The sequence below is a fragment of the Apus apus genome, chromosome 3, assembly GCF_020740795.1.
Source record: "Apus apus isolate bApuApu2 chromosome 3, bApuApu2.pri.cur, whole genome shotgun sequence".
NCBI lineage: Eukaryota > Metazoa > Chordata > Aves > Apodiformes > Apodidae > Apus > Apus apus.
This window is the reverse complement of record NC_067284.1, coordinates 8628857-8773035: the sequence shown is the minus strand read 5'-3', so window position 1 is coordinate 8773035 and position 144179 is coordinate 8628857. Positions and strand designations below refer to the sequence as shown.

The 144179-nt window shown below is 38.5% G+C and overlaps 1 protein-coding gene across 1 annotated transcript; it reads left to right on the top strand.

The window, feature by feature from the left end:
• The first annotated feature begins 24676 nt into the window (after positions 1-24676).
• On the top strand, positions 24677-128841 carry FUT9 (fucosyltransferase 9). Its single transcript, XM_051615510.1, has 2 exons — positions 24677-24699; positions 127526-128841. Exon 2 carries the CDS (start codon positions 127534-127536, stop codon positions 128611-128613), a length of 1080 nt encoding a protein of 359 aa, XP_051471470.1. The 5' UTR covers positions 24677-24699; positions 127526-127533; the 3' UTR covers positions 128614-128841.
• Positions 128842-144179: the final 15338 nt, after the last annotated feature.

The following is a 144179-nucleotide window of genomic DNA, read 5'->3' as shown; positions in this document are numbered from 1 at the left end:
GACCTGGGAAGATGTCAGGATTTTTTCCTTTAGTGGCCAAGTAAAAAAGAGCAAATTGCATGTTTTTTGGCAAACTACTATTTTTTTTTAATTTTTTTTTTTTTACTTTCAGGTTCCAAGATCCTTCAGGCCAGAACAAATGAAGATTTTAAGAGCAAATAAAGAAGTTGCAGGCAGGATGTTTATGCCTCAGTCCATGAAAACGTACACTTGTACTTGTCACTTCTTTCAGTCAAAATAAAAAAGGACTTTACAACTTAAAAAAAAGAAACCAGCCTGAAGTTACTCCCTCTGTCACAGACCTAACTAATGTTTCCAAGCATATATTAAAAGTATGGAGACTGCAGCCTGAAATGAATACCAAACACATCCAAGGGATTAATGCAAAACCTGCCAAGTGTCACGATTCATGCCTGACCCCCATCATTGGTAGCCCACTGAGGTTTGTGCTGCTAAACTAGTTCAGTTTTTACAGGAAATGGCAAAGGGTGGGGAAATGTGACTAGCATTCAGCAAGGATCATTACTGACGTTCAGTAGTGTCGTGGGTAATTATTTAAAACACCAAAAGTTTATCTTTTTTGATTCTTAAGTGGACTGTGACCAATCCAGAGTACTCAGTCAGGCATTAAGGTACCTGTGAACCAGCAGCTGCACAACTTATAATCAAAGGATGTTCTTGATCTATAGAGAAAATGTGCACAAGCTGACTGGGTAACAGTAAGAAAATTGTGATGTTGTTGTAAGCTGTGGTTGCATCTTTTCATTATCCAACAAGAACTATTTCTAATAACAAAAAATGTATCATCTTGCCCAAATCCTTCTAGAAGATGATAGAAGAAAAATAGTTAGCTGGTTTCTCTTGCATTCAAGGAGAATTTCAGGTCATTCCTGTTTGGATTATTGAAAGTTAGGCTTCTCAATAAATATGAAATCCTGGCAGAAGCTGGTATTATAGGTATTCGAGCGAAACCTTTAGTACTTTCTGAACAGCCAGGGCAAATGATCCTGTTTGCATTTCTTGAAACCTTTTAAATTGAATTTAGAGGCACCTCAGGTCTCCTAAATTCAGACTCTAAAGATCCAGTGGAGGAGAAAATACCAAACAGCACTTGTAGACTGAAAAAATTATCAGCAGAGAGCCTGATCCCATAAAATGTTCAGTGACTTTGATTCCTATTTATATCACAGTAAGCTGTGATTGTTCAGTGTAATTGGCCCCAGGTGTCTGAGGCACAAGATTGCCCTTCAGTATGAAATATTCCCATCCTTATTAGCACTTGTGCAATGCTGGAAATCTCCATAATTTCATAACAGCTTGATTTTATGTAAAACAGGGTGAATAAAATGCTAAATCTTAAAAATGTATAGAGATTCAGGAATTGTGGAAATGGTTTTCAGGTATTTCAAGTTGATAATAATTGCAGGAAGTATCTATTTTCAAACTTTTTCTTTAGGCCACTGTGCCAGTGTAAAATACTGTGTCACTAGATTCATACAGTTTCTGCACTAGTCACCTAGAGGAATGTAGGAAAGATTGTGCTTGTTGTTCCCAAAGCTGTGAGCAAGCAGGAAATACTAAACCTCTGTTTTTAATAACATGCTACAAAATTCTGAAATGGCTTATATAACTTTAAAATATTCTCATGTATGAATCCATAAACACTATAAATATTTCAACCAGCATTCAAAGTGTAAAATCACTGTGATTTCCTCTGGCTGAGTAATGTTTATTTGCAAATGTTAGGGTCGGTGGTTGATGGACAGAGCATCAAAAGATTTGCTTGGAAAATGGTGTGTGAGTATATGCAGATTTCCATGAATAATACGAATAAATACAGTAACTTAACCAAATCATAGGAACACTCCCTTCTCATTTTCAGAAATGTCATAAATCTTGCTGGAGTACAGAAGCTCATTAATAAGAAAAAAATAACAACCTCTATGAGCATAGCTACTCCACCTGAGTTCAGATGTGATCAGCAGTAAGATGAATAGTCTTTCCTTAGGAAGAATGATGTACTAAAATAAGCAAGACAACAGCAGGGTGGTATGGTGATGGCATGCTTGTAAGATGTTGTTTGTGCCCATCACACCTGAGATTTAATTGCTTCCATTTAAAGATGTGAGGAATCTCGCTGTCTCTGAGGATGAAAAACAATCTAGCTGATGGCAGATCCTCAGCAGATGTCTGCTGTCATAGTGCTGCAGCACTCACTGGGGCACGTATTCAGCCAGAAAATCTTCCCTTTGTTGTTCTGTTTCACTTTTCTGATTACAGTCTCCCTTAAATCTTGTTTTGGGGTAAAACTAAAAGCAATGCAACTGGGCTAGAATGTGTTCTGCCTGGGCTCAACAGACCTGAGTCTTCAGTTTTGCTAACACAGTCATGCAAGCCCAGTCTCTGAGGCAGCTTGTGATTGATTGCCCAGTTCATGGGGCTCCACCATGCCATGCTGGCAGAGCTTCCCATTACAGCTGAGATAGGCTTGGAGGTACAGGACAATACTTCTGGAAACTACGTCTATGCCAAACTCAGATGTGACTTCGGACTCTTAGAATATTATGATGAACTGCTGCAGTTTTTTCCAGGTTCCTGGTGTATCCTGATACCATTTGCCAAATTTCCCTTTGACAATGGAGTCTATATATTTGCACTGTAATGTAGGTCAGCACTTCCATGGGATGCCATCTACACATTTTTTTTTTCTCCTTATAGTGTGGGATATTTTGTACTTAATTATATTGTAGCATTCAGCAACTATTAGGAAAGACACGTCCTTCTCATGTCTAATACAACACTTAGCTTTCCAAAAGGTGCCAAAAGCCTGCCTCACATAGGGAAATTATAAAAACTGTGACGTGCAGAGAAAAAAATAAATATAAAAGAGAGAAGAGAGAAAATAAATAAATAAATTTAGGGAAAAAAACTAAAATCGAGTGAAACATGAAAATGAAGTTATGCATTAGGTTTTCCACACTGTCTAAGCAGGGAAAATATACATAATGGATTCTTGTAGTTCATCAAAAGCATCTTATAAGAATGGCATTTATCAAACAAAGCAAGAAAAATGCATGAAAACATGCCTAAATATAAAACTGCCAGACTGAGTAAATCAGTGAGGAAGAAAAATTCAAAATAGTGGGCTAACATGGCATTAGGATATGAAGATGATATAGTGTATTTTATCAAGCATAAATAATAGATCTGAAAGAATGGGAGACCAGTAAACTTTCTGTCCAATCAGGGAAAACTGTCTGAGGATGAGAAGGATAGAACTGTGTTAAATACTTCAACATTGTCAGTCAATAAAGCCAGAGCAATGAAAATAACCATCCCAGCAGATGGCAGTGAAGTTAATGTACCCTCATTCACCCCAGCATCTTTCTGCAATCTTTATAAAGGTTGGAAGATTTTCATGCTGCAGGGTTTCCTCCTTCTTTTTCTAGGAGGTCCTTATCCAAGATCTCAAGGAATGATAGAGCAAAATAGAAGCCAACAGAAAAAATTCCAGCATCACAAAATGCTGCCTCCTAACGCTGGTTAAAAAGAAGGAGACTTTCTCAGAAATATTGTGGAAGGAAATCATGTGACTTGGCTGTATCATCATTGCTTCATAAGTCATATCTCATGTTTTGCTACCTAAAACTGCTAGGAACTTGAGGGATTTTTTCCCTAGTTAGTTTGTTTAATCTACTTTTCTTGCAGAGCTTTGTGATTCAGACTAATATCCACCTTTTATATTTTCAAAATCATAGGGAAGATATTTTTAACATGACTGCTGACAAAGCCTCTTTAGTACGGTTAGTGTGAGATACACGGTGCAGTCCTGTGAAAGCACAGCATGATAGATGGGTGCTGTACAGGCTTACCAACCATCCTGATTTGTATGCAACTATTCTGTCCTCATTCTGAAACTCCTGCATTATGCCAGGGATTATTATTGTTCTGAGACTCCTGATCCCTAGGAGAGGACTGCAGAAAAATATCTAAAAGTGCTACATTGAGGCAAACTTGTAAAGGAACAGCTGGCAGACCAGACATCAACAACAAAGTAGGGAAAAGACAATCCCATAGGCCTTAGTCAGATAATTGAATGACATCTTCTGTCCCTAGCATTCCTGATATTCTACCATTCTTTGTGTCTTGTCTGTTATTATGACACTGCAAATAATAACCTTCTCTTTGAGAATAGAGAAGAGATGCATGCTTGGCTATTATAACGTTTTTTCAATCACTCTATCTTCTACATTTGTCAAATGCATCCTTGAAATCACACTGGATACTGAAAAATCCTGTTAGCTGACATTGTCTGTTGTGAAGAAACCTTCATTTTTTTCCTTTACATTTGCTTAAATTTTTAAGTATTTACTTTAAAAAGTGATCTCTATGGCTGTCCCATAAATGAAATTGTTTAAATTTTAAAAGCAATTTACAAATTACTGTTCTCTACTCTATGTGTTAGTTACTTAATAATGGATTTACATGTGATGCCTCCTTACTGCTTTTTTTAATGGAAGAAATTTTGCCAGTTTCTTTTCTAAATGGAACTTGATTGCATTCCAGTTTTTACAATAGCCTTTCCTAAACCAAAACTAAACACAATTATCTCTTTTCAGTGTCAGATTCCCTGAAAATGTCTGCCTAACTGGTACAGCAGGATTGCTGCTTGTGCAGTTGTATATGAATCTGAAAGCAGCCCAGCAGAGAAATTATGAATTTGAGAGGCCATATTTATTAGAACTGAATGCTCTGGAAAGTAACCAGGTATACTGAACAGAATAATATTTCAATCACAAAATAAATCAGTGAAAACCAACTTTTTTTCAAGGTACTTTACTGAGGGAAAAATTGTAAAAAGCACACAGAATTAGTTTAATTGACAGAAGACTCTGAAATTCAACTATTTGGAAAAATGACTAGGGTTAGCTTCACAGAGAAGGCAGATAGTTGCAGAGATAGACATGTATTTAGACCAAAATTCTCAGCTAAAAATATTAAAATCACAAATCAGTTTCTCAAAAGCTAGCAAATTACAGAAATAAGGTTTCCTGTGGTAGCCTGTGTCTATATTATTCACAGGTTTTCCTGAAGGACCCTACCTCATGAGCCTTCTCTTCATAGGATCAAGCAAGGATTCAGATATGCAGCACAGTGCTCCTGTAACACTTAAATGAAAAGATTAGGCAGTTGCTGCAGAATGTTGTTGTCTTCTTTATGGGTCACCATGCAAACAGGGACGAAACATGAAGCTGGCAATGTGGCAGAAATTTGTCACATGGCAAAGGAACACCCAGCAGTATGATCAAAGAGCTGCTCAGTATCTGAAGGAGAGTTATTCTCAGCTCAGCTTCTCTTTAGTTTATCCATATTCCCCTCTCTTGTTTCTTCTGTCTCTTTCTTTCTTGCTCCTTCTCTTATCTCCTCCTTTCCCTTTTTATTGATCTCTCCTATCCTTCCCCACCTTCCCTGTGTCTTTCAGTTAAACCTCTTTTATACGTTTTCCTCATTACTCAGAGCCAATCCTACCATGGGAGTTTAGTTACAGAGACTGGATCCAAAGTGCTGCTCAAAAAACATGAGCAACAACAGACACAAGAATATTTTCCTAAGTAGGAAGATGCTCCCAAACATTTAAGTCCCCAGGCTGGATCATGCCTGAATGTTTTGGGTAGCAGGGAGGCAACTAAGGAGCAGATTGAGATAAAATCATCTCCAGAATATAGAATTAATGAGTTCTACCAAGTTCCACACAATTAAGTTCATAATAGTTAAAAAGCATATGATTTATTCAAATGTAGAGAATTTTTAATAAAATAAGCAAAAAATGCATATTCTTATTACCTCATAAATCACTCTGCTAAATGTCAGTCCTTGCTCCATAGCACAGAGACCTAACCTAATGAGTTACCTTTAAGAAAACTTTTTAAATGTGTAAAATACTAGTCAAGTCCTTTGAAAATTTCCAAGCTATTTTAGCTGAAATTACCCTAAATAAAGAAAGATAGAAACAATCTCACCTATAAAATAAACACAAATGTTCAAAGTTTGTTGATATTTTCGGCAATTAGAAAGAATCCTAGCCCAGAAATTACTGGGAAACTTTAATAATTAGCAGGTGTATAACCTTGTCAATAATACTGAAGGGGGAAGTAATCCATTACTGAAACAGACAAATGAAAATAATTGTAAGAGTGGTAGCTATAGTATCTGCCTGTGTTGCAGGTCCTGAAGGACACTGCCTAAACTGCATCTTTAACATGACCAAAAAAAAATATCTTTGGTTAGCTAAGCTGCTTTTAAAAAATTGATTGAGAAAGACTGTTGTTGGCAATTTTTGATGACACACTGGTGATGCCCAAGCTCTAGCACAGAAATTTGTATTTAGGCTTTTTATGGTCAAAATGACCAAAAAAATGTAGACATTGTTTTTTCTGTAAGTATCAAAAGGATGTTAATTGTTTTTATGTGGATTTACCTTGTAACAAGAAAGATATTAATATTACTTAACATAAGAAAATATGCTTTGGCTCACCCAAACCACTGGAACATCCCCACAGAGGTTAACAACATATATGTCACAGTTTTGCTTGGCTGTGGTCTCACAGCTCTGATCAATAAACTAATTGAGCTGTGTCAAATTGGTCCTCTGGGTTTTTACTCCTATTAGAAACAATTAATATTCAAATTTGGAATAAACACGTAGAGGAAACAAGCAGGGTGATGTCTCCTCTGTGAACAGCCTAGATATAATATACAACTTGAATCTTATCTCCCCTCATAGTTAATTCTGGAAGGATAAAGGCAATTTCTTTTCAGTTTCCACTATCCCAATGTTGCTTAAACACTTACCTGACTGTACAGCAACTCTCTTTTTCCCTGTAACAGCTTTACATGTGCTGCCCTGCTCTACTAGTATTCCTCTCCTGTTTTTCTGTGCTGAATCTTGAAATGCCTTCATTAAGGTTTTTTCTTCAGTACAATTTTCACTATCATTTTTGAGGCCTTTAAAAACCTCAGTCCTGTGTTTCTTTTACTGTATGTTGATGTTGCTGTACTATGCATGTGAAACTCAAATGTGAACATAATAATCCTTGCATTTTGATAAAAAGGACTAGGGGAGATAATAATGTACATGGCTTTTAAGATTTCTTTTTCTGGTGGCTTTTAACATAATTGAGATACCTATGAACTACTTTTAGAAGATTTCACATGAATGTCTGACTAATGGGATCTTTTCCGTTCAGCTTCACTGTTGACTTAGCAGTGTCCTCAGAGCTTTATTTCAAAACAAATTCCTGCAGGCATGCACAGATTTTCAATTACCAGTAACATTAATACTAAATGCCACAACATTGACCCCACCTGGGTTACTGTGTCCAGTTCTGGAGTCCCCAAGATAAGAAGGACATGGAGCTCATAGAGAAAGTCCAGAGGAGGGTCATGAAGATGATCAGAGGCCTGGAGCACCTCTGCTATGAAGACAGGCTGAGAGAGCTGGGGCTGTTCAGCCTGGAGAAGAGAAGGCACCAGGGGGACCTTATAGTGACCTTCCAGTGCGTGGAGGAGCTATAGGAAAGCTGGGGAGGGGCTTTTTAAAAGGGCTTGTAGGGAAGGGGTAACCTTTTTAAGCTGGGAGAGGGTAGATCCAGGTTAGATATTAGGAAGAAATTCTTTAGTGTGAGGGTGGTGAGATGCTTGAACAGCTTGCCCAGAGAAAAACCGACTAAAACTTACTAGTGTTCTATTACAAAAAGGTACATTGTACTATGTATTTGACTTTATTAGTAGGATCTAAAAAGCTTCATAAAATCATAGAATCATAGAACGGTAAAGGTTATAAGGGACCTTAAAGATCATCAGGTTCCAATCTCCCACTTGACCAGGTTGCACAAATCCTCATCCAACCTGGCCTTGAACACCTCCAGGGAGGGGGCTTCCACAAGCTCCCTGGGCGGATTGTTCCAGCACCTTAAAACCCTCATGGTGAAGAATTTCTTCCCAATATTTAACCTAAATCTCCCCTCTTTCAATTTAAAACCATTACTCCTTGTCCTGTCACTACCATCTCTGATGAAAAGCCCCTCCCCACATTTCCTATAGCTTCTTCAGGTACTGGAAGGTGCTATAAGGTCTCCCCAGAGCCTTCTTCTCTCCAGGCTGAACAGCCCGAACTCTCTCAGCTTCTCTGCATAGCAGAGGTGCTCCAGCCCCCTGATCATCTTTGTGGCCTGTCTCTGGACCGTCTCCAACAACTCCATGCCTTTCCTGTGCTGAGGGCTCCACAGCTGTACACACTATTCCAGGTGTGGCTTTACCAGTGCAGAGAAGAGGGACAGAATCACCTCCCTGGCCCTGCTGGCCACACTTCTTTTGACGCAGCCCTCTGCTCTCTGGGCTCCAGCACACACTGGCGGCTCATGTTGAGCTTCTCATCAGCTACCACCCCCGAGTCCTTCTCCTCAGGACTGCTCTCCAGCCATTCTTCCCCCAGCCTGCATTTGTGCCTGGGGTTGTGCCAACCCAGGTGCAGGACCCTGAGTTTGGCCTTGTTGAACTTCATGAGGCTGGCTCTGGCCCACCTCTTCAGCCTGTCAAGGTCCCTCTGGATGGTGTCCCTTCCTTCTAGGGTGTTAAACACACCACACAGCTTGGTATCATCAGCAAGATTGCTGAGGATACACTCAATCCCACTGTCCATGTTTCCAACAAAGATATTGAACAGCACTGGTCCCAGTACTCACCCCTGAGGAGTGCCACTCATCACCTGCTTCCATTTGGACACTGAACCATTGACCACAACTCTCTGGATGTGGCCATCCAGCCAATTATCCACTGACTGGTCCATCTGTCAAATCCATGTCTTGTCAGTTTGGAGACCAGGATGTCTTGTGGGACAGTATCAAATGCCTTGCACAAATCCCGGTAGATAACATCATTTACTTTGCCACTATGCCCCATCTCTGTAGCTTTGTCATAGAAGGCCACCAGATTGGTCAGGCATGATTTCCCTTAGTGAAGCCATGTTGGCTGTCACCAGTTACCTCCTTATTTTCCATGTGCCTTAGCAGATTTTCTAGGAAGATGCACCCTGGCATTTACTGTCTTACCTACGTTTAGTGATTCTTTCACTGAAGAGTTAACTTTTGCCGGTCAGCATTACTACATTTCCTATAAACAAATAATAAACTTTAATCTGCTTTTAGAAGTGATTTAAACCTGTACCAAGTGAAACTCTAAGTACCTACAAAGACTACAATGGGAAGGCCCCTAAGTTATGCTCTGACAGAAGCACATTTAACACGAACTGAGGACATGGAGAAAATCAATCAGCTGTCATTACATCTCAAGAAACATCCCATAATTCTTGCAAAGAACTGATGAGTTGGCCTGTAATTGACCCAATTGACGGGAAAGGGTTCAAAGGACACTTAAACAAAAAACATTAGAATTAACCATTGAGGCATGTAAGCAGATGAAGTGAGAACATGGAAGAACGTGGTGTTTCAACACAAATATAAGTGGTAACTTCTCCCGTAAGTTTAAGATTAGGACCAGTCTCCATTCTTGTGCTCAATAAGTTTGTAATCAAAATGAGTGTTATGCCCAACGTAACTATACTCCTATCCCTTCCACGTGTTCTTTATTAATGCATCAAAACTTTTCCCCTAAAAACTTTTAAAAGGACACTAATGAATAAACCATTCAAATAAGCCATGCAGCAGAGCTCTGTGTTAATGATACTGATCAATACCTGAATTTCCCTCAGGAAGAAATTAAGTCTATAAAATTATTTGCTTTGGGGAGGATTTGGGTAGCAGGCACCCTTGCTGCTTTAAAACTACAGCAGGGAGTCTGAAGCACACTCTTAACACCCTTTTGAGTAGATTTGACTACAGTTTCAACCTATTGAAATTCCTGCTGTGTTGCTTTGTATTTAGTTACAATCTTTATTGGTATTTATTCATTGCAACTGTACTTTATTCATTGTAACTGTACTTTATTCATTTATTCTCTTCAATGTTTATACAAAATTGAATGTATGAAACTGTGGCAACATCTTTTATGAGCAACAAATAAAAATTAAGCCTGCCTGCATTGCATGTGCATGTCTATTCAACAGATGCTGTGTTATTGTTTGATGGATGTCTGTGCCAGAAAAAGAGCTAGAAGCATGTTCTGCTTAGTTTATAAATAATTGGTCCTCAAAAGATTTTCAGTATTCTGGTCATCAGATACACATGTGTATGTATGTGCACCCACTCATTTTATGGCAAGTGTATAATGTTCCACAGCCAGAATTCTGATTAAAAGGAAGCATGATGGGTCAGAGTCTCCATTGCTAAAAGCCAGTCTATTTTCACTGCTGCCAGTCATAGCAACAGAGCAGTGCCAGTACAGGCTGACTGCATGTATGGCCAGTGTTACTCATAATTCTGTCAAAAAGAGAGTAGGTTCTTAACTTTATCTTACCTTTCTTTTTTTCCTTGCAATTTTTCACATGTCATTCTAGGATATAAGTTTCCATTTTCTGTCAGGGAATCGAAACAGAAAAGTTTTCAAATTCACACTCTTTATTCTCCTGTGGTACTGGATTCTGAAGTAAAGTTCCCAGAATTGGTGGTAGTGAGATGGGAATAAGCTATCAAATTCTGCTCGGTGGGCTAGATTCTAAGTTTCCCATGAGTGTTCTCAAAGAATCAGAGGTCACAGCTATTCATCACTCATTTTAAAAATATGTGTATATATATAAGCAGTCAGAATGATATTTGTTCTCAAGTGAGGGGGACTCAGCCCACTTCTAGCATCACTAAACATTCCCAAAAGACATGGCTGGTTTCACCAACAGCAAGATGCCTTTTGTTCTGCCAGCCAATGTTTCAAATTGGCCACCGGAGGGACAGAGCACGTTATATCTCCAATAATGAGACCCATGAATCATTTCTCTGCATGCAGCTCCAGAGTCCTTTCTCTTACTTCTGTCCTCCGGAAGGATGTGTCTGGGAATTGTTTCTAGCACAGAGCCTCTTTATACCTGCAGCTCTCTGACCTGCATCAGAACAGAGGTGATACAGGCACAGTGTTTATCTCAGGTTTTAAATGCTGAACTTAACAGGGAATTTCTCTGGGGAGAAAAAAAAAATAATAATAAAAAAAAATGTATTTATATATGTATATATATTTATATAAAGAATCAGTACAGGGTGTTTTTTTGTCAAGCAGCTGCCTCTTCAGGAACTTAACTTTGAAATTGCCTAATAGGAGTCACTTAAAGACCCTCCTTTCTGTCAGTGATACCCCTGTGGAATTTAATTACTTAATTCCTGGCCACAATGGACAGTTCTGTGTCTGTTTTGTGCCTTAAAACTCAGTGGGATACACAAGTACCTTTACTCTGGCTTAGAGCATGTGCTCTAACCACATGGCACAAACCCACAGAAGGAGGTATCCCATACCACATGAAAGCTGAGAAATTCTCTTTTCACTGAGCTTAAGCAAGGGACAGTATGTATGAATCAGTGGACCCTAAATTTGAGTATTGGCTCGGAATAAATATTTAAAGTGTTCAAAGAATTAATATGCATAAGAATGACATAATCACCAGAGACTAATATTACTATGTCATATAGCTTGATGGCAAAGATGAGATGGAAAATTAAGGTCTGAAACTTCTACCCGCTCTATGAGCAGGTTCATTGCCTAAACCCAGGAAAGAGTTAATGAGTGTACAAAGGAGTGTCTACCCAGCTTGGATTTCGGCACTTAGGTGATCTTTAAGGTCCCTTCCAACCCAAACCATTTTAGGATTCTGTGATTCTATGCTTCTCTAAGTCTATGATTCTATCATTCTATGATCTCTGTCTCACAAAGATGGGGGCTTTAAGCTAAGCTCTTCACTTCAGCAACTCCTCCTAATTGCCATAGAAGTTCTGTACACTGGATTTTATGCATCCTGTTCTGAGATACCTTCCCAGTCATTAAAGTATTTCTCTAATCATTGTATGGAAAATGTAATTACCTAACTTGTGGCTGGGGATGTTACTAAGTAGAACTGAAGAAGCAGTTTGGCTCACTGCTGCATTGAGACAAAATTCCCAGTGTGAGTCCAGGCCTCTGAGATTATCATCATGGGGTGAAAAAAAATCCTCTTTAAAATAGTATTTCATGCAGTAATTTCAGACTGATGGAACTAATTCTGAGAATTATAAATTACTCAAAGTAATGGTGATAAGGACTTAAATGGCAACTAGAAGCAAGCTATGGACTCATATTTTAGGGTCACTAGGGACCACTAAGCTCATCTAGTCTGACCAGCTGCCTATGCAGGCCAAAAATTTCATGTAGTGGTTTTTGCAATGAACAGAAATATTCCTACAGTGCCAGGTAGCACTACTTGGACCCTTAGCTTGTAGCCAGCTTTGATTTAAACACTTCAAGCTTAACAAATCCTTTTCCAAATATTAAAAACCAAACCAAACCAAAACTCAAACAATGCCTCCTCCCAAACAAACAAACAACAAACACAAAAAAACCCAAAACAAACAAACAAAAAAACCAAAACAAACAAAAACCACACCACTAACAAAACAAAACCACCCACAACAAAGAAAACCAGATCTTCACATTGCTACTTGTTGGAAGGTAAAGAAACAGTAAAGACAGAAGTTTTCTGAATCACAAAACTGAAGAATTGCACAAGAAGCTGTATAAGTCCAATATCAGCCAAAAATTTACATTTTTTTGCTTATTTATTTTATTCTTCTATACATCACTGAAATTTTAAAGTAGTTTCATTCTGGAGGCTGAAAGGATTTTCCTAGTGATTCCAGTCAGTATAGCTTTGGACATATTCAAAAAACACTACAACTAATAGAAAACTTTCATTGTTTTAGGCATGCTTTAGAGCCAACTCAGTATCTAAAACTCACTCTAAAATATTGACCTACACAATGAAGATAAGATGAACCCTTTATGGGTAACTTTACACTTACCAATAACTAACTGTTAAAGCTAAGTGGCTTCTTGAAACTCAATTCATATCCTACAAAATAAAGAAGAAAATCTTAACTTTAGTACATGGTGCCTAGCTTTTCAAAAAGAAGCCTCCTTATGCTGCCTCTTTTACTGAAAGAACTGTGTAAAGAAAGAAAAATGCTAAGATAATCAAAGGCTGATCATAAAATGGATCAAAACCATTTTGCAAGTATATACATATATGTAATACATACAGTTGCTAAATCTGAACTAATAATGGAGTGCATTTTGTATTAGCATTTCAGTGTCTCTTAGAAGATACAGTGGGCAGGCGTTTGTCAAAAAGACACAGTCCTTAGGCTGTTTCAGAAGAGAACTTGGTCTACTGAACTGATGTGATATGAGGTTATGTGTCCAAAAGATCAAAAATAACTGTCAGGGAAAATTGCTGAGGTCATTTGACTCCCTCCTGGAACACGTTCCAATAGGCTGAAAATAAATAGAGTATCAAAAGCTTGGAAATAGCCCAACAAAATCTAATTGCATTCAAGAAACTTTTGACCTCTTTGTTACCAAAGTTTAAGGGTCAATTATCAATTTCCATATTACATCCTGGTGCAACCTACCTTCTAAGACAATAGTGTCAGGTAGGATAGAAGGAAACTTCTATCAAGTGACTCCTCTGTCACTCTGGTTTCAGTCCAGCTCAAATAATCCAATACAAAAGGAAAAATAGTTGGTATTAGGCACACCTATGCCTGATTACCTCCTCCACAGAAAGGCTTAGGTACTAACATTACAAATGTTTGAGTCTCAAAATAATCTCCAGTTTCCCTGATCAGGAAAATGCCTCCCCCCTCCATCATCATCCTTGGCTTTTGATATGTCATAATTGGCAATGGTAGCTCAAAAGCTGTCAAGCAGTATATTTATAGTAATTTCAAAACAAGCAAAAAGTCATTTGCATGCCTATATCCTGAGTTCAGAGACAGTAGAAAATTATAGTAGAAAATTATAAGGAGAGAGCATCAAACTTTAGACAAGCTTGAAATCATTTAAGCCTGACAATATTTTGTATCAGAAAAGCCTCATGATTTGGCTGCTAAGCAGAACAGAGCACACCTAAATAGTCTCAGTGTGGAGCAAGGCACTTCTGAGTAAAATGAACCTTCATTTAGTGCACCATTGTTCTGCGGTAAAATGATGATCATCCACTGAGTAAAGGGATTTGATTGGTAACAGAAAACAGTACAATGAGCAGAAGATCCAGAGAAGAGTTCACAAAGAACAGATAATGTTAGACAAATGTAGATAACAGCCTTCTTTCTTTGACAAAGCCACCAGTTTGCATTTCTTAAATGTGCTAGAGAGCACTCTTTCACTATCATCAGCCAGGAATCTAGGCTATTTTCATTAAGTCTTCATTTATGGCATGAATATTTTTTTATAATATAGGTTAAATGAGGAGAAGAAAATGTCATTTTTCAATCCTCAAAAAAACCCCTAGAAATCCCAAAAGTGTGCCTCCAGCCCCTTCTATGAAAAGATTTAAAAGATGCATGCTAAATAGTTGTCTCAGACTTCCTAATCTGTACTTAACTTTTGCAACCTATTCATAAGGAATTAATATATTTCTTAATAATCACTGCTTACTTTAAATCATGTTTTATTATTACCAAATACACCAAAATACTATGCTACAGTTCCATATCTTTAAAAATATCCTTCTGTTATCCAGATGGAAAGTGTAAAAAGTAAGTATTTTTTAACATTCCTGTGTACCTTCCGCAATATCTGTTCATTACTGAAAAGCAACACATTACATCAGTTGTATCCTGCTACAGCATAAGATGGTTTACAGTCAATGTCATCAGCTGGAAAGTGTTTGATCCCAGCTCAATGGTTTGCTAGGGATTGTGTGGTCCTCGGGGGTTTTGCAGGCTCACAAGATTTGAAATACATAGACATTTTACCGAGTACTTTGTGGTGCCTGCTGAGTGGTTTCCTGCAGGTTGCATCAATTCACCACACTAATCAGCTGATGGCAATGAACAAGAGTCATTTAATTACTGTTAAAGACCATTTTCTGCCTCTGGATATAGATAGGTAACTGCCAGTGAATTTAAAAGGATGTGAGCCTGAGCCTAGAATTTAATTCTATGCAGTTTGGTCTTACTCTCTTGCTTAATGGTTTGGCTGGAAGTCCCAAGACTTAGATAGTGTTTTCAGGCATCTTTCTTTGGCTGCAACAAAACTGCTTTATCAAAAGGCTCCATCAAAAAAACCTACTCCATTCCACATGCAGCCTGGACAAGACTACACCTGGAAAAATCATTCCACTAAATCATGGTCTGCAAGGTAGAGGCAACATCCCAGAACACTGCACATGTTGCTTGGCTTTCCTCTTCTAACATTTTGCACTGATAGCAGAGGTCACTATTAATATTACACACTATTACTCTGGTCCACATGCAAATGTAGAGCCTGAGTCTGCCCACACCATACTAAACAAGGAACCACCCAGAGGACTGGCATGGCTCATGCTCCCACATTCCCCCCTGCAAGTTGGCTTGTAGTGACCTTTCTTCTCTCAGCCTCATGGTCCAACCTGCATTTATCTATTAAATTATAGCAGATCTTGGGCCAATCAACTGAGTCATTCCTTTGAGTAGTGAATTTAGACTAAGATTAAAAAAAAGGTCTGTCTCATTGGTGTGATATCAGTTCCACCTTATAGCTACTACAGTAGGAATTTAATTCTTGGAAATTCATAGGAAATTATTCAATATTAATAATTAAAATGTTAGAAACCTCATTATACTTTTAGGATTTCAAACAATACTGGATTTGATAACTGGTACAAATCAAAGAACTCTGGAGCTACATCTTTACCATGATTAGTACAGCAGGCTGAGGAACACATCTTTTGCTCCTCACCACTGCTGACAGCCTGACTGTAGCTTCATCTCCAAAGACTATATTCACCTCATCTGATCTTAGATTCCCAACTCAGGTACTAGTGTCTCCCTGTAGGCAAGCAAATAAAATATCACTGTGGGTACTAATAGGTTACAGGTTTTTCAATAACTGCAAGGAGTCAGGATTAGGTTTTTCAGAATCTCCTTGTCTAGTATTGTCTTTGTCAGTCACAGGGTTTGTTCCAGCTTGCTTAGTTGAAACTGAAATCGCTTAATGACCAGGTAGATGTCACCTATTTTTTTTCAGCCTTGCTTGGCTGTGTATAATTTTGTGCTGCAGCACCTATTGTTGTTGTAATGTTGAGATATTTCCTGTAGACACTGGTTAGAGGTAGCTATACTGTTAGTTAATTGGTGTAGAATGAATTATTTGTGACTCCAGAATAACAATGTGGTGTAGTGCAATACAAGGGAAAAATGCTAACAGAGGCACAGGAGGTGTGGGCCCAAGCCCAAAGGCTTCAGAGCTGTACACAACTTGCCTGTTTTCAGCTACTGAGCACTAAAGGAATGCAGCTCCTGCAGCTCGATGAAACCAGTTTTAGGAGCCACCAAGAAAACAAGGAAACAAGTGTTTGACATAAATAATATACACCATATGGAATAAATCCAGAAGTAATTTGAAATTGTAAGTCAATTAATAAAGAGCTAGGCATAGGCTTTGCTAGAAAGCCCCAAATTTACACTCAATTGAGAAAGAAGAAACCATCAACATCACCCTCTTCCTGGCAAAGAACTTGAGAGGATAATTATTGAAGTAACCTGACTATTGAAGTAAAGAGGAAAAGTAAAGAATCATATACGGTGCCTGGAGAAAAACTGAATTAATAAGTGAAAGATAAGATTATTTTTTTTTATTTTTTTTTCCCAGCATTCAACCCAAATATATGGGGACTGATTTGTAGAAGTGCTGAGTCTTCATATCCACAAGTGAAGTATTCTTGAACTGTGTTCTGGGTATAAAAAGTGCTATAGTAATCCTAAGTGTTCTGATAATCAGGCTACCAAAGGTCATATTTTTACATGTAAGTAGATACCAAAAATTGGAAAAAATCATACTTACAGAGATTTTCAAAAGGACCTGATAAGTGAGATGCCAAACACCCATGAGGAGGGATCAGAATCTCCTTAGGCTAACGATCTGCTCAGACTAATTTGCCAATCTGGATTTAGGAGGTTTAAAAAAAACAACAAAACTGTCTTCAAGTATCTGAAATTTGGCAGGCTAAATTAATTGATACTTTTTACAGCATTTGTCTAAGTCACTCTGTGTCTCAATTCTTTTTGTTTAAAAAGGTTAATAATGCTATCTTGTGTCACAGGGCTCTCAGAAGGATAGATTGAAGGAAAGGATTTGAAGCATTCAGAAAAAAAGCATGAGAAAGCTATTGAAACAACTTAGCATCTGATCATGAGCAGATTTACCCCACTCAAATTATAGCTAGTCAAGAGAATCAGGTCTGTGAAGAGGATTTTGAGGGATAGGATCTGTGCGTGTCTTTTTCTCCCCTTCCCTTCCCTTTTCATGTGTGATCACAATTAAAACAATTCTATAAAAAATGCTGTCATTCTGAAGAACCTCTTCAAATGTGACACCATTATCTGAACCAGCATGACTGCAGCACCTTGAGAGACTCATCTTCAGTTCTGCTACCCTGATTCACAGCCTACTTAGTGTGAAGTTTAAGGCAACTTTATCATGGTTCGTAAGGACCCAGAGGAGAAGACTTATGATTATGGTGACACTTCAATCTGACAGACAACAGCATAACAAGATTCAGTTTCTGGATAAGCTGGAGACAAAGAGATACAAATGAGGAAGTAGAAACAAATTTTAGCAAGGAGAGTAATTAATCATTGGTACAGCAGTGGCAAATTTATCATAACTAAGTCTTTAATTCAACATTGAATGATTTTTCAAAGGATGGGATGAAACAATAAATTTCAGTCCTAGATAGCAAAAAAGGAAGAATAATTCCTACCTGCAGATGAGCAGTCTGTGCTATGCAGGCATCCAGACTGAGTCAGTGTCATCTCCTCTGGGCTTAAACCAAATGTATCTATACTTAGCTGCCTTACATGGTGAATCCAAGGTGAGCACATACCATCAGATGTACAGCTTGCAGTCACTGAACTGAAAACACAGCAGCTATGTTTGGGGCATCTAGTGCGCCTTTGTTTTTTCCAGAAAATTAATTAGAAGTAATTATTATATATAATTATTTTAACATCATGCACCTGCACTGCTTCTTAATGAATATAAATTAAAACACTGTCCTGGATTCCTACTCTATTTTAAATTGAATACTGACCAGATCAAAGAAGAAGGAAAGAGTAAACTACATTATAGTGTGAACATTGGTTATGTTCAGGCATATGCAATGGCATTTCTGGTTTTGGCTTTTGTTGTCAGTTGCCTGGATTTGCTTTCAATGTCATTATTTCAAAATAAGTGAAGGTTTCAGATGTTGCACAGACTATATTCCTCATCAAAGGAAATACAGATTATAAGAATAGATTTTGTAATTTATTTATTTATTCCATTATTTCACCATAAATAAGAATATAAGCAAATGTATGAGATTAGTTTTGAAGGGGTTGTATAATTTTGTATCTACTATGAAGTTACACCCTAATTTGTATGTTCCTACAATTCAATGCAGCTTATAAGATATTTAGGAAACCTTGACATAGAACAAGCCATTTTACAGTCTAACTGGGACATTTTATCCAGATAAGCATGATCATAATCGAGATGGTAGTCCCTAAAAAAAGAAATGTCTTGTGCTACCCACTTTGAAACTCTTCCATTTCAAAAATTCACATGTCCATTGGTTTTCCCATTAATAAAATTCCAGAGGGGGATTCAGAGTTCATAGAAATTTAGGCTCTAACATGTTGACTCTGGTTTGTAATAGGTTATTCATGACAGGACCCACTCTTGCCACTTGTTCATTATGCTGCAGATAGTTCTGTTGCAGAGACACGTTTCAGATACATCAGATACAATATTTATGTATTCAATATCATTCCAATAAATGGGAAGTAATAGCCTGGGGAAGAGATAGGGGTACTGCTTTTTTCCAAATCCATGAGCTAGTTTTGCTAGAGAGATTTCTTCTCTCTGCAGACCTTTCCTCTCTTGTGTTCCTAGACCATCACAGCCACAAGAGTAATTACACAAATTAGTGCTTTTTTATTTTAAAATTCTGATTAATCTTCTGGTTTGGGGTTTAGCAATAGCTGCTATGTTTCTGGAAAGTGTTTCCTCAGGAGAGTAATTAAACTGAACTTTGTGAATATTGACATCCAGTGTGATTGATTGTGGTCTGAATGCACTAATGGAGTTCTAGAGTTTGTCTGTACTCAAAATATGATCATTACTGTATGGATTTTACTCAAATGGAACTTTGTGGCAAAAACTGTAATCACTACCTGACTTGTTCTTCAATCTTATGTCCTCACCAAAAAGCTGAAACTTTTCCAAATGCCCTTTCTTAGAAGTTTCAATCTGTTAGATGGATTTTGTGACTATTGTTTCTCTTATGTTTCATAAAGTATATGAGTGATTTTATGTACCTAAATTCAATGAGCATAAACAATTTGAAATACTCTCCTACTTGCCCTGTAAATTTACAAAGAAGATTTTAACATTAAACTATCATTAACAGGAATGAAAGCCTTTGACTGCATACATACTTGAGCTGGAAGTTTCTAAAGCAGCAAGTGTTATTTTTTTCACCGTATCTCCTGCAATCAGCACTAAGGCAGCTTCTCAAATCCCTCTGTGAGCTACCAAGTTTAGTTTGTCTGCATACACAAACTTTTCACCACTGCTTCCCACTCTGTTGCATATTTTTCTAACATCAAAGGTGTCTGAGACTTCTCACATCTCCCAGCTGTCTAGCCTATGTGAATACAAGACTTGAAGCCCAATATATTACCATTATTGCTAGTTGTTATTTGGAACCATACTGATGGACCATGACTGCTGTCCTTCATGCTGCAAAAGCTGAGAACAAAAAGATGATTTGTGACTCCAAACAGCTTATTGTCCTTCCAGACAAATGAGTGAAGTCAGGAATGTTAAAGAAGAGCTCAAAACAAAGAGACAAACCTATAATTAATCATTAACAGTAATGGATACTGAAGAGAGAAAAAAAACCCAAAACCAACCAAACAAAAAAAAACCCACTCAGAGTGAACAAAGAATTAACTCACATGTGTGAAAAGACTTTTAAATCTCAATATGTCCTGTCAAGGTCACTGTAGAAAGGGTTACTATTGCTGTTTAATGCTTTAGTTCAATCTCATATATACAGAACCATGTTTCAAATAGAAAACATGTTCATTTTTCTAACCATAGCCTCTGTCCAATCAGACTTGGCTATAACATGAAAGGAATGTATTTCTATTCCCCTCACTGTTAGCAGTAAAAAATGCCAGACAAGCTGGGACCTCGGATATTTTCTTCCAGTAATACACTCAATAATGTTTCCAATATTCTGCCATCTGTAGCAATCTGAAATTAAGCTATACCTATATTGTAGACTTCTGCTAGCACAGTTTTGTGAGCCACTGGTATGAAAATGTCTTCTAGAAGCTCCTGCTATAAGCCCACTTACATTTAAAAAAAAGAAAGGCACAAAACCCCCAGAGCTTTTAGCTGTATAAGATTGTTTAACTCAGGTAATCAAAAGAACTATGCAATATATATCTTTCACAAGATAAGCTGCATCCTTACTAGAAAAGAGCTGCTGCTATGATATACTATGTAGAAATACCCTTAAATCATTCCTTGTGAAGCCATGGCCCTTGGTGAACAATTCTGTTGATGATACACAGAACAGACTAAGCTTTGCAGACTAAATATATTGACTTGACAGCACTACCTAACGTTCAGAGAAATTGGTACATGCTTTTTCTCCAAAATCACCAGATTTAATATTGAATTATTAAAGAAACTAATATGTTGATGTTTTTATGCTCCCTTTTTCTGCATTAAGCTTCATTTGAGTACACCTCTGCTGGAATATATATAAGAAGTATCAATGATATAATAGCAGTGCACAGGATAGGAGTCCAGGCAGGAGAAATCCATAATTAGATTTTTCTTAGTACATCCATCTTCATTTATACAAGAGGCCAAAGTCATTATTATTTACTCAAGAATTTCCTCTGAGAATAGAACTGTAAAGATTTACTGCATATTGTGAGAATCTGTGAGTATATTGAAGTTTCCTAGTTCAATTATTTGCCCCTTTACCTTTGATTAAAATAGGAAGAAAGTTATACCAGTACCTATATGTTTGGTTTTTGATGATATCTTCCTTGGCCTAAATTGTTCCTGTAATGGAAAAGTGGCAGCTTTATTTCATTTCTCCTCTCACACTTTATTTCTTTTTTCACCAGCTGATATAAGCTTACCTATAAAGTTCTTTGTGCTTGGTATGAGAAGATGATCAAATGTGTTAAGAAATTGAGGACAGAAAGTCTCAACTAGAGAAGCTGCACCTTTCACAGGCATCCTTTGAGCTCAGTAGAGAATGAGGCTTGGATGCAGTAAACCACGTGTGTTTATAGATGGTGGTACCCCAAACCAGTCTGGATTCATGAAGGGAAGTCCTTGCTTTATCTTGGTCTGTTAAAGCAAAACAATTTTCAGGAGTGTAAAGGCATTGTATTTTAAATTTAAATCTGATTGTTTCCTATAATTTGAAACTGTTTTTTTAGCAAAGAGTCTTAATCAATAAAAATGGCACATTGCACACACAAAAAAACCCAAACCACCCTAGTTTACAATAGATCACTAAATCTCACTCTTTGGGGTTTTTTTCTAGATAAAACATATGGAGCAAACAAAAGCTGTAGTAAAGCCCACTAGCTACATTTCCACACAGAAGATATCTTAATAAATGATTTCTTTATTTTCAATAGAATAAAGACACTAGCAGATGCTATAAAAGTGTCTAAGAATGGAGACTTTAAACCACTCGTGTATCAGAGTTAAATGTGTTCAACCTGCTGTAATAAAAACTGAGGACATATAGATTTTCCTCAGGTTCAAATAACAGTAATTGTTTGTGTTATATACTTTAATCATACCCAAAGCCTCAGTCTGGGTTCAGCTCTCACTGCACAATACAGTTCCTGTCCAGATACAGGATTCTGCTCCTCATCCCACGACCCTGCAAACTACAAGAGGCCACTGTGCTCATCAAGGTCATTAAGGCTGATTGCACAGCAGCAGGTACTGGCATTAGTCAATTCAGCTGTAGAATCAGGGCCAAGTTTAAGGTAAGCCATAACTAATGAATGTCAGGAACAGTAAGCTAAAGGATGATAAATTTTTAAATGATGCAGTTAACCCCCAAGCCAACAATCAATTAGAAATAGGAAATGCACGTGAGACTCCCATGAGCACGGGTTCTGGGCCCTCTGAAAGATGAATGGGGATGAAAGGAGAAGCCTTTCAGAAGCCCTGCAAGCACTGGTGGAACTAATTTTGTGGAAACATCATCAGTGGAAGAACACACATTTCAGTACTGCATGTATTTTTAAGTAGGTACTTAAAAGTTTTAACTTTTAAATCATGCCTCAAGTAAATGTTCAGACCATGTTAGGTAAAAAATAAATCCTCAGCTTTTTTTACTTGATTTTGAAAAATATCCACTTTTGGGGTTGGGAATCTGTTTGTAGATGGAATTGCTTTATTTTGGTGGGGGTTTTTTATTCTGTGTTGGTTTAGGGTTTTGTTTTTTTAAAATTTTGCTCTGTTTCTTTGACGTTTATAATATCCTACTTTAACAAAATCAGTCACTATCTCTATTTTTTTTTTTACTTTTAAAGCATCTATTAATATCCACATTCTCCATTATGTGAATGAAATTTTTTAGCAAACTGTGCTCTCAGAAAATATTTTGGAACCTTCAGAAAACAACATGAGTGTATTTTCAATCTAAGTGGCAAGCTCAGCAGCCAGATTTTGCAAAGGCAATTTATGTAGCAATGGTATAAACACATAAGGCTTATATTTTCTCTCCAATGAGAAAAAAAAAAAGAAGAATTTACTGCTCTCACACAATGGTTTTCTGGAAGAGATGCAACTTCATGTCTCAGAATAAAACAGTTCACTACAATGGTTCTAAAATGTAAGGGTTAATGCTACTGTTCTTCATAAACAAAATGCTGCTGCTATAATTTAAAAAGAGAAAATCTGGATAAATCCTTGTACACACACAAATCCTTGTACATGTACGTATACATAAAGAGCATGTAAGAATCTGAAGTGAGTCCTGCAGTTTGCTGAAGGACTGAGAAATTTCCAACAAAATAATTTTTCTGGAAAAAGAAAATCTGTGGGTATGTATGTGCTTGCTTTGATGAAGACTAAATTTGTAGTCAAAGCTAGAAGAGAGCTAAAGTCATTCATCTGAGAACAGACAGGACCTCAGCGGTTCATTTCCTAGTCTGAATCTCAGAGAAAAAATATTTACACTCAGTCTTCCATATCTTAGGAACTGCTCTAACTACCAGGCTGCTATTACACTGGGCTCAGTGCTCCCTGCTGGAGCCATTCAGCAGCAGCTACAGAGCAAGAGAGTGTAAAAAAAAAAAAAAAAAAAAAAAAAGGAAATATATTTTAAAACTATAGCAAAAACTATGTTAAGTATACTAAAACCCTGCAATAACTGTGTTAAAAAACCTAAGCAGATTTCTGTGCCTCTTGTACTAGATAAGTTTTTGCTCAGAGATGTCATCATTTTTCCCAAATCTTTCCCATTGCCCAATCTCCCTTCCCTTCCACCCCTCTTAGCCTTGAGTCCTTGCTGGAGAAGGCAGAAGGATGGGAGGGGGCAGGGCAATGAGTACAGGGGAAATAACAGAAATCTGCAAGTTAAAGGGATGCTCAGATCTAATCCCAAGACTGAGACCAGAGAAGAGAAAAACACTGAAAGATTAATTTGTTGAAAATTTCCTTGTAAGCAGCAATGGCTCCAAGTGAAACACTGAGTCCTGCTTTTGAGTCCGGCTTTACTGATGCCCCCAATTGGACCTAGTAATTTCACAATGTCCCATCTTTCCCTCCACTTTGGTGGCTTGGTTGAGCCTATGGAGACCAGAGGACATCCTCTAGCCAGGGGCTGTAATCTGCTTTTAAGTATGTATTTTAATAGGTGTACAGGAGCAGACGTAGGTCCCTGAACTTCCCTCAACAATTTTATGAAAAAGATGCACATCTTAGTAACTTCTCTTTTTCCCAGGGTGTTCTTAGTTGTTCTTGCTAGAATAGTGGCACTCAGAAATTCCTCCACACCGACAGTGAGTTCACAGTGGTTTAAATCAACTCCCAGCACGGTTATAGAAATATTTGGATAGTCTTTAGTGAACTTTGAGTCAGGCCTCTCTTTTGGAATAAACCTGTTAGAAGACCAGAGCAATTATTTAAGTGCCTGTAGCCCTTACAGCAAATCAGCAGTTTGAAATGTGGAGCTATGTGGAAACCTACCCAATCTCTCTCTTCCTTGGCTTCACAAGTGGGAGCTGTTGATACCTGTGCGGCTCTTGGTACAAGGCAGAGCTGAAGAGCATAGTAAGTTAATAATCCACAAGCCATTCAGAAACGTCTAGGACAGAGATACCAGCACCAGGGATTCATATGTCTGCAGTGAGCACTGAGTAAATTGTTTACTTGGAGGTCTAATGAGAAAAGGACAGATGAACCTCTGAAACAACTACTTGGCAGGTAAGGCTACTGACGTACCCTAATAAATAGTGCTGTGTTCTCACCATCCCTAGGTCTTTTCCCCAAATGTACTCCAGGCAGTTTATCAACGTTATGTAACGCAGGGAGAGTTCAGAGCAAAGACAAGGAGTTGATAGCCAGCTTTTGGTGTGCTTGTTTATTTGACATACTTGATTTACAGGTCTCCTGTTTACACACTGGACTTTGAGCTGTTGTTTCTTCTATTTTTAATGTTAAAATAATTACTCTTGATCCCAAGTAAACACCCGGAAAGTCCTTTATTTTTCAGGAGCGGGCTTGAAAGAGTGCTTTGAAGCACTACTCCAGGGCAGGGTTTATTTCTCATACAGTCAATGATTATCGTACTATCTCTGCTTTCCCCTTGTTTACCGCCTTTTTTTCCCTAGCACAGCACGGGGCTGGTTCTCCTGCCGGGTGGGAAAAAGAGGAAGAAAAAAGGAAGAGCAGGCGAGGCAAGCGCTGGCAGCGCTTCTCTCCGCGGGGCTGCGGGAGCGGCGAGGGGGGGCAAGTAGGGCAGGAAACCTCCTGCCCTTCAGAGGTGCAGGTCGCCCTTCCCGAGGGGGAAGGGGGAGGCGCGGCGGGGACGCGCCGGCGGGGCAGCAGCGTGCCCGCGCCAGGCGATGCTGCCTGCGCGCTCCCCAGGATGGGGCCCGCGGCTCTGCGGCCGGGGGAGAGGGGGGAGCGGAGGGATGGCGGGATAGATGAATGAAGGATGGAGGGATAACGGGTGGAAGCACGGAGGGGTAAGATGTGGACTGATGGAAAGATGGAGGGGTGAAGGACGGAGGGATGGGAGGACGTGGATGAGGGATGCAGGGACAAGGGATGGAAGAGACAGCAAAACCGGGCTGAGGGACGAAGAGACGAAGGGCCGAGGGTCGGAGGGCTGCAGGAGAGAACGCCGGCGCTTCCAAGCTGCTCCCCCTCCGCTGCGCGACCCCGCGCCGCTCCCCGCCTTCCCCCCACCCCCTCCGCAGCGCGTGCCCGCGCCCGGGGCTGACTCTCCCTCGCATCCTCCTCCTCCTCCTCCGGCGGCGGCGGCGGCGGCAGCGGCAGCGCTGGGGATGGGCAGCGAGAGCGCGCCCAGGAGCAGCCCGGGCCCCGCCGCTCCCCCCTGCTCCCGCGCCCGCTGCTGCTGCTGCCCCGCCGCCCCCCGCGCCCCGGGGGCAGCGCTGCCGCCGCGCTCCCCGCAGCCTCCGCTTCGGACGGGTGAGTCACCGGGCCCTGCCCCTCCCTCCCCCCTACCCTCCAAAATAAAGCACCTGCCGTGCATCCCTCCGTTGCTTCCCCCGCTCCTCCCATCCCGGAGCTGCCCCCCGGGGGATGAGCGCTGGGTGACTGGGGGTGGGGTCGCGGGGGAAGGCGAAGCGCTCACGCCTGCCTCCCTGCCCCGGGGGAACGCAGGGTCCCGGCCCAGGCTTGTGCCCTCCCCGCGGGGGAGGAAGGTCCGCCGGGGAGCAGAGGTGTCCCCGTGGCTCCGCGGGGGCTGCGGGGGAAGGGGTTCCCGCTCTGCTGCCCCTCCCGGGTACCGCTGCTCGTTCCCAGGGGGTCTGGCAGACGCACAGACGCGCTCACAGACACCCGGACAGCCCCGCTCCCCAGCCACGGCCAGGAGCCCCCTGACCCACCCCTGCAGTCCGCAACACCAGCCTCCCTCTCCCTCTTGCCCCCTCCCCCCCTCCTCGGGGTGGCTCGGGAGAGAGGGCAGCGCCTTAACTTTTGCAAGGGACCATTGGTAGGTGGAGTGGACCCGGGTCAGCAGAGTTGGCTGCTTCCGCGGAGTCGCCCCCTGGGAGGAGGGGGAGGGTCCCGGTTCCAAGTCCCTCTCCCGCGGCCGGTGGGTGCAGCGGAGCGCGACCCTTCCCGCGGGGGTGCGGGAGAAGGCTTCGGGCAGGACTCAGCGCTCCCATGGACTTTCCTGACACTCCTACCCCTACCCTGCCCCAAATGCATCACGAATTAAATAAAGCTCGGGGGAGGTGGTGAGGAAGAAGTCTGTGGTTGTTTTGCTTTCTCTGCCCAGAGCCGAGAGTGCAAATAATGGGATGCTCGGGCTAAAAAAGCTTTTTCTGGTTCTCACGTCTCATGATGTTGGTTGTAGGTAGTGTAGTAACTATCTGTATCCCAATAATTCCCTGTCGAAGGGTTGTTATGGCAGCAGCCCTTCCCCCTTCTTTTATGTAGCATCTCTGGCTTAAGAGTAATATTGACCGGGGAGGGGGGGAAATAATAATTAAAAAAATAAAAAGAGCACCCTCTTGCCTCTTTGCCAAATAGCCAACAAGTATGAATATAAGATTCACACTAAATCTTCACTCCCTTCTCCAGAAGCTGGTGCTGTGATAACACTTAAGACTGAAGGAGGCTGGGGAAAAAACCTCAGGGTTTTTTCCACAATTCCTGCTTTTTGATGAATGTTGGAGGTTTTGCTGGGTTTTGCATTGTTGGGGTTTTTTTTGGTGTGTGTTTCACTTACACTTTTTCATAGCATTCTTTCTCACTTTCAGAGGACTCTTTAGTCCTGCATTACACTGGGTGAAGGGATTCAGGCAGTTTTACATCCAAGCAACACCTAACATTTGTGGGAAGGAAAAGCCTGTCATTCTGTAGATTTAGCTTCTCTGTACGATTCACAGGATTACGAGTTTTCTTCTTATGATACAGAGAAGAATGAGTGTCAGACTCATCAGAAATGTTTCATCACATCTTAACCCCCACGGCTGGTGGCAGTCTGAAACAATACATTTAAAGGTTATTCTGGAAATAAGTTTCTCTGTCACCTGTAACGGTCAGCCTGTTCTCAGTCAAACCACAAACAGTTGTAAGGGAAATGATCTGATTCTGATTTGGGTTTAGTCAATACTGCTTTATGGAAACTGTGTTTAGACCGTCAAGCCTTTGATGAGGATGGATGTTGGCAACACATCAAATTGGTAAAGGGCTGTATTATTTTGTGGTTTTTCCTCTGCACTCGTACAGGTACCATTTGTTGTCTTAAACTAGAGTTTGCTTGGGTAAAGATTGAGCAGTAAATTATACCGACAGAAGGATTTTGTCCTGGAAGCTCCAGCATTTTTATTTCCAGCAGAGTATTCGCAGACTGATACTGATATTGCAGGATGACATGTTACTGAATGGTGATATCTTGTTGCCAGTTGTACATTTTGAAATAAGTTTGTTTCATCAGGAGGAAAGCAACAGCAATGAGCAACTCTTCTTTTAAGAATGAAAAAAATACTGTCCCAGGATGTTTCATCTGTTGACACAGACTAGATTCAGGTTAAATAGGTGAACTAAAATAATGTAGTGTAAGTGATCCATAACTAATTCTCATGCTTATAATGATGCACTCTTGTCACGTTCAAATTGGAACACGGGGTGAAGAACAGCAAAATAACTATATTTTAATTATAAACTACAGTTTTAAATAAATCTCCGATATTTCAGAGAAAGCACAAGCACATTTCTTGGTGTAACTGTGGTCGTGATTCTGATCCCAGCTAAATCAATATGAGATTCTCCCCAGGCACTGCTCTGAGCAGAATCAAAGACATCTCTGCTAACCCTATTTGAGGAACCAGGACATGAAAAGATAATTTGCATTTTTCCCCATTGCTGTAGCTGGAAGGATTTATTTCATGTCTTATATCAAATATTCCACAGTTCACCCTTTTGAGCTGTACTCAAAGCTATAGTTCTTACCTGTCCAGACAGCTCAGCTGAAATAATTCTTGTGAGAAAGAAGGATGGATGTATAGCAAGGGGCAGTTTTATTGGGACCAACTAGTTAAATAATAGTCATGTTTACTGGAAAAAGGGTTTGATGTTGATTTTTTTTTTTTTTTTTTATCTGATACTAGTAAAATTTCATTTTAGGTGGTGGAAATAGCATGTTACTTAAAATGGCATTATTTGTTTTATGGTTCTTATATGAAAGGACTAGCTGAATTTAATCAAGCTGGAGAGCAGAAGTTTCCAGCATTAGTGATTTAAAAATATACTTAGTGATTTAAAAATAAAATTGTAATGAAGAAAAGACAAACTTGGTCACTTTGAAAAGGGTTACAGCTGAAGTTACTTGATATAAATGAACCAACAGATACCACATATTTAACATTAGACAGAGGTAAAATGAGACAAAAAAGAAAGCTAGCAGAACCCAGTCATCATAGAAAATACACAGTATAAACCCTGAAAGACTATGTAAGAAATTACCTCAGAGGTTCCAACTTTAAGGCTCTTACTCCCTTACGGGTGTCAAATGGAAAAAACCCCCATTGACTTCAATAAGCATTAATAGCTGGAGTGTATTCTAGAAGAGATGGGTAAAGCTAATATAGGTACCACAGAAATTCTGAAAGACAGTTACTAAAACAAGGTTGGAAATATATGGGTTTTCTTCTAGGAGAAAGTTCTGTCTCCACAAAAACTGAATTGGAGTCTTGTCATCAGTTTCACTGGGGCCAAAATGTCACCCTGAGAATTATGTTTCAAGTGACTTTTGCAATATGTTGCATGCTATATTTAATCTGGTTTTAATTTATGTGAGATTCTATTAAAATGAGGTTACCTTTGCCAAGCTTGAGTTATTAATTAGCTATTAGCAATCATTTTTCCTTTCCTTTTACATTTTTTGAAGTGTCAGTTTTTCAGAAATGGCAAGAAATACAAAATAGACTTCCTGTAAGAGTGCACTCATAAGTTGAATAATTCAAAGCCTGTACTGTCATTGTACAATCAAATTTTTAATATGATGTTGTCAAAGTCATAAAAAAGGAAAATCAAAAGTGACATCATAGAAGACAATGTATATGGCTGACATGACATCCAAATGTTTTAATTTCCCTACTTCATATTTAGTGGTTAATGAAGATAGACTTTTTTTTCTTTCCTCTGAGGAAGCTCCTAATACAACATATTAAATGCTCAGAAAAAAAAAAAAATCAATTGTGTATTTTCTTAAAAAAAGAGATCCACATCTTGTGAAGAAAAGTCCTTAAGATAAAGTAAATGAAAACATAAAGGATGCAATTTAAATCTTTCACTGGGAAACACAGAACCGAAATAATTTATAGCTAATGAGAAAACTATTGTCAGGTTTTCTAGAATGTGGTGGGCATGGTCTTTACCAAGGACAATTTATTCACTGCTCTAATTAGTTATGTACCTCAGTGTAAAAAATGAGACTACTGCACTTTCGCCCTCAAAAAAGCTTTTCTGTGGTGTCTTTCTGCTGTTTTTCCTCCTACATTAAGTACATTAATGCTAATGGAAAGTGCCAGATTGGCAGAAATGACAAACGAAGCTGTGTTTTTACCCAGTGTCTGTGGAGCACAAAAAGCAGCAGAGCCATGTGCTGACCCCATGCTGGGCTACCATTTCAGCTTGGCTTGGCTGGGGACTCAACATGGAGAAAATGTTTGCCCAGCAAGATCTCCCAGCTGGCTGAGGAATGCTTTGCTCCAAATGGTCAACATACTGAGGAAATTTGCCCAGACTGGGGTTTTATTAGTTAGCCTTGGCCTCTGCCATCCTCAAAAGAAACCAGCCCCAGTTGTGGTTCTGTGAGGACCTGGCAGGATCCTTTGAGAAGCTGAGTATTCTTAGTGCCATTACTTTCGAAAGGGCCGAGCGTGTTTTCAAGATCCTCTAAGAAACGGAGTGAAATAACCAGTACACTTCACACAGGCCACAAACCAGCTTTCAAGTCACAATGATTTTCCATCACTATTGCAAGTTGGCTGTTTTTGAATCAGTGAACTAGAGGTGAAAGGCTCCAAAAATGTGATTATCAGTCCCCTGAGACATTTAGTCCTTCAAGGATATCTTACTGGAAATACTTGTTTGTACTTCACAAACTGGAGCAGAGAGAAATGAATTATTAACACACAAATATTTTTCTTTTGTCTTAAACCTTTGAACACTTTTTAATATTTTTTTTTTTAATTTTGTAGAGAGACTGTTAAGTCCATGTTGTCAAATATTAGGTTCTGGAATGCATATATAATCCATGAGCAAACAGCCTCACACTTGTTCATATTTCATTGGCACATAATGCTATTTTTTTTATCTGACAGTAGACAATTATTTAACCATGCATTCCCATACCTGGCTAAATTAAAACATTCCAGTACTAATGTTTGGGGTGTTGGCTTTTTTCCTCCGATATCATCCACTCAGCAGCAGAAACTGACAGAAACCTAAGGAAATTAATAACAAATATATTATTTCATTCTTGTTAATATTATTACCTATTATTTGTAATGTATTATTATCTATAATGGCTTATTTTGTATAAAATAAGCCTATTACACTTCTGCAAAAAAACCCACAAAAAACAAAACAACTTAAAACCATCGTAATTTTTCTAAACAACACCACAAACCCACTATGTCAGTAAAGATACTGAACTAGGGAAAGCTGCCAACTGAACACTGAAAATTAAGATTTAAGTGATAATCCAACTGTTCAAAGCTCTCTCCTCTTTTCTGCAGATGTCTTCTTCCTTTATTTTATTCAGGACAGCAACTACAGCACTTTCAAATGAGAAAGTGTGTTAGAGCTGAAAATGCAGGAAAACCAGTGTTAGAATGGAGGTGAGAGGTAGAGAACTGTAAGGTCTAAACTTTGAAGGACATGATGATACAAAACATACACTTCCTTAAAAATTACTCTTTTCATTTAGGAATTGAATATGTGTTTGGTTTTTTTGGTGCTTTTTGGTGGTGTTTTTTTTTAAATCTTTCTAAATACAGAATGTATTTTTTATTTTATATTTACCTAGCATCTTTTCTATTGTTTTATTTGCCCAATAGAGCAATCCTAGAAAATATTTTCTGCACTTTGTATAATAACTTCCATCCCAAAGGACCTACCTGAGATTAAAAAACTAACCATCATTTATCATATTCAAATGCACAAATTAAAAATCTGAACAAAATATAGATGTAGGCTTCTTTGTGATTAGCAAAAAATGGTTTTGGATTTTGTGCAGCACTTCTGTTTCACTGTTGATTAATGTGCTTTAGTGGTTAAGACTGAGTAAGAGACTAAAGAGTCATTCAATAGATTGTGTCTTTCTTACTGAGCTGCAGTTCAAGTTGGAGATTTAGACAATGAATGAAATCTGCACATACTTAAAATAATCACTAAGCATCTTCACATTTTTGTCTTTGCATTTCCCCAGAGTTCCTTCTACAGCCTTTTTCACCCGTTTTTTGGTGTTTTGGTTTTTTTTTTAACCCTAAATGGAGACACTGGGTAGGAGCTAAAAGTATTTTAAAACAGCTTTTAAATAATTAAGGAGCATTAACTCCCTGTATATTGAAAGACTTTCTTCAGATGAGTTACCACATCTTAGGAAGTCAAGTACCAACCACAGTACCTAGAGTAGATTACTAACCAAGGACAGATGGATGCAGGTGGCAAGCAGACCATGCCAGACACCACGGGGTGAAGCAGACTCATAAAGCAACAATAATAGTTTACTTATCAGGGTGACATTTCAGAGGTTTTTGGAATTACAAACCTCTCCCTCTGAATAAAATACATTAATTTAGAAGTCCTCAAAAAGCAAAGTTTCTTCTCCAGATCGTTTCGGATAGACTGAAATGTAGAATAGTTTAATATATATCCCAATGTATCTGAAACAATTCAAATATTTTCCCTTATTTTTATTTTAGGGATTTTTTTGATTTTATTTTTTTTTTTCACACCAAGACTTCAGCAAAATCAGTTCAATTTCATGGAACACTGTGATTTCAGTGGAACTGCATATTGTGACAGAATAGTATTTCAGTAAAGTTTAAAATTACTTAAATTACAGAGGTAGAAAAACATTCCATGTAATTAAGATTATTCTGAATGAAGGAATCAATCCTGAAATCATTTGTGTAGATTTAGAGCATTAGGAATGTGTGTATTCCAATAAACTGGCTGATTGTATGCATCTAATTACTCATGTGCCAAGTGTTCTTCTGACTTCGACAGAATTGGGACCTTGCTATTCTTGGCTTTGACAGGTTAGAACTGATGGTAGAACTTGATTTGGAATTCCCCAGCAAAATTTATTTTAATAGAAATAATTCATACTTTGAAATTAGAAGTGACAATTGTATGGATCAATAATAGAAGATCCCAAATTTAATTTGAAAACTGGAAAATCATAAACTTTTGACATTAATAATTTGAAATGGGAAGTATTTTGTGGTCCCTGCTGCTGAATATTGCATTTAAATGAATGGAAGGACATACAACTACAGTTAGAGAGCCATGAAATTTTTATTATTGCCTGTATTATGTTTGGATTAAGATTTATCAGCTAAACAGCCAAGGCTATCAACATAGGCTATAACAATTTTATTATTTTAGCTGGCAATGCAAGTTTTTCACGAACTAACTACTTAAGACTATTATTCAGCAGTTCTAAATGCCCATAGTTTAAAGGCCAATACTTAAGTATAACGAAGTAAACTTGTTTTGACACAAATGTTAATTAGTTTTTTGCAACTACCAGACATAAAATGAATATCTAAGCAACATCGTACAGAGAAAGAAAATGGAATAACATAAAAAAAATAACATTTTGGAGCATAACAAACTTACTAATTCTAGAACTTGCAATAATTAGAACAGTTTTAAGTGAAAATAGGTGCCCCAAACAATATTTGACTCAACTAGCTATGCTATGAGACAGCTGATGTCCTACATTAAATATTAGCACTATTAGAGTTGTGAGGGAGAAGCTCAGGGAAGGAATCAAACTTCACTTCCTGAAGGGTCTTTGCATCTCTACTCTGGCCACTCACCAACTGCCCTAGCTGTGCAGCACATGTGTGGAGCAAAGGAATGAGCAGCTGCATCCCCAGCAAAGCTTCCTGGGGGTCACAGGCAAAATTCCTCATTACTTGATCTCACTGAGCCAAGATGCTCTATACGTGCCTTCCTGACTTGGTGGACTTCCAGCACTGACCTGCATACCTGCTGCAGGAAGCTGGTAGCATTTGAGATTCTAACTAAGAATTTGAGAAATCAATAAGATTCTTTCAAAATAACATTTAAAATATATTGGCAGTTAGAATGCACATAGCTAAAATACATTTCCTTAGGCCTGCACCAAGATGCAGAACCTTCTTACCCCAGGTATCCTGGGGCAGGCAGGTACAAGCAGCTGAGACCATACCTATCATTAAAGAAATGACAAAAAAAACCCTCAACCCACCAACAAAGCCATTAACAACAATTGCATCTCATTTTGTGATCTTTCCACACAAGAAAAGTTTAAGTCTTGCATGACAAGTGGTATCAGTAGTCAATAGGAAGTAATTCCAAACTGATTGCACATTAGAGTGAAACAGAGGAGCACTGCTATGAAACTCAAGGCTGGGAGTTTTTGAACTATTGATAATGAGTTTGAGAGTAATTTAATTTCATGCATTTAATGAAATAAACAGGAAAATTTTTGGTGCGTGTGTGTACATATAAACTACAGCATGAATGAGTCAACTCAGTTCAGTAAAAGGAAAAAAGTAGTTGACCAAAACCTGTGAACTACGTGAGTGGGTAACCAAAGCAGATACCAGCAATCACATTTTTTTCACATGTATAAGGTGTGATTACAAAATGTGGAGACAAATGCCAGTCTTAGAAGTACAACTTGAAACTGGGAGACTACCTGTTATTAAAATAGGTTGCTTCATCCCACACTATCTTGACACTTTCAAATAAGCCTAAATTCACTTTCAGCTTTCACATCACATTCTTCTCAATCTTGTTATGAGGCAAAACAGACTAGCTGTGGAGACAACTCATTTTCTCAAATAATGATTTGGAGTCCCTATTATGCACAGTGTTCATTGCTGAGGGGCAAGTTCTGTTTTCCTTAGCACCTAAGATACACAGGCAAAAAATATGTTATGAATCTGTTGCATAGTTAGCAGTAAAGCACTCAGCCTTATGAAAATATCATATTGTCTCTGGCAAATTTTACAGTTTCATCCATTTTCTATTCTCAAAAAAACCCCCACAAACCTAAGTTGAATGTTTCTACAGATGGAGAAGTTATTTTTTTCAGTCAGTCATTCTGCTTGTGGGACAACCTAGGTGTAGATAAATTTAGAAGATCGATTATGATAAAACCAAAATACGTTGTTATTTTGTATGATGAAAAAAATGCTGCAGGGAAAAGCTATTTCAAAATAGAAACTTGAAAAATACACCTTTTTCACTTTTTCAAAACAATTTTTTCTTGACATTTGCATACTCCCAAGAGATGTTTTCATGTAAAATCATCAAATGGTCTTTTGTCCTCCTCTGCAAAAAATTCATGCAGATCTAGATCTACAGAAAGAGTAGGATATCCTACTGGATGCTACTGAGAAAACCTGCAGCTTTCTTTGTTAAGGCATATAAAGATAATAATCTATTCTGCTGAGCAGAATCACTGTGTCTTAAACATATAATTTAAGTCTATATATAGACTTATACAGGCATATACATATATGTAACTATATGCACATACATGCATACATACTCCTATTCCTTCTGGTCCACAAATAGCAGCTGAGCTCTTCAGACACCCTACCTGGTCAAAATCCTGCTCCCTGAAAGTCATTTTCTCCTCCTCATCCCCTCCCCCTCCCTGAGTGATTTCCAGTGGTGGATTTATGAATTTATCTCTTTTCTTGAACTTTGTTGGATTGGCCTAATTTGTAAATTTTTTTGCTTGCATTATGATGCAGATAAAATTTGTTCCTTTCACTGGGTTTTTACAGCATAAGACATCTTGATGTTTGTACCCCATTTTTCTAAGTGCTTAATGCTGTGTAATGGTAATGGATTATCTGTAGTTTTCAGGTAAGTATCAAAAATTACTCCACAATTATGTGTTTCTGAACGTCAGAGACACCGACTGGAAATGGAAGCCAAGGCACTAGGTTCCCAGTCCCAATCTCCAGCCAAGCCTCCTCCTACTCCGGCACAAAATTACTTTAGCACAGATTTTCCCCAAAATATGGAGGACTCTTTTGATGCCATGAAGGGAAGGTAATATATGATAATCAAAGGTTATTTCAACAGCCATGAGAAAAGGCTGATAGAGACTTGAGAGAATAGTCACTGATCAGTCTATGTAGTAAACTACTGATATGCATCTTTTTTTTAAGCTCTCTGCAAAATATTACTTCAAAATAGTATTTTCCTCCTGTTTCATTGTCACCTGGTTTTTGTCTTAGTCTGTTCCCTCTTAGTCATTACTGATCTTCTGTGCCATTGTCTTGTTTGTTGTTGGGTTTCTTTTTCTGTGACACTGCGTTTGTTTCTTTTATTCCTCATTCATTGTATTTAAGTTCTTAATTTCCATCTTTTCCTTTGCATCATTTCCCAAATTGTTAATTCTGACTTAATTTTTGAAAAATTTTGTTTGTTGTGTTTTTGTTTGTTGTTTTGTTGTTTTGTTGTTTTTTGTTTTTTTTGGTTTTTTCCCCAGGAAAAAAGAGGGCATTTGAAGGTTTCACTAACAATTATCTGTGATGATTGAGATAAAAATCCACACAGAGACTTAAAGCTAAATACATTAAGGATTTTAGGCAGCAGAAATGTGACTTGGATGTATTTGTCTGTGTTAGCAAGTGATTCAGCACAATAGGAGCAGACAGGTAGATCAAAGCAGCCGGTGCTGAGGTCCCTATATTTAAGGTATGTGACCAAAGTATTTTTTATGGACTAGGTTTAGATTGGTGTCTTGTACCAAATGTTATTACCCTGTATGTAGTCTGAGGCTGTTCAAAGGACTAATGAGTTCATATCCTTTTGTCCTCACAGCAGGTTATAGTATATGGTACAGAATATAAGCAGAGCTTGCTTACAATTTACTTTGCTTCAAAAGAAATCTAATCTGTTCACACCACCTCTGCTTTGCAAAGCAAACCACTGGCATTTGGAATTCACTGCAAACCCACTCTATTTCTCCCAGTCATATGGCAATACAGAATCCTAGAATCCGAACAGCAAGCTCCAACACCACCTTGCCTTGGAGTTGCCCATTCCTAACTCAGTTTTAGTGTTAGTATTTTTGTGTATGTCCCCAGAAGAACCTTAAGTCTTCTGAAGAATTAACAAGTTAATGGGCTGTGTAGATCTTTCTTCATGCCAGTTCATGGATTAGGTCCTGCAGCCAGGCACCTATTCCTTGGGCAGCTCCATCAGGAAGTAGGCTAAAGAGTCGTTCATGTCTTCTGTGTTGGCAAATAACTGTTTAATCCCCCTGTTCTGACCATGTAATGACATGGTTCCTCAGGTATGGCCCGTGTTTTATCCCAGAAAAGTCTCTGGGAGTAACAGGTTGTAGTCCCACCACCAGAACAGCATATCAGCAGAACTGAACCCATCCTGCCCACAGCAAATCTAATCACAGTGTTATTAGGGGACCACCACCACTTCTCTTTTCTTTATATTTTAAAAGAACAGTTTTATTCCATTTCCTTTTGTCTTACCTCCAAGTATTTTTCAAACAAAATTATTACCATTTCCCTCTGCATCAAACTGCCTATTCAATTTCTTGACTACATAGCTCTCTGCTCTGCATGCAGGTTGCCCACTCCCCAGTCTGTACTGCTTACCTTGCTGGGAGATGGTGTCCGACTCATAAACACTTACATATAGGTGCTTCATATAAGGTGAGGACAAGACACCAAAAGTGAAGGAACAAATTGCTCTGCCTTTTAGTACCTGAGCTTTTTGGATGAAACAGTCAAGCACTGCAATGTCTAAGTGACAGATACTTTGTTTATAAAGACTTAGAACACGCTGCTAATCGATGCCCAAAGATCCAGTAATTGAAGCACTTACCATTTAGGTGGATGGCCTTTTAAAAACATACCCACACTTCTGACTTGGAGAAAAAAATTCACTCACAGGCAATTTCAGTTTGGAAATGTGCCTTAACTACTGACTGAATGGTTATTTTTGGATGAAGTGAGTGACTTTCTCCTCTTGAAACTTTGCCAATTTGGATAATTGATTAAATACCTAATGGAGGAGGAACTTAAACCTGACCCCCTTTCTTCACAGAAGAGTGGACTAACATTGGTCTTTGAAGTCAATTGCTTGCTATTTGACTGAATAAATATTTAAAAGCAAACTTAACTGTTCCAAGAGGACAAAATCAGAAAGTTGTCTTGCCAAATAACAAATACTTTCTGGTTAACTGGAACCTCCTGGGAGGCAGAGTCTCAATTCTAAAACTCGCTATAGATCAGATGAAGTGGAGTTGTCTCTATCCCATGAGAGAATTTCAACTTTCAGAAAGCCTATCTGTCATTTTCCTTCCCTTCCCTTCCCTTTCCTCCTCCCCTTCACCTTCACCTTCCTCTTCCCCTTCCCCTTCCCTTTCCCTTTCCCCTTCCCTTTCCCCTCCCTCTCCTCTCTTCAACATACTGATGCTCTGTGCAGGGTGAGACAGCTGCCTCTTGCTGGTGAGTTCACGCTCTGAGAACCTTAGCAGGGTCAGCACATGAGGGACCTGGCACATGAGCAACACAAACTTGGACAACTGGGCTGCAGAAGCATGAGGGCAACTGGGCTGCAGTAGCATGAGGGCTCAGAAGTGTTAGTTGTGTCTGAATGCTCAGCTTAACACTGCCCAAAATGGCAACTGAATCGCTTGATAGGCTTTAGTTTAGGGCATTAAAAAGCAATGATTAGGATGCTGTAGAAATTGAGAGAGAAAATAAATTAAACCTTCAGCAAATGTAATGTTCTATGGAATGTGTTTAGTATCTTGTATGGGAAACTGAAGATCTCTCTCCTTTTTCATACTAGATACAGTGCAGTGAGCAACAGTATAGCTTTCCCACACTGCTTCACCACTTTGTCTCCATTTTTGTTAGAAGATATTTAAGTCTGTGGAAAAGGCATAAATGAGTTCATGTCCAAGGGAGTAGAAGAGTCCGTTATTTCAGGGAATTATGCTGTGGACAAAAGTAAATATCTATCACTTTAACATAGATACTCATTTTTGGCAAACTATTTATGCAAAAAAAATTTTACCAATCCTTTGTCACTCTTACTGTTTAAGAATTTTAAGACTTTGTGGCAGAGACTTATCATGTTTGCTCCCGTGTCCTTGAAATCAACTATATACTAACATGATAATAAAACTTAATCCAATCTAGACTTTCCATCTTATTTTACAAAGTAAACCCTTACATAGGTTTCTTTAGCACTGAAAAAGCTTTACTGAAGTCCTTAAAAATCCAGTTTGTTCAAGTTGAATTAGGCATCCTTACTTCTTAATGCTCCTTGAGCCATTATCAAATTGTAGATATGATTTCAGTGAAAGCCCTCATGTTTGTGGTAAGTCTTCTTTGGTATGGATAATGGAGGAGAAAAACCTTTGAAATTTGTTACTCCCTGTTTAGACTGAAATCTTTCTGAAGGAGGAGTATGTTGACAAGAGCATCAGAGTTTCCCAGATAATTGTTTTTTCAATGGCTGCAAATCTGTTCATGGTAGGCCTGTGGTAGGTTGTCTTTCCCTGTTAACACTTTATGACCTCCTCCAACCCAGAGAAAAGTGGTTTATGGCAAAATTTTTATTTAAATTGTAACATGCTGTACAAGATAATTTTTGCATTTATAATATGCAGTTTCGTAGTTGCATATATAAATACTTTTGGCTGAGTAGCCTGCAATTCTTTGATAGAACAATTTTCTCATGGATTCTTCATAGACTTACAGTCCAGTGACCAGAATATATCTATTCCACAGTATCTTAATCTTACAAATTATTCTTGGGTTTATGTCTCTTTCCGAGTTCTGGAAAGGCTAGCTTTTCTTTCTGAAGCATAGATATGCCAGAATGGTCACTGTGGCTTCTTAGACTCAAATCCTCAGCTACTGATTGGTTGTGCATTACTATGCCTGAGAAAGCCAGCTTTAAATATTTGCATTTTTAAATCCTTGAATTATTTTTAAAGGCTGTGAGTGAAACTAGAGATGTGCTTCTGACCATGAAATATTACACTAATTTAAAAGACAGCCTAACCTTCCACGTGGAGCCACCTAAACGTTTAGGTTTAAGTCCAGCTATGGCAGTGTATTTTAATTTCTGTATATTTTCTCCTTTTTTGTCAGGAATAATCTGAACCTTTGCCTCTCATTTTCTGTATTTGCCCATCTTCATTAGCAGTATTTATCACTCAGGGTCATGTTTCTACTTGTAATAGTATAATAAACCCAAACTTGTGAGCCTGGGTGGCTTTACTCTCACTTGACTTTTGCCCCAAAAACTAAGCTAATCTTCAAGGTTTCCTCTGTAGTTAAGAGAAAGTCATCTCCAGAGGGCAATTCACTGTGCTTTCTGGAGCTCTCTCTTAGAGTCCTTTCCCTCTATATAGTAGAGAGTCTATACAGAACTATAAAGGAGTTTCAGTGAGTACCATGGAGAGCAATGTCCAACTTTTTTAAAAAATACAATGGTATTATTTAAGATTATACATTACATTTATATAAGGCTTTCATTTTCCAATGTTGTCACCTTTGGTTGACTTGGGCTATGTGTAGAGAGCAGGAAGGGAGCCAGATGAGCTTGCTGTGCTACCCTTGCAGTTGGGAAAGCGGAGGTGTATGGTATAGAAATATTCAAGCTGGCAGCGCAGGAGCCACTGTGGGGCCAGGAGCAGCACAGCTGTGTTCGTGCAACACTGCACACTGAGTTAAAAAAACACTGCTGAGACCAGCTTAATTCACTGGCACAATACCTGAATTTACATTAAATTTGTGCATAGGAAATAGCTCAGTAGAATAATCTACACAATTAGCAAGCTTCTTCCAGTTTACCACTTTCTTCCAGTTTCTTACTTGGTTTTTAACAAATCATCACAAAAAGTCAGCAAGCTTAGGGACACCTTGTACAAGCCATTTTCTGTTACAGAATAAGTGTTCTCCTGAGAAAGAGTGCAATTGTTCCTTTTGTCCTGTCATTTTTATATGTATGCACAGCTATATCAAGGACTGTATCAATCAGGGAAAAAGTGAGATCATCCTGATACTTAATTCTGGAGTAGTAGTAGTAATGCAGCTTATTTTAATTACAGAAAAGTTCTTTCAATAGTTCCTGTGAATGGATGCAAGCTGAGTGCTAGGAGATGAATGCATAGCATTAATTACTGCTAAAACAGAAAGATACACAGAGTAAATTTTGCAATAAATGCTCACAGCACTGTTCTAAATAAGGTTTTCTGAAGCTGTTCATGACATAGCAGTACTTCTTTTTAGAACTGCAAGGCTATGGAGGATAAAACTGAAATCTTTTCTACAAGTCTGCAAAGCAAATCTGAGTCTCTGTGCAGTTATTATCATAGTGCCAGATGAATGGGTGTCATTTAAATTAGACCCTGTAATATTAGTGCTACAAACTGTTTTGTAAGAGGAAGTATTCTGATTGGTTAGAATCAAATTTGTCTATGCCTAAAGAAATGTCTTTTACATAAGGATTGAGGCTGCTCCCCATTTTGGTTTACTACTCTTTTCCACCAGGATTTCTCAATGTTGTTTCACCTAAAGGGCCTTCTAGTTTGGGAAATTAAAATCTACATGTAAGGAAATACTAATGCAATTGAACATAGGATTTAACCAATTTTATCACTATTATTCTTAACAGAGATTAGCTGGGGTTGATCTGACAAGAAAGAAGTCTGGGTCCCCCCTCCTGTGAACTGTCAGGACAAGCATGAACATTTGAACTTTTTCTGCTTCCCTAACTTACCTTTGCTCTAGGAGAAGAGCACTGGGACAACAGGCTTGAGATCCCACTCTCTCTTCTTGGAGTAGAAAGTTGACTTTGATTCTTTCATATGTACACAAGTGCCTTACTGGACTTTTGGGTTAAGTGGAGGAGGATATATTGAAAAAAGGAACTAAAATTTGTTTTATAGAGACAGTATCTTTACATTCACTTTACTCTTACAAAGTCACTGATAAATTTTCCTACTGCGCTTATGGGCACATCAAAGGGCTGGTGATACCTGATCTCATTATTTTATGATACGTGCTGTGAAATTTTTCCCTTAATACTCCAACTTAGAAAATTAGAGCATTGCATGAAAATCTCAAATGACATTAGACAGATAAAAAGAAAAAGCTGGGAACATACACAGTACACTTCCTATGCAAAATGCTTTGCAGCTTCTAGGCCTACTAAATATTATTTTCTTCTCAGATCTGTTAGCAAACAGATGCTATTTAAAGTATCTAGGTTAAAGTAGATGTTTTAGCCTGAAACAAATTATGTGTAAGTTATATGAGCATATATTAATGTGGGCAATTTAACTGCTGGATCACAGAAGTTATAAATTTCAGCTGATGAGGTGATGAGAGTAGGTGGAATTTAATCATGTTAATCTGTAACCAGAGACTGATGTAGGATGAAGTGTTTCCAGTTTCTAAGTTTTGAGATATCACGAGTGTAGACAATAGCTTCAAAATACATTCCATAGCAAAACAAACAAACAAAAATTAAGGAAAGTATATTTTTAAAGTGTCCACATACCTTTGTTTTTTAATAAGATAGAAATAAAAATGAGCCATCTCATAGTCTTATATGACTTCTGGTTCTATTTTTGAGTTCTTTTGGAAGTTATACAGAACAATCCAATGTTGGGGCAGTTAAGGTGGAGCCTGGAGAGTGACAATGATTTTGAGTGAATCAGCTGAAGTCAAACACATTTGTCCTTCAGAAACAGGGCAGGATAGTATTCTACTTCACACATATGCTTTCTGTAATTTGAAAAATCTCCAAGTTTTTGTGTTTTTTTTTTTCTTACCCCTTTTGAGAACTATGAAATTGTGCAGAAATAAAGGCTTCTTTTTCTGCTTTTACTTCTTGTGATAGAAAACAATGCCAGTAAGAATAAAGCCACTCCATTTCTACACAGAATAGTTTTTCATGGGTGAGCTGTTAAGAAATGATCTTTTTGAGATATAACTTGAACTGTCTTAACCTTGGTGAGTCTTAATCTCAATTTAACTCCCATACTTTGATGATCATATACTTAGGCAGATAGTACTATTAACATCAGTGTGACTGCTCACCAGTAGGAATATAGATCAGGGTGAGTAATCAGATGGAAACCTGTAGTTCTATAATTATGATCTTTTGCAAGTAATACTCCCCTTGACTGCTCATCTTCTTGTTTCAAACCTAAAGCTAATCCTTACACTTGAATCTTTGGTTAGTCTGTGTCTCTCTCTGTTATGGGACAGGGTGTGGGGAGTTGGTGATGCTGACTCATTAAGATTAGATACCATAAGCTGGAGCTTTCCCAGAGCAGCTGTTTTTCTAACAAACATAATGCTCCACACTAGGCCTTTGATTTTCTGCATATTTCATTTGCTTGTTAGGTCTTGCTCTTTGTACATTACTGCTTCATTCATTGTATTTATTCTACTGTATGTTCCCAGATGGTCAAGTATTTTCATCTGTGTTTTCTGTTTTGCATTTGCAGAAGTTGCTGGAAGTTTTGATAAGCATGAGTGGATGCAGGTTTAACTCATAATTCAAGAAAATAATGGGAGAAAGGGGTCTGAATTACTGGGTGCTCAACTGTAACAGAAACAGAGGAGGGGCAGAATACTAGAAATGAACTTTTCTACTGCAGTTTTGAGAGCTAAATCAGTATTATGAAGAGGTAAAGGTCTGCACATGGGTACATGCCACTTACTGGAAATTGTTCCTCTGACTATCGCTTTCACTTGGAAAATACTCAAGTCCTTGGCAGTGTACTGCCAACATTCATTCTGAGCCCTCCATATGGACAGAGGAGGTATTGTTTACTATCTTGTGTATCTGATGATTTCCCACTTTCACAGGAGAGGTTCTTGTTCGAATTTTGCCCAAGAATAAAAGGAAGTTGTGTTTCTGCCACTTACACTTCATGTTTACTAAGTCATTTCTTTTATCATTAATCACAATGGATTGTATCTGAGTTTTAGCTTTATGTGTTCCTTATTGTTTTAGGAACTTCTCACTCCATAAGCATCTGCATATTCTTAATTCTTTATCAACAGTGGTCTGTAACAGATTAACTATATTATCTATTTGATACTTTTAGAAATTAATGACATTTTCACATTCTTGGTAAAAATACCCAAGAGCAATTATATTTTCTATTTTCAGTTTTATTCCCATACTACATTCTAAGCCATGCTATTCCAAAGACTCAAAAAGTCAGTAATTTCATGGCAATACGACATACAGGTATTTGTTTCTTTCTAATATTTTCAGGAAAATTTTGGTTTGTTGTATTTTGTTCAGATTATTGAATTTTAGGTCACACTGAATTTTTTTGTGTTTGTTTGTTTGGGTTTTTTTACAGTGTCATTAAAACTGGGTCTGGTTCACAGGCTCCTTTTTTTTTCTTTAGGCAAATGGATTTTGAAATGACAAAATCTCAATCATTGAACATGATACCAAACAAGTTTGTAACCCAACAGTGCATCCTCTACATGACTCAGGGATTACTGTGCTCTTCTATTATCCCTATTGGAAGAACATGAACTGACTATGCAGGTAAATGCAGATTTTTAGATAGATCTCACCCTTTTACTTCTGGTACAAGACTGATAAAGTCCTTGAAGAATTTTGAGCATTGAGTCCTTTCATGAACCAATTCTTGTGAGATGCCACTGGATGAGATTCAGAAGATTAATAATGGAGAAAAGACTTCAAAGTAACTGAAAGGACATTCAGGTTTGATATGTATTGTGAAATATATATTCTTGAATGCTAATTATGGTTTGCAGTTTTGCTCCAGACATTGACAAATAGAACAGCAAAAATAAGCATATTTTGCTTCTTACTTTTCCTGGTATTTCTTTTTTAGTAGTCTTCCATTTAGGGAGCCTTGCAAACACATAAAATAAGTGTCAGGACTTTAGAAACAAACTACACAATATCATTCCCACTGCTCTGCTTGAACCAGTTGCCTCTGGAAGGTCAGAGCATCCAGAGTAAGAGTAAGAAACAATCCTTGATGTCCTGAAGTTTTGCTACTCCCTGCTGCTTTGAAGCTGGTAATTCTGGGTCACAACAGCCAGCTGCAGCCCACACAGCTCCCCCAGGTGCTCTGGGGCTTCTCTGCAAGCATCCATCAGCTGAGCAGCTGTCATGAGGAACTCATCACAGAGATGAAGGAAGAGGCTTTAACTTCACAATTAGAATCATAGAACCCTAGAATGGTTTGGGTTGGAAGGGACCTTAAAGATCATCTGGTTCCAACCCCCCTGCATGGACAGGGACACCTCCCACTAAACCAGGTTACTCAGAGTCCCATCCAAACTGCCCTTGAACACTTCCAGTGATAGGGCTTCCACAACTTCCCTCGACAACCTGTTCCAATGTCTCACCACCCTCACACTAAAGAATTTCTTCCTAATATCTAACCTGAATCTACCTTCTCTCAGTTACCCCTTCACTACACACCCTTGTAAACAGTCCCTCCTCAGCTTTCCTGTAGCCCCTTCAGGCACTGGAAGGCCACTATAAGGTCTCCCTGGAGTCTTGTCTTCTCCAGGCTGAACAACGCCAACTCTCTCAGCCTGTCTTCATAGAAGAGGGTTTCCAGCCTTCTGATCATCTTTGTGGCCCTTCTCTTAATTTTCTCCAACAGATACTTCACTGACACCATGCCAGTCTCCCAGAATAGTCTCAAAAAGTCTGGGATAATAGAGCTGCTTCTTCAGGGACCGCAGAACAAACCTCTTTTCAAAGGCAGTGAAATGGCTTCTGTAACACCTGTCCTCCAAGAAATCCTGTTCATCTACTGTTCATACCTCTTGAATTAATTAGCTATTTTAACTATTTTCTAATTAACGAAATGCATTAAAAAAAAAAAAAAAGGGACACCCTTACCCCCAAATTTCTAGCCAAAATATTCCAGAACTGGTGTTTAAGGAAACTTAAGAGTTTAACATTCTGCATTCATTGTCATTTGATTTCTGTGTGTGACAGTTGTCAGTCCATTCTTCAGAACTTGCCAAGCCTTAGTAAAAGTTATAAACTTCAGTCCTTGGAAATTCAGATTATTTTCATGACTGTCAAGATGTCTTCACTTGATAAAAAAATGAGCTTTTCTTCTTATAGATGTGTAGTGAGTGTTAAATGATAGGGAATTATGCTGAACATAAATATATTTACTTAAAACAATGTGGAACTTCACATGCATGTAATTAGATCTTTAATGCTAGTTTTAGAAAATTACTTGGGTATGGTCAGCATAATCTTTTTTTTATCAGCACTTCAAATTTATTCTGGCTTTGACTCTTACTATCTCTTCACTGCAACAAGCATTTTTATTTATTTAAGAAAGTAATTAAATTCAGTTCAGCATGTATTTTTGGAGGTACTATAAAAAGCCCTTGCTGAAATACTAAATCTAAGACGTCCATTTTCTGGCAGAAATTACTGCACTAATGATTAAGAATCTTTTTTTTAACTCTAACTTTAGAACATTCTTAGTTATACAAGTAACATCATTAAAAAAAAAAAAATCACAAGCCAAAAACCAAAAAACAAACCAGTTTCTTAAACAGTTCCTTTTGAATGGAGATAGTTATTGCTGCTGTTCATTCAGGCTGTTTTCCAGGACCTTCAAGGTCCACTGACTGATACAGAAGAAAAGCAAATACAACTTCAGTGATTAAAAGAATAGAAATTTTCTTGCTCTTCATCAGCCCTGAATAGATGATGGGGTGGAGAGAGGTGGGGGCGGGTTAGCAAGGAGCAGAATTTGTACTGCATAAAGACAAGTTTAAGCTGTGACTTTTCATTTTTCAGATCTCTGCATTTTAACTTAGACTCCTAAAATATTAATGCCATTAAATGATTATGAGCATGCCTGCTTTGCCACATTCCCAAGGAGGTAGCATTTCCCTGTGAACCCAGCCAGAAGAAGGTTTAGTTTGGACTTTTATGTCCAAGAGGATTTGCCTCTTTATTATTCAAGATTTTTACCAGTAGGAAATTACAGTGAACTTATCGTTCAAAGTGAGTGATTTAATGATCTTTCAATGTTGTGCTAAGATGTAGAGATAAGAAGAATTTTTACTGATTAGAAATAAGGGCAGCATGTAATTAAGCAAGAATGTTCATTCAGAGAAGGGTTTTAAAGAAGATAATTACAGACAGAAAAAAAGAAATAAACCAGTTTTATACTTAGCAAAGAGTGAGAAGGAATAAGAAACACTGAAGACTGCAACAGCTGCTGAAGAGAAATTGCTGAAAACACAGTGGCTGACTTACAAAAATAATTTCTAAATGTGTTTCTAGCTAAAGAAATAGTAATTTCCTTTAAATATCATTAGAAAGGAAAGTAAATCTATCAAAAAATTGATCTGCTAGCATAAATTTTAAGGGACAAATTATTTGCAAAGAGATATGTGCTACATACCTAGTGTATACAAGCTGGTTTCAGACTTACACAAGTTCAAATGTTGCCCACATTCTGCCCAAAATCTCCTGAGGGTAGTCACTTATTTAGTACTTGAAAAAGACTGAGCTGGGCTTCACTTAAAAAATAATAAAAAAAAAAAATATTAAAACTGAGGTAACAAGTGTAACGAGCATCAAAAACATCTGTGTCCATGTCATTTATGGCAGATTCGCCCAGGCTACGTCATTGTGTAAGAGATATTAATTTTCCCTTTGCCATTCCCACTTCTCAGAAGGGGATCACAGGACAGTCTCATTTGTTCCCCCAAGATATGCATGAGTTGACACTTACTTCAAATACTAAAGAATGAATGGATGATAGTTACTTCACTGCATATGCATTGCTTGTTTCTCTTTTTCAATGGGAAAAGTTAAATCTGTTTTATGCCAAAAGTAGGTGGTTCTTTTTTGGAAGAACAAGGAACTGGACACTGTCAGGGGATGTGACCAGATGCATTTTCCAGTTAGATGCCCATCTTTCATGTCAATAGATATGGACTAATGTCAGCTGAAAGTGAAGGCTGTTCTCTAAGCATGTACAGAGTCTAACAATCTGAAAAGTCCACACCAAACTTCTGTGGGGACCTGCAGTGTGCGAAACTCAATTGTGGGGCTGAAAAGACCTTCAACATTCAGAGTTCCCATCATCACAGGACTCCAAATATTTCTCTGAGCCAGAAAAATCTAAGAAATCTTTTTTGTCAGAAGACTTAAGCAAATGTACAGGTTCTATGATAAACTGTTGCTGAAGCATTCGATTACATAAAACCCTCTAATTTTTGTCTGTTTATTTCATTTTGATGACATTAACAGTGAGTAGAACCTAAATTGCACAGATAAAATTAAGAGGAAGAGACAGTCCTCTCTCTAGAGAATCTATTGGATCTCTTAGAACCTCTTCATGTTTCAACTTAGGGATCATCATTGTCAGACAGGAGGTAGCTGATACCAGGAGTTGTAATTCTTGTATCCTGGTCATGAACACTAGGAAAATGCTAGAATGGCTGAAGAAAGGGGCATGGGAGGGAAATTTCCAAGCAAAGGGATTGTGTTTGACCCCATAATATTTTATCCTTTAGCTCCTTGCAACAGCATCTAACTCGATAGGACTAAAACTGGCCAAACAAATTAATGAATTATAAAAATAATTTCCCGTAGTTCTATTAAAAGCCAAATATAGCAGGTGGCAAATTGTTTCCTTTTAATCCTAAATTAGCAGCCAAATTAGCGAGAGACAAGGGGAGTGTTTGGATACCAAATGAGGCAAAATAGCAGTTTCCAAGTGTTGACCTACTAGCAAAGACACATTTTTCCTCCCAATTTGAGTCTTAACTGATGTTCTTACTAACAGGGAACAATCTGTTTAACGTGTCCTCTGCAGTTATGACACTTTCTGCCTTCCTTTTTCTGTACTTTTTTTTTGAATGATCATAGAATAAAAAGCTAAGAAAAAGAAATATCACATAATCTGTCCTGACCCAACTTCTTTTATTTATAATATAATGAGGCTGATATTCAGCCTCATTATCTCCTGCCTTTAAAGGGTCAATGCTAGAGCCTGTAACCGATCACTCTTGCTTTCAGCTTGGGAAATTTGAGGCGCTGTTACTGCATTCAGTTTTGTTCTGTTTTCCTGCCCTTAGTTGTCACTAGGTAAAGCTTTTCCCATTCCCAAGAAACGAGGTGCCTCCTTGTGAATAGTTCCCTTATACAAGCTCCCTTTGTCTGAGGTCTTCTCTCTCAGCAGAACCAGCAGCATAATAAAAACGTCAGTTTAATTTTTAGTAGGAAATGCTTGACTTTTTTAACAAGAGAGGAGCCCTCAATGTGGAAGCAGTCACAAAAGAAAAACTCTTTTCATGACCACTGGAATTAAAGGACAGGGACAGTGAGGGAGAGAGCAAAGGGTGGGAAACTGGCTTGCTTCCAAAACAAGAAAAAGCTACATTTAAGGACATAATTGAATGATTTGGCATTACTCAGGAGACTTAATGCAGCATAACCTTTTTAAATGAGTGAAACCAAAGTGTACAATAACACCATACAAAAATATATATAAATAAATGTTTGAAGTATTAATGGACAAATATTTTAAACTGGGAAAACAAGAGACAACACAATTGCTGTCTGGGTTTAAAACTGCAAACACATGCACACAAGGCCAATTATCTACAATGAAGCAACATTAGAGAAAGGAAATGAGAAAACATTAAAAAAATATCATCTTGTCAGCATGCTGACTTTACTGCTTGCTTAACAGAAAAGAGTGTTACTTCTTTTATTTCCTTTGAGTATAGAGAAGAAGCTATTACAGTGCAAAATCCCTTGTGCCTATGAGAAAAGAGCTGAAAATAGAATGAAAAATATGTGGGAAAAGCAGGCATAATCCTGCTTTTTAAATATTTTTTTTAATTATTATTTTATTATTACTTTTTTATATCCCAGCTAAGGATACATTTTATGCATTTTTCTTTTTACCTAAACAAGCCACTAGTAGTATTTTATATAAGCACAGAAAGGAGAAAACTAAATTATAGCTAGTTTGCAGAGAACTCAAATTCAATAATTGCCACATAAAGCAGGCTCAAGCAAAGATATTCCAACTCAATAGCTCCTATAAATACTAACAGTGTCTAACTAACAGAGAATCATAGACGAATCTGTGACGTACCCTGAAGGTTAAATATTTTTCTGTGTGCTGAGAAACAGGCACAGGAGGCAAAAAATAAGAGCTATTCATCACTGAGGCAAGCAAAACTTGTCAACAACAACCTCGCAAAGGCCACAACTTCCATCATCTTTATAACTGGTGGCTGCATTACGTAGGATGATTAATGTAAAGCATGTCTCCTGGAAATGGAGGTTTGTAGTTAGGATAGGTAGAAGAGATTGTCAAGTGACTGTCAGTCTTTATCTTGTTCTAAGACATGTGATTTTTACTTTTTTCATGGGCAGTCCTGGCATAGCTGTGTGGTCCCAAATATTGAAGGGCTGTGCGACACTCAGACTGGAGAATGACAAGGTCAGAACGGATTTCAAGGAGTGGTCAGCACCAAAATAGGAATTTGGGCCTGTGACACCAGAAGGGCAGAGATTTCTGGTGATTAGGGATTTTTACAGCCAGAATAAGACTGGAATGTTGACAAAGTATTTAGCAGGGAATGACAAGTAAGATGTGGGATGTAAGGGAAAGGCATGTATACCAAAAATGCCAAACGCATAGTTTCCAACTAAGCCTTTTCACTTCCTACTCCTCATTGGCTTTCCAAAGGAGAAAGTCAAACAGAACAGCTGCCTTTATCTTGATTCATTGTCTTATTACCTAGGCTGCTTCTTTTGGCTGCTTTCTCCTTCTCTTGGATTATAATGTGTTTTCACCGCAAGAGGAAACATGGCGCAGAAGAATGTATGACATGGAAAAGTGATTTGAGAGCTGTTGACAATGAAGAAGGGGAAAAGACAAGCTAGCATTGGGAAGAGAATAAGCAGGGAAAAGTATCCAGCCAGATCATATCTACTGCTACTGAATAGTTTGTTTTGATTGGAAGTGGCCAGGAATCCTATACAAACCTTCAGAGAAGTCCCACTTTTGATGCTCTTTTCCAAAGAACAAAGACAGAGTATGAAAATACCACACAATATTTCCATTTCTTGACTTTTCTTACAGCTTTTAAAGTGCACATAATATGTTTTATATGTTTTTCAAGTTAACGCATAGCGACTTTTTTCTTTAGCCTGTTGTGGTAGCATTTGCATCACACTCTCCTAGCTACCAAGTCAAATATAAGCTGCACACAGCATCTTTGACCCAAATCACAATTGTTCTCAATCTCTGAACAGATGGAAACACTGTTGTATATAATCTTTTTGTGAAGACAAGCTCCTCAAACAAACTTGCATCATTGCAAATTTAACCTAAACAATATAAAAAGACCAGATAAACTATTTTCTTTAACAAACCCCTCCAACATGCCCTCAGTTCCTTTTCCATGTTTCGTAGAAGTTATCCCAAATTCACTGGAAATGGAAGTAATCCAATCCTGTACAAAGTGGTAAAAGATATATTGCCACTCACAAGTAGCTCTGCACTAGATTACTGAACTTTTGGTGATTAACATATATTTTTGAGTTTGATAATCAAAACCTTGAAAACCTGCAAAAGCTGTTTTCTGAAATTGAACATAAAAAGCCAATGACTTCCCAGTAATATCTTTCTCCTTCTAAGTTTTGCAAGACAAATTTTCTGACAGATAGGCCTGTACTGCTTGCCTCATAATTCCAATTGTCTGTGTAATTGGGAGCATAAAAAGAGGTGGGTAAGTCTTTGAGGAAAGCCAGCTAAGCATGCAAACACTGCTTGTAATTGGTACATAAATTTAGGTAATCTAGTTGCATATGTATTTCCTGCTTAGTGGTGATGTTTAGAATCATAGAATCATAGAACTATTCAGGTTGGAAAAGACCCTTGGGATCACTGAGTCCAACCATCATCACTACTCTACAAAGTTCTCCCCTAAACCCTAAACCATATCCAACAACACCACATCCAAACAACCCTTAACCATATCCAGGGACAGCGACTCAACCACCTCCCTGGGCAGCCTATTCCAGTGTCTAACCACTCTTTCTGTGGAAAAAAAAAAATAATTCCTAATCTCCAGTCTAAACCTCCCCTGTTGCAGCTTGAAGCCATTCCTTCTTGTTCTGTGGCTAATTACCTTTGAAAAGAGACCAGCACTGAGCTCTCTACAATGTCCTTTCAGGTACTTGTAGAGACTGATGACCAACACCACATCCAAATGACCCAAGGTCTCCCTCCTCTTCCTCAAACTAAACATTCCCAGCTCCTTTAAATATTCTTCACAAGATTCTCTAGGCCCTTCATCAGCTTCGTTGCCCTCCTCTGTACTCACTCCAGCACCTCAATATCTCTCTTGAATTGAGGTGCCCGAAACTGGACGCAGTCCTCCAGGTGTGGCCTCACCAGTGCTGAGTACAGGGGGACAATCAGCTCAGTACTTCTGCTGGTCACACTATTTCTAATACAAGCCAGGATGCCATTGGATTTCTTGGCCACCTGGGCACGCTGCTGGCTCATATTCAGCCGCTTGTCAGTGAGAACCCCCAGGTCCTTTTCTGCCAGACACTTTCCATCCACACTTCCCCAAGCCTGGACCATTGCCTGGGGTTGGTGTGGCCCAAGTGCAGGACCCGGCACTTGGCTTTGTTGAAGCCCAGACCTTTAACATGAGCCCAACAATCCAATCTATCCAAGTCTCTCTGTAGAGCCTCCCTATCCTCATGCAACACTCTCACCTACCTTGGTGTCACCTGCAAACTTACTGATAATACACTCTATGTCCTTATCAAGATCATCAATAAAGATGTTAAACAGAAACAGTCCCAACACTGAGCCCTGAGGGACAAGAAGCTCTATACTTGCTTTGCTTCCCAACTTTTGAGGCTCTAGGCGGTGACCTTTCAGTGCATTTGAGCTTACATAGCTTTTACAAGGACCTACACCCAAAACTGACACAAACAAAACAAGGTGTTTCATCCATCTTCTTTTCTCCAATAAAAATAATAATAATAGTAATAATAATAATATTAGCAGGATAGTGTGGAACAATAGTTTGTTGACCATTCAGACTGCTTTCTCATGTTGTTTCAAATGTAAGCTTGAGCTCCACAAATCAAGCTTTGTTGGGACTGTCTTCTGCATAAAATGGCTTTGAGGATAGACTGTAATCAACCACTCATACAGTACACATGACTTTTCTTCTTCAAAATTCAAGTTCAAGGTAATTTCCATAATTTTCCATCATCCATAACAAAAACAAGCTTAAAACATTGAAATACTCTGATTTCAAAGTTTTTCAGGATTCTATTTTGATCAGTTAAAGATATTTCATAAGCCCCTGCTGAACTCAACTACATTTCATTTTATTCTAATGCTAACTTTATTTAGTTCTAACTTTCTGGAATTCTGGTTCTCCTTCCACCCTCTTTTTCAGTTACATTAATTATTTCTCCTCTGTCCTTCTTATCTGTCAGTTCTTCCTCTCTCTGCTTCAGATCTTGTAGCTTCTATATTCTTTTATGTTTCTTCTGATCCCTAAATCTTGGTCTTATTGACTTCTGTAATCACTGTTTCCCATTTATCCAGGTCATGAAATCTTGTTAAACCTCCAGAAGGAAGTGTGAGTGAATCCTAGTCCACTGATCAAAAGGGTTAATAACGGTAACAGGAATTCAGAGGCAGTGACTGCAAGTCTGGTTCAATTTCTGGAGCACTTTGAAGCACATGCAAAGAACAGCAAAGCTTTGATTGAAGTTGAACCAAAGAAGAGAGACTACTGGCCATTAACAAACAATCTAAAATTGCATTTATGCTCTTTCAGAAGCCCATACACACCATAGGAGATTTGCAGAGCAAATATTAAATTAGGTTGCAGTCAACATGTACAGTAACAGTGGTGAGGGACCACTTTTTATTCCTGTTTTTTGACAAGTAGCAGCAGTTACAGGTTTAGTCCCTGTCATCATAACTCTTGACAGTAATTGTCCCATTTAGTTTCTGCTCAGGTTTTAAATTGAGACATTATCTGTTGATGATGTCAACTTCACCACATGCAATCATCAATATAGTTGAATGCACAAATAGTTGCATTGCCATTAAAATGTGTGAAAACTGAGTAACTTGGAAAAATAACAGAATGCCTGTTGTTTTATTTTACTACTTTTCACAGTTAATGTAATTTTAGGAATTTGCGCTCAGCAAGGGGTCACAGAAGTTTGTTGTTTGTAGCATATTATGGCTCTATGGTTTCAATTTTATTTGAAAAATAAATTCATAGTACTTGATTGTGGCATATATTTTAATTTTCTGGGTGAATAATACATATCCATAGCCTCTTTCGGAAAGATAGAATGTCATTTTAATGCTGAGAAATCTTGAGGAGAAAGGAGCAAGGCACACATGGAGGAATAATAATCCAACTTTTTATTCATGAAATTAATAACAAAATAAACCATGAAATATAATAACTATTATTTAGCCTCTTAACTTTGCCTGAAGAACAATCAGCTCTCTTCAGATCATCAGAGCAAGGCTTTTCACATCTTCTTCCTGGCTGACGATTTTTCCCATTTTACCCAAGTGGGAAGGATTGAAATTTCTGCCAGATTTCAAAATGTGTGGGTATGTAACTTTACTGGGTAGAGTTTTATTTCCTGAGATATAAACATTGCCTGATATAAACAGGGAAAAAAAAAAAAAAAATCAAACTGGGACAAGTGTGATGGGTAGCTTTTCCTGGAAAGGATCAAACCTAAAGATAACAAACAAATAAACACAGAGGGTTAGGTGATCATCAGTTCCAGTTTTTCAAATCCCTAGAAAGGGAAAATGAAGCAGAGACAGATGCAATATAAATGTTACAAGAGTTGCTCTTACAAGGAAAGATTTTGAAGGTGCATGTTATAAAACAGACCCTAGTACTGATAGATTTTTTTCTTGGATTAGTCCTATGAGACTGATGTTGCTCCAACAGAAAAGAATCAGCTGAGAAATAGGAGAAGACTGACACATACTTATTTTTATTCACCCAGCTAAGAATGCAGCTAAGTATAAAGGAGTACCAGAGAAGAGGATAGTCAGGTAAGGAAAAGCACAGTAGATTTCCACATTTGCAATAAATTTATTTTTTGAAGGTACAGAGTAATTTTGACTTTTCCTCCTACAGTTTTTCCCAAGTACCCATTTTTATGGGTTCTTTTCAGCAGCAAATTCTGTAGTACAGAAGTAGGAGTAAACTCTTTTCAACACTTGTGTTCAATCTAGTGTCCCACAGCAACATTATTGATTAAACAATGAAATCTATCTGCTCTACTGTAGTAAATAATTGGTCACTCATTATCATCAAGGGGTCAGGGTCAAATTTCTTACCCTTGTTTGATTTTCTTGTAAGTAACTGCTGAAATCTCAAAAGCTGCCATCTTAGAAAGATATGTTTACCAATTTACCCATGGTATAAGATGATGTGAAAAAGAGTCTTAATCTGCTTACATATATTCCATTGATGTTCTGTTTTTAAACACAGGACATAAAAAGATAATGCCTTTTTTTTTCTGTAGTATAGTAGACAAAAGGTATATTTTTATATTCTTCCAGAGAGCAGGTATTTCAGATACAGTTTAGACAAACTATAATTAATGTCTATTAAATTATAAAAGGAGAACTGCAGAGAAAAAAATGTTAATCTCTTAGAGTAGTCATTACTTTTTTCCCTGGAAAATGCTTTTAAAAATCAGTTTGATCTGTTATTCTCATTTGGATTTTAAATCACAGAATCAAAGGATGGTTTAAGTATGAAGGGACCTTAAAGATCACCTAGTTCCACCTCCCCTGCATGGGCAGGGACACCTCCCACTAGATCAGGTTGCTGAGAGCCCTGTCCAGCCCGGGCATGAACACTTCCAGTGATGGGGCTTCCACAACTTCCCTGAGCAACCTGTGCCAGTGTCTCACCACCCTCACACTTAAGAATTTCTTCCTAATGTCTGAAGTTGCAAGTGAAAAAACCCATGAGAAGCTGTTTGCCATATGAAAATGAAGACAAATAAGAGTGACATCTATTAACAAAGAAACACTGGTCTGCTCACTCATGCAAGCAGGTAGCCTTTTTTTCTGGATTTTCTAAGATCTGCTCAAACCCTATATTTTCACCAACATGCAAATCCTCATGGCCATTCCAGGTGTTTTAGGCTGGGCATGTGGTCCTGATTGTTGCAAAGCTGGTCTCCAGAAATTATTCCATACCTTCAAGGGCCTTTGTGATACTGCCTGTTACTGTGAAAGGTATTGGTATTGCTCTGAGAAACATTATGTTCTCTGAAATATAAAATACACAGTAATGACAGTAATACAGCTAAAGTATAAAAATACCATAAAGCATGGAGTAAGAGTTTTATGACAAAATTATACTATTTATAGAGTACTTGTAAAATAAAGATAAAAGTGAAATCAATATCTCTTTTATGCTTTCCTTTTACAAAATTGCATCCAGCTCACTACAAACTTAGCAGAGCAAAGGTTTAAAATCTGAATCTAGTGGCTTATGGTTCACGACATTCATTATTTAGTAAATAATTCTACCTTACATTAAAAAATTAGTTAAAAAGATCACTTAGAGAAGATATTTCTTTCAGAAGTTTTCTGCTGTAACAATATATCATAACAAATAGGATCACAAATCCTTTCTTTTCCTTCCCAGCTGTTATTTTCTCCATGACTATTATTTGTCTGTGGGGCTCTAGATGCTGCCAGTCCTTCTCTTTTTCATATTCAGAAGCTTCCTGCACAAATAAGCATTACTCTGAAAGCAGATGTCATGAGAAACCCACTTTTGATATAAATAATTCCTGGTTGCAGTGCTTTAGCAAGTCAGAGCAACGTTGTGTGGCAAGAGGAACAGTCTTTCTGTGGTAGGAAAACAAGAGAATCTTCCAGCTGACAAGAAGTTGCTGTATTTCACCGAGTGTTATTTCCAGCCTCATCAGCTACTGAATTGGATTCAAAGTTGCACTGCTTTTCTGAGTCTTTTTGTGGCCAGGGCCCAGAGTGGCTAAACTGAAGTCCCAAAATGAAAACAGTGATTGATGATTTTGTTCCACTGTCAAAGGGAAACCTTTGCAAGGACGGTAAATCTTGCTAAATAGAAAACAGTGCTTTTGCTAGGACCAGTCTGAGACTGAGAAATCGACTTCTCCAGGAGGCAAGGACCAGCAGAAGTTTGAGTGCCACTTTTCTTTCCAAGTGCAAACTGGATTTTCTTAACCTTTCCTTCTGTAACGTAAACATTTAGGCAGCAAGTCAGACAAACATTATATGTTGTAGAACAAAACCTTGCACAGTAGACATATCTTCCCCTGGGGAGAAGAATGAAAGAATAAACATCTAACAAGCATTAGTCACTTTGCTTAATGCTCTACTAGAAGACATTCAAATATTCATTGTGAGTAAGCTATAAAAAGACATATAAAGTATAATAAATGTACTGTATAACTTGTCAAATAATCTGCTGCATTCTGAATCAGCCCTAGTTAGAATAAATTTTGAGAGTAGTTGCATTTACAGTTGAGGAAGGCAGCAAAATCTTGTCAGAAAGACAACTTTGCATTTGTCTTCCTAAGCACAGGTACAAAAAGTGTTCTTGATTGTTTTTAATAAAATTCCTTAGCAGCACCTGCAATAGGCAAATCATCAAAGGCAATCTTAATTGACAAACACTAGAGAAATATCCTGAAGAAGAGAGGCGAGGATACTGTCCTCATCATCACCATCACCTGGCCTTTTCCTAGCAACCTTTTAGTGTCATCTCAGTTTTACTTCCATTTCCATAGGGAATGAGGCAGGAGCAGCTAAAAATTGCAGCATGTAGACACAATCCGCCTAGGAACAGACTGCAACCAGTAGAAGTTGAACTAAAGCAAAGCAGAAGATACTTCTGTGCTCAGCAGAAGTTCTTGGAAATACTTGCTACTACACAGGTGAAGCTTCCATCTCTGTTTGAAAGTTCTTATCTAGAGTCAGTCACTTGCAAGTTGTAGTTTACAAGCACCACTTTGTTATAATGGAAGGGACTGTTTCATTTGGAAGGGATCTAAAGTATCATCTTGTTCAGCTGCCTGAGTAATTCAGGGCTGACCAAAGGTTAAAACATGTTATTAAGGACAGGACTGAGGCATTGGCCACCTCTCTAGGACGTTGATAAAGAAATGGTTCCTAATGTCCAGTCTGAACCATTCCCATGCATCCTATCACTGGATCCCAGAGAAAAGAAATCAACACCTTCCTTTTCACTTCCCTTCCTCAGGAAGCTGCAGAGAGCAATGAGGTCATCCCTCAGCCTTCTTTTCTCCAAACTAGACAAGCCCAGAGTCCTTACCTGCTCCTTATGGATCATTCCTTCCAGCTCTGTCACCAGCTTTTTTGCCTCCCTCCGGATGCATTCAAGGACCTTCACATCCTTCTTCAGTTGTGGGGCACAGAACTGCAAATAGTACTCCAGGCGAAGCCTCACCGATGCTGGATACAATGGGATGATCCTCTTTTTTGACTGCAGTTTCCCCTCTGGACTGCCAGGACACACAGCTGTCTCACTTTGACTCTGCTGTCAACCAGAATCCCTAGATCCCTTTCTGCAGGGCTGCTTTCCAGACACTCTTCTCCACATTTATACTTGTGCCTGGCATTACTCCATCCTAGGTGCAGAATCCAGCATTACGGCTTGTTAAATTTCATTCCATTGATAATTGCCCAATGCTCCAGTCTATCTAGATCCCTCTGCAAGGCCTCTTGTCCCTCAAGAAAGTCAACAGCACCTCCCAGTTTGGTATCATCAGCAAAGGTGCTAATGGTGCACTCAATGCCTGTGTCCAGATCAGTGATAAACGTATTGAACAGGACTAGCCCTAGAATCAAACCCTGAGGAACAGTTGCTCCTGATGTACTTCATTATTCTTTAGAATAAAACAAGGCATAGCCTTCCAGCCTTGTACACGATGGGCAACAGCCAAATGTTGCATACCTCATGTTAATTAGACAATACGAAACGTGAGCATCAGAAACAGATTAGTTCTTCAGCTGTATGAGCTGGATAGAATAAATAAACCCCTCACAATCCTTAGTTCCTATATCACACCAAGGCAAACTGATGGTCTCAAGTATGTGGTAGTCAAAACTGGGTTTTGGAAAATTCATCAGTGGTTACAGATAGACGCTGTGATCTCTAACTGTGCTCTGCTGTCAGGATTAAATTTTCCAACATATGGTAAATTTTCTTTGTGCTGAAAACTACAGGTTTGCAGTAACTTAGTTCTACTAATACAGGGGGTTTTAATGTTTTTGTTTTCTAAGGTTTTGTTTTGTTTTTATTTATTTGCTTGCTTATTTATTTTGCTTATATGAAACATTTCTCTGTTTCTCATCACTCCTTATCCACCTCCTGGCATGGGATTTTCAAATTTCATTAGACAGAAGTTGGCTCTATCACAAGTCCTTCTTTAGAGCAGTCAGTGGGGAAAGGTGAAGCATGTCACAGCTTGCCAAGAGTGAATCCAGTCTGTCACAGTTTTCTACTATTCCTAACACTTGCTCATGAGGTATTATCTTTAATAGAAATCAGCTTCTGATGTATGTTCTACTCCAGTCACTGGAAGTTGTTCAGTATCTTATTGTCATACTGTGTTGGGATAAACAGAGACCATCTTCCCAGAACCAGACAAGGATCTGCAGACAGGTCTGCAGTACACAGCTGAGCATGCTTCTCTAAGCATTTCTGCACATTCCACACATGATGGGGATACAGACCACATTTAATGACTGCATAGCTTAGGGGTCCACCTGTGTTTCAAAGATCACATTTACAGAATTTTGTGTGGGGTCCCCACTTCCCATTTGATTCCATTCATTTGACTTTGTGGAGTGGTTGAGGAGTCTTGGCAGAGTTGTTGCCATGGGATGAGGAAGAACCCAGACATATCATGCAGTTGCAGTACTTCATTTCAGTGCTGAGTTCTGTAGTCTGTTCTCAGCTGATTATTCAGTATCGTGCTGCTAAGGGCACTATAGTGGTGACAAAGGAGTTTGTACATACTAGGTCAGAGTTTCCTGAGGCAATGGAAAAGACAGAGTAGATCAGCAAGCACACTCTTTGTGTGGGAGATGCACACAGTAGTAAGACAACTTAAAAATTGAGGGGAATAGGAGGAATCAATTCATAAATATAATTACAGGTGCACTACAGGAATTTGAACAAATATGGGTAATGCCTCTTGCTAGAGAGTAAATTATGCAAAACTCTGCCAGTCAGTGACAAACCTTCCACAGATTTCAGTGATTCCAGGGTTTAATCAAGTCATCTCAAGCACCACAGAATTAATGCGTCTCTTTGAAAAGCAGTAATTCAAGCTTTGAGTAGGTAAAGTGTTATACCTCTTGTAATGCATGTAGTGAGTCACAAATTTTAGGCTTAAGTTTACCTTTCAAATAGTGTTATATCACTTCTTATTTGATTTCATTGTTTATATCAAAGGTGTAAAAAAAGTGAGTTTTACAGAAAACTGTAAGTCGAGGTAAAGACTCTTGGACTTCTGTTGCTCCTTTGCCAGTTCTGTTTTTATTCCTCTTTTTGACTTTGCAGCACACCTTTGAACTGCCTCTTGTACAGAACTGCTGAATCGTTTAGATTGGAAGGGACATCTTGAGAACACCTAGTTCAACTACCCTACTGAAGTTCATCTTCCTTTACCATAACAGCTGTCACATACTATAGTCTTCTCTGAGCATTGCGAGCACATCTTCCATACCTATCTCCTTGGAGACTTCTTCTGCTGTAAGGGTTTGTGGCTCAGTCACAGGCAGGCTTTGCTTCTATTCAGGATTCCATCCAGTCTTGGGCCTTTCCTGAGAGCCAGGAGTGAATGATGCTGGAGGGCTAATACCTACTGTCCCCTGGGTAATGCAGGGAGTATCAGCCACATCTGATGGAGAAATCCCCATACCTTTGCTCAGTCAGCATGGAAGGGTTTGGGGTGGAGTGGGGCAAGGGCAGGTCTGGGTGCTGAATTGGAGTCCGGAGGACAACAAGGTCTACAGGACCACCATGTGGGCCAGTCTCCATGGTGCCAGGCTCAGGGCTCAAGAAGGTCTGAGCTCACTGCCAGGGTGCTGTGCAGGCCAGAGACTTCCTCAGGGCAATGCTGTTGGAGGCCAAGGGCAGCCATGGTGCAGGGTACAATGCTCACACTGATGGGGTGCAGCCCCATAGTGCCCAAGCCAGCTGAGCCAAACAGGGCGGTGGCAGCGACAGGCCCAGCCAAAAACAAGATAACAATCCAGGGCCAAGAACATACCAGGAAATACAAATAAGTGTTCAGGAATAAGGCTGGAGACCCTATAGCATCAATGGTGGGTGGGACTAGCCTTGGAGGAGCTGGGAAGAGACAGTCAGGTCCACCAATGTTCTCAGAGCCCTGAGCAGATCTCTCTTTGGATCCTAGCCCACTTTGGAATGTGTTGTGAATAAATAATAATTGGCTGGTGCAAAGCAAAAGAGCATTCACTCAAGCTGAAGAAAATTGAGCAATGCCATTTCATTTTTGTTAACCAAAATAAACAATTGAGGAAAAGTGAATTACAAGAGAATGGCTCATACTGGCAAAATGAATAAATGCCAATTTATTGGCATAGGTGGTTCCATTAACAGCATAATTTTGTATAAGTTTTGCACAATAATTGTTGAAAGAGTTCCAATATTAATTACAAAAGTCAAACATACCTCTCTTAAAGTCCACTGGATTTTGGTTTAATAGTTTATTCCCTATGAAGCTGAATTATTTATTGATTTGTTAAGGGGAACAATGATCTAAATGCAAGACCTGAAGTGTATGTAATTGAGATCCAATTGGAAGTACATTAACCTATTCACTACATTTAAGTGTAAACACTTAAATTGGCCCCAAGATTAAATGAAATTCTTTTTCATTTGGATTCTTTCACTGCCATAGAGTACATTTTAAGAATCAAAAAGCATAACTTTTTCCCTTTTATATATATCTATCTCTCATTCTAAATGTGGTGGAGCAACAGAATGTATTTTTAAAATCACCCAATACTTGCTTGCTTAAGACTATAACCTCAGACTGTATTGCAAGTACTGCTGTGGCTAATATGATTCACTAATGTATCTTTCTCAGCATGTTGCATTAGAGCAAATGTTCTGGGAGAATAAAGGGATGAAGGAATTTCAAGACCTGGGAGAAAAATGTGAATCAGTATGCTTTTTAGTCTGAGCATTGGGAGAGTTCAGCACATTTTACTACAGTCCAGAAATCTGTTGTAAATGATATGCCATTAATCTTTAGAAGTAATTTTTTTTAGCAGGAATGGTGTTCTACCAGTATCTTATTTTACTATCTGTTCCTCTGAGTAACTGGGGCTGTTAAACTACCTCTTAAAAATTAATTTATCTCACTGATAATGGAAACATCATCGGTCCTCAAAAGAATAAACTATGCTAGAATTGAATTAGCCTGGAAACATGTCTTCCTCCAGTGCTGTGTTTTCAGAGCAAATAGTAAATAGGTATTTGAGCTTCTTAAAAGAAAATTCTTCTTATCGGTTTGACCTCTACAAGATATAATTAACTGAATTCCCAATTGGGAAGTTTGAGCAATTTCCTTTCTTCAAAATAAACACTGTCAGTAGACAGGTATCCCTGTAAATAGCTTGTGAGCCCTACAATGATGCTTGCTTTGGTGCTGCTTCCAAAGCTACTGGAATGCATCCAAAGTGGTATTGTGCATGATTAGTGAGGCTTTCCATGTTGTGCATGGTCATTTATCTGGAGCTATGTGGCTGCACTGGTGAATGGAAGGTTCATATGATTCACAAAATGTCTTGAGTTGGAAGGGACCTCTAAAGATAATCTTGTCCAACTCCCATGCAATAAGCAGGGACATCTCCAACTAGAACAGATTGCCCAGAGGCCCATCAAGCCTGACCTTGAATGTCCCCAGGGATGGGGTCCCCATCACCTCTCTAGGCAGCCTGTTCCAGTGATCCACCACTCTCATATCAAAGAACTTTTTCCTAGTGTCCAACCTAAATCTACTCTTCTCTAGCTTAAAACCACTACCTATTGTCCTATAATATAGGCTACTTTCAGGTATCGGAAGGTCACTCTAAGGTCCCCCCAGAGTCTTTTGTACTTCAGGCTGAACAACCACAACTCCCTCACCCTGTTTTCATAAGAGAGGTGCTCCAGCCCTCTGATCATTGTTGTTGACCTCCTCTGGACACACTGCAGCATGTCCACATCCTTCTTGTATTGGGGGCTCTAGAGCTGGATGCAGTACTCCAGGTGAGGTCTCACCAAGGTAGAGTAGAGGGGCAGAATGTCTTTAGCTCCACTGAAAGAAAAGTTACTGCATGGAAGACACTAAGTGAGAGCTTAAATATGCTGGGCAAAGCTTAATTCCTCTCATTTTTATCTGCAATTTTATATATGCTCAAGATGGAATCTAGCACTGATTTGTTTCATGCAGTGCCCTGTATATCTACTGGATTGTGCAAATTATCAGAAGTTATAAAATTTCCTTGAAAAACAGAATTGTTCTTCTCCACATGAGGTCATAATTTTAAGTCCCTCATGAGCAAACAGAAAGAACAAATTCAAGCTCAGGGAATAGTGTTAGTAAAAGCTTGCCTGCTTCTAATACATATTCATTCTTCCTCTACCTCCCTCCCTTCCCTCTATCCCTCTCCAATTCTGCCCCTTACTTCCTTCTTATCTCATTTCCCTCCTTGTTTTCTCTGTCCCTTGCCTTTGTTAGTTTTCTTTATCTCTACAGTATCTGGTGCAAAAATTATTCACAGTATAACTTGGACCTACTCAGCTAATTTTGCTGTAAAGTTGACAGAGATATGTGGAAATGTCCTTGTGCACGATCACAGAAATGGTCGTACTTTGGTTTTGTGGTTCCAGCTGTCATTTTAAAACTATTGAGCCTCTGTTTGTTTGTAGCAAACAAAATAAGAGTTAATTAGAAGCTTGGGATTCTCACAGTCCAGACCCAAATTTAAAGTACCCATGTGTGATGTGTTGTACTTAACAGAGATCTATTTCTGTTTTGTCTTCCATTTATAGTGGATTGATTGCAAGTGTTAAGGCCTCTCCTTGTCTTTAGTAAAGGATAAAACAACTTTATATTCCACAGGTTAAAGTATCGTTTGACCAGTCAAATACTGTAGGTGTGAAAACTCCTGTGGTCTTAAATCTGGTTATAGAACTTGCCTGAGAAGATTTTTTTGAGTGTTGAGACAGGCACTATAACCAGCAGTCTTCATAACTGGGTATTTCTTCAGTCTGATCTGATTAATGTTTGTTTTGAGACGCAAACCAAAATATTATACAGAATTTAAAAATTGTTTTAAATGAATAAGAAAAAATCCCAAACAATGTGTTTGTAGATGTTTTAATTGGTAGATGTCTAGATACATGATAGTTGCCTGATTTTATTATATAAAACTATATATTTATACCTTATTTTTGACTCTTTAACACACTCCTCTTTAACAAAATTTAACACAGTGGATTACAAGGCAATGGCTGTACTCCTGTGTTGGATAATGACATTCTTAACATTAAAACTCAATGGTTAAAGGCTAATTAAAGTAAATATGATGTGACTTTGTATGCCCAGGTTACAGTACCTCGTTTTCAACTTTGAGGGAGCATGGAATTCAGGAACAACCCTAAAGCAGCTTGCTATCTGCTGCACTTTGACCTTAGAAACATCTACACCTACCTTAAAGATGGGATCAGAGCCTAGGACTAGAACTGTAATCATGGTATCCACGCATGGAAGATACATGCTTTCCTTTAAACACTAAACTGTGTTAGAGCTGGTTGATTTGATCAGGTTCCAAAAAGTGAGCTTCCTTCTCTTTTGCTCTCCTCCATTCTCTGCACTGCTTCTGCACAGTTTCAGTACAGTTACAGAAAAAAAGCCTGAATCTGTACTGACTTTTCTATAAAGCAGTTCACTAAAACTTGATGTCATATTAATTTTCATGTAGGTAACAGGATTTTTTCCCTTCAAAAAATTTATAAAGATAAGAACACAAAACTGCAAAGCACATAAATTAACTGAGAATTTTTGTCATTTTTTACTTTACTCTTACCTCAGTTACCAAGATTGTAGGTTTAAACACCCATGGCAGGGAATAAGGATTCAATAATAAGAAATATAATTTATTAGGAATATCTAAAGAAATGTGACTTCCTGAAAAGATATTAAAAGCTTCCACTGAACTGTAGATCAAGTCTAATAAGAACACATCTTCCTTCTCTCTGGCTTAGTTTGCAAGCTGCTAGCAACTATTTGCCCTTCTCCATCCTAGAAGAACCACTCCTAAAAAATAATTCTTCTGTGAAAAATGGAGCAGCTTTAAAAGGAAAAATTCAGATGGTTGTGATTAATGAGGTCTCCTGATTCCTCATGACATATTTTAGGAAATTACTATCCTTATTTATTTGCTTTAGATTTTTTCTGCCTTAGTAGCAGAAGTAAATGTGTATCGTCCTCTTGGTCACGACACCCTGTGGCTGAGCATATCATCCCAAACAGAAATGAATGACCTTTATGTTAATGTCATGGGTTGTGAATTGTGGCAACTCAGAAGACAATGCACTTTCACTTTTGTTAGCAATAACAACCAGACCAGGTTGAATGGGGCCTTGAGCAACCTGATCTAGCAGGAGGTGCCCCTGCCCATGCAGGGGGATTGGACCAAAATGATCTTTAAGGTCCCTTCCAACACTAACCATTCTATGATTCCATGATCCTATGATCACAGCATATATGTCTATTAATTGCCAAAGGTGTCAAATATTCCCTCTACATCTTGGCTTTCTGACAGGTTAGCCTACACAGAATATGGTTTTACTTGGTTATAGGCTGCAATACTTCAACTGAAATAATATACTGGGGTTTAGCCATTGACTTACACCCAGTGCATCCTACTTATGCCACTAGATTTATGCATTACTGACAGCAGGCACAAAATATAAGCATATATTTCCCCCTTTCATTCCAGTGGAGTAAAATTAATGTGTCTGATTAAAATATCTTCACAGACTGACAGGGACAACAGAATCACTACAAGGGAGGTTCTCCTTGTGTTTGAAAATTACCTGAGGGGTTTCAGATGGCCTTTTAATTAATTTATAATAACTTCTGAGTATAAATGACAATACAAAATCAAGTTATCAAGACAAAATGCCCACATGCCAGTTGAATTTTATTCAGTAATTCAACAGACCTAATGAATTGGGATTGCCTCAGCATATGGCAAAGATTCAAGAAATTTCACAGAGTAGATGATTGAGATGGCATTTTACACATTACTCTGCTTGATACATTAATCTATTGGAACATATGCATTATTACAGGCCTAATTTTAAAGAATATGTGTTCTCCCTTGTTTCATCCTTACCTGTAATCTGAAAGATGGTGCCAGAATTACCTTTATAGATACATTTACTGGCAGGCATTTACACCCATTTTGAACATACTGAAGGTGCCTGCCCAGTGGTGCAAGTATAATTATGCACACAAAGCAAATAGCAAAAATGTCACATGTGCAGATGCATATTTTAAATTTAGATTTTTGGTAAGAACATGGAAAAAGAGAGTATGTTAGAATATTTGCAAATAAGTGCCACTAAATTTAATCAGTTATGTGGAATGTGAAGAAGTCAATCCAAGGTCAGCTTAAAAAGGAAATGAATGATTTAAGCAGCCGTTGCACAGGACCAGATGGCATGACTGAGAGGTTAAAAACAAGAAAAGACAGAGTTCTTCAAAGTTGTGTTAACTTGTTAATGTATGTATACTAGAGTCATGTAAGTTAAATTATCACTGATTATTAACTTATTAAATTTACTAATTTCCTAACTGGTGGAGGGAAAAAATACAGGTAAGCAGCTTAACACACATAACATTTTTTTTTTACTATTCCTATAAATAAAAAGTCTTCACTTTTCATTCAAAATTTTCATATTGTTCGTAGGCATCTCCAGCTCCCCAGTCTCCTCCTACTCATTTCAGAATATAAAGAAAATGGGGAGGCTGCATGTCTGCTCCTGCTACTTTCTGCAAGCCTTTTCAAGGCTACATCTTATATTATTTATCCTACATTTTGAAAATACTCATACAAGAATGAAATATGCATAATTTATCCTTGCCTATCAGGTTTCTTTTCAAACTGTCAGTTGTCCTTGTGTTCATCTTTTCATCTCACATCTGTACTCCAGACAATAACTCTCTTTATGTTCCTTGAAACTATTCTTGACTGAGCTGTCACTTAAGACATTCATCTTTCTTGACACCAAAGGACACTGCATTAGTAATTCAACTGCTCCTCTATTAATTAATTAACAGCTCATAGTTGTAAGGGGCTAAGAGCCAAATGCTAGTCAGAGACATCTGTAAAAGCACTGGACCTGAAGCACAGCTTTGGAAGCTGGCATATAAGATATGGGAGAAATGGGCACTGCTTAAGTGTAAAGTATGATCAGCAGCACCTTGGTCCTTTGTAGAATGATAATTTTCAAGGAAGACCATCTGATGAACATGAAGGATAGTCCAATATCCATAGGAGCAGCCCAGAATCCAAGACAGCAAAGTCCTTCTGGGTCTCACGTCCCCATCCAAAAACAAACAGGGATTTTTAGTAATCTGCTCACATAAGTTAAATATGCATGGTAACATAGTAAAACATGGGGTGGACTGCAACCCAGTTCAGAAACTCAGGGGAAGTGCTGTATTGTTAGTCTCTGTGTGAATGTGGCTGAAGGAAGAAGATATATAAATTCCTCTGGTAGGAATTCACAGAAAATTTCTCCAAGGGAAAAGACTTTTGGTCAACCTTTTAAGGGTCATAATGAAGAAGTGGCTTGTCATTTCAGAGTATTTTTCTATTATCAGTATTATCACTCAGTTTGTTAGCTGCATTTACATTCCCTAATAGGATACTCCTGTTTAACACCAACACCTTTAAAATCAGGCATCTTAACACAAGAAAGGCTCTTTCCATAGCAGTTTAGGCACCTTGTGAGGGCAATTAGGTCTTACAAAGAGGTAAAATCATAGGACAGTTCAGGATGGAAGGGCCTCAGAACTCTCCAGTCCAACCTACTTCTTCTCAGGCTTTATCCAGTCGGGCCTGGAAAACCTCCACGGATGTAAACAGCACAGCCTCTCCAGGCAACCCATTCCACTGTCTGGTTTTTCTGAGTAGAAAACATTTCTCATTTTCAGGTCTTACAGCAAATGAAATGAAGAGGTGTCAAGTGCTAAAAGTGTGGTGTTGCTTTCAAAAAAGAAGGGTTTCTGACAGACTGGATGGTAATTGCAGCATCAAGTATCCTGCCAGTTCTAGGTTGGCTTCTCAGTATATCTCAGCTTGGCAGAGCTAGCTAGGATAGACAGAAAAGCTGATTAGTTATGGTTAGAATTTTTTCAAGTTTGCCTTTTTATCTTCCATTAGAACAATAGATGAAGTTCCCATTGCCTTTTGTGGAAACTAGGTCATGCCACAAAACAGAAAATCCTGGTTTTGGGGTGCTTGAGAACAGTGACTTAAACTAGAAATTGGGTTGTTCTGAAAGAAAACAGAAAGCTTTACTCAGATAAAAATGTTCCAAATCTAGAAAATACTTTCCAAATCTAAAATATAGACTTTATTTGCCCTTGTGAAATAGGACCTTTACAAAACATTTGAGGAGAGTATATGGACAGAAAATTAGGCAGCGCATTTATCTGAGGAGTTGCTAAGAACATTTCAAACTTAGTCCTAATTTCTAGCACATAATAATGCAAAAGAACCCCAGAGATTTTAAAGTGTATAGTAAACAAAAACATATATTTATTATTTCTAATAATATTACATACAAAGATAAGCTGCAATCAGAATGAAGTTGCCATTGGTAATGCAGTAGGTGTTATGGTCCAGAAAATATTACACATTTTGGTAATCTCTATCATCTTCCTTCCTGGTACCCTCTGCAGCCTAGGGCTCAAAGCTTCTCACCAAAAGAAATATTTGAGGAAGCAACCTATTTATCAGGAGAAAAGTAAAGACTCTGACCTGTAACATAATAATAAAATATGGGTATGCAATAAGAGAGGACTAACGGATGTTATGTTATTTACAATCCAAACAAAACCCACTGCTTACGGTTTATTGATGGGCACATTCAAAGTGGAAATATGAGACACATGAGAAAAGAAACCCCATTGGTTCAATTTATGAAGGAAATTAGTAGTTTTTCTGTCCATCATACAACTATAAAAATCAATATTGGTTTCCTTTTAAAAGGTGTTCTGCATTCAACCAGAAATTATTTGACTTCATGTAGATGTTACTGAGTGAGGTCTTACCACCTGTGTCACATTGCAGGTCAGACTAAATGACTGGAGTGTTCCCTTCTGGCCTTAAAATCTTTGAAGTGATCAATGACAGCTACAGGGCCACAGCCATGGAAAAAAGTAATGATTACTTATGGTCAAAAAGGAAAAGTAGATACCGTGTGATCTGATAGGTCTATTCAGTCAATACAGCCTATGGAGACTTTCAGTACTCAAAAGGCAAAAAGTGACTATATCTGCCCACCCTCTGCTTTCTGCCTTTAGATACAAATTCAGTATTTTATCAGTTTCAGTATCCTGCATAGAATGTAATGGGTTCAGTTAAGATGTCATTTCATTTCATGGAAGTAGTCACAAGTGCTCAAATAGGACTGGCATTTTCATAGATATAAATAACAGGTGATTTTCCTTCCTGTAGTTTGTGATCACTACTCTATTTCACCAGTTTTCTGATCTGTCTCTCTCCCTCTAAATACCATTTCTCATTTTTTCTCACCACCATGCCCCCCTTTGGACTAATGCATCATTACCAACTTGTATTTATTTATGATGTAAAGAAAAGATGGCTGAAAAATATTGGAAAAATTATGACTGAATGACAAAACTCACCACCTCTCACAGCCAGGAGTTCAGTATGATTTTACACTCTATGTGATACCAATAGCTTCTCCAAGAAACAAATGAAATAATTTTTTATTATTTTGTTTTGAGGTTGGAATTTAAGTGTTTTTGAGATTAATTTTTCTGTGCTTTCCTAAATCTTTTGCGTGTCATGAGACACAGAAAAGTACTATCTTTTTTAAAGAATAAAATTAAGAATTAGTGTCTTGTTCAGACAGAAAAACTCTGGAAATACCACAGTCTGACCTCGTATATTGTGTGCTGTCTTAATTAATTTAGCTGTAAATTAGCCTTCAGGATTTCCATGCAGTCTGTCTAAAAGGTCACTAGAATACTAATAAATTATCTTGTCTGCTTCAGCTATTCTACATACAGCAGGGTGTGTAGTAAGAAACGACCTTTGAGACATTCACACCAAAAGAATTTTTCTCATCAGAACTATGTATTACATGGACTTTAAGGAAAGCGTGTGTTTTAAAATTATGAATAAGTTCTGGTTGCTACTTGGGGGGAACCTTCATTTTGTTTTCATGATTAATATCACTTCCCCCTATTGAGTGCAGAGCACAGTGACAAGATGCTAGTAGAAGACATATATATTTATATATAAATAAAATTCCAGGATCCTGAGGGGAAAGGAGGATGGCAGGACTATCTCGTATTTCTCTGTGAAAACATCTTGCTGGAAACTGTTCCTGGCTCAGTCTCATTCAAAAACCCTGCTTCAGAAATTAAGTGCATGGGCTACCCCTCTGAGTTGATACCTTGTCATGTTTTGTACTTCACAAAAAAATTTCTCAGGCAGCTCTATAAAAGGATCTTGCACATGCATGGGAATTACTTTAAATTACATTCTTATTGTGATATATAGTTATAACAATCACACCAAAATCCTGTCAGTCTTGAAAGAGCTGACAATTCAGACTTGATTTATGGAAGTGCTGGTAAAATGCTACAACCTTATTCTGTGGCAATGTATCAGAGATGTGTAGATTAAATGATTCTTAATAATATGCTTTGCTATAGTACAAGACGACAGGTCTTACAAAGATTACAAAGCATTGTATGAATCTATGCCTTTATTATCTATATAGAGTTGCACGCTGTTAAACTACCAAAGTGAGATGCAGCTCATCTGCCTGGTCTCACACTGAAATAATTCACAGAATTCCATGAACAGGTGAGAAGAATTGTTTTGCTTTCATTTAATCTTAAAATCTTTTTCTGTACACAATATGTATTGTAAAAAAAAAAAAAACCAAAAGAAAAGAGGCATGAAAAAGCTCTATATGTTGTCTTTGTCCTGGTAGATTATAAATCCATACAGTTCAAATTCTGAAGGAATAAGGGGAAGTAATAAGCATGAATGCATTATCTGATGAATCATCCATTATGTCTTCTATACTTTGTTGATAACTGTAACCCTAAGTAGCACTTGTAATAATGATTTTGGAGAAAAAATACAACCAAAAAGATAAATTCCTAGCTGTTGTTATCGAGGGTGTCAAGAAAAAAATCAAACCCGAACTTTGTGAAACCTGATAAATGTCTAAAAATTATCAACATAAATTATTCTTGGAAGAAAATTCATCTTAAAAAACGTCATCACAGGTGAGATTACTTAATAGAAAGGAAAGACTTTAAAATTGTGCAATCAAAATAGACATGTGGTCAACAATTTGAGTATATTAGGATACCCATTTTAAAAAAGCAGCTTCAGATGTGGTCATATATATAAAAATAGTACCAAAAAGTCTAACTAGAACACACTGTCTCACTACAAGCCTGAGCTGTAGCATCAGTTTAAACCAGACTACGGTGTTTCAGTCCTGAGTGTTTGGTTATGAAGGCAGTGGTGCTCAATGGAGAAGGCAACATATGCGTTCTTACCCACCACGTAGTGCTGCAGGGCAGCCATCTGTGTCACAGTGCTGCTCCAACCAGCACTAGGAAGGGTGATCACTGCTGCGTCATGTAGAGATTCCCAGCTCCAACAAACAATCTCCAGATCAGGAATTCCTCATCCCCCAGATCAGGAATAACCAGAGCAGAGGCATTAGTTTAACCAAGTGACTGAGTAACTTGCACTGTAAATCACAGAGTCCTATCTTTCCATCCCTTTTATCTACTAGTTCTTCCCCCTTGCCCTACAAGACTTACTACACTCCACTACTCATGGCAAGATTTGTTAAAAGCAGTTTGGACATCACAAAAACTATGCTAGGTTGGTTCTAAATCAAATTCTGCCATTTAAAGTGAAGTCAGTTCACAGTTTAGATCTAGATCTAGAGTAGATCTACAGTGGATCTACAATATCTACAGTCTACATCTACTTCCAGCCTAGACATCTCAGAACTGAACTTAAACTAACTAGGTTGCCAGCTAACATTATTCATAATGTTGGGTCTTAAGGAACACCTCTCCTTCTCCACTCCAGAAGATTCTCCTCATTCCTTCCCTAATTTTCCACGAGATTTAAGAAAACTTGTGGTTGTTTCTATTTGACCGTTTTTCTCTATGCTTCATCTCCACCTAATAAACGGTACTGCCACGTTAGAGCAGTTCTTCCTTCATTCTCAAGATTCTGCCTCCTTCTGGCTAAGCTGAAACCTTTCTCCCTTTGAAGTCTCTTTATAGATAAAAGTAATGGATGTAGGAGTCCTGGTACATAGATGCAGTTTCATATGTCTTCATATTAAAATAATACACTTATCAGTACACATACCTCAGTTTCATATGCATGTCTTTTATTAGTAGACATATTTACAGGGAATATATCTCAAGCATAAAAGAGATCACTTCAGAAACCGATGCTCATAAACAAATCTATTATTTTAAAACTGCTAGAATTTACCTTGCACTACTGAAGCAAATTAAGTTTTGCCTTAGACTCTCCTGAGAGCAATTCTGTAGGCTCTGTCAGTTAGTAATTGGGGAAGATGAGGAAAACATGAGTTACATACGAGAACAGCCCAAAAATTTCAATGTGACTGGTTAGAAATAATAAATAATGCATTTTAGCACATCAGTCATGGCAGTGACTTAATTCACATCATTTTCATACAACTGCAGTATTCCACAGCCTCAGAAATATTGATCTCAAAGGTTTAGAGAAATAGAGCTACTATTATATTTATTTAGAGCTTAAATTATATTTATTTCTCAGGCAGACAGTTTCTTTGAAATTTACTGGCAATACTCCAGGCAAAAGTTGTGACTGAAAATTACATGTTGATATGGATTATTTTAATAAAATCTTATTTGTCAAAATACATGCTATGAAATAGTGTGTAAATTAATCCAGATCGGTTACACTAATAACTGTTGGCTCTGGAGTGGAAGAGAACTATAAGAATAGCAAAAAGAACAGCCCCAGATATAGAATAAATAGAACACACAGTGAGATTTAATTTTAAAGGGTGAGTGTTTTCTTTCTCTGTTGGTTACCCTTTTGCATGTTCAACTAATGTGCTTCCCTCTCCACCCACTCCTTTCACTGTTAAAGACTTTTTCTCCTGATGTAGAATGAAAAACGCAAGGCTTTTTGAATAGTTAAGTGAGTCTATTTGACAACAGTCTAAAATATTTTCCAATAATTCACATTTTGAAGGAATCCAATTTCTATCGAGTTAGAAACATGTATTTCATATTGTAAGCAAAATGGAATAAGTTTCTGAAATTTCATGCAAGAAACAAAATTTAGTAGGCATTTAGCTTAATGAATCTTAGACACTTAGTTTCTTTGGGTCATAACTTACAGAAATTCAGTTGTCATGAAAGATTAAACTCTGTCTAAACTGGGGATGTCTGATTCTCTGTCTTCTCTCTCCCCTCACCTTTGACAGAGCACGTTTACCAGTGCAAAGTTATTTCAGAACAGACATAGACCAGCACAGTTCTGATGTTGTAGGTTTTTACACCAATTTAGCAGAGCTGTGAGTGATTACACAACATGCAATATAGTGAGACCAATCCTGAGATTACCATGTTTGCATTGTATCTTGGTTATTCAATAAAAAGGGAATAAAAAAAATCCAAGACCTGCCATAGTCTGTACCATTGCTATGCACAAACATTTTGAAAAGTCCTGAAGTTTCTGCGTTGTGATGCTTAAACAGGTCTCTAGTTGTGAGATATGGAGAAAAGATGTAACTGAGGAAAACATGTATTTAGAAAAAAAACAATAGGATCTCCTAAAATCTGTCTCTAAGTACTATAACATTGGTTACAAAACGAGGCAACAGGTTGCAGTAGAGGGCCTAAGAATCTGCTACAGAAGAGTAATTCCTGTTTCACCTGAAAATGCTTTAAAACTGTAAAGGTAATTTTTTTAAACTGTTATTATAATGACTGTGTAATGCTAAATAGCCCAGATAAGTAAAGAATTTAAATGTGAATCAAATAAAGAGTACAGGTGTGAGTTGAAGATGCAGGAGCTGCCCTCTTATTTAATGAACACTGAGTTAATTGAAGCAAAAAAAAACCCCAAAACCAACCCAAAAAAGCCAGCTTGGAGTTAAAACACAGCATCAGATCAATGGCTCATAGTAGCAAAATAGAGCAGTTCAAAAGTGAAAAGGAAGCATATCTTTTCAAATTGGAATAACAAAGGCAATATAGAAAGATAATACTGCATGCAAATTGCATAAGGCACTGACAGTAATTTCATAAAACTCAGCCTGTGTTGAACCTCTTTCTCAATATTCCTTTGCTTGTTTTTGCTAACCTCATTAGCTAGGCACTTGAGAAAATTTGTACTCAATAATTAAGTGCTTAGTAAGTTGCTCAGTCCCTGTGACATGCTATGGCCCAGAACCAGAGTTAAAAAAGAAATAAGATTTTGGAGCTTTTGAACAGATGATAATGTGTACTTTTATTCTTTAACAATGTTGTTTCAATTAATGGAAATAATCTGCAGGAACCAAAGTTTTTAGGCAGGTGCAGGAGCAAGGCTTACCCTTCATACCTCCATACTCACAACAAAGAAGGACAGGGACTAGGCATTCGCTCTGCACCCGGGACTCACTGAGCAGGCAGATAACTTCATCTCCATCAGCAGCAAAGGTGACTGCAGAATCCAGATGGGTATGAAGTTGTTTGTTTTCATTTACAAATTCAGGCTGTTGACCTGAGTGAACACAGGACTGTGTCCCGCTGCACTTTATTTTTTTCAAGAAATAGCACAGCCCTAGATAAAATCTCTTTGTTGAATATTTTTAGGTTACTGTCCTCCAGTAAATTAACATAGAAAATGAGCCTAAATAATTTCAAATTAAATATTATAGTTGTAAAGATTCCATAGGCTTGAACTACTCATATATGCCAGAATTGTTGCAGTACAATATTTGTGTATTCTTGTAATGCTTTGTATTTGAATAACTTTGCTTAAATCAAACATTTTCTCAGGCACTATTTATCCTATAGGCAGTCACTTGTGAATGTTTGTGGAGGTCACTTGTGCGTGTTTATGGAGGACTGTATTTTATTCTGTCCCCAGTAAACTATTTCTGTGCAAAACCTCAATAATGAGTCTGTAAGTGAAACAAACCTCCAAGTAACCACATGGACCTGTAACACATTAGGTATATGACATCACATTTTAACTACAGAGAGCAATGTATTCAGGATTAAATTGCACCTGCATCTTCTCCAGGAGCTGTTTTCCTTGATACAGTTTTCTTCCTAACACCTGAAAATGTAAACATTCTTTGTCTTTGCACTGTTTATTTCTGCTTCTGTTTTTACAATACAGATTAAAAATCTACAAGCATTTGTCACTGTCTCTTTTTATTGCTACTCCTTCAATTCTAATTCCTCATTGCCATTCCCAAGTTTTGTGTTCTTTTTCACTGCCATTACAATTATACATACATTATAATCCCTCCATTTTACCAGCTAGTCCTTCAGGCAGAGAATTTAGTGGTAATTCTGTATGCACATTATGTAGGAACCTCAACTTCCTTGGTCTGGGTACCTCAACCTCAGCTTCTTGCCCTTGTTTCTCCCATGACCTTTTCTTTCTCTATGTTCTGCCTATACATCATTCTAGAAATAGCAACAATTCTCCTAACCTCTCCTTTAAATCTCTTCTGAATATACTATTCTTCTGTTTTGCCAACAATAATTTCATCAGTCGTTCATCTACTTAAATGTGTTTTATCCCTTTATCTAGATAACACAAGAAGTAATCACTCCTTGGATCTATCCTGCCAAAGATTAGCCAAGTTGTGATAAGGGTCTGATCCTCGTATGAAGGGAACTCCTCTTAATCTGTTGTTCTGTCCTTCTGCCCACATTCCTTATTCTCATATTCATTATGTTTCATGCAGAACAGTTTTTTATATTTTCTTTGGGTTAGGATCCTTGTGTTCCAGCACAAATGTGTGATCATTATTGAGCATTATTAAATTGCAATATTAATTAGGTTTTTTGCAACTGGAAACACAAAGAGGTGTCAACTTGCAGAGATGAAAAATTACATTCTTTCCACATATTTGCATTCATCTAATTATAAATATGGTACTAAGTATATATATATAAGTATATATATTTTAGATATTTTCCATTCATTAAATAGTTTAATAATATTTTGAAGACATTCAGTACTTAGGGAAAGGAGTACCTACTGCTTTGATTCTAGAGAATAGACAGCAAAGAAGCAAAATTATTATACTCAGGCTTTGACCTACACAAAAAGGAGATATGAAATAGTATATTAATAGATTACAGATCAGATAGGGATTTATCTGCAAAAGATAAATATTTTCTGCTAAGAGAGTAATAAATGTGCACAGTAACAATTACTAAAACGTATCAGAGCAAAGGGAAGATCACATAAAATTGTGATCAATATAAATTGTAAAAAATGTGGTTCAATATAAAATCTACTTAGAATTATTAAATGTAGCATTAGCCTAAAAACTTGAAGGGGGGGGGAAAGGAACTAAGGAAAATAAATTATGTAATTACAAGATCATTTGTGCAGAGTTGTAGATATAATATCGTTTTATCTGGGAAATGACATGTGATCTTACAAATGAAGACACTAGTCATGGCACTTCAAGGAGGGTGGTGAGAATGATAGGACCTAACTCTGAGTACCCAGTTCAAAATGTAAAAGCACTTTTGAGGCACTGCTTCATGTCATGGAGGTCTCTGTCTTTTGGGACCAGAAAATCCTAGTTAAAATGTCTGTGCCTACACATACTCCAGAATGTGACAGGAATATGATTTAGAGGTAACTTTCCTTTTAGCAAAGTATATGTTGAGTAACACACCAAATGTGTCTTTTCTTCCTCCTTGCCTGTTTTTTTGTTAGTGCGGACTGACTACCAGTAGGATGGTTCTTGCAGAATCTCTCCTAGTCAACAGGACAGGACCTGTGCCTTCCTCTCCTGCTTTGTCAAAATTCTAGTTGTCCCTAGTGGCTATGAGGCAAGAAACATGTGGAACAAAAGGGAAACTGAGTTATTTTGGACCACCACAGAAGGAGTAGCTCTTGGCAGAATATCAAACCCCCTTGCATAAGCACTGAAAGCAAAAAAGCAGTCGAGAGTCTGGAATAATTTGTGTATGATGACACACATTGATGTCTCATCTTCCTCCTCTATAAAGATGCTCATAGAATATTAATGAATGAAAAATAATGGCTAGTAGGGATCTTATAAACAAGAGCTGAACAGCATACTTGATTAAGGTCTACTGTGTAGGGCAGCTGTTTGCAAATGTCTCTATGGAGTTATGGTGTGTTTCCCCATTCTGAGCAGTAACTTCCTCATTATTCTGAGTATTTCATGCTTAAAAATTTTTCTGTTCATAGAATCATGGAATTGTCAGAGTTGGAAGGGACCTCTAGAGATCATCTAGTCCAACTCCCCTGCTAAAGCAGGATGTCCTAGAGCACACTACTCAAGACTGCATCAGGACCGCAGAGTCTTGGAAATCTCCAGAGAAGGGGACTCCACAACCTCCTTGGGCAGCCTGTTCCAGTGCTCTGTCACCCCCACTGTGAAGAAATTTTTCCTCATGTTCAGATCGAACTTCCTATGTTCCAGCTTATGCTCACTGCCCCTCATCCTGTCACTGGAAACCACTGAAAAGAGTCTGGCGCCGTCCTTGATGTACCCACCCTTTAGATACTTGCAGGCATTAATAAGGTCTCCCCTCAACCTTCTATTCTCCAGGATAAAGAGTCCCAGCTCTCTCAACCTTTCCTCATGAGGGAGATGCTCCAATCTCCCAGTCATCTTTGTTGACCTCCACTGGACTCTCTCTAGCAGCTCCCTGTCTCTCTTGAACTGGGGAGCCCAGAACTGGTTGCAGTATTCCAGATGTGGCCTCACTAGGGCAGAGTGGAGGGGCAGAATACCTCTCAACCTACTGACCACATGCTTCCTTATGCACCCCAGGATTCCATTGCCCTCTTGGCAGCAAGAGCTCACTGCTGGGTCATGGATAATTTACTATCTACCAGGACTCCAGAGTCCTTCTCCTCAGGGATGCTTTGCAGCAGCTCCACCTCTAACCTATATTAGTGCTTGGGGTTGTTCCGCTCCAGGTGTAGGACCTTACACTCACCCTTGTGGAACCTCATTAGGTTCTTCTCTGCCCAGCTCTCCAGCCTCTCCAGGTCACACTGGATGGTAGCACAGCCTCTGGAGTGTCAGCCACTTCTCCCAGTTTGGTATAATCAACAAACTTGCTGAGGACACACTCTGTCCCCTTGTCCAGGTCATTGATTAATATATTGAGCAAGACCAGACTGAGTATTGACCCCTGGGAGACCACTGGTTACTGGCCTCTAACTTGACCCTACTCCATTAATCACAACCCTCTGAGTTCTGTCACACAGCCACTTCTCAATCCACCTCACCTCACTCATAGGTACATCCCATCAGGGCCCATGGACTCATGGATGTCCAGTTTGGCCAAGAAGTCTCTAACACAAATGAGGGAAAGTCTTTGTCTCTCCAGACCTTTCCTCTTGCCTCCAGGGTCTGGATTCATGAGACACAGCTTTAGCACTGAAGACTGAAGCAAAGAAGGCATTCAGTAGCTCCACCTTCTGTGTGTCTTCCATCACTAGTGTGCCCACCTCATCCACCTACATTTTCCCTAGTCTTCCTTTTTCTATTGACATACTGAAATAAACTGTTCTTTTTGTCTTTACCACTGTGGCCAAGTTGAGTTCTGCTTGAGCTCTGGCCCTTCTCATTTTCCCCCTATACAGCTTTACTACATCTTGGCATTCCTCATCACTTGCCAAGTCCCTTGTCCGAAGGCTTCCTTTTGTTCATGAGTCCCAGGCAAAGCTCTTTATTTAGCCAGGCTGGTCTTCTTCCCCATCAGCTTGTCTTTTGGGACCTGAGGATGGCCTTCTCCTGTGCCTTTAAGGGTTCCTCCTTGAAGTATGACAAGACATTCTTGGGTTCCTCTGCCCTTCAGGTCTATCTCCCAAGGGACACTCTCAACCACACTCTGAAACAGGCCAAACTCTGCCCTTTGGAAGTCCAAGGTGAGGGTTCTGCTGCCTCCCCCCTTGCTTCTCCAAGAACTGAAAACTCTTATCATTTTGTGGTCACTCTGTCCAAGACAACCTCCAGCCTTTACGTCCCCCACAAGAACTTAACTGTTAACAAGCAGCAGATCCAGCAGGGCACTTTCCCTAGTTGGCTCCCTCATCAGCTGTGTCAGGAAGTTGTCTTCCGCATGCTCCAGGAACCTCCAAGACTGTTCCCTCTGTGCTGTGTTATATTTCCAGAACACATCTGGGAAGCTGAAATTCACCACAAGAACAAAGGTTAGTTTCAGAAGCATGTTTCTAACATGACTTTTGCACACAGCTGTAATAAATAGTTTGCTGTCTGTTTTTTGTGTATAACTTGTACATGACTACAGTCTTGTGCTACAAATGAAAGTTAAGCAGTGCTCTGACTTGTTTGCTTTTATGTTTTCATGTTTCAAGGGGTTGAATTCCATAATTTGAAATTTTTAACATCTACAGACAATTTACACATTACTCATTATTTTAGGGTAATCACAACAGTCTCTTAATTATGCAGCCTGTGGTGAAAGCACACAGTTGATAACTGAAACACAGTGTTTAAAAAGAGACCAATTCTGATATCAAAATATAGATAGGAATATTAGAGATCTTCTTGCTCTGAAACCAGGAACATGAAGAAAGGAAATATAATAGTAATGATGGTTCATATATATATATATACATACATATATAACTATACGACACTGCCTTCCTCTGTCCTGAACAAGGCCATCACACCACTTGCTCTCTGTTGATGTTTCATCACACAGCTGTTCCATTTATCAGTCTTAGACTCCTGATATATAAGGGACAGTAAGGGCTGCTTGAATGTTCTCTGCTCAGCCACTGTCCCATAAGGAATTTTTCTACATTCTTCTATTCAATAGTTGGCATGAGTGTCCTGCTCCCTGTTACTGTCTCTCATGAGATATTACAGATTCCAGGACATCCACCCTTAAGAGTAATAAATGTCAAGTCACGGATTGGAATAAAAGAGAGATAAATCTGTACCAAAGAAGGGAAAGGAAGGAGGGAGTTAGAGGATAAGTAGAATAGAAATGTGTGGTTCGAATATAGAGATAACTTGGATAAATTCCAGGATGTAAATGAAGGACAAGAGAAAACACACAGTAATATTTACAGGATAAAACTGAAGTCCTTCTATTTAAAATAATTTTGTGATGGTGAACCAAGCAAAAAAAAAGTTACAATTTATGATTTCTGAAGTATTTACAGTTTCTTTCCCTCCAAATCTTTACTTAACTTCAAAAGGAGTACCTAACCTGCTGCATCACTATGCTTGTTGGATTAAATAAATTAGATTCAAAATGAAGCCTGGGGAAAGGACTGCTGTATTGTCAGTCAGTTAAGCATGATTAACTTGCTTTTTAAAATGGCTTGGTAGCATAACAAGAGTTCTGCATAGCTTGATTAAATAATACTTAGAATTAATGAGATTAATCTTGTTCTAGGGTGCAACCCATTAAGAAGTATACCTTTTTTTTTCTTTTCTTTCTGCTAAGACTTTTTGCTTGTTTGTTTTATAGAAATTTTACCCATAGTACAGTTAAGCCAGAAAAGAGTAATATCAATTCCATGTGCAGCTCATTTTCCCTTGATTGCAGACGGAATAGTTGTATTTTAGTTGTTACTGTTATGGGATATCCTATTTGCACTTTGCATATGGGAAAATGTGGAAAAGCAAGCACTGAAGTCAGTGTAACTGTGAGTAGAAATTAGCTTACTCTTTTTTTTTTTTTTTTTTTTTTTTAATGAGGTGGAACTGAAGTCCTGCTGATATTATTTTAGAAGTCTGTGGTCTGTGATCATTAGCTACAGTCCTCTTTCAATGTGATACTCTTGTTTAAATCCTTCAGTTGATCCCAATTGCCTAGACCACGTGAGATGACCCAACTGAACTGGCAGTTTCACCTGAATGAGGATTACAGGAGTCAGCCTACAGACTATTTTCTGGTTTTACCATAAATATGATCACCTAATCCTTCCTATGCTTCCTACACTTCCCCAGTATTTGTTGAATAAAACCCTAGGGTCATTCAGGTAAGAAGAGAATGCATGACATTTCTAGTTCAGTCTCTGCTGAAAGCAATCTCAGATCTGAGGTCAGGCCATGTTGCTCAGGGTTGTGTCCAGGTCATAAAAAGGGGTTTTTCCAAGGGTATGGCAGTACATCTGTGGTCACCAGAGTGAGAAGTAATTCGTCTGTCCTCATATAATGCCTAATTATGGCAGATGAATTCAGATAGTGAGGAACTAATTACAGTCAGCAAGGTGCAATTCTTTCCACAGTCCCATGTGCTGAATTTATGATGAACGAATGTTTTGTCTCTCCTGCCTCACAAGCAACTTAGCATAGGTATACATGATTCCTATGTTTTCCTTGCCCAGTATCATAGAGATGATCACTGAAAAAAAGCAAGTGTTTTAAGCTGAAGCCAGCCATGATAGCAGCCAACACACCCAGTTATTTATCCCAGCTCCACTTTACCATCAATATGCTACTGAATTTGAAATTTAAAATCTAGCCCTCTTGTCTCTGTCATCTGTATCCAATCAGTACCTTTTTTTCTCTCCCATTGTTTTTCTAGTGTTAATCACCCTACTGAGCTCTTCTATCAGCTCATCTTGGAATGACTTCACAGGGCTGCCATTTCCCAAAATCCCAGATCCTTGCAGTAACATTTCCCTGCATGACTATAAAGCATGCCAACTTCTCTTGCTCTCTTTTATCCTTAGTCACTTTGAGCTATAGATATGTTTTACATTTTTGATCTGTCTCATAAAACTGTTTCTCCAGAACTCCTTATGGCTTTGCTTCTGTTTTGTGATTTCACTCTGTTTTCATCAATATCCTCTAAGACCTTCGTGTCCAGGAATATATCCTCACCTGAGTGGCACAGAGACGTATTGTTTCCTTTTTCCTCTTTACTATGATGCACCTTTAGAGGCAACTCTTTGTTATATATTATTTTATTTGAGATTATTTATTAATATGTTAACACAAAAAGAGGGTTTAACTACAAAACAAAAAAAAAACATCTAAAGAAATCCTGAAGTGGAGCATATTTTCCTCATTCTCTGGTAACTCTGAAAATTCTAGCAGCTTGTATTCTCTTCACCATGGACTACAGCCTTGTTCTTTTATTTTCAAAACAAACACTTTATTTGTTTGGTGGCTGGTCAAACATGTTAACAGCAATCCAAAAGAGTGTTGAAAGAGTAAACACAGTTATACTGATGGAGAACTAAGATAGCAGTGGTGACTTTGTATGACCATTCTAGCCTGGATCTTTTTTAGCTCTATTGCAGATCCTTGAGGCACTAAGTAAACATCTAATGCCAGCTCAAGAAACTGAAAGAAATTGAAAAGGAAACCTGAGACTTTTTTCCATCCAGATTTTGAGGAGTAACCTGGTATTTTCAAATTGTCATTTCATAGGTTTCCAATTAAAATTTTGAGGAAATCAAAATAAATAATTATTTTTTTAAAGAGCTCCAATGAAAAAAATTCCAAGGGACTTTGTCATCTTTAGCTGTTCAATTTCAACAGATTAACCAGGCTCATATAACATAATCAGTCTTCTCCATAATCATAGAGGAAGACTGTGTCAGGGCTCTGACTAGAAATCAGGAGAGCTAGTTTTCTGTTTTGTTTAAATCACTGGATTATTTAAAATATTAATTTACTGGCTAGAAGAATATTATTCTGAATCTACTTGCACCTGGCTCTTTTTTTATATTTCTTATTGGAAAGTCTGAAATTGCTCTTTCTGCGTCTTTGAACAGATGACAGCAAGAATATATCGTTAGTTCTTAGGAATGAACAACCTCAGACACTCAAGTGAATACAGTAAAGCTGAAATTTATGCAGTGTCTCACAAAATGAGATAGAAATGTTATGTGTTAACCTGTTGTCAACTCTTCTACCAAACCTAATGATTTTACAGTCATTTCTTTCTACTTTAAAGGGTCATCCATGTATTCACTCCATCTGCTTTTTTTAGAGCTGTTTTCTGCTATCCATTTTACACACAATGTCACTACCTTGTCATAAGGTCCATACCTCACAGTCACTTGAACTCCTTTCAGGTACTATAGTCCTAAAGACACCAGGGACCTCTGTGGATTTGATCAGGATTTGGCCAACATCATACTCTCACAAAATCATGGAATCAAAGAATTTTCAGAGTTGGAATGGATGTCTAGAGACCATCTAGTCCAACTCCCCCACTAAATATGTCCTGGAACACATTAGTCTGGACTGCATCCAGGTGGGTCTTGAATACCTCCAGAGAAAGGGACTCCACAGCCTCCTTGAGCAGCCTGTTCCAGTGCTTTGTCACCCTTCAGTAAAGAAGTTTTCCTCATGCTCAGATGGAACTTCCTACGTTCCAGCTTGAGCCCATTGCCCCTCATCCTGTCACTGGGAACTACTGAAAAGAGTCTGGCTCCATCCTCCTTGCACTCACCCTTTACATACTTCTAAGCATTCATAAGGTCTCCCCTCAGCCTTCTATTTTCTTCTACTTTCTAGCTTTCAAGTGTCTGAAATCACAACTTTAACATTGTCTTTTTCTATACATTGAATTATTATTTTTCCATGAAAATGGAAAAAATGTCAAATATCCTGAATCTCTATTACCAATTGTTTTCTGCAGTTTCTGCAGCTGCTCTGCTTTTATCTTCTTTGTATTTCCTTGCTGCTTTATATTTTATAGCACATCAGGCACATTAATGGTCATATGCCACATACCTGGTTATTTCTAGGCTCAAATTTGCTGGAACATTTGCTGGAAACTTTCCAGGATTACAAGGGCAACAAATAATCTTCAAAAAACAGAACAGATGGCAGACACCATTGTCTTTATTATTACATTGTTGCTTTAGAAATCTACAGGTCCAGATGCAATGAAGAGGATGGAGCATTGTTCATTGAGACTGATATCTGCTGTTTGTTTCACACTGTGTTAAAATTACAGTAAATATGTCATCTTTCTATGACCCAAATAGCTTGAGTTTCTAGGTGCAATTGCCTGTGTGCTTGTATTTCTCCACTTAGTTTTACTAAAACAATTGTAGACTCAAATATAATCTCAGAATAGTAACAGTCAAAAACTCCCATCCTGTTGGTATCTGTTCACAACTACTCAACTCATCCTCAGTTAATATTCATCAAGCTGCTGAGGTGAGTGATGAGAACTGAGCAAGGGTTCCTTATCAGGAAAGATCTCAGCTCCCCCAAGGCAGGATAGGTCCAATAGTGGAACTGAAAAAGAAATGGGAGATTATATGATTCTTAGGATCTAGCTTCCATATACATTTTAAGAGGGTTTTTTTTGTGGTTTTTTTTTTACTTCAGAATGCAACCAATTGCACCAAACAGGCTCTCTTCTACCAAAAACTAGCATAGCTGAGTAACAGCATAAAAGAATCCCTCCAGAGCTGCTATGGCCCTGTCTGTAAACTACAGGTTCAAATCCTATTCTACTGTAAACTAACTTGGAAATTCAGTCAAGCCACATCTTTAACTTACAAGCTGAATATATAGATAGCCACAGATAAACATATCTGGGAGGAAGATAAATAATTACATGCTATGATGAACATCAGAGGAGTTGCCTTAGAGCACGAAAAGGATATACACTAACAGGATTATGCCAAATTAATGCATTTTTTGAGTAAAGTAGGAAAAGGTGCTTAGTCTACATGATGCATAGTGAAATACATTCACTACCACACTCTGGGCCCATCCAGCTTGTCAATGTCTGAACCAGTAGAGTGTACACCAGTCCAGGTCCAGGTAGCCAGTTTTTCCACGAGAATGCAGTGAGGAACAGTATGAAAGGCTTTACTGAAGTCCAGGTATACTACATTCACAGCCTTTCCCTCATCCACCAAGTGGGTCACCTTGTCACAGGAAGAGACTAGGTTTGTTACTCAAGATGATCTGCTCCATGACCATCCCTGGCACCAAGGTCAGACTGACAGGTTTGTAGTTCTACAGATCTTCCTTCCAGCCCTAACCTCCAGTATATTGGGACCTCCCTGGTTAGCCAGGATTGCTGATAAATCATGAAGAGTGGGTTGGTAAGCACATCCACCAATTCCTTCAGCACTCTTTGGTGTAACCCACCCACCTCCATAGACATGTGTGTGTCTAGATGGTGCAGCAGGTGACTAACCATTTTCTCTTGGATTATGAAGGCCTCCTTCTGTTCGCCATCCTTGTCTTCCAGTTCAAAGGGCTGGCTACCCAGCAAAGAACTAGTCCTGCCATTAAAGACTGAAGCTAAGAAGGCATTTTCCTCAGCCTTCTCCTCATTCTTTATCACTATGTTTCCCCTTGCATCCAATAAAAGATGAACATTCTCCCTAGTCCTCCTCCTGTGGTTAATGTATTTATAGAAGTATTTTCCGTTGTCTTTTATGGCAATAGGCAGATTAATTTCTAGTTGGGCCTTGGCTTTTCTAATTTTCTCCCTGCATAACTTCATTGACCTTTGCAGTCCTCCTGAGTGGTCTGCCCCCTTTTCCAAAGGCCATAAACTCTCCTCCTGTTCTTGAGCTCAATCCAAAGTTCTCCATTCAGCCAGGCTGGTCTTCTTCCCCAATGGCTTGTCTGTTGACACATGGGGATGGCCTGTTCCTGTGATTTTAAGATTTCCTTCTTGGAGAGTGCCCAGCCTTCCTGGACTCCTTTGTTCTCCAGGACAGCCTCTTAGGGGACACTGTTACTCAGTCTCCCAAACAGGCCACTCACATAAGTTTACTCACATAGATCTTCTGCCAAAAAAATAGGTTGAAGAAGATTACTTGGGCTGGAAAGGCAAAAAACACTGTGATCTAGGAAATGCCATGATCAAAGCTGTTTGTTAGCCTTCCACCTGCCTTCTTCTGAATGTGCATATTAAATCTTTAATTACATGATCACATGCTACTTTTCCCAAAGGATCTCTGACTCACTCAGCAGAAAAGTTGAAGAGTGCTCAGAGAATGGGAAGATAAAGGATTAGCTATTTAGAAGATGTTATTACCCTGAAAGAAAGCTAAAGACTTTTTGGTCAATAGTATGAAACTGATACAAGAGAGATTTAGTTTAACTTGACAGAGATTAGGAGGGTGAATATTTAGGGCTGGCATCTAGGTGTCTATATACTGATATATATTTGACATGGAAGTTGATTGGAAGTATACTGTTTTCCTAATCAATATTTAGAATATTTAAGTACTCAAATTCCAGCAAGCTGGATCAAGCTGTGTGACTTCTATTAATGTAAATAGTAGTTGCACAGCTAAATTCCTCTGCACCACCAAAAACTCTTCTCCATATCATGTTTGATAATAGAGATTATCATGCACAGTTTGAAACAAATGATAAAGCAGCCCAGTTACATGGAAAAATTATGAAGTAAATAATTGTTTTTAGTTGTATGTAGTTGCTAGTCAGTACAGCAGCTGGAGAAACAGAAGTGCTAATAATTTCTGTGCTAGGAAGAAAGAGCATGACAACAGTAGGAGAAGTATATTATGAATGAATGGGTAGTTCCAGTGTAGGGAGCATAGCTGGAAGATCATTAGACACAGGAAACCACACAACTCCCATTCAGGCTCAGACTGTAGGATTTTTCTCTGAGTATCACAGAATCATGGAAACACAGAATTGTTCTGGTTGGAAAAGACCTTTAATATCATTGAGTCCAACCATTAACCTAACTCTCCTGAGTCCAGTGCTAAACCATGTTCCTAAAAATTATTATTTATCGTCTTACCTTATGAAGGTTATTCACTACCAGGAAGAGTCCATAGATCACCAAAACCAGGAGACAGGAGACAAGATCTGAGAAAGAATGCCAAGTATTTAGCTCAATTAATTCAGAAGAAACATTGGATAAATCAAAAGCAATTAGTCACATCACCCAAGATTTTTGACAGTGTCTTCCAAAGGCAAAAAGAAAAGGTGAAGCAATGGCCTGAAGGTCACCTTCCAGGCTCTCAAGGAAGTGTCATTTATGATAGCCAGAGCTAATACTTGATATATTTAGGTAAATTATATTAATTTTACATTTTTTTTCAGTTCCTTGCCCCTTTGTAAAATTCCAGTCATTTGAACTGGATTTTTCTGTGTTAGGTGTTTCAGTTCATACATGCTCAATAACATAGCTACTAATTTATCTGAAGAAACTAGTTGAACTGAGAATGTGACATGCCAGACCCATGCAGAACAAAAGTACTTTTCCTACAGTTTTTTTCTTCCAGATTCTACAGGTTACTCTGTCCACTGATACCAGTGCACAAAGACTGTCTCTTTTGTGCATAATATTCTTCAACCTAATAATCAAGTTGAAGGTTGATTGGAATAAAAAAGACACAAGATTAATTCACTTCAGGTTATTATAGCTATTTTGTAATCTGGAGACTTCCTGGAACAGGGTGCCCAGAGAGGCTGTGGAGTCTCCTTCTCTGGAGTCTGCCTGGACACAGTCCTGTGTGATGTGCTCTAGGTGATCCTGCTCTAGCAGGGGGTTGCACTAGATGATTTTTCAAGGTCCCTTCCCAACCCCTAACATTCTGTCATTCCGTGATTTCTAAACTATTAAATACTATGCCAGCCAATAAAGTTCATTTCTATTTGTAACTAAGCAGCAATTTAACATACACCATAGACAGGCCTTGATTCACGAGTGCCTGACATTAAGACAGACCAAGCTCCCTTGTATCTACAGAGCAAAGCTACCAAATCAGAAAGTCAGTTTTAAAGATCCTGACTTTTCCACCTAGCAAACCAGAACAGTATGAATGCACAAAATAGGTCTAAATGAAAGGAAGAAAAATCATCTGAGATGAGACAATCATGTGGCAAATGATTTAAAGTACAAAGCACAGGAGTTTCATTGGGTTGCCTGTACTTTCAGACTCTGTTAGAGGGAAACAAGGACACTTTTTCACTGTGCATTACTCCATTACTTACTTTATGTCCAGTTATGGAGCTATTGCAGGCTTTGAAAAATAGCAATGTTATGCTCTAAGTTGAAATAGCTGGGAAATCATTGTGTTGTGCAATTCATAGGCACTTAACCTGGGGGAAAACAATTTTGTTTCTGTCTTTGCAGTTTCATTCCAAGATTTCTTATGTGCTTGTCTTTAAGTAAGTCTCTGGTTTGCTGTATTGCCACCTGACCTGTTGGTTTGGTTTTGCCTGCAAAATTTTCACCTGCTTTATTCATTCTGTCAAAGCCCATTACTCAGTGTAGCTAGCTTCAGTTTTATTTTAATAAAACGCTAGATAAGTACACGTTTGAATTACAACTTAAATTATGCAAGGTAGGACAAAGAACAGAGTATTTAACCAAAAAACCCTACAGAAACAGATTGTTGAAACAGAAGAAAAGGCATGTCGTGCTATTATTGTTTAAAACTTGAAGCAGCTAAGCTTTGATCCTGCAAAGACAAGCTTGGAGGCTAAGCCTAGCTCACTGAAAATCAATGGGGCTTTTTGCAATGCAAAATGGCAAGCAGGTGCATACACCCTTCTAGTACTGTAGCCTCCACATGCCTGTAGTCCAAACTTGACACAAAAGGCCACAGTGTGACTGTTTAACAGTTCTCAGAGAAAGAAATGGAAATCACATTAGTCAGAACTCCATATCGTTCTCAGATAATTTTATTTGTTAAAGTGAAGAAAAAAAAAAAGGCCAAGTTTGAAGGAAAAAAAAGGAATATGATATTTAGGAAACCATCACACTTCATGGTCGACTTTCACACCACAACATGGCTTTTGATTTTTTTGAACCAATGTCATCCCACAGAAATTAACGCAAAACTAATTTAAGTCAGCCAATCCATTTACTCCTGTGGGCTTTGGATCACCAAGAAAAATGAATAGCTCTGCTTTTAAGAAAATAACTCTTTTTTATTGTGAAGAACTTAGGTGAAAATAAGGAAAAGGCTGTCACAGGTTTGATTCTGACCATGCTTAGTCTCTGTAGTTATCTGTTTCCATCTCATCAGTTCTTTGTAGCTTAAAGGTAGCAGATATGAAGGGTTTAGTAGCCAAGCCAAATTATTTTCTTACTCAGGTTTGTGGGATAATACAGACTGGAGCTTGTGCAATTAGAATGGGCTTAGTTTTGTTGACTTTTTCTTAACTTCTGGCAGAAGTGCAAAGTCATACTCTTTGTTTATGAGAATAATGCAACTTGAGTGGTATGACAACAAAGAGGTCCAAACCAGAATTTCATGCAAACTTCAAACTCTTTAGATTATTCATTTGCAGCTTAGTAGTGTATCATGAATACTAGTCAGTTTAAATCTAACAAGAGATGACCTACAAACAAACAGGATTTTAAAAAAAATATTTCATTATTTTATTTTAAACTAAAAATTACCTCTTCCTCTCTGAAAGTGTTGTCAGATACAGATAAGTGCTGCTTATGGGTGGAACGGCAAAACTGAATCATAGAGATCTTTACTATAATTTCTTGTAACTGATGTCTTCGTTATTTTGTAGTTTTAAAAATGAATTGATGATTTTTTTTTTTTTAAACAAACCCTCAGGGGTTAACAATGCCTACTTAAATCTTGTGTGGGTTATGATTTATTTATTCTCTCTCACTACTGCCTTTGCCATCCTCAGCTGCCAGACTATACTGAAATATCTACGTATTGTTTTCTCCAAAAGATTAAGGAATGGTAATTTGTTGGTTTTTGGTTTTGTTTGTTTTAATTATTATTATTATGGATTATCTCCCTTTCCCATTCTATTCATGTATTTGAATCTGGATTCTTCTGTAAGGCAATAGTGTCTTCTTTGGTAATGTAATTGTGTCAGGTAGGATGCTGGTTCAAAGGGGTGTAATGGTTTAATTACTGCACATATGCACATGAAAAATATCCTCTTTGCAAGACAACTGTTTGGGGTTTTTTAAGTGTTAAAAACTGTACTAGCTATATAATTCTTTTGGTGGCATAAATCACTTTATGTGAAGGACACACTAACGGAAGCACAAACCTGATCTGGAGAGTACAGCCCATGAGCAACATTAAAAGTATTTAACTTCAGAGAAAAGTTTCATACAAGTGAATTTAAGCATTTTATAATTCTTTGCAAGAAAAATCTTCTGTATCTAAAATCTATGCTACACCACTTAATCTTTTTAGGTGGATAAGAGAGAAATACAGTGAAAAGTGATTTATGTGTGCTAGTTCTAATACTGCCAACTCATAAGTGTCACATGTCCATGTTTTAAGGAAAAATAGCAGGAAACAGTGAGCAGTGAAGAGCTGTGAGATATAGACTTAACTCTGATACATACAGATGAAAATTCTGGGGCCAACACAGGCCAGGCTCATAGTGTGTAGTAGCACTGCAGAAATATAGCAGAAATAGAGTGTTGCTATATCTTCCCAAGACAACAGCTCTTGAATTCTAAAATAATGTTCTTCATAAATCTCAGCCTTTCTTCACTGTTTGTATAAAGTATTCTTTCCCTCGGAGGTCCTGTAGCCTTTGATAGTTGCCAGCCTGCTAGTAAATAACCTGATCATGTAATCCTTATTCAAACAAATCTGTTGTTGATTTTTATCAAGCCTGTTCTGCTGTCTATCATATTTACCTACACATAGCTGCAGTGTCTTTAAAAGTCTCAGAATACAAACATGTATGCTGAGACAAATACTATTATAAGCCTTGATTTGGGAATTGATTATGGAGCTCCTACTTCAAGCAGAATTTCCAGAAGGAAATAATATTTTAAAAATCTATTATGTAGACAAGTTACAATGATATCATTCATATTACAGCTGTTAAAGCCAATGCTCATTTTTTTTAGATGGAGTTGTCAAAATTTTAGAACTCATATCCCAGTATGAAGAAATATGTCCATGTGTCTCAGCTTTGCCTTTTGCAAAACAACAATCTGGCACTTGAATCCAAATTGCTCCTGAACTGTATTGTCAAAATATCTACACAAGGGTGATGATCACCTTAAAATTAGTTCTGTGAAAGGCTTCTGCATGTGCTTAACTCTACACATGTGAGTAACAGTTCAGAATTGTCAACATACACTCATGTAAATGATTGTTATAGTTCCTTTAGAAACATAGTACAGTAAGGAATACTAACATCACTGTAGCATTTTGGATCCTGGAGAAATCATGAGGTGATTCTACCTATTAATTTATACAAAATGCTTGGCTTATATTGCAAATTATATTAAAATCTATTTTGCATCTTGAAATAAGTTAATTAAGAAAATATTGTTAAACCAGCTTTTTTATGAGCCAAGTAGATTTATAGCATAACTAGTTAAATAAAAGCATATGAAATAGCATAAGAAAAAATATATTACGGCCTAAGTGAAATAGCAAAAAGATAAGTTTTAGGCAAAGAAACCTCAACAGCAGGGTCAGAATGAATTGGGACAATGGAAAAGAAGCAGAAAACTGGCAAAAATAAGAAGTCAAATTAAGATAACTAGTGGATAACACATATAAAATTAAATCTTAGATACGCTGAATGCCATTTCAGATAGAAAGGCAAAGGAAGTCATTTGATCTTTTAAAAGTAATGGAGAAAAACTCGTGGAAATGGTGCTCTCAACTTTTCTGAAGAGCAATGTGGAGTGACTGTCAATCAGCATAATGATGCTGAAAGAGAATCTACCTGAGGTTGAAACAGCAAATCGGTTTTATAAAAAGACGAAGCCTTCAATTTAGTAATAAATTTATTTTCTTTTTTTCTTCTAAATTACATAGTTTTATATGCCAGCTGAATTTATAGGCAGCAAAAGGAGATAAAATGTTACACAGCTGAGAAGAGAGAGCCATACCCCAGACAGAATTAAATCTTGCCAGGGGTGTAAAGAGCAGTAAGAAAAGCTTCTATAGGTATGTTGGGGAGAAAAGAACAACCAAGGAAAATGTAGGCTCTCTCCTGAAGGAAATGAGAGACCTAGCTACAAAGGATATTGAGAAGGCTGAGGTTCTCAATGACTTCTTTGTATCAGTCTTCTCTCGCAAGTGCTCCAGCCTCATGGCAAAGGCCACAACAGGTGAAAGCAGGGACTGGGAGAATGAAACCACAGCTGTAGGCAAAGAACAGATTTGTGACCATCTAAAGAAGCTGAAGGTGCAGAAGTCTATGAGACCTGATGGGTTGCCCAGGGAGGTTGAGGATGCTCCCACCCTGGAGGTGTTTAAGGCCAGGCTGGATGAGGCTTGTGCAGCCTGGTCTAGTGTGACGTGTCTCTGCTCATAGGGAGGCTGGAACTCGATGATCTTTAAGGTCCCTTCCAACCTTTACCATTCTATGATTCTGTGATGCTATGAAGCTTTTTCACATCCTAATAAAGTCAAATATGTAGTACAGTGTACCTTTCCATAATAGAACACTAGCAAGTTTTAATCAGATTTTCAGTACTATCTAGAGCCTTTCTGGAATGTACAGGGAAGCTCACTGGTACTTTTTATACCTATGTGAACCAAGAAGAAATCCTCAACAACCTGCACTTTAATGTAGAAGGGCTTTCAGGTCTCAAGAGACTAGGCCAATTCTAGGAAGTATCATGCAGTCTGATTCCCAGTCAAGAGGATTTACATAGTGTCAAGATCAAAACCAAGCAGGGATTTTTAGGTAAAGCTGGAAAAAGTTTTAAAGGCTTACAAGACTTACCAAGATCTTCCCCAAAGAAAATGACTTTCCCAGCAGATCAGAGGTAGCTAGGGAACCTCATCGTTTGGAGCCAAAGTAGCCATACCAATTACATTTAGAAGACAGAAGATATGGGAGACAAGCCTATACTGACCTGGATAGCTGCTCTTCAAAATCCTATCTCCATTACTGAGTAACACATCATATCATATATCATATCATATCTGACTTTGTGTCCATGGACATCCAAATACTTTGCATGTGCTTGGTGCTGAGTTCATTAATAGTTCTGCTGAGTTTAAGTGTGAACATTGGGGAAGTTAAAATTGAAAACAATATTTCCAAGTTTAAATTCAAGGTAGCATCCAAGCTTCACAAATGGCTTCTGTTTCAAAGATGAGAGTTTTAAGGCAGCACAACTCTGCTGGCTTTATGCCAGCACCCAAGCCAAGAATTGCTTCTTATCTTTTCGATTATCTCCAGATCAAGCAATATATTTATTGAGTACGTACAAATGAGCACATTGGCGGGAGACCTCTAGTGCCCTCTTTCTCAGGTAAATGTAAACAAAAAGCTCTGTACTCCCAAGATATGCAAGTTATGAGCCTTTCCAGCTTTGGTTTCAAACTGACTCCGTGTCTTTCGTATTATTGGATGACCAGTTGCAACTGGGAAAAAAAATTATCTCACCAACATCTTTCCACAATGAGTTACTGCTTGTTGGCTTGAACACTCTTTTAAGACTACTTGCTCCAACTGAGTGCTGTACTCTACAGTCATGTGTCCTTCATGTCACAGAAAGCAAAGATCAGTCAACACCCAATTTGGTAGCCAAGTACAGGAGCTGGGCTTCAGGGTCTATATTCTCATTTAAGAGCCATGATTACCTACCACCTTAAGAAGCCTACCTGTAACAGAAACGGAGTTGGAAATTCACTCTGCTCTGAACTGGTTTCAATGTCAAAGTGTTTCATGTCCTGACAAGTGCACATTGCTCTTGTTGCTTCTAGACATTCCATTCATTCAAGGGAACAGGGACAGCTGACTTTCTATATTGCAAACCCCACTCCAGGTGCTCCACTTCTCAGTAGTACAGTGCACTTTTCCGTGCAAATATTACTCTTGTCTCCAAGTGTGCAAGATTCAGGCACTGTAATATTAACCTGTAGTTGCCTGAACCCTTTTCTAGTTCTTAAGTCTGGTGACACTGAGTGCTGTGTTTTCCTATTCTCCCTTTTCCCTAGAAAAAAATAAGGACAAAAACTGCCAGGAAAAAATAAAATAAAATAAAAAATTGGCCATTCTACTGCCTGCAAAAATGCACAGAACATGTATATGAGTTCAAAGGAGAGGAAATTACACTTAACTCCTGTGCAGGTTTTATTTCAAAAAGTGTTTAAGATTATTTAACCTCAGAGATTAATGTTTAAAGTGAATAGAAGTGAGTCGTTCCAGGAGGGAAGTCTGATTGTGAAATGTAATCTGGAATAGAAATGTTCAGTTTGTTAAAAGATTGTAGAATGCTAGGGTAATTTTAGAGCTATTTTGCATTTAGATAATGTACTTGTGATTTGGTGGAGAAAACTGATGGAAAAATGGGTAAGGAAATTATTTAACTCAGGAGCAAAGCAATTATTGAGACATAATTCATACAAGCAGCATCCCTGGGATTGGAAATGTGTGCCTTTTGACTTCTATTAGCTGAATCTAAGTGCATTTTATAAAGCTTCCTCCTCACCCATGCTCAAAGGACACAGCCTGTAGAAAAAGCCCCTTAATTAAGAGTATCAAGGTGAAAGCACCTTCATTGTGGTCACAATACTGCAGAAGGGAAAAGAGGAGCTGCTGTTCTCTGTGTCACGCACGACAGTATCCTCACAAGTTCTAAAACTTCAGAGGCTACATGCAAAGTCAGTTCTCTACTCAAAAAGCACTAAGCTAATAAATCATGCAATTAGATTTCAAGAATTCGGATCATTTGGGGAATTCAGCAAGCACTGAGTGAATAGAAATCAGCCTGGAGAGACATAAGACCATCCTGGGAAATATTTGCTAAACAGAACAATAGTTAAGTACACTGGAAAGAAAGGGAATAAACTGAGAAACAGCAGTGAGAATGTTGACTTAAAGTGTGGGCATAGGGACACTCCATGTTTCTCTTACCCAGATGGCCCATCCCTTCTCACCATTAGACTGGATTGCCAATCCAGTTGCCACTCTGCCACTTACAGAGTATTTAGACAATACAAATCATAGAATTATATAATCATTAAGGTTGGAAAGGACCTTAAAGATCATCAAGTTCCAACCCCCCTGCCATGAGCAAGGACCCCTACCACTAGACCAGGTTGCACGAAACCTTGTCCAACCTGGCCTTAAAAACCTCCAAGGATGGAGCATCAACAACCTCTCTGGGCAACCCATTCCAGTTCCTCACCACCCTTATAGTGGTGTTCCCTTATATGGTAAGAGGTGCTCCAGGCCTTTGATCATCTTGGTGGCCCTTCTCTGGACCCTCTCCAACAGGTCTATATCTTTCTTGTGCTAAGGGCACCAAAGCTGTACACAGTATTTCAGGCGGGGTCTCACCAGAGCAGAGCAGAGGGGCAGAATCACCTCCCTGGCTTTGCTGGCCACACTTCTTTTAATGCAGCTGAGGACACAACTGGCTCTCTGGGCTCCAGTGCACACTGGTGGCTCATGTCAAGCTTCTCAACCTCACTGTCCCTGTCTCCAACAAAGATGTTAAATAGCACTGGTCCCAGTACTGACCCCTGAGGGACACCACTCGTCACCTGTCTCCATTTGGACATTGAGCCATTGACCACAACTCTCTGGGTGTGCCCATCCAGCCAATCTCTTACCCACCAAGTGGCCCATCTGTCAAATCCATGCCTTGTCAGTTTGGAGACCAGGATGTCATGTGGGACAGTGTCAAACACCTTGCACAAGTCCAAGTAGATGACATCAGTTGCTCTGCCAATATCCACCGTGAAGCCATGTTGGCTGTCACCAATCACCTCTTTATTTTCCATGTGCCTTAGTAAACTTTCCAGGAGGATCTGCTCCATGACCTTGCCAGGCACAGAGGTGAGACTGACCGGCCTGTAGTTCCCTGCGTCTTCCTTTTTCCCCTTTTTAAAAATAGGGGCTATGTTCCCTTTTTTCCAACCAGTGGGAACCTCACCAGGCTGCCATGACCTCTCAAATACAATGGACAGAGGCTTAGCAATTTCATCTGCCAGCTCCCCCAGGACCTGTGGGTGAATCCCATCAGGTCCCATAGATTTATGCACCCTCAGGTTCTTTAGATGGTCACAAACTTGCTCTACACCTAAGGTGGGGGGTAATTCATTCTCCCAGTCCCTGCTTTCACCTTCTGTGGCCTTTGTGTTGAGGTTGGAACACTTGCCAAAAATGGTGTATAGATCAATGAACCCTTAACATGCTAGAGAAAATTTGCTGTTCCTTCTTTTCCATTGCTTCTATTGCCACGCTAGGGCCATCTATGGCCACTTGTTCCTCCAAAGGAGTTTACATTGTGTTTTCCTCCTGCTGCTGCTAAGGCACTCGTCTGCTCTCTTGGGTTTTTAACTGGTCTTCTTGCTGCACTCTTCTGCTCATATAAAATACAGCTGCCAAAACAGTCATAGAGCAGGCTTGTCTCTTTTCTGGTGCTCCACCTCTTGGCCTGTTTCCTACCACATCAAAGTCAGTTTTTGTGGTTTTGCCATTGCACATCACCTTGGAACATGCCCGTCTTTATTCACTTTGCTGCTATGGTGACAAACATCTTTCAAGTTCTTTCTAGGAAGCCCCTTAATGCTACAATAGTTGATTTTCCTGTTAACACCTCAGGACACACTCTTTGGAAAGAAAACAACAAAACAAAAAAAGATAAAGTTACCAAAAAAAAGAAAAAAAGAAAAAAAAAGAGAGAGTAGTCTGATGTGAATTCACCAGCACACAGAATGGCTGATAGAGATCTACTTTAAGCTTTCAAAAGCTATTTGGACATGAATACTCAAATATATGATCTTACTTTTGCTATCTTTGTCTTTTCCTTATCTTCCTTCTTATCTTTTGCTGCAATCATTTATTGTATCTTGGCTCAAAATGTTCCTTGTGGCAAATTTTCCACCTGCATGTGAATGCTCAGAATGTAAACACAATCAAATTACTGTTCTGATTGGGTCCTCCAGGAACCTGTCAAAGATGTTCTTTCTATATTACTTTTAAAATTATAACGAAGTGGTACATCAACCAGCCAAACCCATACACCTTTATAAAGGATAGGCTTCTGTGCCCATATTTTTTTTGCAAAATGTTAAAGTTTGAGCAACCCTCATGACCCAAATCATCTCAGTTACAAAGCAGGATCTGTCCATCACCTATTACATAAGCAAGACATCACTTTTAACAAAAAAGTGCAAGGCAAATTACACACAGAAAAGTATTTTATATTTCCAGATTATCTAAATCTCTGTGTGGTGGTAGTAGGGGGAAAAAAAATTACAGTTTTTCTGGTGATACATAACAGCATAAATTAGAGCCATCAGGAAATGACAACTTCCATTTGCAGACTTAACCTTACACTTTTCCACATATGCTTCATAGAACAACCTCTATTTGCATGTATTTCAGTATTTCTCAGATAATGTAATGCCCTCTAGCATTGTGTATTTTCTATACATATAAGCTAACTTAAAAAAAAAAAAAGGAAGCCTTTAAAACAACAACAACAAAAAAATAACCTTAAAAGCCTAATCTAAAAACCCAGTTTTGCAGATGGAGGTGAAGAAATTTACGTCTAATTATTTCAGCTGTGATCTCTGAGACCATTGAGCTTGCTAGCCCAGTCCCCAAGCTCAAGTTTGCAGGTCCAAAACACCTGAACAAATGTGTATGTTAAGCAACCTGACCTTGACTCTGTACAATGTGCATTATACTAGTGATGTCTTTGCAAACTGCTGTTTCAGCTGAGTTAATTAGTTAATTCCTAGATAAGATCAGACTGAGAACTCATGAGCGTGTGGAGAACTAACTTGATATGAGATGGAGCAAAAGAGAACAAAGACACTCACTCACTTTTGATTTCCCTGAGGAAGTAAACAGAGACAGAGACAGAAAAGTCTGTTTGAGGAGAGCGAGTGGAAAAAAATTACATCAGTAAGTGTAGAGAGTTGAAGTGGTTTGTGCTGCTATCTATTTTCTGGTATTTTCTGTAAGAGACTGCTCAGGGTATCCAGGAGAGTACCTCACTCAGAAATCTCACTGTAGCAAGCAGCTGTTAATTCCGTTTTAAGTTAGTATGTTTTCCTGAAGTATAATTTTGGCCTTGTAATCACATATCTAATAAATGCTCTAAGGTTTCTTCAGCTGCTTTAAGGTAAGGGTGTGCAGTATGATTGTTATCTCCTGGAGCTGTGCTCCAAAACCTGCTGTGCATTCAGCTCAGGCCTTGCTGTATCCTTAGCAGACCAGAGAGTCTTAATACAAGCTGCAACACTCACTTGAAATCCTTGCCCTTCACTGCAGCAAACTGGGAATATTCAAAAGGCTCTGACCTCAGTGTTGAAGGAGAATTTGGCATAATCCAGAGAAAACCAGAGGCTAATCAAGAGCAGCACTGAGGCATTTACTGAGATAGTCAATGACAGGGAACTAAGTTAAGCCTTTTAGTGTGTGTGAAGCATATAAAAATATTCTTTTTTCACATTCGTAACCTTCACTAAACAAGAAAAACTTCTGTTCAAATTTGGAAAGACCTAAACTACAACTGAAATATTTAATGGATTCAAACTGGTTAGAAAAGGGGGGAGAAAACTATACAAGACTATAAAATAAGACACCTGTTTTGCATGTATAGTTGTTTTTCCTGGAGTTCAGACCAGAGAGGTGGGATGAGCACATGGGAAAGTTGGATAGAACAACATGCAAAAAAGGGCTAAGCATGTTGTGTCTTTTTAGCATTCTAATTGCATTGCTTCCTTCTGTTGCTTCAAATCACATCTGACACCTACTTACTTAGATTAATCTGATAGATTGCTAATGTGTATCCAGGGCTGAAAATGTAATTGACATGTGTTAAAAATATAATCACGTTGGTCTGAAGTGTCTGCATCTGGTCCTCCTAAGGGCATTCCCAATTTTTTGACCTGTAAGTCTGAAATAATGAGGTTATTTTCTTTGCATCCTTACTTTACCTAATACTTTTGAATTTTATTTATTATGTGCTTCAGATATATCATTTTCAGTTGTCATGGCCAGTGGCTGTGTTGTCTATAACTGTCATTCAATAATACGAAATTGTGCTTTTTTCTTTTGTATATATTTTTTGTGAATTGAAGAATATTCACAGTAACAAAAATAGAAGAGATTATGACTGTCTCTAAAACATATTGTTTTTATTCATCACTGCAGAACTTTTTAATAGTTTTGCATGTTATTACTATCACTCTAAATGACAAAGATTAATTTCTCATTTTAACCAAATAAGTGATCAGTAATCTTTGTTCCCTACTGTTTTTTACTCTTTTACTCAGACATTATTTTTGCCTCAACATTTCATAAACTATGTTTGGATCTATACTTACGGCAGATAGATTTTATTTTGTGGGGTTTGGTTTTTTTCATTTCATATTTACATGATGGAATTTAGATCCTAGTGTGCTGTTTGCAGGTGGCCAGTAAAGAGATCCTGGTAGACTGCACCGTGCTACCTAGTGACACTGTCCTTTAGATCCTTATTGTGAAAGAAGGTAGAGAAGACATGTACAGACAAAAGGTGAATATACACTGTCTTGCACCCTGTTTATACCAGTTCAGACCATACAGTCCAACTTAAGTCTATAGATGAAGCGTAGAATTTTTCTGATGTCCTTGCATTTCATACTTACTGCTCATGACAATGCATCTATGCAAATTCCACACAGCAGAGATTAAATGTAGATAGGAATATGTCCTGATCCACTGATTTTTTATATTATTATGTATTTTTTGTGATAGTAGCTGATTTCTCTCCATTCTAAACAAACTGTTTTTTACAATGATGTTAGGCTTTTCTGCATGAATATATGGATTCCTTTTTCTCTCCACTGGACAAAAAGACTTTAGCTCTAGGATGACCTTTTCACATTGGAGGTCATGACATCTGGGATCTTGTTCTCAAGAAGTAAAGAGCAGGCAGGATTTACCTAAGAGTATTTGATCCTCAGATTTCTCTGCCTATCATATATTGTCATGTTACAGGAAGATTCTGTAAGGTGGTTGACTGGAACCAGCAGCCTCATGAGAAACTTAGTTCTGTCATTTAAGATAATTGGTTAAGGAGGGTTGCTTTCATTTTAGATTGACAGATCATGCTTTTGTTGCTGTTCTGAGTTGGGATAAGGCTCTGTAGGTGATTTAGCTGCCCTCAAAACATTTATTTCTCTTCTATGGGAGGAAAATGTGAAATTTTGTGTTAATTTTTCTCTCTGCCTAATGTATGATTCTGCCTCTGAGCAGCAGCCATACAAGAACTGAGCTGCTTGAGAACTACTTCTGCTTTTACTCTTCTTCGTGTTGTAGAACCAGAACTTTCTAGAACTTTCATTTGTTCATCAAGGCCAAGAAATACCAGCTTCCCTAGGCAGCTGCGGGTGATAATGTTTGTTTATAACAAGGTAAGATCTAGGCTTACTCTAGAAAAGAAGTGACCAGCTCCAAAGGTGATACAGATAATTAAAGTATCAGGAGAGATTCAAGGTACAGGTGAAAGATATTTCCTGTATGACATTTATATAGCTTAGTGTATTAAAAATTCTGTGTGTTTATACTGCCACATTCAGAAATGGATTTTGCAGAAACTGAGGAAATAAGAAAAGTCATTTAGACAGTTTATTCAAGCTTCAAGACCCCTTACAGACTGCTTCTTTCACATAGTGTAATCTTTGCTTCTAGCATCATTGCAAGATCATAGGCTAATTCATTACTATTACCCCTGGGTTAAAAACCACAGCGAATTGTCTCCCAAGGCTCATGTAAATAATCCTACTTTCATAGGGGACCTCTTTGTTCATGAGCACATGAATCAAATGCATTTGTAAAGATTTCATATTGAGCTACGAGGTTGATATACACCCGTTTTAGTGGCACCATCCTCAGACATAAGAATAGCATAATAAAATCATTGCATTTCTCTCTTGCCTATTCTAAATCTCTTGGGTGCCTTGCTAGGAAAGAATGGAATTTTACTGCCTTTCTTTTTCCAAAGTATTTGCACGTACTCTGTGTTTTTCAAACTGTGCCTCAGCTCTAAGGTTAAAATCACTTTTCCTTGCACATGTGTAAGGAGAGATCACAGCTGAGCAATGAGCTAACTCAAGCTTTGCTGCGTGCCCTGCCTGTGATCAGGAGCAGATGTTGGTATGTGGACTCACCTTAGGATACAGTCACAGGGATAGCAACCATCTACTCACCTCCTCACTCCTTTTAATAACAGAAAGGATACAGGCCACCATCTTTGAATTTGTATTGACAAATAAAACAGGTGAGAAGTTCAACATGCTCAGCTGCATCAGATATTTAAAGATGTTGAAGACCTTTGTCATCAGACCCCAATTCAAAGTAATAACTCATGAAGTACAGCCAATAACAACAAGAAACTGTTTGAATTAAAAAGACCTTTTGCCTCTGTGTATTGAATAGATCTATGCAGGATATTTTTAAAGATGTCTGTTAGTATTTACTTGTTGATTCAAAATGGCAGTACTTGTACATCATTAATGATACTCTGTAATTTCTCTGAACAATTAATCAGTCTAAATTAGAGTGCATTTAGCACACCTCTGAGACAAATACACAGCCTTTTTCTTTTATCTAGTGCTTGAGAGGTTTTTTTAATAGGCTATGTGAGGTAGCCAGATTCAGCAGCTGTATGGACCAGATCTGTGCTTTAGGAGTCCATCACCTTCAAAACAAACCTTGTCTGTTGCTCATGAGCATATTCTCCAGCTCTAACCAGAAGCAGGAAGTTTCTCTGGTTTGGTTTTTTTTTTTCAGTCTTCAGGACCTGCATGGTGAGCCTGCAGCCAATGTTCTCTGTGTTGGTTTTGGGTTTTAAAAAACCATTAGCTTGTCATAAATATACATTATCTGTGGAACAGGCAGGTGCAAGCAACAAAGTTAGACTTGCTCTTTATTGTCCTCTGCTACTTGTGAGGGTAATTTGGTCATTAATTAGATGTAAAAGCAGGAAAATGACGCTTGTTGTGCAATACGTTTCAGAAAGGGTAGCTGTCAGATGCAGGACTATTCAAAGAGAAGATTTTTGTACAGTAAATACACAGGCTATAATCTCAGAGCTTGGTATTAGCAAAATAATGTTACTCATTCATCATACTCTGCAATACTTTCTGTATTCTATATTAATATATAAATATTAAATAATTAATCCTCACAACTTCTCAGTAAGTTGACTGTCATTATTTCCATTTTGTAGATAAACTGCAGAGCAGCATAATTAAATACTTCAGTTAAGTCACACAGCAAGTCTGCTGAAGGTGTGAAAATGGAATCAAACTCTGCTGATTCCCGGTTTGATTCTTTAGCCACACAACAATCTTTTTCTACAATACCTCTCACTCACATTACATCTCATGCAAGTCTAAGTTAGGAGCGTCATTAAGAAGCCAAGTTAACTACCTTTTCTCCTTTAAAAACTATTTACTGATTTTAATATTGAATATATTCTATCCATTTTCTCATGCAATTATAGTGGCAAAAAAAAAAATCTAAACAAAAATCTGAAAACAATCATGTTGTTTCTCCATGTTTTCATGGTATAAACAGCTGATAACAACCACAGCACCTTTATTAGCGCAAAGATTAACAAATAGGGGGTTTTAATTGGATTCCATTTTCAAACATATCACAGCCCTAAAAGACTTGCATCTACGTTATCCTTCTTTATTTCTTCTCCACAACATTTTAAGCAAACCTGCTGTTATGAAAAATCAAGCACTGTTTCAACCAACAAAACCTGCATTTTCCTAGAGAAGTGGGAGGGTAGTTTTTGGAAGCTCCTTATACATCTATTTCTAAAATATCATTTTCAAAGGCAATTACAAGGTATAGAGAAGGCAGAATTTGAGTGTTAATCATGGAACAATACCCAGAAACTTTATAAAATATAGCTGAATTTTTAGGCTCTGATAAAAAATGAAAGCATGTGGGCCCTAGGCACTTCTGAATTTTTTCATATAGAGCCTAAAGAGTTAAAGTCTCACTGAAAATTAATTATTCTAGACCTAAAACAACATGGAAACTTAGGCATCTATTTCATGTTCTTAAATGCAAACACCTAGGAACCTGTGAGACATCCTCTCAGCTGCCACGTAGGCTTCCCATGTCTGAAGACCTTTGCATCCAAGTTTTTATCAGTGGATTCTTGAGCACAAAAGTCTGTTGTCTCCTAAGCTCTGAGGAAACCAAGTAGTTTTCTGCCATGACTCAGCTTTCCAAAGCCCAGGGGGAACCTCTTTACCCTGCTCAAATCAGAATGGATTCTCCCTGTGATACCTGCATCACCCTTTTTGGAGCATGCCTGAACTTCATATGAGTCAGCATGGAGAGAGTAGAAGGATATCTGTTTGACATGTAGCTAAAAGTACTCACCTATGATGACACCAGGTGTCATTAAAATGTGTTTTATTTTATATTTTGAAGCAGGGATTTACACTTTCTACAGGCTCTCACTTGAAGCTGCTATATTCTAGGAAGCATCACAGAGAGGATGTTTGTCTCCACAACCACTGTTTTAGATCACGTTCACATTCTGCTCCAGTAGTCAGGTATTTGAATTTCACCCTGGGATGCACAAAGACCTTTATTTCTGAATGCCTCCTGACAGCTCAGTTGTTAAACCTCTTTCCTAGAAGACAGGAAACCAGACAAATCACAGAAGGGATTTGGATTTGATTCTCCTGTTTTCCAGAACAGTTACAGACAGCAGCTCCTTACATCCCCCACCTGTCAACTCAGAATGGACTGACCCTGCTTTATCCACTTGACTCAATCAATATGATCTGGGGGATGAAGAGATAGAGGGGCTTGGGAGTGCTGATGGATAAAAAGCTGGACATGAGCCATCAATGTGCACTTGCAGTCCAGAAAGCCAACCATACCCTGGACTGCTTCAAGAGAAGTGTGGCCAGCAGCTCAGGGGAGGTGATTCTGTCCATGTACTCCACTCTCGTGAGACCCCACATGGGGTTCTGCGTCCAGTTCTGGAGTCTGAGCTCCTGAAGTGAGTCCAGAGGAGGGCCACAAGGATGATCTGAGGGCTGGAGCACGTCTCCTGTAAAGACAGGCTGAGAGAGCTGGGGCTGTTCAGCCTGGAGGAGAGAAGGCTCCAGAAGTACCTGAAGGGGACCTATAAGAAAGATGGAGGCAAAGTTTTTAACAGGGCCTGTAGTGTTACAACAAGGGGTTCTTTTAAACTAAAAGAGGCAGATTTAGACTAGAAAATAAGGTAAGAAGAAATTTTTTTACGATGAGGTTGGTAAAACAGTGAAACAGGTTGTCCAGAGAGGTGGTAGATGCCCCATCCCTGAAGCATTTTAGGTCAGGTTGGATGGGGCTCTGAACAACCTGATCTTGTTAAAGATGTCCCTGCTCACTGCAGGTGGAGTTGGGCAAGAGAATTGTTAAAGGTCCCTTCCAACTCAAACCATTCTATGATTCTATGGCTCCAAATGAGGATTAATGACCCTACATCCCTAGGAGAAATAAGAAATAAGTATCTACTCTCCTTCCTAAAGATTTTATCTTATGATGAACTGAATTATTTACTGAGATGTTTATCTCTCTCCTTTAATATGAGAAGTAGATTATCCAACCAGCTTAGAACAGACACCTAAGTTTTAGATTGAAGGCCCAATTAAAATGCCTAGGTTGGTTTTGAAAATAGTGATGGATTTCTAAAGCATATAGGTGATAGGTGCTTTTGAAAAGTGTGCCCTTAGTCCTTCTGCAGGAGGATCTTAATGTATTTCACTAATCTTACTTTTTTAACCTTTCTGTTTTTCAGGGAAAGATTACATGAGAAAGCTAAGATGTATAGCAGTAGCTTAAATTACACCTGTTTTCAAAACCATTGGGATATATCAAATGAGGGATTTTAATGTGGCCAACATTACAAGAAACAATTTTCTTTTCTCTTTTGTTCTGTGTAGAAGAGTTCCATTAAAATTCATTATATTTATTTAACTTCTATTCTAAAGTTCAGCGATTTGCTTATATTCTTTATAAACCATTATAAAATACTGTGCAAAACATAGTGTAAAAATATATAAGAAGCTTTAAAAAGCTAATGTTATGTGTAAGTATCTGCAGAGAGGAATGGAAACAGTTGCTAACCCATAGTATTTAATCTTCTGGTTGTCTCAACATCATTTTAATTTTTTTTCTTGGCTCTTCCTTTTTTTAGCTCCAACAAAGGGATTCTGGAAGAAAGTAGAAATAAGGAGCTTCACTCATCCTTACTGTCATTACGACTAAATTTATAAAACAGTATTATGAGTTTACAAGAGCATGTTCTTACAGATTTGCAGTGGACAATTTCAAAGTTACTATATATAAAAAGAGATTACCTGTGATCTCAACTGTAATTCATATGCCATTAAAAAATAGCAACATGGCACAGTGGCATAACAGCAACATGCAGTAAGGATCTGTAAGATAAGTAACATTGGATAAAGCTCCATAAATACATTTTATTTTACTATTGCAAAACCATCATAGTCTACTCTTTTGTTGTTAGTTGCTCTTTCTTAAGACCCCTTCCAGTTAAGAAACATTTGAAACATCTCTGAAAGTAATGAGCAGACAAGCAGAGACTGCTGGCACTACATGCTCATATGTTTCAGAAAATGAAATGAAAGATTGGGTCATTTTCCTGTGATGAATGTATCTTTATTTAATGTTTGCTTTTTTATAACGTATTGATTTTCTTTTCACAAAATCTCTAAAGATGGGATATACAAAGGGAGAGGAAATGTAAAAATAATAACTGTACTGCAGTTCTTCTCCATCCATCAGTTTCATCCATCCCTTATTTATATAATCTGGAGGCTAAGAACTTCTTCCAGGTATTCAAGTCACATCAGAATAGAGGTTAGTTTTTACCAAACTAAAAAGCTTGGTGTCCATCAAAGAAAATACAAGGCAGTCTTTCAGATGGCAAAGCCTTTACACACAAGTGCTATACAGTGGATATTACCTGTAGGTGCATCCTGTGAGCCATTCTAAAGCAGCAAACCAGCTCTGCTCTGGCTATGTGTAAGGGCATCAGTGCAGCCAGCCCTCCTGAAGTCATGCTGGGTACATAAAGTTGGGTAAACTGAGACAGATTATGGCTTGTGTTTACATAATATCTGAACTGAAATTGATTCATTTGGAGGGCAAACATGCCAAGGCTGTAATCTGATGATATGGACATACCTGTGGTTTCTTCTGCAATCAGTACAACCTACTTCCTGCACTTGACATAACACTGATATTAGACAGTAATTTGATCAACCACATTTCATTTTTTTATTTTTCCAGTCTACTGGAATCATAGAATCATAGAATTATTTGAACTGGAAGGGACCTTAAAGATCATCTAGTGCCAACCCCTCTGTATATGCAGGGACACCTCTCACTAGATCAGGTTTCTTAGGGCCCCATCCAGCCTGCCCTTGAACACTTCCAGGGATGGGACATCCACAACTTCTCTGGGCAACCTGTTTCAGTGTCTCACCACTCTCACTAAAGATTTATTTTTCCTAATATCTAACCTAAATCTCCCCTCTTCCAGTTTTAATCCATTGCCCCTTGTCATCCCCCTACAAGCCCTTCTAAAAGTCCCTCCCTAGTTTTCCTGCAGGCCCCGTTCTGATACTGTAAGGCCACTATAAGGTCTCCTCAGAGCCTTCTCCAGGTTCAATAGCCACATTTCTCTCAGCCTGCCTTTGTAGAAGAGGTGCTGCAGCCCTCTTGTCATCTTCATAGCACTCCTCTGGACTTTCTCCAAGAAAGGGGGGCTCCAGAACTGGACACAGTAATCCAGGTAGAGTCTCATGAGAGCCAAATAAAGGGAGAGAATCACCTCCCTTGACCTGCGGGCCATGCTTTTTTTGATGTGGCCCAGGGCATGGTTGGCTTTCTGGGCTGTAAGTGCACATTTCTAGCTCATGTTGAGCTTCTTGTCCACCCTCAAGTCCTTCTCCTCCGGACTGTTTTCAATCCATTCTCCATCAAACCTTTATTTGTGCATGGGATTTCCCCGACCCAGGTGCAGAACCTTGCGCTTGGCCTTGTTGAACTGCGTGCAGTTTGCACAAGCCCACTTCTCAAGCCTGTCAGGATCCCTCTGGATGGCATCCCTTCCCTCCAGCATGTCAACCTCACCACACAGTTTGTTGTCATCAGCAAACTTGCTGAGGTTGCACTTGGTGCCACTGTCCATGTCGCTGACAAAGACATTAAATAGTACCGCTCCAGTACCAACCCTTGTGGGACACCACTAGTCACAGATCTCCATCTCATCTGTGCTTATTTGCAAGCACAAAGCCATCACAGCTCTCAATCACTCATTTAACAGAGGATTCAAACATTACAAGGGAACCAGTCTTAGTTTCATGATAATTTGTGTACATACTTTCAGAATGCTATAAAAAGAAGATGAGACTCTTTTACTCCATTTTATGTTTGGGGAAACTAAATCAGGCATAAGATACAACTTGCCAGTGACACCCTCATGTGTCCCACCACTCAAGCAAACCAAATGTCATCCACACTGAAACTCTCAGTATCCTCCTAATATGTTGTTTTCATTTCCAGTCTCTGTCAAAACTATCATAGCTTCTCTTTTATGGTAGGCTAAAGTGTGCTTGTCTATGTAAAGGGATTAAATGATGTTTTAAGTTTGTAAATTAATTTACACTGAGATAAACATCTTGGTCTAGAGGGAGATTTATTTATATAATATAAATCTTTCATTTATAGCAAAATTCAGTAACAGCCCAGTCATTATGCTTTCCACAGTTATTTTGGAAAAGAGATTTGTTTACAGGCAAAAGCTCTTTCAAACTGTGCCTTAGAGATATGGGCATTTCCAAACCTCGGTTGTAAGAGTCAGCAATCCTTTGAGAACAATGCTAAGTACTGATACTTTGAACAAGTATTAAGACTGTGAATCAGAGGAAAGTCTGTGGAAGAGACTAGAGTAAGAATGGAGAGAACGTGCATTTAGGAAGACCTGCTGCAGTCCAATGTCCTATTCCAAACAGTTCTGATGGCTAAGGTTGAGGTGCTTGCCCAAGAACACATTGCAGATTTGAGAGCTCTCTAAGCACCCTAATATCTTTTTTTGAATGAAATAAGAAGACCCTTAAAATAAGAGACCCTTATAGCTATTTATTGCATAAGTAGCTCTGAAACGTTTTTGGATTTTTCATTTCAGCATCTTTTCCCAGCAGAATACAAACCTGTTCTTCATCTTTCTTCATGTTTTGTAGGACAGTGATTCATGATTCCTGTGGGAATGGTGATTTTGGAGTTACTGACAAACCATAGTCATTGTTCTCTTTACCAAATGGCAATCCTGTACAGACAGTGGTGACATACCAGCCCCAGGGATGAGACAAGCCCAAGCAGGAGTCTTTGTTTTACCACTGTCAACATCCTAGAATAGTTCAGAGAAGATGAGATTCCCCACTACTAATATTCATGTATCAGTTCAGGAGAAAAAGAACAAAAATCTTATCTGTTTGAGACTATCTCAAACTTTCCACATTAAAAGTCCTCTGCCTTCAGAGAAAAGAAGAGAGTTTTGTAAATTGTATCAGAAGCACCAAGCAGTGAAAGTCGGGAGCTGCTTTCCCACTGTTCCATAACAGGATTTTATGTAATCAGTACTGTATTTTTCTCATCTTAGTTTTTTGGGTACACCAGGTTACTTTTTAAACTTTGTACTGCATCTGTGATTCCTAGTGAAAATGGAAGCTCTGTGCATTAACAGTGCTGTAGTACTCAGGAACTCTAACCTTCCTGGATTTAGGCTTCCCACACACTTGAATAAAAACATGGGAAAACACTTCTAATGAGTCTATAGTGTGAGATATTTTTTTTTTTATGAATTCATATGTACATTTGGAAGCACATAGGGACTATGCTAGCAGGCATAAATTATATTGTTTTGCTCTTTTTTTTTTAATGTTCTGGGACTCCAGGGATGAGGATGAAGTCTGTCAGTTCTCACAGAATCTCATAGAATCATAGAATCATTTTTGTTGGGAAAGATGTTTAAGATCATCAAGTCCAACTGCTAACCCAGCACTGCCAAGTCTCATCCATATTTAAATGCTCCTTAGTATTTTTCTAAGCCAGAGCAGTTCACGGTGATGTGTACTTTCCTGCTATGTTTAGTTGTTCAGATCTATGTTCTACAGTGCAGTTGGGATGTTGAAAAAACTAAGATTATTTAGAGATGTTGTTCTGCTGCCTGATTGCCATAATGCTCCTTCCCTCATCAGAGACATTTTGATTGGAAATCTGCAGCATGAGTCACAAAGGACAATGTTGATGTAATTAGGATGCTAAAATGACAGTGACAGAGTGTTAGTCGAGCTGTGGGAATGACATTCAAATACTGGGTTTCATACTCTGTATTCACAATGGAAATATATCTTCAGACTGGTGGTGCAGGGTAGCAAACATCTGCCACCGTTATTACAGGAAAAGTGGGGCTTATTGTTCAGGGAATACCAACAGCTTTCTAAGCTGCTAAGCAGAAGGAAAAGTGCTGATGACTTAGGACCAGGAAAGCCCACATTTGTGGGCTATATCCTTTTGTCCTTAGAAGAAAGCCCCTCTATTACTCCTCTTCATGCTTCCATTTGGAATTATTTTACTTAGGAAGCTTTTCAACTGAAGTCGAAAGACAGGGAGGGCTAATAATTGCCTTCACTGTATCATTTTTTTATCAGTCCTTTGCTTTATCTTTATATTAAAGTGATTTTTCTACTCAGCAACTACAGCAGAAATGACTTCAGTGTACTGTATTCATTTGGGTGCTAGTAATTCTTTATATCATTCCGTGGCTTTGTTTATTATGCAGTTTCTTATGGCGTTACAACATGACCAGTTTGAGATATAGACATCTTGATAGCTTGGTGGCCATATTTATACTGTGCCCAACAATTAGGGAAACATCAAGAACTGCAATTCCCAGTTGGTAAGGTAAAAAATATGTTAAAAGTGAGGCCCAGCATGGACTCCCACTAAACATTAGAGCAGGACTTGTGACAGCTGGATGTAAGGCCAGAGTAGGGCCCTAGAATGGGAAAAAGTGACTTTGTAGTTCAGAGCAGCATCATTCAGTGGCAGTGCTGTCACCTGCATGCAGATTCTTCCAGAAGATCTGAGAAGCAGGGCAAGGAGGGAACTGGGGTTGGAAATAGACAGAGCTTAACACAGTTGAAGAACATAGTGCCTCTTAGTTCAAATGAGCCATTTACATAGTGAGCTAGACAAAGCCTGAAATCGTAGGTCCAGAAAATGTATGCAAAACACCAGTGTTAGAATCAAATTAATGAGATTTTAATTCATGCTCATTAATTGGACGAAGGTTTCACTTGAAAGCATCAGTGAGCTGGATCCTGCAGACATTTTTAATTTGGAGTGTCTGCTGCTGGGGGAAGGAGGAATAAGTCTAGTAATGAATAATAAGCAGAGTGAGGTTGATATGAAATGCATGTAAGATTAAGAAAGAAGTCTTCAAGAAATGTCAGAGATGTAATACATGCTGTACCATAGCTCCAGGAAGGTAACTGTAGCACCCTTAGTTAAGTATACATTTCTAGGCATGGGAATTAATTCTACATAGCAAATAACACAGTAAAGGCTTTGTCTTTAACAAACAAACACTACCAAGAAACTGCCTCTATTCTGCAACTTTTGCTCTGAGCAAGTCTGGAGGCCCTGTCTTTCCTGTACACACTTGAAGTCCCAAGATTTCCAGTTCCTTATCTAGCATTAGTTGTCTGAGCACTGGTAATCTTTCCCCTTTCTCAGAGGAGTAAAGAAGGCAAGAAACCACTGCTTCCAGGTACACTTCTCTCAGTCTTCTTGTGGCCATTTCCAATTATATAATATTTGGGTTTGGATTAACGTGCTGGGTCCTATCAAGAACACTCAAAGTTCTGTTGATCTGCCTTTAAATAGGCAAACGCATAGAAAAAAATCAACACTAAGTGAGGACAAAGGATAGGAAAAGCAACATTGGCAGTATTATTTGGTTAGTTCAATAAGAAGGTATTGAATTTGCCAGATTCCCCTAATTGCTGCTAATTCTGAGAAATGACAAGGGTGTGATACTGCCCCAAAAAGGAATGAAGCAGAGATAGAAACAGTAAAAGAATGAAGAGAAGGAAACAGTAGAAGTAGATGGGAAAAGAGGAGAGGCAGTTAAGAGACTGGAAGAGTGGGTAAAGCTGTTCTCGGTAGGAACAGTGATATGCGAGGCTGAGACCATGAAGGTCTCACCATGGTCATGCTGTTAGTAGAGATGACTAGTATAGGACCAGACTGAAATTTTCATAAGGTATCTTACACATTCATGGTACAGATACAATCTCTTTGAGGTAGATCCTCCAAGGTATCATTACCTAAAAGCTATGGGGACATGAGGAAGCATCCTGCTCCTTTGGGTGCTTGCTGCTAGAGCAACAGATGTTGGATTGTCTCCTGATAGAAACTACTAACTACTCAGGCTATGTTTGTATCTAAGTGAGATGTATTTCTTCTATCCTTGCTTTTCTTCAAACAGAAATCCAGTTACACAGCTCGGGAGAAAGATGTAGTGCTGTCATCATAACCCACCCTGACAGCATCTGACAGTGAGTACCTGTCCTCCAGGCTTGACACAGGTTGAGAAAACTTCTAGCCTTTAAGAGTGTCATAAATTGATAGCTGGAATGATTTCTTGTCCTCTGCAAATGTTTGTGATGTTGAAAATGTTCTCATTTTTATCAGGGTAAAATCAAAATATTTCAAAATCTTCCCTCCCTACTGAGGTTCTCTGGTATTAAAGCAGCTGTGGACTTCCCTGAAAATGTGTTCCAAATCTGACAATAAGTATCCCTGAGAAAATGTAAAAAAATCTGACATTCTTGAAATAACTTTTTGTTGTAGCACACTGATAATGGACATAAAAAATTGAATAGTTTAAATATTTTGTGATCAAGTCTCCTTGAATTTTCAGACATCAAAATATACATTTTTATTCACCATGCATCAGAATCCAAAATCATTTGAGCATCAATGCACAGAGAATGGGGGGGGAAAAAAGGGTACTTAATTCACCTTCTCCAATGAAAACAAGAAAGTCATTTCCACTATAGTTTACAGTTACTGTCCAGTAAATCTGAGTTTGTTCTTCACTAGAAGAGAACAGCAGTTTATATACTGCAGGAATTTGTCAAAGAAATAAAATAAAAAAATCTTTCCTCTGCATTTCAAACAATAATAGCAGTGGAAACATTTCTGTTATTCTTAGGTTTGTGTATCAAGGTATTCCAAAGCTAAATTCTGTGCCACATTTGCTTGAACACTATCCCTTTTATGTAATTTCCCTCATACATGGCAGTTAAATAAAACAGTGATGTAAAATCCCAATGGAAAAATGAATCTAGCTAGAGCAATCATACTATCAACACATCAGCTCTGCAAAATTCTGTCTTGCTCCCTTGCACAAAATAACAGTTTAAAGTATCTTTCCAGAAGTCTCCTGGGAGATTATCATATTTTATTTTCTACTTAGAAAAAAAGAAGCAAAGATTTTTGAGGACCTATTAGAAGTCTCCTAGTGAGATACTTACGGTTCAGTTCAGCATTACAAGCCAGTTTAAAAAGGGCTGAAATGTAATTTATTTCATTTTAATTTCATCAGCAAGTAAAGGTCATTCATCCAACACCAGCTTTTCTAAATGCACACATTTCATTTGTTAGCATCATAAATAGCACAGAAGTGCAGTCAAATTCCAGTATCTGTCAATTGCACACAAGTTCTGTTGAGTGATCTTTTACTTTCCTTCTAAACGCTTACACCATGGACATCGAAAAAATTCTTGCTTGGTGTTCAATCAAGCAGCTGAAAACAGGGAGACTCCCTTTAAACTGCAAGGAATTTTCTAAATATTTAATGAGTTCCTGGAAAACTATACTTTCCAGTTAATATTACATTATTTGGAATCTAGAAAAAGTATTCTGCATGTAGTTGCACCTCTAAAATCCAAAGTAACTCAGTTTTTAAGATCTTTAAACATATTCCTTCTCATCTGTTGTATCAATTGCTAATAACAGGTGTCATTGAGAGTGCACTAGGGACTAAAGAGAAGCACAGAAATTACTCATGAGTGCACTAACTATGCTAATATACCATTAGGCACACAGTTAATATGTTAGGTTATTTCTGCTCCTTTGGCAAATATACCACAACTTGGCATATCTTACTGTTGAGATTGAAAAATTCTAATGAATGTTTCTAGCTTTTAACAATTTGAAGCAAGAATTATTTTGCTCTGTTTGTTTAAAGAAAGAAGGAAAAATACATCCCATTTATATGTATCTTACATATGGTGTATTTATCTTTTATGTAAGCACATATTAGCTGCCACTTGCTGATTATCCCACGATGAACACCAAAGACTGAGTTACAAAATCTCCTCTCATCTTCATATATCCTTATGCAATGCCTTCCTTGTTCTGACTTGGCCTAACTTTCTCTAGTGGTATATCAGTCTGCAGGATGAATAAAGCTCTGTGAAAGAAACCCCCTCTGTTGCTGAAGGTCCTGTAATAGGAGCAGATGAGTGAGAGACTGATCCTACACAGAAGCAGACTTCTGCTGAAGATACATTTTCCCAGCCAGGCAGCTAGTCTCAGCAGTGTTAAGGAAGCAAATCAGATGTGTGCAGTCTGGTCACCTCCTCACTCTCACTTGCAGAACAGAGAAAAACAACCACCTTATGAGGACAGAATACTTTAAATAGAAAAAATTCCTGCATATTCTACTTCCATGTCAATCTTACCTTTCGGCACTGAGAGCATAATTTCAGAACAATAAATAATGGAACCAGATGCTAAGATGTCAGGCATGACATAGGAACCTGAACAGAATCACTCAGAAAATGAACAGTGAGATATATGAAAAGAAACTTTGAAAGAGTTTGTTCTAAAATGTCCTTAGAAAATTTATTTTAAAAAAACAACAAACCCACACATATAAATCTAAGACCTTTGGCAGTTAAAAATAATCCATTAAATAACTGATTGAAAACAATTATTATATTTGTCATATTCATGGCTTAAAATCTAAAAGCACAGAAAACTTGAAAGAAACTGCCTGGTAATAAAAATGAAGCTGATAATCATTGTTGACACAGAAAATGCAAAAAGGCACAGGATACGAAAGAAAACTAAATTGGATTTTAAGAATCCTTTATCTTTAAAGCTTTCTATTAATACCAACTATGTCAATAGACATGCTTGTTTGCTTATTAGGAAAGATTTCTGAGTAAATCCTCCACATTCCCCCATGATACATTTCATCACCATCCTAGTCTGAGCGACTGCCTTCTTTTCCTTGTCAGAGTTTTTCCAAAAGTCTAAAGGCAGATTTCTCAACTCCAGAGAAGCATGCAGAGGTCTTGTGCACCTCCTGCTGTAAATAATCTTCAGGATTGCAGGATTCAGCCTGCTGCTGTGCTTCTTGCTGAAGGAAATGTTTGAGAGCAATGCTTTCTTTCATGTCCTCTCTGATAAAAGGGTTAAGGTATATAAAAAAGAAAAAGCTTTTATTTCCTGTATACTAATAATCCCTATCTCTACTTTCTGACTCCTCTTCCCACCCACCCTCCCTGGTTCAGCACCTCAGTGAATTCAATGCTCTGTTTCTCTCCTATTTGCCAGTGTGACAGCAGTAGTTGCTTCATTGCTTTCTGTACCTGCTGGCTGTCAGATTGCAAAGCTGTAGCATATCTCATCAGGACCACTGCCTCTGCCCACCTCCAGCAGGTTGGGCAGTAGTTTCCTACATATCCATAAGCATACATGTGTATGCATATATACTTACATACCTAGAGATACAAAAAATATGAAGCAGAACTGGTAAGAGATGTTTCAGGGAATCTAAGAAATTAAGTGTGTTACAAATACCACAAAGGTGGTGTGTATTTATATGTGTGTGTATGTATCTATTTATATTTAGATGTACATATTTATATCTAGAAAATGTTGTAGGTGTGAAAACTGACTCATGGCTTCAGTAGGTGATTACATCTTTCCTAAGGTTACAGACTGTGTGTGTCTGTTTGTACGTGTGGATATGGGACAGTGTTTAGTATTTGTAACTTGTTCCAGCGTTCCGGCTTTCATCTGTCTTGCTGTCTCCTCAGTTGCCTTAGGTTTTTCATTTCTAAGCTAACCTTAATCACAAAAGAACAGCTTTTGAGCTCTTTTTCTCACTTCTTACGTGTTGCTGTAATCAACTGAAAGAGTGAAACCCTAACCATATTGTGAGCAAGATGTCATCTCTGATACTTCCTTTCCTTCAGCAAATCCAGCTTTGCTGACAGAGTTTCAACTACAGTTCAGAAAAAGGGTTGTATTTTGTCTTATTGTACAGATCAAAGGGTCATTGACTTAAATCTGATTAAGTCTTCCATTTCCCCTTACTAATTTAATACAATCGAAAAGCTTAGGACGTGTTTTCAGAGATCCGAAACAAAGATAGATGTTAGAGATATCTGATCTGAATAAATGTGATACAACTAGTTTCTGGTGACATTTGTTTGTAGGAATATATTCTATTCCACAGACCCCACTGTTTTGACATAAATGGAAGTCATCATTGTCAAATATCTGTAAAAATCTTTATGATATTGTGGAAATCACGTTATTGCTCTCGGATTTCATTTCCACTGCTCCTTTACTCTCCATAAAGTAATTTCAGCAATAATTTTCTGACTGTGCTGTGATTAAACTTAATTAATGCTTGTAAAAGTCCAAATGGTTCTTTAAGGGAAGGCATCCCACAAGTGGAAACATTGTTATTACTAGAGCAGCATTTTGTTTTGCTTGCATCATACTTTTATTTTGTAGATTTTGAAGTATTTTATTAGAGGAGGAAAAATGTCATTAGTCTCATGCTATATGTTTAGAAAATGAGATAGAAAGTGCTTAACTCTTAAATTAACACAAATTAAATTCAACTCAACTAAGCTGAATTTAAACTGATAGCACAGCCAGGAAGTCCACCTCCCACTTTGTCTCATATACCAGACTTGTCAGGCACCAACAGGCTCCAATTGCCCTGGCAAAACTGTGCTGTCCTTCATCAGACCAAGATGCTGGTCATTAAGATCACAATTTCCTAGGATTCATAGAATCATAGAACTATTCAAGTTGGAAAAGACCCTTGGGATGACTGAGTCCAACCATCATCCCTACTCTACAAAGTTCTCCCCTAAACCATATCCACCAACACCACATCCAAAAGACCCTAATTAATATTCTTGCCTTTGATTTCACTCCCTTTATAAGAACTTTTGGTATATATAGCAGAAATTGCTTTTAATTTGCCTGAGAGAGAGATTTTGTGCTATTTTCATCTTTGTTTGGTGACAACACCTGATCATGCAGACCAAAGGACACACTCAAAAACTCAACAGCCTTGTTTGGGTCCCTAGACCACCTACTTAACTCACAAATTAGTTAGGCACCTAAGGATGGAAACACACAGCTGAAGCAGTGGAAAAAGCTGTCCGGAAAAGAACTAAAAAGTTTTTTCCCCTATCCCTTACCAAGACACGTTCTGTGCTCTGAAGGAGTAAGTCCCTCTTGGGATTTAGAACTAGGAATCCTCCCTTGAGATCCAAGAGCTAGTCTATTTCTTTTATAACAATGTTAGGGAATTGCACCATTTGAAATACAGCCAGAGGAGATTCACCCAGAATACAGATTGGTTTTGTGATCTTTCCAACAAAGGAGATTCAAACCACATTTATGAGGTTGTAAAACTGCACAGGGAAGGAAGTTGACTCTACCTTCTACTGCTACATGTGTGTCCTCGGGCATAAATCATTAGGGAGTCAATAGGCAAGAGAAAGAAAGAGGTCAAGGGAAAATAGTAGTGTCTCAATTAGCAGATAGGGCACCAATAAGGATGAAAGGATTATTCACCTCTAATCCTAAAGCTCTTCACACATTTTTAAATCGACAACCATTGTCACCTAGGAGCTAGGAAATCTTTAAGGCAAATGAAATATCTAAGTCTGAATCACTTCAGGCTGAAATAGGTTTCATATCTAGTAGGTCATAGCTTCAACTGCTGAAGAGACTTCATCCTATGCTTGTTTCTTTAAAATGAAACAAAAAAAAACAGCTGCTACCTCTGCAATAGAGATGGAGGCTGCTCTTGAAGGCACATCTACATCCCCAGGGCTAAGAGCTGGGGGAAGTTAATCTTGAATGGCCCTTGCCTGTGAAGAATTAGCCCCTTCTGAGAATGTCCTGGCACTGTAGCAGCATGCTGCAGTGGGACAGACACCAGGCTGCTAAATGCACAGGAGCCTGAAAGGCAGAGGGCTAGAGAGAGTTTAAGGGTGACCAGCATTAAGAAACAAATGAACAGAGGTTTTTCAGGGTTGCCGTTTTGGAGCCAATTACCAGCATTTCCCCTGATCCCAACTAGTAACACCTGCTCCTGGTTCAGGGCTCCTTAGGACTTGGGGCAGCCTAACACACCAGGGGTTTAGGTCCCTCTTCACATACTTTTCATCAAGTTAGTCCTACCCACATTTGCTCAACAGTCTGAACTACAGATTTTCACAAACTGTTTACAAAGGCTTGCCTCTTTTTTTTACACCAATGTCCTTAAAGCATAGGAATACAGAAGTAGAGTGCTGCTGACCTCATATCTAGCTCCATTTTTTTTTTACCTTTTTCCATTTTATTTTGTTTGCTTTCTCTCCTTCTCCTTGTATTTCCTTCTATCCTGGTCTGCCGAATTTCTTTAGAAAGTTACTTCTTGAGTAAGAAAGTCTTCCTCATGTAATAGGAACAAATGCAAACTCACTCTTTCCCCTATTTAAATAACTATTTTTAATATGTACAGTAGGGTTGCACCAGAGAAAAACTGTGTGCTGCACACCTGAAGATGGGAAAATTACTGCTTGGCAAATTGTATTCCCTAGATATAGTAAATAATTTTACATTAGATTGTTACTGTAGTGGTAAAAATTCTATTAATTCATTATGGAATTTTTGCTCTATTAAGTATAGAATAACATAGAACTGTAAAATCCAGTAATTGAACACCAGAATGAGCTGCTTTAACTTACACAGTAAATATTTAACTTCTCTTTTGAACAAGCACAAAGGGAAGACAATGAGCTAAGAAACAGAAAATAGCTTGAGTCTTTTCTAACTAAGCATGATCTCTGCACTAACTACTGGTCTGCTCTGTACAATGTACAGTCAACAGCCTGCACAGAATATTCTTCATTCCCATTCTAACCTTGCAAGCTGCTCTCAGAGGCTTCAGTGCATATGTTAACCTGGACAGTAAGTAGTAGCAAGGAAACACCAGCTTAGATCATGTAGGTGTTTGTACCTATTGGAGGATTTTTTTCAGACTATTGTTCCTTCAACCTACTCTTCAAACGTGTTTGCTACTTCTTGACTGAAGGATTTCTTCTTTTCCTTTTCTACAGAAAAATATCTTTTCAGTGAGTTTTTGTTAAGCTTTGGATTTCTCAGCTTGTCGTACTAGTAGTTCAGCTCTCTCCTGTTCCTTTTGTTGTGCACACAAAGAGATACTCCAATAAATTAACCACTGGTTTCGCTCAAGTGCGATTTTGTTTTCTCTGTGGAATATGCAGTTTGAGAGGTTTAAGGATTGTTATTTTTGCTGGTTTTACAATATGCACTATCTAAAATAAATCTTCCATTTAAAATATTCTTTCATTCTTGCTATTTAATTTTTTAGGTTTAGGGGATTACATTTCTGTTTGTGTGTGTGCATACGTTTGAACTTCTTACAATATTATTAGGAATTATTCTAATTTTACTTTCTATGGATCTTGCTCCTTTTCTCCATATGAGTAAGAAGCCACTTGGTTTGAACTCTTAAAAGTTTTCTATTTTTGTTTTCAGTGTCCAAGCTTGGCTAATCTTGATAGTGATTTACAATTAGTTTGCTCCAGCAAGACAAAGCACTTCATTTAAGAGTCTTGTTCTCTAATCACCTTCTGTCTTATACCTAGCAGCATCTTTCTTTAAAATGTTTAGCACTACCAACACAAGTCACCTTGGATACATAGCTTTTGGTGTGAAATGGGAAAATTACTTGTGTCATTCTTCCATTTTTCCAATTGTCCTTGATTTTAGTGCTGATGTCCTTACATCACAATCACTCACAATTATGTTACATCACTTACTCTGTCACTTTCTTGAATTGTATTTTTCCCAGACGGAAAAAAAAAAAAAAGCAACCATCATTTTTGGCACTCACTGTGTTATGATATGAAGTGTTTTGTGTTCTCTAAACTCAGATTCTAACCTGAAATTTTGTGTCACTGATGCTCTTTTATGAAAGCCAGAAGAGTGAGAAACTCTGCTCGGGTCATTTAGACAACAATGAGCAGAACCTGGATAAGGACTCTTGGCCTGTTGACCAACATTTGGCTACTTCTTTGTTCAGAATAGTCAAGAAATCCAATTCAGTTGGCTGGATTTCTGAAACATATAACCATCCTCCCACCCTGGGAGTGGAGGGAAGTCTTATTTGCAAAGAATATGGACATATTAAAAAAAAACAAAAAACCTATAAATCACCTTTTTTCTTCACTTTCCTTCTGATTTTATCAGTAAATGCCATTCTCCCTTTCAGCCATACAGCAGATTACAACTGATTTGAGCACGTTAGTTGCTTTCTTTTCTCTCTAAGGCAGTTGTTTCTCTGGCAACTAGTATCCATAGCACTTAAGACTTTGCAAATTAAAGCAAGAACGTTGTCCTGCATCCTAAAAAAAAAACCAGTTACATTTGGACAGATCCCAAACCCAGAGGTATAATGAGTTTCTTAAGGAAAAGGTGCTAGAAAGGCAGAGAAGAGAAATGATAAGCAGAGAGGAGATTATGAGGATTTTATGGTACTTTTTAGAGGCCTCTCAGGCTTTCTTTCTGTGCTACAGAGCTGTCTCAGGAGTTATGCTGCCACTGGCAAAATCCTCCAGATCTATGCGGTTGTATCTGCAAAAAAAGCAGCATTAAATCCCAATTAAAACTGTTGAGCTTGCCTATGCAGCAAGATTCAGCAGTGTAACTACAGCACACAGCCGCTAACCATATCTGCACAAACAGCTGGTGCTTAGAGCTCCAAAAGTCTTGCTTTGCCACAGCAGCAATGTCCCCTACAGCAAATGTTTGCTGCTATAAGCAGGCATCCTCTGCTCTTTCCTGATTCTGATGAGTCTGCTTTGCATGAGGAGATATTATTCTATTGTATTAGGGAGCTATATATCAGGAATTCAGCCAGAAGCAAGTGTGATTCTGGGATGTGAAGTTGTATCCACAACATATGCAAAACAAAGCCTATGATTGTTCTTTTGCCACTTCATGCTCCATCTCTGTTTGGTTTAGCTCACACCATTTTTACAGCTACTGTGGGTTAACTAGGTCTTTCTGGTGGGCTGGTGGCCATCACAAACACACAGGCTATGCAGGTATGTTATTCACATTTCAGCTGGCTGGCTGCAGTTTTACAAGCCAGCCACAAAGCTACTGAAGAGCTCTTTCTGCAGTTCTGGCAGAATCAGAGAGAACAGCAGTTTGCTATCCCCAAACCACATGGAAAGAAGGAAGAGACCACTTGCTTCTGGAGCAGCTTTTCTTTGATCAGCTTCATTTGGTGCAGAGTCTCTTCAGGGCTTTTGAAAGAAGTGTGGACTGGCTTGTGCTGCATAGCTAGGATGAGCTTTATCTTCAGGAAGATAAAAAGCACTTTCCTGGCAAAGCAAATAAAGTTTGCCACTCAGTAACAGTGGTGAAGCACTCCCTTTTCTGTAGCTAGCACAGCATGGAAAGCCACCACCCCTTTCACAGAACGCTATTGGTCATAAACTAGCTGTGATGTGGACAAGCCAACCTGGAAGGTCCTGTCTCTGCATGTTCCCAAGGCTGACAATGCTGCTGAGGATTCTGATACCTTTGCATGCACGTATTATCCAGTTGTGCCAGGGAAGGAATGGAGAGCACTCTGTTCCCTCTGAGACAAACCTAAAAGCTCATCATTAGAAGAGCAACACAGCTGCAGTATGAAGAGGGGTGTCCTGACATTAATGCCGGATTGCCTGGAAAAGTTCCTGCTGATAGGATTTCGGGGTAATTCCACTTCTTTTTTTCATACTTTTTTTTCAGTATGTGGCAGTGGGGGTGGATATAGGGTCACTGCAGTATGGACAGTTGTGTTGTAGCCATTTCCCTCTGTTATTCAGAGAGACTCTGTGTTCCTGGTTAATGCCTTTTGCTGTAAAGCTGGATCGCAGGAAGGAGCCACTGAGCTGACAGTGAGAAGGAGAGGATAGAACACAATCACAGGGAAAGGCTGGGGGCTGCTGAACCACAGCAGCACACTATGTGTTGCACAGCAATCGGGAGAAGGGAGCTGAGAATAGGGTTTTCCTCAGCAAGGCCTGAGGGAACAAGATTCAGAGATTCTCAAAAAAAGCAGCAGTACCCCAGCTAGCAATTGACAGGAAGCTTCATGTTTTGCCTTGAAAACAGGGACTTTCTTGTTGTTGTGCATGCAATTTTTCAGTTTCCTTCACATTTTTATTGTGTACAGTATGGCTGTTTCATAGTTTGCAAGACAAGTTTCAAGATGGGGGATTTTTTTATTATTTATTTATTCAGCAATTCTTTGCAGTTTTAGGCTGCCAGCTTATGTTCTTAATAGGTGCATTTTACAAGAATCTGTGTTAAGTATTACCACTGAGCACAAGGCTGGAAGGTATCAAAGTGAGGTCATCTAGCCCAGCTCCAGAACCTGGGGGCAGAATCTGATCTCTCATTGCTTAGTGGTGCCTGTCTAACCTGTTCTTAACAGTCTCGAGTGATAGGTTTAGCATCATCCCTAAGCAATCTATCTTAATGACTACTTGTCCTCAGGGTGTTCTTGGATCATTTTTCTAAAACCGTTCAAAATAAAAAATGCCACTGTTGAATAAAAAAGATTCTATACTGTCCTCAAAGTGCAAAGACACAAAACTCAAATCTGAGAAAATGAAAAAATAAGATGAAAACAAAGGAGGTAGAGATAAGAAAAAAAAGAATGCTGCAAACAATAGAATAAAAATTGCAATCTGGGATTAACAGTTTTGTCATCTTTCAGCCTGCAACTGTATGCAGCTCTGTTGAGCCTTTTCATACTGGGAAGCTCTCAGAAATCTGTGGGACATGCATGGAAAGGTGTGGTTGTCTGGATAGTGTGGGTGGCTGAAATCCACCTGTGACAGAAGAGGCATCACTGGGAGCAATGGCAGTTACTGTCAATAATAAGCAGCAGTCTTCAGTCTCAGAAAGCTAAAACAAAAGCAGTTTGGGACACAATCACACAGAAGTGCCTGGAGATAAAAAGTCACACTCAGGCCATCGTGAGGCAATCAGTTTTCTTTTAATACTACAAGTCAAAATTTTCCAGCTAATTGTACCTGTGGTCTAAGAGAACACAGCTCTTAGTATAAATACAGATGTGCCATGACCAGTGCTGATGAAGCATATCAGAGTATAAAGTGAGCAATTCCAAATGAGCCTTCTTTCTAACAATAACAATTGTTTGCTCGTGATTCCTATCAGTTCCCACTGCATTCAGCTGTCCATCTAATATTCCTGGAGTACCTAACTAGCTGTTTTCATCTAAATGGGCTTCCCTCTGACACCTGTTTGGCTCCAGGTCCTCCTGCTCCTCAATCTCAATAAGTCCTCTGTGCTAGAAGTGCCCACTCTGATCCCATGAATGATCCTCAGAGACAATGTTGAGGTTGTTAAGCATTTCTTCTGAAGTTATCCTGAGAAAAATTGATGATGAAGGTGAGTTAGCCCCAAACACTTAAGAACTCCAAGATGAGAAAACTAGCAAGTGCTTTTTTTATTCATTACTCAGTGTTCATGATTTCAAAAATCTTTGTTCCAGCTTAATTTTAAAATGCTATCCTTTTCCTTTGTAATATCCCATTACTGGACTAGTCATGAAAGTTACACCTTTGCGAGCAGTGGTACATTTTGGGCTGCTGACAAAATGTTGAGGGTATTCCAGAGAAACTGGTATAAAAATCTCATAAAAAGAGCCATCTTATATAAACTATAGTAGTACCTAGAAAGGTTGGACCAGATGATCCTTGGGGTCCCTTCCAACCTGGCATTCTATGATTCTATGATAAAAATATGCCAGAAAGAAAAAAGACGTTATTGACAAAAAAGGTTAAATTTTCTCCCTCCTGCACTGTTGCAGAATCAGAAAAAAAAACAACAATATGTCTATCCTTTCTGGAATGGCTAAGAAGTCACTGTTGCAGTGAAGGCATGATAAAACATTTTCTTTCTTGGTCAACATGATGCATTCACAAAATAGATATATTTTTGCAAGCCTTGCCTGGTGTGTTTGGGGTTAATGTTGCTGGTACCCTGTTACTATCTCCCTGTTTGTGTTGTTACTAAATGGAGTTGCTTGCTGATGGAATGCCAAGTTTTGCAGTTAAAAAGGAGCCTTGCTAAGTTTTGTACCAGAAAAATAGTCTTGTACTGATGAAATACTACACTTTCAACTTGGAAAAAAAAGCACCCAAAAAATACTTGCTGTGCCACAAGACTCTGAATTGTACTTTAAAACAAAACTATGAAAGTACTGAATTCTTCCAGTTGGCAAAAGCCTCAGTAAACACATTTCTTTGACAAAGTTTTCCCTTTACAATCTGGCATGGCAGAGATTGAAGGGGGAGGGGATCTGCAAAAGGGAAATTTGTGATGCTGTGGTAGAAGGAAATCCATGAAAGAAGAAGGGTGAGCTAAGGATACTTGGCTGGATGTCTAGTAACAAATGTCTCCTTAGTGTCACCTTTATAGTGAGAATTACAGCAAGAGATTGATGGTTTCTTGGGCACAAAAGAAAAGAAGGAAATAAATAAATATGAAAAAGACTCCACATTTTGAAGAATATTGTGAAAAAATATTTCTTGAATTCTAGTGGACAAACAAAAAACTGCAACCTATACTTCCTAGTAGTATGGACAAGCTACTTGTCAAGAAACAGTATTTGTCCATAGTTGCTTACCACATGTGTTAACTGTGCTGCTGCATGGCTGTGCACAGGACTCAGTCCCAAAAGCCATCAAGGCAGAGTTTGCTGGTCCATTTCATTGGTTCCTCAATCTATGAATCCTCAATTTATGAAGCACAAGAATTATTGCATCTGAGGTTAGCACTTCATCCTGAAAAATTAATTCTATTCCCAGTACACATATTAATAGTTATTACTGGAGTTAGCACAAAATGGAAGAGAAAAATAGAATTCCATTACAAAATCCTGTCCAGCTCCTCAGAGTATAGGTAAATGGTATTTTTAGGAGTCCTCTCAGGTCTTCTGCTTTCTTGCAAGCCTCTCATTCCAGGCTGTAACGGGTCTTGCTTTTATGATCATCCCATTAGCAGTAGATTCAAAGTGAAGCATGCCAGTGATGCCTGTACATCTAATGGACGCATGATTCAGCACAGTGAACAGTTAGTTCTCTGAATCCAAAGAGTGGAAGGGTAAAAAGGACTGTCCTGACTGTAAGCCAGTGTTTGGCTGAAAAGCAAAATATACGAACTGTGATCCCAGATCAGGGGGGAGCACATGAGTTCACAGGGCAGTAAAGCAATGTGAGGAAACACATACGGAAGGACAGGCAAACCCACCGGTTTAGTGTTGCAAGATGCTGATATTCCTACTCTGGGCAGCACAAACAGCAAGTGTTTATCCTCACACTGGCACTACAATTCAAATTTTTCCTACACAATTGCAACACTATGGACACACTAGAATTTCAAGCAGAAAAGAGAATACATAATATCTGGTAATTTCCTATGCAGCAAGAACTGCCATGTGGTCATGCAGGGTATATTATCAGTTAACAAAAGAGCTTAGTATAAAATAATCCCTATCCAAGAGGCTTGTGCCAAAGGGCTTTTAACTTGAGGGTGACTAAGTTACAAGGCAGAGAGTTAGGGTTTTTTCCTGATTTCTCATCTGTTTCAATCCCCAGAAAATGAACAGTGGCTGTGAATAGACACTGTTCCCAACCTATTGTTGAAAATCAACTCATGCTCTGTTCAGTGAAAAGCTCTGCTTATTCTGTGTGTTGGTTTCAATGGCAGAAACGAAGAACAGTTACATGAAGAATGTCTTAGACTCTTGTTGTTGTTTTCTTCTTGAGATTCCTCTCCTAGAACTGCTCAACCTAAATCCATTCTTCTTCAGGGATGCCACTCTTTCACGATAATAAGACAGGGAAGCAGTCTTCTGCTCTCCTGGGTCATAACCTCCCCTCTAGGCATACTGTCCAGCAAAAAACAACATAGGCTAAAAAAAGTCAGTGATGACACTGTAAAACTACATATTTATATCAGAGGCATTTAAATTGATGAGGATAAGTGGAAAAACCAAGGACTCAACATTTCCTCCCCTTTACTCCCTTTAGGATCATTTTGCTGAAAGCAGAGAGGACCTGCTAAAAAATGATTTAAAGAAATGGGCTGAGACAGAAAAGTCAGACTCAACAAGTCACTGTATTTTATATAACTGTATCTGGTGTTTATGCCCAGGTATTGGCAGTGGGGGGCTGTGGGGTGACCTTCTGTGAGGAGTGGCCAGGGTTGCCCAGTGCTGGACACAGCTGGTTCTAGCTGACCCCCTGCAGGGCACGGCTGAGCCCCACAGGCAAGATTGTGGCACCTCTGGGAAAGAGTGTTTAAGAAATGAACAAGCAGTGAGAAATGAGGGGAAAAAAATGTGAGAAATAACCCTTTGAGCACCAAGGTCAGAGAAGGAGGATGGGAGGAGATGCTCCAGGCACTAGAGCAGAGGTTCCCCTGCAGTCCAAGAGAACAATGGCAGAGCAGTATCTGCACTGCAGCCTCAGGAGGACCCCACACCACAGTAGGGGGATATGCCCTGAATAAACTGCAGCTCATGGACCCCATTGACAGTCCATATCTCCAAGCAGAGGCTTTTTTCCTGAAGGGTCTGTATCCTATGGGAATGACCCATGTTGGAGCAGGGGAAAAGTGTGAGAAGGAAGGAGTGGCCAAGAGGAATTGTTGTGAAGTGACTGAAAACCTCCATTCCCCATCCCTCTGTACTGCTGAGGGGCAGGGAGGAAGCAGAGGACTTGGGAATGGAGGAGAAGGTTGAGCCTGGGAGGAAGTTGAGGGGGGGAGGTATTGCTTTAACTTTTGTCTTTGCTTCTTACTATCCAAATCTATTTTAAATGACAATAAATTACATTACAAATTTCCCCAAGGTAAGTCTGTTTTGCCTGTGGCAGAATAGGTGAATGATCTTCCTGTCCTTACCTAAACCCATGAGATTTTTCATCTTATATTCTTCCCCTGTACTGCTGAGGAGGAATGAGAGAGCAGCTGGGTGGGTGTCTGACAGCAGCCCATGGCTAACTCACCACAATAACTAAACCAGAATTAAGGCCATCTGTCTTCCCAAAACAGGGGAGACATGGTGGCAAATTCCTTTTTCCTCAAGATATAACGTTAGAGTAGAGCAAAACATGACATTCCCTGCTATTTTAGCGGTCCTCTGTAGAAGGCATAAATGTTCATCCCCATGTAGACATCAGGTCTGGGCTAGTTTTCTATCAGTCTTATTGATTACAGACTTAACATGCCAGTCTTTCCTTTTTTATTCCTTGGATCTTATACCCTCCATACATATATAGACAAAAATATTAATGGACCACACCTGCAGTATATTATCCCTCCCACAGACATAAGGACAGAAGCAAAGGGTAATTGTCCTGACTGTCTTTTAACCTACTGACCTAGGTTTTAAGCAAAAAGTCTTCTCAATATATATTCTGAATTATATCAAGTATGAGATGTACTAAAATCCTACTTTTAATTTATGCCAATTAGCTTGTAATGCAAAGAGGAAAAATGTTGTCACTTTGTCATGAAGAGCACACGAGAACCCATACCTTCTCCTCTCAAATGAAATTTCTGAGTTTACAGCTCAGTGATATTGAAATTCTATCCATTTTGGTGTCTGATGTCTGGTTGCATTAGCAGAACATAAATATATGTAATTTAACACCTGATGTTATTTTCTTTTTTCCTCTCTTTTTTCTCAGAACAAATTATGACATCGACATCTAAAGGAATTTTCCGGCCATTTTTTATTATCTTCATCATCCTTGGTTGTTTCATGGCATTTATACTAATTTATATCAAACCAACAAATAGCTGGATCTCTGGTCCTATAGAATCAGCCAGTTCAGTTTTGAAAATGAAGAGCTTCTTTTCTTCCAAAACTGATAATCTTAATGAAACTACTATTTTGATCTGGGTTTGGCCATTTGGCCAGACGTTTGATCTAACATCCTGCCAAACAATGTTCAACATCCACGGGTGCCATCTGACTATTGACCGCTCACTATATAACAGATCCCATGCTGTTCTCATCCATCACAGGGACATTAGCTGGGATCTGACTAATTTACCTCAGCAAGCCAGGCCACCATTCCAGAAGTGGATTTGGATGAACTTGGAATCTCCAACTCATACTCCACAAAAAAGTGGGATTGAACACCTCTTTAACCTGACTCTGACTTATCGGCGTGATTCAGATATTCAGGTGCCTTATGGCTTCATGATGGTGGGGACAAGTTCCTTTACATTTGAAGTACCAAGCAAGGAAAACTTGGTCTGTTGGGTTGTGAGTAACTGGAACCCTGAGCACGCTCGAGTCAAGTATTACAATGAGCTTAGCAAATACATTGAAATCCATACCTACGGACAAGCCTTTGGAGACTACGTCAATGATAAAAACTTGATTCCAACTATCTCCACTTGCAAATTCTACCTTTCCTTTGAAAATTCAATCCACAAAGATTACATTACTGAGAAACTTTACAATGCTCTTCTGGCCGGATCAGTACCAGTTGTACTGGGCCCTTCCAGAGAAAACTATGAGAATTACATTCCAGCAGACTCTTTCATACATGTGGAAGATTTTCTCTCCCCCAGAGAGCTGGCAGAGTATCTTCTGATGCTTGACAAAAATAACAAGATGTACCTTAGTTATTTCAACTGGAAGAAGGATTTCTCAGTGCATCTTCCTAGATTCTGGGAATCACACGCATGTCTTGCTTGTGATCATGTGAAAAGACATCAGGAATACAAGTCTATTGGAAATTTAGAAAGATGGTTTTGGAATTAGTTTGTGTATGTTTGTGTGTATGTGCACTTTTTTGAAGAAGCCAGAAGAAAATTCAGTCCAAGTGGAGAGGAAAGGAAAAGGAAAAACAAAGAAGGAAAAGAGAACATTATGTAATCGTTTGCCAACTGTCCTCTCTTGGCTATTCTATTTATATTTTGTAAGAGTTTTTAAAATATCATAATCAGCAATCATCAATATTAATTTTTAAATTATAATGTACATACTAATTATGGGCACTAAAAATATTTTATTGTTTACTATAACTTCTAAACAAAATTTCCCATCTTTTCTGTTAAATATGTCCCAGTCTTACATTTAAAGTAGTAATTTTTAACACTTCTTTTTTATTTTTAACATTACATTTGCAGTTTAACCTATTTAGAATATGAGGACACAACTTTTAAATGCCAGAGAGAACATTAAGAACATAATTTGCTGCCCCAGTCTGGAATGTGTGTAATACTTCAAAAAACAGTATTTTTTTTTGGTTCATCTTAGATTTTAAGAACACAGTAAAGTTCAGTACTTACCACTATTCCAGTGTGATCAATTGCCCTCCTTTTTAAGGGTGATTAACCTAGAAATGTAGTTTTTAAAAGGTATTGCAGTCTTTGTTTCTAGAAAGATGATGTTTCCTAACAAATAGCTCCATTAATTAACTTAAGGAATGTGTCTGTTCTTACCTTCTGAAGAATAAAGAAGTCAGATACTGAGAAGATGAACGACCTTACTGACCAATGCCCAGACTCACCTAATTTTTTAGTGTATTTAAACACAGCATGCCTTTAAGTCTCATTGTGTCTCAAGTGTTGTTTACCCAAACCAGGGCTGTAAGTGCTGTTTTACCAACAGAGAGAAAAACAGATTTTAACACAGGCTTTGACATTCAATTAGATCAGCCTCATGCCCTCAGATCACCTGGTAATAATGAATTTTTAGAAATAGCTTGTTAAGGAATTTTAGGAATTTCTCTCATATAATTTCTTGAATATTTGTGAATTTGTCCCCAGTTCTGTAAAGATCAATTGAACTTTAGTTGTAGCTGGACAACTTGCTGTTGTGACTCATGAATGTGGAAAAAGCACTGGAACAGGCTGCCCAGGGAGGTTGTGGAGTCCCCTTCTCTGGAGATATTCAAAACCCACCTAGATGCAGTCCTGAGTAATGTGCTCCAGGGGATCCTGCTTTAGCAGGGGGGTTGGACTAGATGATCTCTGGAGGTCCCTTCCAACTCCAACTATTCTGTGATTTCGTAAAAAAAAAAAATTACCAAAAAGTTTGTTTTCTGAAAGGATCATGCTGAAATTCAGTAAATAAGTTATTGAGATGGTATATTAAATCATTCAACTCATTAAGCTAAGGAATTTTGATTTTTGAAAATATTTTATGTGGCAGGTATAAACAAGTGCACTCTTAGCAGCAGTTGCTATCAAAATCTGAATATAAAAATATTTTCAGAAGTATTAAATTTCCTCTGGTATCAAATTTGAAAATGTGATGATTGTCATGATTGCTTGAAATGTCTGCTTTTAACATATGTAATTTCATTTTATTCCTTTTTTCTTTCAGCTAAGACTTAAATATCTGATTGCTATACAGATTCATTATGTGCAAGGTTGATTTAATGACATAAATGTATGGATATATTTTGGTATTCAAGTGAAAGCAAATCAGCTTGGTTTTTCAGGTCAAAATGTTACAAATCATACATTCTACTGGGGAAAAAAACGACAACCAACAAAAAAAAATAACCACAACAAAGCAACAAAAACAAACCAACAAAAATACCCCACAAACCTGGAAAAAAGGTCAGTTTATGTGATGTGCAAGACCCTGATCAAGCAAAATAATTGATCAAGTACTTAAGATTAAACTTACAAACAATGTGGCTGAAGTAAGGGAATAAGGGATAAATAATTATAACAATTTAAAATTTAAATATTCAGATTATTTTTTTTACCCCAGGCTGGAATGGAAACTGTGAGAGTAATGTAGTTAGATTTGTAAAGTAAGAAAGTCCACGGAAAGGTTATAGAAACACTGTGCTACTGCTTTGGCTGGTTAATCTGACTCCCTTGATGCTGGAGTTTGGAAGTCCTTTGCATTGATCTCAGTGGAAGTACATTTACCCTTTGGTGAACCTCTTATTTCATTCCTCATTTCAGATAGTGGGAGTTGTGCTGTGTTACAAGGCTTATGTCAAACCAGACTGGTTTCTACTTACATTAATAACAAGTAAGTACAATAATAAGATATATGACTTGTACTACAAATATCAGTCAGTGTATACACAGGAAGGTTTTGAAATATATGATAGGTTTTAATCCACTGAGTAATGTCATTGCCTCTGTGAGCAGCAGTTGCAGTCAGCAAGGCTAATCTTCGGCTGAATTTTAAGAAATGTGAAAGTCTTCTGATGGAACTGGAGAGTTCTCTTCACAGAAACTCTACACAAGGCTTGTATACTTTGCATTCATACACTTTAGCACTGCTAAAATTGTTTCAAAGATTAATAAAATGTGAGAGAAATCTAATTCAGACTGAAATATCCAAGAATCGCTACCAAATCCTAAGCAAGAGACATGACCTCATGCCTCACTGACATACTTGAAGACTGTGGGCTGGAATATAACTGAGAGCCATTTCATGAAGATTTTGAGGTGATCTACAAGAATGAAGCCTTAAGCAGTGCTGGATATGAAGAGTTTTGCTGACAGAAGATGAAGCATCTTCAGGTACGTCCAGCCTAGGCGGTACACGATGTAAAACATCTGGACTCCATTCATAAAGACAGTCTACCTGGACCCACACATCTAGCTCACAGAAGATTCGTTCCTGTCTATATTTAACATTAAAGACAATGGTGTCTGTGCTCCTTCAGTGATCTACTTTTCATGAATGACAAGCATAAATAAACTCAAGTAATAAATCACTGTGAAGGAAAATGGGCAAAACCAATTAATGATGGAAGACTAAATTACATGGAATTGGTTAAAATAGAGAACAAGGAATTATTTATACCTCGGTACCACTGGCAAAAGAAGATATTTGTACAAGAATAGAAACATGTAAGATGAAAAATCACACCAGTTCTTAATATTTTCTCAACAATTTTGCTTCAGGCATTTGGTTTACTTTATTTGCCAGCCGACAATAATCTTGCATATGTGGTTGTTACAAGTTAATTCAGCAGTTGCACTGAAGACAGAGAGTAATCATTACTCTTTCTTTTACAACAGCTTCCTCTGGTTGCTTTTGGGCTGTTTGTCATGCACTGAGCTATCAACATTACTGCCCTTCTCAGTGTGGAAAATAAGACCCAAAGCAGATCAAATGTTTAAGGGTCGTTTGGATGTGGCATTGGTGGATATGGTTTAAGGGAGAACTTTATCAAGTAGAGATGATGGTTGGACTTGGTGATCCCAAAGTTCTTTTCCAGCCTGAATGGTTCTATGATTCTATGATACGCAAATTGCAGGTGCATTGCTACCCCAGTAAATGTGAACAGACAGTGGGGAAAAAACTGTTCGACTGAGAGTGCATCAATATGGAGGTTTGTAGAGTTCATGCAAGCTGAGCAAAATATGGGAAACTGGCCCTACTGAGCACAGTAAATAGGTACTCTGTTTCTAGCTATTCATGTGTGTTTCTCAAACTGGGTTAAAAAAAATAAATCTCAACTCATAATGTTCTCCCATCTCTAATCAAGCAAGCTTCAGTTAAATAACCAATAATTGTTGCTGATTATTCAAGAATGGTACTTTTATTACATAAAAATAACATTACTGGGGAAAGAATGAAGCCTGCCAGTAAGCTAATCATAGTTCTCATCTGACTTCAAGAATCCTTATTCTTGTTTTTCTTTTATGATTTTGAAGTAAATCTTTATGTCCTTATGCAACAATACTTCCTGGACTTGATTTAAGAAAGACTTTAAGCACATGCATGTGACCCTGAGGCTAAACCATGTGCTTATATTTAAGAGCATCTTAAATGCTTTAATGCACTGGACCTTCAAACAGTTTGCTTTTATTGCCTTTAGGAATTGTGCCAAATGGCACAATCTACAGCCAGCAGAGGCCAATTTGTGCGGGCTCTTTTGCATCACGTTTGTCCATCCTGTGAGTGGACTGGCTACTCTACACTGAAAACTGATGAGACAAATTCTGGCCTAGTGTCTATCTAATATACCTTGGCCCTCGTCTTCTGCTTCAGTGTGTTGCCATCACCTCCTGCTATCCCCTCAGAATGACACTCCACCTTACAGCCTCCCCCTGCTGTGCAGGATGAGTGAACCCTCTCTGGTATAAGGAGGTGAGAAGAGCTGAGGCTTGCTGATAGTTTTTCAGAGACTGTACTAGAAAGAAAATGTAAAACCTGGCCATGTGTGCATCCTTTTAATCTGGAGTAAGTGCACGCTAGAGAGGGTCAGTCTCAGCAATACCTGATTTTCCTCTTGGAGCAAAATATTTGGTTCAGTCTAGGTGAGACTCTGTGAGGGGTCAACTGTGCATGCAAAGTAGGATGATGAGGTGTGTTTGTGTAGGCTGATAAGGAGGCTTCTGACCTATTTAGACCTGATAGCAAAAGTTACATACTGAATTGAATCCTTGGTTAAAACTAGTACATTACTAAGAAGGAAATCCAGGGGAGGTATTTATTTATCTACCACTTGATGGGCCTTTTCTTTATAGTTGGCTGACAGCCCTGTTTTCTTAGTTTGTTTTTAATATAAGTGGTTTTTTGTTAGAAAACAATCAATATGATTAATACAAAATAGTCATTTGAGCTTCATCTTTCACTCCTTGCTCACTGAAATCTTCCATTGGAATCAGTAGTTGATTTGGGAGATTTCCATACCAGTAGCACAGGAATGAGCCTAAGGTGAAATGGCCAGGGTAAAAAACAGCCTTCGTATTCATGGATTTTTCCCTTCTAATATTTGAATAAGTTGTTCTAATGCCTTAGCCAATCCTACCTTTAGAGAAACAGTGTAAAATTCATACTGGTTAGATATGTTCATAGAAGGTTGTCACCGTTTGACTCAGGTTTGACAACAATGCTTTCAATCCCCTCCCCATCCAACCCAGGTAGGAAAGGAGAGAGAGAAAAAGAGAGAGACTTGGCTGGCTTGAAAACTAAACTACACAGCTTTAATTAAACACTAATGATATAAGAAAATATATACAATTATATACAAATATGTTCAGATATGTGCAAAAGCCTCTTGCCTCCCCGCACCCCAGCAACTCCCACAGCATCTCCTGAGCTGGGAACAGTACTGAAAAATCCTGGAGCTGCTGGAGAAAGTGCAGAGTGATGAGGGTCAGGAGAGCTGGAGCCTTGGGGTCAATGGTGCTGGATGGACAGAGTCCTCCCCAGACACCAGCCATGGACGGAAGAGAAGGGAAGGAGAAGCAGGAAGGAAGTTGTCTTCTGTGATCTCTGACCTTCCTCTGAGCTTACGGAGATATATGGAATGGAATACCTCTGGCCAATTTTGCTGTGTGTCTACTTCAGCCTCCTAGGGGGGGTCACAGATCTCCCTGTAGTGTCTGAGCTGGCAGAGTAAAGGTGCAACCTTGAAGACTCAGGAGTTAGAAAAACATTCCTCTTTTATCAGGCTTAGTTGGAACACTGCTACTAGTTAAAAGAAAGCTTACTGAAGGAAAAAAAAAATCAGTAAAAGGAAAATTGGCTTCATCCTGGCTCAAACCAGGACAAAGGTATAAAAATGCCAAGAAATTGATTAAATAAACCATGCACTAGTAATTCTAATTCATGGCACAAATACCACAGAGTGATACAGATGATAAAAACCATAAACTCATGGGAAATAATTAGGCCTAGAGACATCATCCTGCAGTTTTCATATTGGAAAAATTCACTTCATTACTCTATTGTAAAAGTAATTAATTGTGAATCTTTTATGTTGCCATATTCTCTACGCAATTAACTGAAACCAACAGTCTCTGTGCAGTACATAGCTCAGAGATCTGCCTGTGTGGCAGAGAACCTTCCACCTCCAGGTTAACAGCATGAATCATGAGTAGGTTGGAACAGACATTTAGCAACCCCTAGTAGATGACTTGGTGATCTCCACCAGGTTGCAGATTCCTGCTTTCAGCCAAGGAGGCAAAGAAGTGAACTGAGACTCATCTTGGCATGCTCATGGGATTGCTTAGGATGCTGCAGCCTGTCCATGCCTGTTTCTGGTTACACAGAAGACTTGACTATTCCAAGTATTGGCATTTTTTAAAGTATGGTACCAGTTTCTACAGGTGAAGCATTCATACACAGGAGAACCCCTCATTAATATTCCTAAATAAAAATTAGTAAGAAAATCATTGCAAATTGGCAGCAAAAACAATTGTTGTTTTTTTTTTTCTTTATTAGAATTAGACCAGTGGAAAACAGGTTTTGATGAAACCATATTCCCCTGGCTAGATACAGCCTATTTGGATCCAGACACAGGGACATGCATGACAGCAAAATTTGAAAGATATGTTGTAAACCAACTGTTTAAAAATATATATTTATATGTATGCATTGGGGTAAATTTCTTACAGAGCCTCAAAGCTGTTATTAAATCCTTTAGTAGTCACCAGATGTAAAATGTTCCATCAATCCTTTTCTTAATAACATGATAAGAAAAGTCAGTCTGCTACATGCTGTTTGGCAACAAATTAACCACAAAAATCTTTCTTTTGCTGTTTTGTTTTATAACACACACATTGTAAGAAGTGAGATTAAAAGTTTGGAGAGTTGGCTCCCTTGATGCAATTTGGAGTTTTAAAGATTCAGTGGATATACTGAAGTGAAGAAAGTGAGTTGCTTTTCCACATGTACAAAATCCTAATGTGCCAAACTGTTTCCAGTGAATGAAAAAATAAACAGTTAAATATACTGACTTTTTATTAGGATTTGCAAAATGTTCAATTAACGCACTGTAATTTTGCACTATTTTATAAGAAAAGAAAAAAGGAAAAAGAAAAAAGGAACTGAAAAAGAAAAAAATATCATCTAAAAATAGATGCCAAATGTATAGTTTGTGAATTACTATTTTTCTTATATAAGGTGTCATCACATTGTGAATCTAACTGTGTTACTGTAAACTGTGAAAAATGTGATGTGCTGTTGTGACACAGCCCACGAAGGGCCATTTCTAACACACCAATTAGTCACTTGGGCTTGTTTATATGAAATGTATTCATAAATCTGAGATCACTTTTCTACTTATTTTTTGTAGACTATTTTTCCACATTTACAACACAACTGTTATTTTATATCAAACATTAATTTTGCTTTAAAATATTATTTGACTAGGTGGGTGGGTGTCTTAAATGTGCCAGAGATTCAAAGCTGTAACAAAGATAATTCAGAATCTATTCTTTGCCAAACTGTAATGCTACTTAAATTGAATATGTTTTGTTGAACAAGAAGGCACACTGTCAAGAAACCATAGTTTCTATTCCTTGATAATGATGATCATGTTACATTTGCTTGGGTAAATGCGTGGTAGTTATGAGCTGCATTTCCCTCCTGTCTTTCTGTATATTGGGGAAACAAAACTGGGTGCCATTGCTGAATGTCATAGATATTCAGCCACTCACATAATGTGCCATGGACTTAACCTCTGAAATATATTGATGATAATTAGGGGAAAAATCCTTAAGATGCTTGTCCTGATCAAAACTCACTTTCTGTGGTGGATCACATGAAAATAGAATGGTTGACACTTGCAGGGCTGGTACTATCTCAGTAAAGATAGTGAGCTCTGTATATGGAAACACAGGAGCAGATTTGCTCTCTTAGCATAAGATAAGGACCAAAGTCCCTGTCTTGTGTATTTGAGCTCACACACAGAGCATTGAGTTGCATCTGATATGAGCCCCTGCCTCATGTTCTCAGCTAATGACATTCCTTTTACTTACAACTTAATCTTTTATGTTTTATATAGTGTGTATATATAGTGCATAAATTCATGTGTAAGAAATAGTAACCATGGAAAACTGAATTTTAATAAAAATAATTCTTACCTGCAGGCACATTTTAAGATGCCATGTTGAAAGGAGATCTTGTAAAAAGCTGTATTTTTTATTTATTAGTGATTGTATATTTTGCCCCATGATCTAGACTTTTTATAACATGTATTCTACCAAACTGTTTATTTGTTCCCTTTAAACAATATCACCACCCTGAGATGCATCTGAAAAATGTAGAGGTTCAACCACTAATGTTTTCAGTATTTTTTTTAACTTGATGTTGTTGCTAAACTTTCTTCTGATTACCTGTGGCTATGTTCAGAATTTTCAACACAATTTGACTGAAGTCAGAAGACACATACTGTATGAAACTACAGGTAACTGTAATCATTTCAAGGACTTCCATCATGTATGTGAAATTAATATTTCAGAACTCTGATTCCAAGATGGTTAACAAGCAGCTCACTGACTCTTATTTATTGAGCACTGGAATTCTCCCCAAAGGATAAACACTGAATTATGTAAATAATAGTGCTCTATATAAGCCTAACAAATTATTGTAATAGGTATATTTAAAATAAAAAGAGAACATTCTAAGTGTACCATAGTCTTCTATAATTATTTCAGAGGTCTAATGTCATTCTTATTCTTGTCGTAGTTCTCATCAAGATCCTGCTCTAAAGATTATTGCTAATCATTCCCATTACTTCTGGCTGAGATCTCACCAGCAGAATTTTAGCTCTTTTCAAGCTGCTACACAGCAAATTCTTCTAAATGTTCAGACTCAGACTGAATTCATGTGGACTGTTGTATGAATCTGGTGTCTACATCAAGCAGCACAGCTGAATGTGGACCTTTTGGAAGATGTCCAGAGAAGGGCCATGAAAAATGATCCGAGGGCTGGAGCAGCTCTCTTAGGAGGACAGGCTGAGGGAGTTGAGGCTGTTCAGCCTGGAGAAGGCTCTGGGGGGACCTCATAGTGGCCTTCCAGTACCTGAAGGGGGCCTACAGGAAAGCTGGGGAGGGTCTTTTTACAGGGGCTTGCAGTGAGAGGACAAGGGGTAATGGTTTTAAGCTGAAAGAAGAGAGATTTAGGTTAGAGATCAAGTGTGAATTCTTCAGTGTGAGGGTGGTGAGACACTGGAACAGGCTGCCCAGAGATGATGTGGGGGCTCCATCCCTGGAGGTGTTCAAGGGCAGGTTGGATGGGGTTCTGAGCAGCCTGTTCTAGTGGGAGGTGTCCCTGCCCATGCAGGGGAGTTGGAACTTAATGATCTTTAAGGTCCCTTCCAACTCAAAAAATTCTGTGAATCAGAATGGTACTACACCTAAAGTTATGTTGCCTTGCTTTTAGAAAGGTAGCTATACAGCACGCTCTTGGCAATAATTTGATTTTTCTGAAATTACAAGATCCTTGCTACTGGAAAACAGGCTTTATTAGGCCTATGTAATCTTACAAAAAATCCCTATCTTGAAAAGTTCTCAGAGGAGTAAACTAGTAATTTACATACTTGTATTCCATTGCTTAATCTACTGTAAAAATAACCTACACTTGCAGAGCTTAACTATATCTAAAATGGTTAATGCAATGGTGTCAGTTTTATTTTTAAATATATGCAAAAAAATATATGAAATAGCTGCCACTGAAATAAATGTAATAAATAATGCAGCATTCCCAGCAGAACAGAGCATTAGGTCTCAGTGATCATAAAGTTTAGCCAAGACAGATTATTACTCTTAGCTAAGGTGCAGTTTGAAGAACGGATTGAGGTCCTCAAAAATCCTTTTCCTTTACACCAGACAGGCAAATTTGCTTTCCTCCTGAGCTAACAAAACTTCACTAATTTGGATACATTCTTTGAAAGTTTAGATAATTTATGCTATTTACTCCAAAAAAACCTATCATCATCTTGAGGTCATTCTTGACAATTACAGAAACTGATTTTTAAATAGTACATGGGAAAGAAGTCTCTGCTACTCAGAGTTCATTTTCTCCCTCTTACATCTCCTTCTTGCATTTAAATACCACATTAAAAAGTCAATCTAGGACACAACATACAACTCTCTGTCTTTAAAACGAACTTTTCTGAAATGATCCATTACTTCTTCCTCTCACTTACAAACTTCCCCTGGATACACCAGCCTTCTAGACACAAAGCTTTGTGTGTTTGGAGAGCCAAGTCTTTGCCCCTGCATGTCAGGAGCAGTCAACCTAATGATCTGCTCCTAAAAGCACAGCAGTGAAGTGAGACCGAAAGAAAGCCAGTCATGCATAGAAGGTGTGTGGATTTCCAGCACTGCCAGCACCAGGGTCTCTTACAGATGCTGAAACCACATCTTTGGGTGATAAGGCTGCTATGGGCACAACTTCCTCATGCAGTGAAACAAGCAATAAGCCCCACATAAGCTTTGCACAGGCTGATCCTTCAGCACAGAACAGTTCTTTGAATCAAATGTGCAGCCAGTGTGGAGGCTAGCATGCCTCAGCAAGACTAATAGAGCAGGTAAGACAGACAGTTATGCTAGTTATGGGTCCATAAGTTGCTTGCATTCTGGCTCACCATACCACAAAATACCCCATGTCAATTCTCACACTGACTAAAACAGCAGCTTCCTTTCAAGCAGTACATTGTCTCAACATATATTTTCAGTCCAATTAAGTCTTCAGATAGGATAACAAAGCTTTAGGCAAAAGAGCAGGCTGTAGCTTAAGATGTCTCAGAGCAGATGTCTACATGTAGGTGTATAAAGGTGCAAAGAATATCTTAGTTCCCATTACATATCAAGAAGCAACAGGTTGAAAAAACTAAATGGAGTCTGAGAGCAACTCAGCTCACCTACTTCAGGTGTCTTTATTTTTAATCCTGCCTAAGGTCACATTCAAAAATAACATAATAACTAGCAGTTTAATTGTAATTGTCATTACAATTGATTTTGATGTACAAAGAATCAAAAAAAATGAAAGAAAACAAAGCTGCTTGTGTTGAAAGGTGAAAAATTCTCAGGTTTCATTTATTGTTTGATATGTTCTAATTGATGCTTTTATAAAAAATCAAAATCACTCCCAAAATTTTCACTTTCGTAAAAGCCTTCAGATTTCAGTAATAAGTAAACGATATCAAGATTAATTTGAGAAACTGCATACTAATTTCAACATTTTAAATGAGATGTTTCTTCTTCCCAAAGGAGGCTATGACAGGATTCTTGTATGAGGAAGAAGTCAACTACTTTTTCGTTCTTCTCTTGGCTTCTGTCATCTGAATTCTGTCATGTGTGAAGAACACATACTTAGTGGGTTGTGCTTAATCAAAATGGAAGAGTTGTTGGCAAAGATTTCAAAATCATTTCTATATAGTCACAAACTTGCTGCTATACCACAAGCGTGTCATTCCTGCAATGGGAGTGATCATCTGATCAACTGATTGCCAGCTTTCAGACACATACTCTCAAGTTATGAAGTTCACTTTAGTTTTTAAGACACTCAATCTTGTTATTGGCACCATCACAGTTTCTGCCATTTGTTGACATTATTTCCACCTTATGTCCCCTTGGTTTCTTCAGCCATATCATGCCCACTCCTTCTACACTTACTCTTCATTGTTACATCCTCTGTCAGAATTTTGACATAAGGAAAAAAAATAAATCTTTTTTCCAGCTAGAATTTTTCAAGCCTTTATCACCTTGAACTGGTGAGCCCTACACCCTGACGCCACTGCCCCTTCCTTGTCACTAAATTAGATTTAATTCACTGATAAGTGCACTGAAATGAAATGTAACAAGGTACATTTGCAATCAGGTACTTTTTAATTAGTTCTGCTTGTCAACAAAATATATTGTAATGCAATCAACCAGATGTGTCAATTACATCCAGAATGGTGATTTTACCCTTGAAACCTTTTATTCTAATATAGCTCCAAGCTCTCATGTGGTTACACCAGACTAGATCCATTTTTAAGCCCAAAGACAGCAAGCAATACTGAGCGGACAGCCCAGTAGCACAGGATAACTATTTGGTAAGTTGTTATCCGAGATTCCCTTATTAATAGGCAAAAAAACCCAAACCAAAAGAGATACAACTAGACATATCATAGAATTTACTGCAGTGATACCTGCTGCACAGGCTCAGCTCATGTCCAGCAGGGTTTATCAACTCTGGCTCAGCAGAGCCCTTCTGTATGCACCTAGCACCCTGGCTTCTGGCTGGTGCAGAGCTCCATTCTGACCCACAGAGTTCTCCACTACCCTGGACAAGTTGCACAGCAACATGAAAGAGCAAATACATCTCCAAGCCTTCCTGAAAGCTGGATAGCACTGCCTAGCAAGTAGGATTGAGCCTGTAGGCTACCCATAGGCCATACAAGATCTAGGTCGACAAGAGAGTGTGTTCAAAAGTGCAGATTCTTTGTCTCCATCCTTTTTAAAGTCTTTCATGTTGGACGTCTGAAAAAATTCTTTTATCTGCCATTTCTTTGATACTAAAAAGCATCCTTTTTCCCACTAGCTCTGAAAGCAATGGTGCTTAATATTAGCACTCAAAACCTCTTACAAAAAAATTACAGAACCAAAACCTTAAGCTTTGTAGTGAATTTACATGTCTCTGATGCATGACATTTTAGTTTGTCTTCAAGATGAATGCTTTTCACAGATAAACATATTGTATAACAAGACAGAGCTCATTTACCTTTCTAGTAAGGCTCAAGTATGTACTTACAGATGAAAACACTCTCGTGAGCTCTATCTTATCAGCAAAAGTAAGCATGAATGTGCACTATAATGATAATAATTCTCACTGCTACAGTCCCATTCAACCAAAGAGTTAGTGAAATCGATCTGACCCTTCAGCATCTATAAAAATACTTTTCCTTGATGTTTCAAATTGTAGACTTAAATGGTTTTAAGACTCCTTCCATACTTTAGTGAAGCATCTACACAAGTGTTTGCAGAAATAGGGTCTTTACTTTCCAGACAAAGTGGTAGCTTGCATAAATGCTCAAGTTTTCATCTTCCACATGAACTGAGGCAGAGTTTATGAATGACTTACTATACTTGACCTAGCTGGACTGTCTGCAAGGCCCAGCCCAGTCATGAGCAGAATGCACTAGCTCATCTGCAGTACAGCCCAGCTATGTAACAATATAAGCACCTGCCTGCAGTGTCCCAGCACCTGAGGAAGCTCACTGCAATCCACTGCACTTCTGCAAGGGATCTGCTAAGCCTTTCTACTCCAGAAACCTCTAGGATTTCCCCAAAAGTTAGTCGGATCCTGTGTGGGAGGAACAGAATTTCCAGCAGGACCAGAACCCTGGACTTCTACAGAGCAAACTTCGGCCTCCTCAACCAATTGTTAAGGGAAGTCCCATGGGACAGAGTGCTAGAAGGTAAAGGGGCTCAAGATAGCTGGTCAACATTCAAGGACCACTTCTTGCAAGCACAGGATCAGTGTGTCCCAATGGGTAGAAAATCTAGTAAGGGAGCTAGGAGACCAGCGTGGTTAAAAAAGGAACTGCTGGGGAAACTCAAGTGGAAGAGGAAAATCTATAGATCATGGAAGGAGGGACTGGTCACTTGGGAGGAATATAGGAATGTTGTCAGGGAATGTAGGGAGGCAACTAGGAAAGCTAAGGCCTCCTTGGAACTTAACCTTGCAAGTCGGGTTAAGGACAGTAGAAAGGGCTTTTTCAAATACATAGCCAACAAAGCTAATACCAGAGGCAATATAGGCCCACTGCTGAATGAGGTGGGTGCCCTGGTGACAGAGGATATGAAGAAGGCAGAGGTGCTGAATGCCTTCTTTGCCTCTGTCTTTACTCCTGCAGGCTTTTCCCATGAGCCCCAGATTCATATAACCCCAGAAGTAGTCAAGATAGGTGAGGACATAGTAGATGAGGATTGGGTTAGGGATCAGTTGCATAATCTGGACATCCATAAATCGATGGGTCCAGATGAAATGCATCCAAGGGTGCTGAGGGAGCTGGCGGAGGTCATTGCTAGTCCACTCTCCATCATCTTCGGTAAGTCATGGGTAACTGGAGAGGTGCCTGAGGACTGGAGGATTGCAAATGTCACTCCAGTCTACAAGAAGGGCAAGAAGGAGGACCCGGGTAACTATAGACCGGTCAGCCTCACCTCCATCCCTGGAAAGGTAATGGAACAACTTGTCCTTGGCACTATCTCTAGACATATCAAGGAGATGGGGGTCATCAAGAGCAGTCAACATGGTTTTACCAAGGGTAAGTCATGTTTGACTAACCTCATAGCCTTCTATGAGGAAATTACTAGGTGGATAGATGATGGTAGAGCGGTAGATGTGGTCTATCTTGATTTCAGTAAAGCATTTGACACCGTCTCCCACAGCATCCTTGTAGATAAGTTGATCAAGTATGGGTTTGATGATCAGGCAGTGAGGTGGATCAAGAACTGGTTGAAAGAAAGAAGTCAGAGAGTTGTAGTCAATGGGGCAGAATCTAGTTGGAGGCCTGTGACTAGTGGAGTCCCTCAGGGGTCGGTACTGGGACCGGTGTTGTTCAATATCTTCATCAACGACCTGGATGAGGGCACAGAATGTACCCTCAGCAAGTTTGCTGATGACACCAAGCTGGGAGGAGTGGCTGACACACCAGAAGGCTGTGCTGCCATTCAGAGAGACTTAGACAGGCTGGAGACTTGGGCGGGGAAAAACCTGATGAAGTTTAACAAGAGCAAGTGTAGAGTTTTGCATTTGGGGAAGAAAAACGCCATGCACCAGTACAGGTTGGGGGCTGACCTGCTGGAGAGCAATGTAGGTGAAAGGGACCTGGGGGTCATGGTAGACAGGAGGATGACCATGAGTCAGCAGTGTGCCCTTGTGGCTAAGAAGGCCAATGGCATCCTGGGGTGTATTAGAAAGGGTGTGGTTAGTAGGTCAAGAGAGGTTCTCCTCCCCCTCTATTCTGCATTGGTGAGGCCACATCTGGAATATTGTGTCCAGTTCTGGGCCCCTCAGTTCAAGAAGGACAGGGAAGTGCTTGAAAGAGTCCAGCGCAGAGCCACAAGGATGATTAAGGGAGTGGAACATCTCCCTTATGAGGAAAGGCTAAGGGAGCTGGGTCTCTTTAGTTTGGAGAAAAGGAGACTGAGGGGGGACCTCATCAATGTTTACAAATATGTAAAGGGTGAGTGTCAAGACGATGGAGTTAAGCTTTTTTCAGTGAAGACCAGTGATAGGACAAGGGGTAATGGATACAAGTTGGAGCATAGGAGGTTTAAGATGAATATCAGGAAAATTTTTTTTACTGTAAGAGTGACAGAGCACTGGAACAGGCTGCCCAGAGAGGTTGTGGAGTCTCCTTCGCTGGAGACATTCAAAACCCGCCTGGATGCCTTCCTGTGTGATGTACTCTAGGTGACCCTGCTCTGGCAGGGGGGTTGGACTAGATGATCTTTCGAGGTCCCTTCCAACCCCTAGGATTCTATGATTCTATGATTCTATGAAATCAGGCCTTAGTCAGTTCTTCTAAATTTCTTAATCCTGTAATGAAACCTCTGACTGAGTTACCTGGGAGCATCTCCCTGTGGTGGCTGTGAATGCATGCCTTTACAAAG

What these genes read in the sequence shown, in the direction of transcription:
- FUT9 (XM_051615510.1), top strand. Translation starts at nt 127,534, where the DNA reads ATGACATCGACATCTAAAGGAATTTTCCGGCCATTTTTTATTATCTTC.